This window comes from Mercenaria mercenaria, chromosome 6 (genome assembly GCF_021730395.1).
Source record: "Mercenaria mercenaria strain notata chromosome 6, MADL_Memer_1, whole genome shotgun sequence".
Classification (NCBI taxonomy): domain Eukaryota; kingdom Metazoa; phylum Mollusca; class Bivalvia; order Venerida; family Veneridae; genus Mercenaria; species Mercenaria mercenaria.
Genome location: NC_069366.1, coordinates 9,214,902 through 9,359,080, shown reverse-complemented (window position 1 = coordinate 9,359,080; position 144,179 = coordinate 9,214,902). Strand labels below are relative to the sequence as shown.

The following is a 144,179-nucleotide window of genomic DNA, read 5'->3' as shown; positions in this document are numbered from 1 at the left end:
AGTATAAATATTTAGTAATAGAACAAGAAGTTTAGCTAATGATTTACATTTAATACACGTATACTTATTGGATGTTTTAGATTTAAAGCACCACTTCAGAAGAATCATTTTGCCACAAACACAAAGTTGCGATACTCTGTCACAAAAGATATTCTATTGTGCACATCAAAAGAGGAAGCCATCCGGCTGGCTTACAGAAGGTTGGTGCTTCTACCTAGGTGGCCGCCCGTGATGAAATAATGCATGGAGGGGCAACTGGAGTCTTCCTCTACCATCAAAGCTGGAAAGCTAGAAAGTCCCCATATTAACATAAATCGGTATCGGATGTTTACAAAACCTGTATGTAGTAATTGTTCCTATTTTCAAATATAAAATTCGTATCAAATGGTACATGCATGTAGCTTGTATCCACTCGTATCTTTGTATGTTCAAAACACCGAACGAGGTTTCTATTTTTTAAAAGAGTAAGTCATCAAGCTGGCTTTGTGAACAATACATGGCTTTATCCAGGTACAAGTTCATCCAGGGTCGTTCTCTGTTAAAAGCTGGATAGTTATTTTGAGACATAATAACGAACTTGTAAAATGTTGTAAATTTACTTTAAATGATCATCTTATACTTAACTTCCTAAGCGTTTCAGGGTTTACCTACATCTTTCCCACTGCATTAATACACTTGCTTCACTTACATGTTTTCGAATGTTTCTACTTAAGTTTGCCACTTGAGCATTTTTGGTTCTTGTGAGACATATCTATGTGACATTTTCCTATAGGATGCCCAGTATGAATATACACATGTGTATACCAGTTCGTTTACATTTGAGCTATTGGTTACAATAATATTGATTTCACTGATAAAAAATGGTTATAATGAGAGCTGCAAACTGCAAATATGATAATCAGGAAAAACACTGTCAGTAAGACCAGCTTTCATCTGTAAAATTGCTTCTTTTTAAGCAGTATATGACTTAGAAAGAAGAAAGATATAAATAAATGTATCATTCGATTGTTGCCACTGGCTCTTCATTGACAGTGCATAGTGGGTTCCTTTATCCGTTCGTTTTGGTCTCGCTGTCAGTTTGTGTACTTGTGCGTGCGTGCGTGCGTGCGTGTTTATATATATGGCATGCCTTTTTGGCGATCTGTGTCTCTTGCTGTGTTTGCTATGCTTCCAGGAAATCTACACTTACGTTTTATTTTTATTTTTTTTTTTTGTATTTACGATTATTAAAAATACAAAGCATGTCCAATAATTCGAAAACGAATTAGATAATCACATTTAGATGATATTGTTCAAATGAAGAACTTTAAATAACCACCTAACCTCCTTTAGCTTTTCATTTTATTGCATTTTTAGCACATTGAGCCTTTAAATTTTCACGATGCCGAAATTGAATTGTATGCACAGGCGTATAGGTGTATGCCCAGGTACGTCTCTGAATCAGATGATGAAATGATGTATGAATTAAAACTTATTTGAATTTCACTGTATGTTACATTGTATAAAGCATGGCTGAGTAAATGGTAGGGATGAATGTCATGTTTTTCTTTCTTTCAATGCATTCTTTCATACATAATGAAGAGCAAAGATAAGATGTGACAGTGTATTCTGTCACTGGTAGCTTTTAAGGATTCCATCTAGCCAAATAAATTTCCATAAGTTCATTGAAATTCAGATTTGCTTTTTAGAATATTAGTAATTAAGTCACAACTAGAATATTAGTAATTAAGTCACAACTCAACTGATGTCTGATTAATGGTTATTACTCCTGGTAGTTACTTTAGAAACACATTTCAAAAGTTAAAAAATAACATTTTTAAAACTTTTAGTTTATCTAAATTGTTTCAAACTACTTTGCATTATTATTGTAGAAAATATTCTGACTTGATGCACTATAGTTAAGTGCTTTTCCTTCTGTTCCTGATATCAAATCACTTGCCCCTCATCGATGTGGGTTCGAGCCTCACTCGGGGCCTTGAATTCTTCATGTGAGGAAGCCATCCGGCTGGCTTACGGAAGGTCGGTGGTTCTACCCAGGTACCCGTTCGTGATGAAATAATGCACGGAGGGGCACCTGGGGTCTTCCTCCACCATAAAAGCTGGAAAGTCGCCATATGACCTATCATGTGTCGGTGCGACGTTAAATCCAACAAAATAAATAAATAAATTCTGTTCCTGATTGCCAAAACAAACAAAAAACAGAATGTCCAATTTGTATGTTCTTTCAACTCAATTTTATTTTTTTTTACCAATGTAACTGAATTGTTCCTAGTTTGACAAGAGAACTAAAGGTTTAGAAAATGCTGCACAACAAAGACTTGAAAGTATTTATGAAGAAATGATATTCTCATCCTATTTTATAATAATTACAGAAGTAATTTCTTTAACTTGAATTTGGCTGGAGAATTTACATCTGGATTAACTTAATGATTCTCAATTTCTTGAAATGAAGCAGTTGGAGGAAAGTACATGTGGGCATAACAATACATACATTTATACTATATATATATATTGTTCTGAATTCTTCTGATTACAGATAAATATGCTTAAATATTGTATTGTCCAGTTTTACAACATTTTGCCTCTCCATATTTCAATGTAAGTTGCTTCTTACACCACGTAGGAAGAGGTCTGGGTTCAAGTCCCAGTGGAGAGTATTTTACTATAAGGAAGTTGTAGACTGGACAAAACATACCTGCTCTGAAAAACAAATTATAAAGGAAATGTAAAAAATATAGTCTAATTTCTCCCAAATAGATATACTAAAGTCGAAAGCTATACATAGCTTATGTTCGTAATGTTATATTGTTTACAGACAATAAATAAATATTGAATTGAATTTAAAAAATGTACGTTTTACTTAATAGTTGTGCAAGCTGTGGATTTTCAGTTCAGTTTTGTAAAATATCTACTTCTCGATTACCATTCAAGATACTGCTGTGATACTTCATAGGATGGTTAAATATGATAACTGAATGTAAAAGGCAAGCACATGCATTCTTATATCAAAAGTAAAGTTCACACATATGGTTAAATGTCAAATTTTGTGTACACTTTAAAAGGTTCCCCTAATATTTACGTATAATGTGTACAATCTGTGTTGTTCAGAGACAATCGATCCTCCAGTACTTTCAGTGCTTTGATTTTTAATATTACTAAATCTCTCTAAAATTGATCAAATTTGTTAATGTGACTTAATGCAGAATTCAATTTCAGAAAGGCAGTTATCAATATCATCGCTGCAGGTTCATCATATTTTTTGTCATGTTGAGCGAGCTGTGTGCTTCATTTTTTTTTTCTATATTTTTATAGTGCTATGGTATAGTCCAGTGACTAAGAACAACAACTATATAACATCAGTTCAGCTCACATGGAGGTTTTGTTTGCTTCACGTGAATTTGCTTGTTTGTACTTAAACACTTGTTAGTTTAGTCGCCGAATTTTAAGGTATACCTAGTAGCACTGCATATTTGCACGTTGTAGAAACATTTATCTCTCTCCCCCCCCCCCCCCCCCCCTCTCTCTCTCTCTCTCTCTCTCTCTCTGTGGAAAGCCTGGAACTATTTTCAAGGTTGTTGTAAGGATGGTCTTAAGAACTGGCCAATATCTCAAAGGGTAAGTATACTTTTTGACACTGGTGGCAGCCACCCAAACCAGTATAAAAATCTGAGACTAATAAAACTAAAAAACACCAAGTAAAAGAAACTAAAAAGAAATAATAATAAATATGTGGGAGGGTGTATAGGGAGAGTGCAGAGGGTGGATCAGAAGACATGATACTTTGAGAGTATATCAAGAATTTTTTTTTCTTTTCTTTTCTTTTTTTTTTTTTTTTTTTTTTTTTTTTTTTTTTTTTTTTTGCTTAAAAGTTATAGAAAAGGTATGAAAATATTATAACTGATTTTGTTTGTCACGTGGATAGTTTTATTTAAACCAGTAAGCAATTTTGATCAACGAGATGGAGAAAAAGTATTCCAGCTCTATTTCTTCTAACATAGTCCTTCGGAAAAGACAGTGGTTTAGCATGATCTTAAACATGGAATAGACAGAGATAAGCAAATTCAAATTTAAGCAGCTTAAACATGCAGGATTTTTTGGAATTCTTCTGGATTTTCATAATATGTATATATCATTTTGAAAGAAGCTTTGACAAAATTCGTGACTGATCACTGTGAGATAAATTCTAAATCAAGTTATACCAGTACACAATATCTATAAAAGCATAAAGTCAAATAATTAAAGTCAAAATTACTTATGTTGAAAATGTTAAATAGTTGAATAAACTATTGTTTAGTTTAAACAAAAAAAGGAAAGAGTTTCTATAAAAGCTATTAGCTTCCTACTCAATCCTCTATGTTAATATATTTAATATTGTAACAATTGAAATTATGTTGAATAAAATATTGTTAAAATTAAAATTACTTACTTTTCTTTTTCTTTAAGCTACGTCCTCCCTTTACTGAATTGTCCCACAATATGATTTTATTCGCGTTATTTCACGTTAAACCTATAACAAGGGTTCTTTCAAAAGTTGTGTAACTGTTTAAAAACGTGAGGATAGTTAGGGTAGGGTAGTATGATTTTCTATAGATCTGCCATTTGTACGGGGTCAAAATAAAATGTGAAGCATGTAATCAAATATAAAACATATATGTCTTGTATTGAAAATGGATTTTTTTCTTGGATTTCTTTTTTAAAAAATGAATGATCGCTTGAGACATGATGGTTTTCAGTCAAGCACATAATCTTGTAAATAAAAATATATAACTATAAAAAATCAAAAAAAATCGCAAATTGAAATCATTTGAAAACAAAACGAGTACTATGTAAAATGAAAATATATTAAAAGAAAATGTTTTATGACATAGGCTTTAGCCCTTGATTTGGACCGGTTTCGTTTTGATCCTACATCTCTACCTACTGCGTTTTTTTTTTTGTTTTTTTGTTTTTTGTTTTTTTTTTTTGTTTTTTTGTTGTTTTTTTGTTTTTTGTTTTTTTTTTTTTGGTTAATTGTTAATGTGATAAAGCTATATTTTGCAAACCACTGTATAACAAAGTCGTGCGTGTGTGTTTTCACGAATACTTTGTACCAGTTTTCGCTTCATTTAAAGTTATATATTTTGCAACTTATTATGCGTAACTGAAATAATTTGATTTTTTACCCAAATTGTGAAAGAATGGTTTTAATATGTACTGTTATATTAAAGAAATTTTAAAACAAATATTAGTCAGTGCTGCTGGTCGAAAGCTTTTTACGATTCTGACTTATTTGACCTTCTTTTAAAACCCTCCAAAAAGCAAGTTTCTCCTAAAAGCAGATATTTTCCTTCTTATCATATCAAATTGATCTCCCTAAAGCAACAGCCTATGTACAAGTTCGCTCCGGACAGGTTGCACTGCATAACATAAATAATGTCTAACTGCGCCTTTTATATATGATCTTTAGTACTGACATATTACCTTTGGTACCTACCGGGATTGACCTTGGTTCATTTATTCATCATTAAACATAAACGTGAATTAAACAATTAAGAACATATCATTTACACATGTCGTGCATTCGCATGGCATAGTTTTTCATTCAGATATCGGTTAACAGTGCAAGGTTTTATTGCAAAATAAGGGTTGGTGAATAAACTCTTTCAACATAACAATTTTAACATGGTCAAAACCGTGGTTCTACACTTGGTTATCGAAATAGCCGCATTGGTTTTTCCTTTCAAACTGTTTCACACCTCTTTGTCTATCATTAATGAAACCCCATCAGACTGATTACCTTTTAACCAGACACTTACCTTTTTGAAAGTATCGTGTTGTATAACATTTCTTTAATAAGCACAATTTTTCTAATACGCTTCTTTAATAAGTAAATCAGTCATAGATGACGAGCAGTTCCTGACAAAACACAATAATTTAACATGGCCTGTTTATACAAAAACAAATCCAAGTCATTTATAATATTCAAAAAAAGGGAATATTTTGCGCACATGATAGTAAATAGATATTAAGATTACTTGTCACGTTAGTTGTATTCATATCGCTACACTAATCTTTTTGTTCTCCATAATACGATATATTGTAATTTGTAATCAATAATCAAAAATTGTGTGTCTAAATCAAATGCTCCATTTCCCTTTGTAATTCAACCTATATACACAATATGTTAAAGGCGTCTGCTAGGTTAGTATGACCATATGATAATGCAAAAAAGATTGTTTTGATGAAGGAGGTAGAGCTACTTTTTTGTACTAGTTTGCTAGGCATTGGCTGATTTTTGAAGCTCGCTGCACTGAGGCGGATACTTCGTCACAAAAATGTTCAGGCTAAAATTAGCCAAGGTCTTGAATAAGATATTGTTTGTTAATCCTCCCGCTTCCTACCCCTACCCAAAATATTTTATTGCAAATAAAAATAATTTACTTTTTAGGACGTCAGAAATGTTACATTCAACTTAAATACACAAAATATGCATTACAAAGGTGTTTATGACTGAACTTTGTCTTGTTTTCGTTTATTTGTGTCGACGGGGACAAAACATGAAATCACGGAACATTTGTCGTGTTTTCATGTTGGCAGGATAAAAACGCAAGAACTCGACAAAATAGGTCGGGTATTTGCCGTGTTTTCGTGTCGATGGGGCAAAATCGCGACAGCACGACAAATAAAGTGCGCAAAATTGACTTTCATAGTTTCATACCCTCCAACACGAAAACTAGACAGACATTTTTGTCGTGTCGGCGCCCTCTAAACGTCGAGTTTTCTCGTAGGATGCGTCGAGTTTTCGCCACGCCAATTCGAAAACACAAAGACATGAAAACTCTACAAATAAGGTGTTTGTCGAATTTTGTTGTTTTCGTAATGTTGTATTTTCGCCAAGCCAATACGACATGGCAGAAATCAGCCTCCATAATGAGAAAGAGTTAATAGATTTGACTTTTGACCGACAAGGGAATCAGTAAGTTTTATCACATGACATTAGAAATACATTTCAAAGCTTTTTATTTCAGTATTTTACTTTAGCCAAACAAACTGGCCGGTCGATAGCAAAATCTACAGACCAGTGTTTTAGATATGCAATCATGTAATAAATGTGTGCTATTGATTGTCTATTGCTCTGCGCAGAAGTCAAAATTTGAAAGTTATTTCGGATGTCATGCAATGGCATGATGTCATGTAAGTATGTCATGCCATGACATGTCATAAAGACTTGCTACGCTTAGTTCTTTGGACCTTGGGTACTTAGTTTTCACTATTGACTAGCAAGACTTCAGCAAGTGTATATAATTGTTTCAGATAATTATTTTCCTTCTGACAGTGTTTTAAAACTGACCTTGTGGTGTATTTGTTTCTTTGACTTGTTCACTCTATTAATTAGCAACATATTATTATCAAGTATCTGTCATGTAATGAATGTTTTAAACTTACATTGTTACGTATTCACCATGTATATTCAGTAACACCAGCGTGCAAATAACAGATATAACACTAGAAGCGGAAATCGCCGCTAAAGGACCACACGGTGAAACTGGCCAATATCTTTTGTGCTAAACAGAGTGGAAACAGTTGAATACGTGCATAAGGCTGCGAAGATATTGTGCTTCAATCGGAAATAAGTAGATTCTTGAGAAAATCATTGACTTTCAAGATCATTCATGAGAATGACGACCTGGGAACCGTTTATACAATTAGATGTTCCCTGTCCGGAACATAATTCCAAAAGTATTTTATACATTTCAATGAAACTTGATACCAATGACAGAGTTTGAAATGCACAAGAAACATAACTACTTAGTTTTTCTTTGTCCGGAGCATAACTCCAGAAGTGCTGAATACATTGAAATGAAATTTGAAACATAGATTCCTTGGATAGTCTTGTTCGAGCAGTCTTCAACAGACTGCAATAAATAGGCTATTAAACAGCAATTACCAATATATGCTAAAATTGTTTTGATATGACGGGTCATTCAAGTATCCTATAACCACAGATCCCCTCTCTAAATTCCAGTTTGTTTAGTTCTGCCCATTGTTTTCTCGTTTAGGGCACAGAGATTATTTTGTCTGGGGACCCTACGCCGCTTTTTATGGAATTGCACTCTGTGCATCATTGTAGGTTCCATGTGCACAGCCGTATGAATACATCTGCGGATGTCTCTAAATTACATTCTGGTTCTTATAACATGTGTAAATGTTGAGTTCTGCTCAACCCGGGGCTAGAGAGCGTGGACGGTAGCTTGCACTTCCACTGACGTTCATGAACAGGCTCAATCAAACCGAGCCTGCAACATTTTCGTTTATGCGGTGTTGGGCGGCCTGTGGTTTTCCACTTTTTTATTTTGATATTTTAGTTATTCGTGACTTGATATAGATCAGTTGCAATGTTCGTTTTATTTTGACAACTCTATGCAATTTTAGCCATACATACAATGCAGTAGGGTTTTGTTTCGGCGAAACGCATATCTAAATAAAGCAAAAACTGTTGTGTGTGGGGGGGTTGTTTTTTTGTTTCTTTGTTTTTTAACGGTTACGCGCTGCGCAGCAATTTTCTTTTAACCCTTATCATGCTGAACACGACTGATTCTGCCTTTGCAGTCTGATCAAGACCTGCACTGTTCGCCATCCAGTCAGTATATTTTTTGGTGAGCACCCCTTTTAAAAGTTAATGGCACTGTCCAAATTGGAAGATGGACATGTTCATTATAGAAATTTAGCAGGGTAAGGGTTAACAAGTGTAAATACAATGTCATTATAAAGCTACTGAAAATCTAGGACTGTGTCCTTCAAAGCAATTGTACACAATTTGCGACTGTACATTCTTAAAGGCTTTATACAGAACAATAAAGTGGCATTGTAAAAATTTAATTGTGTAGTTACAGTTGCTGTTTTGAATAACATTTCAGCCATAAATTCCTAAAACCGGCGCACTCAGTTTGGGAGGGCATTCAATGTTCCACTTTTGATCAATGAAATGTGGCACTGGGTCGTTCAAAGCAGTTAAATATATTTAGTTTTGTGACTAGCATTCATTAAATGTAATCTTCAAATTACGATATACGTAAAAACCTTTGTATTGAACAATAACGATGAATTGTAAAATATGACTGTATAATTACAGTTGCTATTTTGAATAGCATTTCATAGAACCAGCCATAAATTCTTAAAATTTGAAAGAAACTCAGCGCACTTAATTTGGCAGGTCATAAAATGTTCCACTTTAGATCCAATAAATCGTAAGATCAACTATATACTTTTCAATATTGATTAATCTTGAAATGAAATATACATGTACTTGAGTAGCAAAAATTACTATTCTGAATATCAATTCAAAGATCTTTTATTCTTGAATTTAATTGACTACTAGTAAGATACAACAATTTAAATAGCGAAAGATTCAGTATTTTTCCAGTTTTAAGCACGAGTAAAAAAAATCTTACATTCAGTGAGTACTTGGAGTACCTAGCTGTGGGATTCTTGTTGACTATAATTGCCTGGTAAAAGATCGGGGACATTTTTTCAATTTCAGTGTGTTTTAGAAAGAAAAGTACGGTTAAATGTGCTGGCGTTGTGAAGACCCTACTAATTTCCATTTGCCGAATAAATACAACGGAGAGCTTGTTTAAAATTTATGATAAAAACTAACTTCAAAGAACCATATCTCCAGAAGACCTTCAAAAATTTTAAAGTGTTAAAACAAGCAACAGTTGATACTAAACATAAATCACGATAAATCAGTGCTATTTGAGATAATTTTTAATGTGTGTGTCATAGGTTACAGCTAAATTCCTTTATATCAATTTTTTTTACTCTGAAATTAACGATTTTGGGAATATTTTTTACATATTTTATCAATTAAAAGAGTTATTTTTAAAGAGAACTAGTGTCTTAAATGCAGGAATTATTTTACTTCTTCTTCCTATTACAATTACTATTCAATGAATGATTTTTCTACATTTAAAACAAGAAGGCTACGATGGACTTAGATCGCCCAGCTGAGTTTCACAGCACAAACATGTTTCATTTAGACTATGGCTTCTAACATCTTAACATGATTCAACTATTTCAGCAGAGGGTCATCCAAGGAGCGATTGGTTGAAATTCAGTTTCAGACAAGATGATTTTCAAAGTGTTCCCTCTACACAGATAAGCCAAGCACATTGCGGCCATGGCTTTTAGTAATCGTGACAGCTTTCCTTGATAGAAGTTCACCCAATGAGCAGTTATGCAAACTAAGCAATGATCTGAAATCTGGAAGCAATTTCAAACAAATTTTTCAGACATATTGAGAAGCCCCTGAGTGCAGTAAAGTGGAACCATTTCAAAAACTAGAATTCATAAAGATATACACAATTTGACCATGTTTTGTGTAAATTTTGAAATTGTTGGCTTCGTAGAAACAAACATTTATATAAAAAAAACAGCATGGTGTTCAAGTAGACAATAATACCTCTAGAGTGCTAACAAATTTTTTTCTTTATTTGACTTGGTGACCTAGTTTAAGATCTCAGGTTATCCAATTTTGAACTTGGCCTAGAAACATATGGCTTCTACAGTGTTCATATAAAGGTCTTTCTATGATTTTACCTAGTGACCTAGGTTTGACCACGTGTAATCAAAGTTTAAACAGTATCTAGTTTTCATAGAGAATAACGTTTTGACAAATCTACAGTATTAACAAAGCTTTTATATAATTTGACCTAGGGGCATAAGATTTTGACCTCGAATAAATCAGTTTCCTGGATTTCACAGAGACAAAAAAAAACGAACGCATCCGAGATTTTATTGACAGTAACTTTCTGACTAAGTTTCGTGAAGACTGAGCCAAAACTGTGACCTTTAGCGTGTTAACAGTCAAACCGTTGACGAAAGATGACGGAGATAATGTATCATAATAGCTCACCATGAGCACTTTGTGCTCAGGTGAGCCAGATATTGGATATAAATCTGGAAACGTGACCTTTCAAAGGCAAAAACACCTGAAAAATGTATATTTCAGCTCTTCTATTATATTGGTCCATAATACCTTTACAGTGCTTTAATAAGGCATAATGTCAGTAGATACTTTTGCCTGACTCAGTTTGATAATGTCACCGACCTTCCGTAAGCCAGCTGGATGGCTTCCTCACATGAAGAATTCAACGCCCCGAGCGAGGCTCGAACCCATATCGGTGAGGGACCGTAAATTTATTGCATTTAAACACATTTTGAAAGGTACAAGGAGTAAATCTAAAAACGATTTTAGATAAAAGAATTCTCTAATTTGAATAAGGTATATTTATACTCGTGTTCTGTATTATGATTAAATATAGCTATCTGTGCATTAGATCATCGATTTCTGCTAACATTATGATTAATCAAGAAATTTTATATGAAATTAGATCAAATTACCCATAACTGTTACAACAAAATGTTACGAAAAGGGAATGGCATGATGTTTTATTTTTATGAGTTTTTGATCAGTTATATTTTTATCGTTATATTCATATGGTGATATACAAAACATTTTAAGTATGGCATTGAAAACAAAGTATGTACTGTCAACAGCCCCTCTATGGGGTTGATCGATAAATCCAAACGCTTTTCAATACAAAAGAAATGACTTTAGGCACATATTTACGTTGTGGCAGAAAATTTCATAATTTGATACGTTCAGTTATGAACAGGAAGTTTAAAACTGTTGAAATACATTGTCAAATTTCAAGCCGTGTTTAAGGCCATACAAAGTAAATTAAGTTGAAGATTATTTTCTCAAACCTTGTTCGGGTTAGAAGCTGCCGATGTAGATTAATACATAAAAAAATAATAACAAGAATACAGAAGCGCGTCATATGCATATGTCCAATTTATTTTTATTATTGTTATACAGTCAAACTTCGTTCGCTCGAATTCCGATAATTCTGACACCATTCTTCTCTCGAACTCATTGCAAGGTCCCTATATAATGTATTCGAACTACAGATAACTCAAATAAATTGCTGGTTCTGTCAAGTTCGAGCGAATGTAGTTCGAGTCTATTATTATATCAGATTCACATAAGCGCCATTCCCATGACAAAAACGTTCAGAGGTGCTTTACATAAATTTTTAAAACGTGGTCACATAGGGCGCCAAATTCATCACGCAGCGAGAGAAAGCCTCAATAACAGAGAAAGAGAGAGAGAGGGAGAGAGATCGATCGAGTTGTGTTTGTCTAAAGTAATGCTACTTTCTAAATAGGGTTCAAATGAAATAAATATATTGGAATCAATATAATCGTCTCTTTAATTGCATGAAAACTACATATTTGTGAAAATTAAAGGTAACGGTAAAGGTAAATTTTATTTACCGTCGCTTTGTGAAACAATGAACATAAGCTCTGTAGAGCTTTTGAGCGACCCTATTTTAAGAACAGTTAAAACCAATTATACGTACTTTACCCCCAGCAATTTGCCTGTACTCTTTTACAGCTGGGTCAACTGAGGCAATCGTGATAAAGTGCTTTGCCCAAGGACACACCGCAATGGGAGTAGCCAAGAATCGAACCCGTGGCCTTCACCACCGTAGGAAAGCGTCTTAATTAGGCGTCCACTTATGTCAATCACGTTTTTGGCACTGCTTAAGGTCATTTTTTTGAGGATTTTGGAGTCTGATAAAGATTTAACGTGGATATATATCTGGTAATATTATTATCTTCAATTACTATTAATTTTAACAAGGAGCTAGGTGGGCAAAGGGTGGAGCTCTGGGGAACCTCGATATGACCTACGTGCAGATGTGAATTCGATAAGATTTAAAATGATTTTTAAATTAAATTATAGTGGTATAAAATCTGCAATATATGTTTCCATATTTACACTGTCAGCGCACAACCAGAAAATACACTGTTTAAAACAGACAATTATTGATTGTCTTTTTTTTTCTGCGTAGCTGAATAACATGGATGTTGACCTATATTCTATAGTAAGCGGGGCACGGAACAGGTGCGCGCTGAAAAGATAAACCATTTAAATAACATTGAATATTAGAAGGCACATATTAAATAGAGGATATTTAGTCATTTTAACCCAAAACTAAAATGATTTATTCTAACTTTAAAGCCTTTAGTAATTTATTATCTCAAGAGAAATCGAAAGTACACTTCTTTCCCCGTTGCGTACCTCGCTTTCATTCTCATATAAAGATTTTTTCCTTTCGATTTGCAAAATTTTAAATTTTTATTTTAAATGTCTGCTCTGACCAATAAAATGGCATCAGATTAAACAACACAAACGAGAAAAAAAAGTTTCACTAGAATAAAGAAGCAGGCCTGAAAGAAATCAAAGTGCAGAAAAGAAAGCAATTTGTGTCGGACATCACTTTGAACATTCCTGTCGTTTTCAGTTTGATGAATGCGTCAGAAAGAAGGTTTCTTTTTTCGTGTGTTATAATAACTTTTATTTTCTATTTTATTTTAATATAGATTTATTATATTATTGGCATTGTTTCTTTTTGCCATATTTATTATCAATGATAGGGGGTATAGATCTTTTATTCCAACGAAATTCCGGATACTCCTTTTTAAAGTTAATTTATGCTATTTTTTAAACCTTTTTATTGTGTTACTTTTATTGGTACTGTATATAAGTAACATCGATGTGGGTTCGAGCCTCACTCGGGGCGTTGAATTCTTCATGCGAGGAAGCCATCCAGCTGGCTTACGGAAGGTCGGTGGTTCTACCCAGGTGCCCGCTCGTGATGAAATAATGCACGAAGAGGCACCTGGCGTCTTTCTCCACCATCAAAGCTGGAAAGTCGCCATATGACCTAAATTTGTGTCGGTGCGACGTTAAACCCAACAAAAAGTATGTAAGTAAGTTATGTACGAGTTATACTGTATATATATTTAATATATGTCCGTAGAGATTGTTTATCTTTTGTTTTATTATCTCTAATTGCGACACTGCGACACCGTTTCGGTCTAGGGCCTTTATCAAGTCACATGCACAATTCTTAGATTACATACTTTGCAATTATTCTGGCTAACAAATACATAAGATATGTAACGTTATATGAAATCACGGAAGTGACGTTTACGTAAAGAATATAATCGGCGTACACCCGCCAAAATTGGGGTACATACTTTCTACTTAAAAACCTGCGCTACTTATAGAAAGTTATAGGTTTCCACAAGAAAGCTCTTATTTAGAAATTAAAAAATAATAATAAAGGGAGGTAATTATTCAATGAAGTATCTGAATTATTTATTTGAAAAACTTTATCTGTTTATGTAAGTCTAAATTTATAATTATTATAATAGGAAAATGAAAATTAACAGGAAACAAGAAATATCTTTAAAAATGATGGTCGGCGAATTGTAATAAGGAAAGAAGTTTATGAATTTTTCATCTAACATTCATCTTTTGCAAAACTAAACACCGCACTTTAACAATTTAAATGGTTCTCTTTTAAATTTTCGCAAAGGTTTTGTAGGGTTGCAATTTTGTTTCGTTTATCCTTAGACGAATAACTACAGCAGTAGTTTGATGAAGATTCATGAAGCGGTTCATGAGAATAGGTCATTAAACGTGTTTATATTTTTAGCTAAATTGGTCCCTACCCCCATTTGTAACAAAATAGCAAGAGACCTTACGATATTGTTACACATCGAGTTTGATAAAAATCCATTACATTTTAGTGGTTAATGCGAAGAAAGGCATATCTACTTTTAGCTAAAGTGGTCCCTAATAGGGCCCAAGTTCCTATATACATTAATTTGGAAGAGGACCTTATAATGATGCTCCAGACCAAGTATGACAAAGATCCACCAAGCTGTTCATGAGACGCTGTATAAAGGCATTTCTAGTTTTAGCTCTAGCAACCCCTAAAAGGGGTTAAATGTCCCAGCTGAACAAAGTTGGCTGCGGGCCTAACAAAGATGCTACAAATCAAGTTTGATTAGAATACATGAGAAAAAAAATAAATTCAAGGATTTTTTTATTTATAACTTTTATTTATTTCTAAAATAGGCCGCTTTAACAAATGCATATTCGCTATTCATGAATCTTTGGACAATGACGTCACACCTATAAAAAAGTGAAGGTCAAGCAAAACATACAATTGTAATTATTTCAATATTTCTGTTTCAAAAGCAAAGTTTGACCGTAGTCATATCACATAGATAAACTTTTTCATATACAGACGACAATTGTAACAATGAAAATCTTTTAAAAAGCACTTCTCTACACTTCAGCTCTTTCTTTAATTTGATATATGTTGGTATTTGAACAGGTTTTTATCATATTTATTAAACTTACTTATCATTTTGAGATATATCAATATTCTTGCTAAATATACTGAGCCCAAGTTAGCTTTAAAACTCTGAACAGCGTCGTTTAGGATAAACGCTATGTCTACATTTCACTCAGCGTAGCACAATCAACAGAGTGAAAGAAATTGACACTCTCTTCCAATCAGGCAGAGTGTTGCATAAATCTTCCATTTTGATAAATTATCTATAATGCGTTATCAAGTAGTTTGATTTGCTAACTGAAGTCACGTGGCATAGGTAACGAAAACGAATTTAGACGGCGTCGCCGAAAAAATAGATAAAGGAGGCTTGTGTTTTTGTATTGATAAACCGGTATAAAATCTACTACACTTACCAGGTTGCGAGATTTGCTCTACACATAAAAGAGTTGAAATTGTGTAACATTAAAATGCGTATTACAAATGTATTCTTTGATATAACAGAAATAGATAATGTCATCGATATTTAACTGTGTGTTATTAACAACTAGAACATTTAGCTTTATAGTTATTACCATAGTTTTTACTATTATCATCAGCATTTAATTAACACATTATATTTGAAATCTGAGTGGGAAAATGCACATAGGGGTATTATTTTGTTTAAACATACTACATTACTCTTTCGGTAATCAACACCAACCTTTTTACACAGTAAGTACGTCTGGAACACAAACTGCCATAAACAGTGTCTTATATTTTTAGGTTTTATACATTGATTTTTTTAAGTTAAGTAATTATGTTTGATGTTTGATATGCATAATTATAGTCAAACCTTTTACAATTGTCACCTGACAATAAGGCAGAAAACTGGCCTTTGAACCAAGGTGACTTGCATTTAAAAGTATCCTTGCTCTATTATCTCAATGTGGGTTCTTTAGCAATATTAGAACAATGGTCTTTCTTGAGAGGTGGGAGATTGCACAACATTGACCGTTTGTCCTTCCAAAATACTAGCTGATCAGTATATTACTAGTGAACTGTTTAGTCAATATTCATTGCTGCGTATTCAGAAGCTGTTCTCCTAAGGATGAGGTGAAGAAAACAACAACAGCAACAATACTCTCTAAGTAAGTACACCATTGTAATCGTCAAGATATAACACTTGGGTTCCTTTTGAACTGTGAGTTTAACGCCCCTAGGTGGAATAAAATGATGTTTGTTGTGTTTCATTCATTGTTCATCTTAGTCCTTCCTCATCATGTAACTTGAAAGTATCATCTAGAGCCCGCATTTTTAGAATAATGGTCTTGATAACATCTGAGCTAAGTTTGAAACTCGGTTGTTTCGGATGAACAACTACGTAAGTCTGAATTCAAGCACAGCCTGGTGTATACAATACATTTCAGTTCATATACCAAAACTTAAAAGCAATTTCGTATATGGGTCATGATCAGTCAATAATTAGGTCACTAATTACAACAATAAAATCCTGCTCACACTATAAAGACAATGATTTTTCTCCAACATTCCTGAAATCCCATCAGACTGTCTGTTTGCCTAGGGTCTCCAACAAAAACACCAGTATCATTATATCATCTCCTGTTCTATCAGTACTACATGTATACACTGCTTTGTTTGGCGCGGAGTTTACTTTAGCTGCATCTTGCAGCAACTTTCGTACTTGTATGAATGAGTGGTGGATGGTTGTAACTGTAGCTAGTCTGGGTCGAGATATTGTGCTAGTGGGTACTTTTGGGGGATTCTGACCCAACACGAAATTATTTCAGAATCAGCAAACGACGTCGAATCATTTTGACTTTCTATTACTTAAAGGATACATATTGATCCTTTAAGTTTGCTACTTAGTTGAAATATTTGCAAATGAGTCATGTGTTCATAGATGCATATCCAAATCTTTTCTGTCTGTACATCCTGTTTAATTATGATTTTTCCATGCGCCAAAACATCATTACCTCTACTGGTACTGATGATAAACCCGGACAGATGATAAAGTCGACCACCTTGGAATTATTCATTTATATAATTGAACAAACCGTCTAATAGCAACCAGTTACAACACCAACTGGTGTAAACAAAAACAAAACTGGTAAATATTCTGTATGAATAAATGACTTACATGTATCTGTTTAACAAAATATTTATCCAAAATTACTGGGGAAGAGGGTGCTTTTACGCATGCCCCCTGTCAACACGTACATAAAGGCCTGACATTGGGTCACTTTTCATTATTTGATCCGGAATGACTGTTGTAGCATTTTTGGGAAAGTTTCAATATAATACAAAGAGGAAAATTTTGTAAACGACAAAGTGGTCGAATTTATCATCAGTCAACGCTCATACAGTTACAGGTAAAAAACCCTCATTTTCTGTCCGTGTTTATCATCAGTACAAGTACGCCGTTTGTCTTTTTTTTTAATGATATTTCTTGTTCAAAAATATCTTTTTGGTATTTATATTCTCGTTGTGTTATTTTTAGTTGTTTGGCGTATGCTTGTGTGAGGTTGCCCGAGAAGGGAAAACAACTTCTGTAAAACGAGAATAGCTGTTGTTTAGGTACTTCTACGGATAGTATAAGTGTCATATGTTGTCAGTTTATTTCTTAACAGTGCCAAAAGATAGCATGCGCCCCTATTGATCGATGACATCCTTCCTGTTTATAGAATCTTCATAAATTAATGTTTTTATTCCAAAACGAGGCTAAGGCAGGGATCAGTTTTAGCAACAGACTCGTTTATTATTGTGATTACTATCAGTTCTGTTAGTAAACATGACGTAAGACACAAACTGTTAATCAAGTATCTTTGTGATATTTGTAATACAATTTCGTTGTTTGGGGATATATGATGTAGAATCAATAAAAATTCATAAGTAATTTTGCCAGCCTTGCTGGCCGGCACTGTCCTACAGGTCTAGGAAAGTGGAGTATTTACAGATTATCTGTAAATTTACAGATAATCTATAAATTTACAGATTTTTCAATCTGTAAATTTACAGATTGTGTGTATGAAAACTGATGAAATAACATTTATCCTCAAAACCGCAGCTTGGAATTAATTGGTTTATTTACAGCATGCATAAATTAAGGTCATTTGTGGGTTTCAGGCATTTTTATTGACTTTGATTTTTTGGCATTTTCAGAAAAATCAAAGTCAACAGAAATGACTGAAAGTTACAATTGACCTTTATTTCTACATACCATAAGTAAATCAATTAATTTCAAGCTGCGATTTTGTGTCTAAATATAATTTTAGCAGTTTTCAAACACTTGATCTGTAAATTTACAGATTAAAAAATCTGTAAATTTATAGATTATCTGTAAATTTACAGATAATCTGTAAATACTCCACTTTCCTAGACCTGTCCTAGTCATATCATGTGCATTTTTTTAATTTCATAACAGAAAATCCAACAGTGAGGTGTTGAAGATGTACAAAGCCAACCACTAAACACAGGTCAACTAAGTCGACATTGTGGCTCAAATTGAATCCAGTTTAATATCTAGGCAGTCAGTATCGTTCAAAACATCTTTTAAGCAACTTGTAACTTGCACAATAATTTTCTTTAATTTCTGTATCATGCAGATGACTATGAAACAAGTGTATTTTAACAAAGTGCATTATCTATCTATCTGCCGTTGACGTCAAACCCCTTGCACAAACGTAGATGTTTTGCAGGTCAAAATCAAGAAGAGAAAGAATATAGTGATAGAAAATTTAGAGTGGAAGAAACCATAAATAAATTTGGTGATATAAAAAAGATTATCCCCACATCACTTATTACCGGTGGTTACCTATTACCGGTGCAATCCGAAAATCTCGAATATTTCTTCCTGAAGAGCACTTCCGGAATCCTTTGTTTACAAAATTACACGACTATTCGTCAAGTGTATCTTCCGTGAAATATGTCCTTCCTAAGGGTAAGTTACTTATTTATTCTATATGAATTGATAGAAAATATGTTTTTCCAGTGTACTTTACTAGATAAACTTCCATAACACTCGATGAATTATGAATAATTCCCCAGAAAATAAGTGACAGAAGGAGTTTCCTCTTGTAAATGACGTCATCAAGCACTGCCTCACACATGCGCTTTTTGATGAACAATTCTACTGGACTAAACTTCCGACTTTTCATTGTTAAGAACTGAGAAATCAAATTTCATTCAATATTGTGTGCATGTTATGCATGTGGTTTACAAGGTTTTTTTGTTTATTTCATTACAGTTACAAGCTAAAGTGTGATAAATGTGGTCAATGGACACACCTGAAATACTGCTGTGCTGTGAAGATTTAAAGGAGGCATGATGAGTTCTTTAAATCACCACTGAATGTGATAATTCTGGTTTATCTGTGATTTTGACAAATATGTGACAAAGTGCTGTTTGTGATATTATTCATTTATTCTATTCATGTTATATGTTATAATATACTGTTCTTCTCCACAGCAGATTAAATAATCCAGTAGCCAGAACTTTAAGCTGTGTTTACTTGTTATTTTTTGTGTTTCTGGATGGAAGTTTAATGCAGTAGCATTATTTCCCACAATTCCACCGGTAATAGGTAACTGTAAACATCCAAGATGGCAACCAAAGTAGGTCAAAACATGGCCTATTATTGACGATAATTCTGTTCCCAGGTGAATAAAATTAACTTTTAATGAAAAGAAAACACTTTTTTCTTGAAAATGAGTTTAATTTTAGTAGGCATATGAATCAAATGTCATGTATTGTGGAATATCAGTCATTAATACAACGGTAATTGGTACATCCAGGATAAAACTTGAGTTTGCAGGATAAGTAGGACGAGACATGTTCCTTGCTGCAAACTGCAGCATTGAACTGCTCTAGGATAGGGAGGTGGGCGACACTGGGGGGAAGTTGGTTCCATCGGTACGCTGTTCTGGGAAAATAAGAAAACTTGTAATAGTCAGTGGTTGCAGTAATTAACCTATTACTTAAGGAATGGCCATAGCGAACATAGCGGGTCATTTGGGTCAGGTAATCTTGGATTGGGAAGACAACCAGATCATGATGAATCTTATAGAAGAGTGATAACCTAGAATCAATACGCCTTAAATCCAGTCGACGAAGGTTTAGGGAGTGTAGCATATATGTTACACTGGAAGTACGGCTGTAGTCAGTTTTGACCCAATGGGCGGCTCTCCTTTGGACGCTTTCAATTTGGTCAATTTGAGTTTGAGTGTGGGGCGTCCATACCTCGGGCGCATATTCAAGTTGAGGTCATACTAGACTAGAGTCTGGTAAGCAATGGTCTTAATGGGTTCGGATTTGACCTTAATGTTTCTTCGCAGGGATAGGATGTCTCCTTCTAGTGGCGTGGATAACTTTACACTTGGAGGGGTTGAACTCCATATCCCACACCAACTCCCACTTTTCTAGAAGTTTGAGGTCATTCTGGAGAGTGAAAGATTGGTCTGCAGATGTCAGAGTTAGATATATTGCCATGACATCTGCAAACAGACGGACTTTGATTTTGTGGGATGTCATTTATGTAGGCTGGGAAGAGCAGGGGACCAAGTACAGACCCCTGTGGGACACCTGATAATACTGGGAAGGCATCAGAGGTAGTGCCATTTAGGACTACTGATTGGATCCTATTATCTAAGAAGCTTTTGACCCATCTTAGTATGTTACCTCTGACTCCATATTCATGCATTTTTAGAACTTTCTCATGGCTATCCTTGTCGAAAGCCTTGCTAAAGTCTAGCAGTATAAGATCTACTTGTTTCTTGTTGTAGACTGAAGTGACCAGATCATTTACTAACATTTATAACTAACTGAATAATACATGATCTTTTTTCCCTAAAACCCTAATGGTTACAAATAAGAGCATGAAATGTATGTATGAAAAATATGATAGACCTGTCAGTTGTGACTGCTTAAAAGAAAAGATAGTTTTGAAGTGACCAGGAATATGGTACAAAGATGCCACAGTTAAATAACTGTCTCAATAATCAGATATTATTACTCTAATCAGAATTAGCCTAGTTTTCAATTAAGGCATGATAAATTTAGTACATAATATATATTTTAGAAACTAACATTCAAACAAAGTTATTTATGCAAGTTCTATCAATAGCACCTTCAATAATGAGCAATTTAGGACTTTCACAGAAATTTATGCTAAAAACAGAAAATACATAACATTAAATACTAACAGGAAAAATATGCTAGTATGATTTTACGAAAGGAAACATAAATTTTACCAGTCGTGAACAAAATGAAGATTAAAAAATTTAAATGAACATGAAAGCTAGGTTTTAAAATTAAATAGACTCAGTATTGAGCTATAGCCTATACTTAATAAAAATATTACATAATGCAATCTAAACAACAAAAAGCAGACTTAAAAAACTGGTATACATCTTACAGGAAGAGATGAAGAACAGCCCCTTGTGGGACGCTATTTAAAAAAAAAAATTTGGCTATTCAGCTGTTGGTACATAATATTATGTTGGTCAGGCCAATTTTCCTTGGAAGCTGTATATATATATATCTAACATATAAAACTGCAGTTTTGCAACTTTTTGTTAAAAAGTTGAAAAAAAATATTCTCCAATGTCATAAAAACATTTAGGGTCAGGCCAAATATTTAGGGTAGGTCGGGATACAGGAAACAAACATTTTTTTTTTTTAAGCCTAAGGTCTTTTTTAAGATTTATTCGAATGGGGGAGCTTGGCCCATTTAAAGGACTGCTAAAGTGAAAAATAGAAATACCTTTCATGAACTGCTTGTAGGCTCCTCAACAAACTTGGTCTGTGTAATCATTATAAGGTCCAATCACAGTTATTTTCAAATGGGAGCAAAAATTTTGGACCCTTCAGTGGTTGCAATAGCTAAAAATAGGAATACCTTTATAAACTACTTCTCCTGAAGGCTAATACTTGGTATGTGGCATCAGTCCAATCACAGTTATTTTCAAATGGGAGCAAAAATTTTGGACCCTTCAGTGGTTGCAATAGCTAAAAATAGGAATACCTTTATAAACTACTTCTCCTGAAGGCTAATACTTGGTATGTGGCATCAGTATAAGGTTCTCTCCAAAAATTGTTCAAATGGGGATGCTGGCCCCTTTTAAGGGCCACTAGAGCTAAAAAACAGAAATACCTTTAAAAAAAACTTCTTGTCATGAACTGCTTGATGTATCTTCATAAAACTTGGTTTGTAGCATCATTGTTAGGTCCATCCCCTAATTATTTAGTATTTTTAGCTCACCTGTGCTCAGGGTCAACTATTGTGATTGCTCACAATCCGGCGTCCATCCACACTCCCATTTAAACAACATCTCCTCCTAAACCACCAGGCCAGTTTTGATGAAACTTCACAGGGATGTTCCTTGGATGGTCAAAGAATTGAATTCCATACAGATTGTCATGGTATCCGAAAGGAAAAACTTTAAAAATCTTCTTGTCCAAAACCACAGATCATAGGGCTTTGATATTTTGTATGTAGCATCATCTAGTGGTCCTCTACCAAGAATGTTCAAACTATCCCCCAAGGGTCACATATGGCCCCGCCGTGGGGTCACATGGTTTTTAGAGACTTATAGAGGGAAAACTGAAACATTTTCTTGTCCAAAACCAGAGGGCCTAGGGCTTTGATATTTGGTTTGAAACATCATCTAGTGGTCCTCTACCAATATTGTTCAAATTATCCCTCTAGGATCAAATATGATCCCGCCCTGAGGGGTCACATGGTTTATAAAGACTTATATAGGGAAAGACTTTGATAATGTTCTTGTCCAAAACCACATGCAGGGCCTAGGGCTTTGATATTTGGTATGTAGAATCATCTAGTGGTCCTCAATCAAGATTATTCAAATTATCCCCTAGGGACTGACCTACTTTTTTCGTTTTTGAAGTTACAGCATAGAAATTTGAACCACATTAATTTTATTATTTTTGATACAGATTTCAATACAATCATGAATGTACTCATCTTGAATAGTCTTAATCATGACCTACTGACCTACTTTCTTGTTTTTGAAGGTACAGCATAGAAATTTGGACCACATGTATAATTTTTGATACAGATTGCAATACGCATCTTTAATATTCTTATCCCTGACCTACTGACCTACTTTCTTGTTTTCAAGCTACAGCAAAGTGATTTGGACCGCCTGTATAATGTTTGATACAGATTTCAATACTCATCTTGAATAGTCTTATTGACTCTTTTTCATGACCTACTGACCTACTTTCTTGTTTTTGAAGGTACAGCATAGAAGTTTGGACCTTGTGTATAACTTCTGATACTGATTTCAGTACTCATCTTTAATATTCTTAACCCTGACCTACTGACCTACTTTCTTGTTATTGAAGCTACAGCAAAGAGATTTGGACCGCCTGTATAATGTTTGATACAGATTTCAGTACTTGTCTTGAATAATCTTATTCGTGATCTACTGACCTGCTTTCCTGTTTTTGAAGTTACAGCATAGAAATTTGGACCACTTGTATAATTTGTGATACAGATTTCAATACTCATCTTGAGTAGTCTTAATCTTGACCTACTAACCTTCTTCCTTGGCATAGAAATTTGGACCACTTGTAAAATTTTTGATACAGATTTCAATACTAATCTTAAATATTCTTAACCCTGACCTATTGACCTACTTTCTTATTTTTGAAACTACAGCAAAGAGATTTGGACCACCAGTCCTGTATAATTAAATTTTTTAACAGATTTCAGTAGTTATCTTGAATAATCTACCATGACCTACTCACCTAGTTTTTTTGTTTTTGAAGCTTTAGCAAAGAAATTTGTTCAAGCAAGCAACTAAACTCAGTTGGGCGATATAGGGCCATCATGGCCCTCTTGTATGTCCAATGGTAGGCATTTATGTACAGTTTAAAAAACTGTCATCTTATCTTTGAACAATTAATTTTAAGATCTGTTGAACTATATTTTCAGGTTGTTGTCAAAATGTAGAGTAATGATATGTTCATTTAAAGGTTCGGTGGCTTGCCTTATGTACAGACATGAAGTAATGGGTAAGTTATTTGGTGATAAACTAATGATTCTAGAATAACTGTTTTTTTGTGCGGACTGTTAGAAATTTAAAAAAAAAATTATTGTAATTTCCAGTATTCTGTTTGTGTTGGCATCCACAAAAGTAAGCAGGTTTCTCTACTACGCCAAATGCTTTTAAACTTCAAACACTTCTTCAGCATCATAAGATGACTTCACAGGGCAAGTTACATAACTCTAGCTATTTTCTTAATTATGCCCCTTTTTAGCTCACCTGAGCAATGCTCGCGTGAGCTATTGTGATCGCTCGATGTCTGGCATCCGTCTGCGTCTGTCAACATTTACCTTGTGTATGCGGTAGAGGCTGTATTTTTCAATTGATCTTCATGAAATTTGGTCAGAATGTTTGCCTTGGTGAAATCTAGGTCAGGTTTGAAAATGGGTCATCTAGGGTCAAAAACTATGTCACTAGGTCTAATCAAAGAAAAACCTTGTGTATGCAATAGGGACTGCATTTTACGCCGGATCTTCATGAAATTTGATCAGAATGTTTGTCTGAATGAAATCTATGTCAGTTTCAAATATGGGTCATCTGGGATCAAGAACTAGGTCACCCAGTCAAATCAAAGAAAAACCTTGTGTACGCAATAGGGGCTGCATTTTACACTGGATTTTCAAAAAATTTAGTCAGAATGGTCGCCTTGATGAAATCTAGGTCAGGTTCGAATATGGGTCATCTTGGGTCAAAAACTAGGTCAAATCAAAGAACAACCTTGTGTATGCAATAGGGGCTGCATTTTTCATTGGATCTTCAGGAAATTTGATCAGAATGTTTGTCTTGATGAAAGCTAGGTCGAGTTCAGATATGGATCATGTTGGGTCAAAAACAAGGTCACATGGTCAAATCATTGCCTATGCAAAAGGGGTCACATTTTAAGCAGGATATTCATTAAATTTGATCAAGCTGTTCTCATGTGAGCGACCTAGGACCATTTGGTCCTCTTGTTAACTTAAAAGTTAAAGCTTAGCATGTAAGCAGGTTTATCTGAAAATACTAGGGCAAATATTTCTAACTGCACAAAAGTCTTTGACGTCATGTGATGACCTCACAGGCAAGTTAAGTATATTTTAATTTGTTAATAATATTATGCACCTTTTTAACAGAAATTTTTTGAAAGTTTGCATGTAAGCCTGTATTCTCAGAAACAACCTGACCAAATGATTTTGGATTCTAAACATATCTTTGGCATCATTAGATGACCTTAATAGTAGGTTTCATATTTTTTACTGACATTTTGGCAAAATTATGCCTCTTATGCCCCCCGGCATACAGTAATTGAAGTGACTGTCTGTCCGTCCATATGAACAATGCCTTTAGCCCACATTGATGACCTTATTTGGTGTATACTCACACTCGACAATCCTTGTGGTATAACCTACAAGCTGATGTATATATAGGTGACCTTGACCCTCATATGACTCACTTCAAACTAAAAACCTTAAAGAACATTTTTGGAAATGCAGCCCACGTAAATGACACAGTTTAGTTCATACTCACACTCGACATACCTTACGGCAAGACCTACAAATTGACCAATATATTGATGACCTTGACCTTTGTCGCTACAGACCAGATTGTCTACAGCCCACATGAATGACCTGATTTAGTTCATACTCACACTCAACAGTCCTTGTGGCAAGACCTACAAACTGACCTGTATATAAATGACCTCGGCCTCATATGACCTTCACCTTCAAACTTAAAACCTGAATCAACAACATTTTTGGTCCTACAGCCCACTTAAATGACACAATTCTGTTAATACTCGCACTCAACAAACCTTGTGGCAAGACCTACAGACTGACCTATATATTTATGATCTTGACCTTCATATATATGAGCTTCGTCTTAATTTATTTATTTGGGTTTTATGGCGCACCAACACAGTATAGGTTATATGGCGCCAAACAGGGCTACAAATTTTGGTTCCACATCTCATTTACATCGAAATAAAAACATGAGGTATGGAAAAGAGCTTCGCCTTAAACCTAGAACCTCAAAAAACATGGTCATACACCCAGAGGCGTGATTTTGTGTTTTAAAAATGCAGCTCCATGTTCACTTAGGAAGTTTTGTGAAATTTATTCTTGCAAGCAGGTTTCTCAGGGATTAATGTACTGAATGCTTTCAAACTTTTTGAGCTAGGGTCCATATCAACGACACATAGTTTGCGAAAGTGTGCCCCTTCTTAGAAAATTTTGCTGAAACTTAAGTATGTTATATTGTATTAGATGGAAGGGCTTCAAATAGTCTAGCGCATTGCCATTAGACAGTTCCTGTTACTTATACATGTAAATCTTTTACAGTACCTACCCATCTGGAAAATGGAGCCAAATTTCAACTCGAAAAACATGGAACTGGTTCTGCCATTTTATTGCTAGACAATTTTTGTAACAAACGTTAAAATGAAACATTCTTCACTTGTCAAAATCTTGAGCTTAGATTTTCATCCTGCCATTATAGAGTGATGTCACATTTTCAGCAAGTTTAGTGGCTTGTGAAAAATCTACTCTTATTTGTTTCAGGTATTTCCTGATGAAACTTTCCACCAGACACTTAACAGGAGGAAACCTTTCTGGAATATCTAGAGTTCAAAGTTCTATGACCTTACATCAAACAAAAAATGGAGATGGAAAACAGTCTGAAACAGTTGGATGAATATTTAGAAAAAATTGGGAGAAGTGGACTGGTTTCAGAAGAGCAAGATGATGTCAGTGCGGTTGAACAGCAGCCTGGAGTAACAGCTGAAAATGATTTGATAGAGAAATCCAGTGATACAGCTATAGAAGAGAAATCCAGTAAGATTGAAGACAATGAACAGTCATCTTCATTGGTTAGAAATAATGAGAAATCCAGTACTTTTACAAGGGACTTTACACCCAGCATGCATAATAGTATTGATCCTTTTACTGATTCATATAATTCCAGTGTTATTGTTAATGATCCATATTTGCATTTTGATAAAGAGACTGAAGAGACTTCTGAGTCAGATTTCATTGAAAATGTTAAAACTGAATCTATACAGTTTGAGGAATCTGAACAAGCTGTAAATGAACTTGCAGAAATTGGTCTTAGTGAAGAGAGCTTACAAGAATTTGCCTTATCAGGACCACAACCGGCAGTGACAGAGACAGGGAATTCGGCTATGGCGGAGAATGCAGATTTGGAGAATGGAGTTACATCTACACTTAAAGTCCATCCAGTATCTTTAAAGAAATCCACAAGACCTTACGAAAAGCCAGTTACTACAAGGGAACCGAAAGGCCAAGTTACAACCTTACTTGATCTTTCCAGTATAGGGGAATTGAAGAGGCTTTGGGTAAAGTCTGAGAAAGCCGTCAAAAAGGTAAATACCCCAATTCCTAAACAGGTTGACAGGAAATGCAGCTTATCCATGACCTCGAAAAACTCTAATTTAAAAAGTAAAGAAACTGCTGAAATAAGAGTAAAACAGAATATGAAAATCAGTGCTAAACCAACTGTGAAGGTAACATCTGAAGAATTGAATGAAGTATCTGACCTAGAAGTTGATGGATTCAGCAGTGGTAAGAAAAGGACAACCAGTGTTTGCACTAAGCCTTGTTCTGTGAAGCTAATTAGAGTCGAAGAATTGCCAATGTTTGAAAATATTAACATTGATCTCAGTGTTCCAAAAAGTAGCACAGTTATTAAATTTGAAGAATCAGATCAGATGATGGTTCCAGAAAAATCTAAGAGAAAAGATTTATATAAAAAATCAGATAAAGTGAATCAAAATGTTAAAAGCTTTTTTGCTAAGTCTGTTAAGAAAATCAGTGCATTTTCTAATGGTAAACAGTTAAGCCAAAAAGCTAAAGATAAAAAGCAGAAGATAATTACTCCAAAGGCAATCACAGCAACTGTGCGAAAGCATGAAAATAAACCAAAGAAAACTGATCAGCATGGAACCAAATTAAACAGTACTGATGGAAAGGTTATTGGTACATCAGAGACTGAAATAAGTCCACAAGGAGATGAAATGCTTACCAATTCAGAAGCTGAACTTGATATAAATGGTGATATTGAAGACAGTGCAAATATAAAAGATGAAAAGTATGGTGATGATGATAATGATGATGTTTACTTTCCATCGGATGATGAAAAAGATGATGACTATCATCCAAAGAAGAAAGCGAAAAAGAGTAAAGCTAAAAAATCTAACTCTACTAATCGTGCGAAAGTGATCTTTTCAGTTAAACAAGACGACAAAGATTTGACTGCTGAAGTGAAGGTCAAAGCTGCAAGTAAGAAATTAAAGGGTACTAGGATAGGAAGGCCACCTGTCTTTGGTCATTTTGAATGTAAATTTTGCGACTTTACAGCAAATGAGAAAAACCTAATTGATAAACATCACTTTAAATCTCACAGAACGGTTCTAAATTGTAAGGAGTGCGATAAAAAATTTAGAACAGTTAACGGATTATTGGAACATAATGCTTATAAACATGATGGTGGAAAGCCTTTTAAGTGCGACCATGAAGGTTGCCCTTACGCATCTAAAAACACTGTCGATCTTGAGAGACACAAAGCAAAGCATGATCCTGAATTGAAACATGTCTGTGATATATGTGGATGGCGAACAAGGTGGCAACGAAATATTAAGCATCATTTTGCATTAAAGCATTGTGACGAACGAAATTATAAATGTACAATATGTGAATTTGCTGCTAAACGTCCCTATGATTTGAAAGAGCACATGTATCGACACACAGATGAGAAACCAATACAGTGCTTGACATGTGGATTCCGTGTGAAAACAAACTTTGAATTAAGAAGTCATATGTTAGTTCACTCAAACTTGAAACCGTTTAAATGTACCTTTCCAGGATGCTCAAGTGCAACTAAAACAAAGTCGGACCTTTCAAAACACATGCGAGTACATCAGACTGAAAGACCATTTAAGTGCCACATTTGTTCTAAAGGTTATAAAGACCAGAATTCCTTAAACAAACATCTCACTGGAATACATGTAGCTGAAAGGAAATTTAAATGTGACATTTGTGGGAAAACATTCAAGAACCGGTATGCTTTAAAGAAACATGTCTACTTACATTCTGGGTATAAACCTTACGAATGCTCCGTTTGTAATTGGAAATTCTCCTCAAAAAATAACATGGAAAAACACATGGTCACTCATGACACGAATGAAAGGCCATTCCCTTGTCCCCTATGTCCATATTCAGCCAAAGTACCTGACCATCTTTTTGCACACATTGGGTCATACCATGGTGACAAGTATGCATATTTTTGTGAGCTGTGTAATAAGCCATTTAAAAGATACATGCAGTTGAAACTGCACCACGAAAGGATGCACACCAAAAAAGAAGTGGAGAGTTTGAAAAAATCACCAATGGTTGATCTTGCTTTACTTAAAATGGAAATGAAATTAGAATTAGAAGAAGTAGAAGCAGGAAAGAAAAGGAGAAGAAAAAGCAGAAGTAAAAGTCAGACACTTAGTGATTCTGATATAAAAGAAGAACCAATTGATGAAGATTATGGAGATACTGTTAGGGGCCCTGATGTTGAGGAGGATTTTGATGATGTGCGTCTTAATGAAGATACTGGTGAAATAGAAGTTGTGAAAAGGAAGAAACTAAATACAGCTAAGCAAGATGATAGTCGGAGTAGCCATTTAAGTGATGATGTAAGCATAAATGTTAGAAAGAATTCAGATGTAGAAAATTTTGATAAAGATGAAGTTGAAATAGAATTCGAAAAGTATGAAAAAAGGACAGAAAACAGCACTACGGAAAATCCAAATGATATTCAGTTTGTTGAAATTAATGAAGTTGAAGAAAATGTAATGAGGGACACCGGTATTGAAGAGGAGGAAAAGAAGAAAGACAACATTCTGATTGCTAAAGGTGATTTGAGTACAGTTGCACTGTATAATAATTTCAGAATACCCCTTGCAACAAGAGGCTTTAAGTTTAACTATGAAAAGACAGGAAAAAAACCTTTGAAAGCCTGGTTTATGGACACATCTCTCATGGACAGACAAACTGCGGAAAAACATCAGAAACATAGAAGGAGACTTGGTTTGCTGCCTGCAATACCACGGGGACATCCACCGAAAGGTTACAAAAGGCTTAAACGTTTTGTTGATCAAAGGAAAAGGCAGCTGGCAGAAAATATAAAGAAAGCAAAGTTTGTTAAAGATTTAGGATTGGTTTCAAAGAGAAATTTGTCTAGAAGTAAACGCTTTCAAGGAAAATATACAGAGTTCGAGACTGTAGATGGTGAAGTGCTGTCAGTATCAGAAGTACAGCAGAGACTGCCAAAAGTGAAAATACCTAAAACAGAAATTGTGATAAAGGAAATACCAAAGAAATCCCCATCATCTAAAACAAAGAATGTCACAAATAAAGGAAAAGGTAAAACCAACTCTTCTAGTTCAAGAAAGCAGAAAACTTCAGATGAAACCAAAGAAATTTGCAAAAGCAAAACAGCTGCAAAATCAAAAAGTAAGAAGAAACCAGCTACAAAAACAACAAAGTCCAAAACTCCAAAACTGTTACTGTCTACTGAGAAAAAGAAACAAAAAAAGCAAAAATTGACAAATGTGAAAATAAGAAAGCCTATTTTTCTAGAGGAAACAAGGGAAGTTACTTCAACAAATGCAAATGAAAGAAACAGTTTTGAAGCATTGGAAAGTATCTTGACTGAATTTAACCATAGTGGTTCTGCAATGACTGAATCAGAAAATATGCAAATTGATAAAATTGCAGTACAGCAGCAGACTCTAAAGAAAGGAAACAAAAAAGCGAAGTCTGGAACTGTACCAAAGTCCAAATTAAAAAATTTGAAAAAGCCAGTGGAAAAGAATCAAGTGAAACCAAAGTACAATAAAAAATATGTGCCAGTGAAAAAACCAGTAAAACGAAAGAATAATGATGGTGAAAAAGAGGCTAAAAAGTTAAAAATAGCTGATGTTGTTTCTGATCCTAGTTCAACATCGAAGAAGAAGAATCCAGAAACAAAGTTGTCAAATAGCAAACAAAAGAGTGCAAAGAAGAAGCTGTTAAAGGTAAAAATGAGTCAGGATTTTGGTAAATCGGTTACAAATAAGTGGGTAAAGCATCATGTTCAAGAGGAACAAGATACAGGAGTTTATCCTGCCAGTGTTCATGTTCCTGTCCAAAACACACAGTTAGTAATGGTTTATCCAGTAAATGTCATGCAAACAGCTGGTGTTGCTACATCAAGTGAGACCGGAGACCATCCAGGTGTATTTGTCACAATGAACGGCAACTATTCTGCAGTAACTGGGAGTGCATCACATATCGAAAGAGTTGAATTTAAAAGGGATCTTAATGATGCACTTACTGATTCATTTAATGAAATACCAGACAGTGAGAATCAGGTTTATAGAGGTGAAAACTCAGATAAGGAATTAATGCAACAAGAATATACAGAGACAGTTTTGGTCAAACAAGAACCTGAACTAAGTTTCTACTCAAGTTTTGCTCAAGATTCTACAGCAGTCTAGTCAGAATTGATTGCAACATTCTACAGCTTCTGTTAGGTATTCAGTAATGAGTTTAAGTTCATTGTGTATATGGATATGTATAAACTCTCTGACTCTCTATCTCTCCCTTTCTCTCACTCTTTTAATATCTAGTTGTCTGTCTATCTATCTATCTATCTATTGATCTGTCTCAGCTAAAAGTTGTCCAGTAGATACGTTAACAGTTGCTACAGATAAATATTAAAAGAATCTCTCAGTGATTGTGTGAAGGTAGAAATATCCGGCTTGGAGGTAACTGGACATTCTCATCCATACAAACAACTACTCATTCTTTTATTCTCGTATAAAGTAAAAACGAACGACTTTCTGTTGGGAAAGCACTGTCTTTAGTAGTAGCAAATTTATATAAAAGTTACAGCATGTCCGGAGTAAAATGAGTTTAAAAACATAAAAACTTTCTGAAGAAATGGCTTTTTTTGTTTTCAAGTGATTTATAATTGTATACTGGTTTCCCAGTAGTTTCCGGACCGAAATCGCCATTTTTTGCCAGTAACTTTCAAACAAAACATGGTAGAAACATAATTTTTTCACAGAAAAAAGCTAGGTTCTTCGTTTACACCATGCAGAATTCGTATTACACTTGCGTTCATAACACAAATGTAGATGAGGCCTCAAACGGGGTAATTAATTCCATTAAAATCTCAGTTAGTCAGAGTAGTTTTCCGGACCTTTCATTGTAACAGTTGTAACCTCTCTGTAAAAGCAAACATTTCCGATTTCGTTATATATATTCAAAATTAAAACATAATTCTAAGGCGTGATGACGATTTGAAAAGTATACTTCAAAAATTTAACAAGTACTAGATTTATAATACGCTCATTACAGTTACGTCTAATTACGTTTGAATGACGTTTGCAACGTCACGCTAAAATGACGGAACGTATTTAACGGACTGGTAATATTACCAAAAAAAAAAGAACTTTTAGTAATTAACACCTTTTTATTATACAAAAAAGGAACAAGACCGGTCTCAAAATTGGTAGTCTAACGCCCTGACCACTCGGGCATGGACACTGCTGCTAAACATTTGATTGATAGACGGTATCGTAGGTAAATCTCTGTCTATTTTGGTTCCTATTTTTCATCGATAATTTAATGCCATTGTACAGTGAATAGGTTGCTTTTTTCTGACATTCATTGTTTTATTTTATTACTATCGGAATGTTTTTACTGTATCGTCTGTAAATGGGAGCATCAATTGACTTATGTTTAGCTTCAAGGGGCCTCAATTTCTGCGCATGCACACTGTAACTGGAATTCCCCCGAAGTTGACAAATCTCTTGTGTAAACATTACATCGAAGTAAGTTAAAACAACCGGGATATTCAAATAATAAATAAGTTCGGTAATGCTAGGTTTTCGCTGCTATGTAGAGGCAACAGAGGTCTAGATGATACGATATTGTTACCCAGATGCTGTACGACGGAGTAAAGTCTATACAGCACGAAATGTAAAAGGTCCGGAAAACTACTTGGGTCCGGAAACTACTGGGAAACCAGTACATGTAAATTGTTCACACACATGTCGATTTATAAATAGAAAATTCTACACATACCCATAATATACAGTCATAATTTCAGACTTTAAGGAAGTGAACCTATGATGATTGTCTGTAATTTCTGTTTGATCATGTTCTCTCCATACGTGTTTTTGGCATTCTCCAGTTGTTATGGAAACCATTTCTCATATGAGCAATATTAAGGGCCGTAGAATGCAGAAATAACAACATGAAATTGCACAGAAATTGTCAATTGTCATTATGGGTGCATTACCTTAATAATTTCATAGAATTTATTTATTTAATTGTTAATCAAATATAATTTTGATTTGTAATAAATATGTTAGTATTTGTACATATTTGGTAAAGTACAAAAATGAATATTTTATGTACTTTGTGGGATAAATGAAGAATAACTTGTGCTGAAGATGATATTTTTTATGCACTGCAAGTGTCTCGGATTCACTGAAAGTGTTTTTTGCGCTATAAGGGCAGAACTCCTTTAATTATGTTAGCTGTAAGCTTCAAGCTATATATCATAGTGATCTGACTTTGTTAAAAATGCTTTGAAATTCTTACTGCGCTTAATTTAAAACATGCATAATCACTCTTGTCTCTACTCTTTACAGACACAGTTAGCATCAGTTATTGTTTACTTACATTTAGAAATAAATGCACCACATCATGATAACTGTCACAGGTTGACAAAATATTGTTTATTCACAAATCATATCTGCTAAAGCTAAGTATTGGTAATGGTCGAGGATGTGAGTGAATTGTTGATTTTATTGTAATATCCTGTAAATGAGGTTACAGAAAATTGACATCCTTATAATGCTGGACACGACTGCCTTTGCAACCAGTGTAGATCATGATCAGCCTGCACATCTGTGCAGTCTGATCAAGATCTGCACTGTTCGTCATGCAGTCAGTATATTTTTGCTAAGCACCCCTTTTAACAGTTAATGGGACTGTCCAAATTGAAAGGTGGACAAGTTCATTATATAAATTTAGCAGGGTAAGTGTTATTAAGAATGTAGTAGAGAATTCAGATATAATTATTGTATAACAATACCCAATGAATTGCATTACTGTCCTAGACAGCAAATATGTATTGATGCAACAACTTGATATGTTTGTTATTTACAACGTTACAATATCATATACTTAAAAAGTTAGAATTTCTGCTGTTTCATTTAACCCTTGTCATGCTGGATACGATTGATTCTACCTTTGCGACCAGTGTAGACCCTGATCAGCCTGCACATCTGTGCAGTCTGATCATAATCTACACTGATTGCCATTCAGTCAGTATCTTTTTGGTATGCACCCCTTTCAACAGTAAATGGTACTGTCCAAATTGAAAGATGGACAAGTTCATTATAGAAATTTAGCAGGGTAAGGGTTAAGAGACTCACTGCTTTAGAAATATGCTGTACTTGACATGTAACTGTAGGAGATTTTAACAAAACTCCTGGTGTAAGAAATGAAACACAGTTAAACAGTACTAATTTTTATTTGAGTATAACAAACCTGGAGTATTTTATAATTGGATGAAGATAATAAAATCATATTTTATGTCTTATTAAGGTAGTTCTGTATGTTTGATAAGTAAGTCATGATTTAGTCATCTATCCGGATAACATGTGAACTCGGAGTACCAAAAGCAAAATCACTGTTATGTAAAAATGTCATTCTGTGCACATGACTACAAATGATTTCAAAAATGTTGTGGTAGATCTACTTGTGGATCTCTTTAATCAAGGGCAAAGTCTCAAAATAAATAGATACACCGAATTCAGTGTGGAAAAAAATTGAACTGAACATGCAGAGCTACCTTAGAACGGTAGGGTATATACGTCTCCAGAAGTACGACAAAATCCATTTCATTGTGACGTAATTACGGTATGTTTTATGTGATATTTTACATAATCCGTTCATTGGTAGTTTTTTATGCACATTCTTTAGGACAAATTGATACCGTTTCTTTACACCATTGTTAGATATTAATTTAATTTGTTAGTTATATCAACATACATCTTTGTTTAATATAGTATTGATGAGGGTTTTAGATTACATGCTAATAATAGTGTCTGAAATACTGTTGATAGCTTGTATCCTACACCATCATTTTATTGTTGTGCTTCATGTTAACCATTTACTGCTTTATGTAAAAACTTACTGTTGTTTTATGTTAAGATTGCACATGTATTATTGATGTTATATTGATTTCATTATACAGCACAAGTTACTTAAATGTTCCAGAATTTAAATATTGTACTTGTATAGTGAATGTGTGACTTATTTTGTAGGTCAGTTTATGCAGTTTGTCAGATTCTTCATTCGTATTGTTAAGGGTATATTTATACAGTGGGTTAAGAAATGGTGAAGTTATATTTGAACTAGTAAAAGTGCAGGTCCCTGCTCGCCCAGATGAAAAGGCTTTAACTTCAGACACTTCCTGGTAGTTTCTGTATTTAAAGTCTCATAAGGATTTTTATTTTATGTTAAAAACAGACAAGGTGGCTGTCCAATAGAGGATATGCATACTGACATGGTTAGAAAAGCACTACTTTTAACAATGCTCATGAATGAACATACACGATTGGTGCCATAAAGGGAGGCAATCTGAATCAAACCCTTAGCTTTAATAAGACTCCCTACTAACTGAATCAAATGTTCAAATCTATGACAGATATATGCAGAAACAATTATCAAAAGTAAGATTTAGCAAAAAAATAAAAATAACTTTATATTCATAATGTAAAAACAAACTCGTTATGAGCCTTTAAGTGGTCAACATGTGCAATTAAAGTGTCCGTATTGCCTTGCTGAATGAAATTGTGTGTAGACAATATACAGAACAGTTAGCAGATCTCTTTTTGTTTACACAACAAAGTTGCATATTGTTATTATTTTATCTGCAATTCCAGTAAAGCATTTAGTAGTTAAAACTTTACAAAGTAGTGATATATTTTATGATATAAAGATCATGTTAAAGAGGAAATCCAGATTTTATTTACAAAACCATGTGTTATTGATGTTTTATTTTAGTCATTAGTCTATTGTCATGTTAATTAATCTATAGCTGTTCAGCAATAAATTCTGAAGAAAAATGTATGTTTTATCTTTGTATCAAAGTATTGCACTCTTTTAGATTTGCACACAATTTTTATCCTCAACCGCAAGGCAGTGGTAGGTGTTATTCATTGAGTGTTTACATTGCCTTCAGTTGGTCCATTCATGGACATACTGCTGTCAGTCAGCCAAAACCTTGTATGATTAAATGTTCCTTCAGGTCTTCACGGCCAAATGGTTGAGGTTGCTGATGTTGAATCACTTGCCCCTGACCACTGTGGGTTCCAAACCTTGCTTTTGGTGTAGAATTCTTGTGAGGAAGCCAAGCTAGCTTATGGAAGGTCAGTGGTTCTACCCAGGTGCATGCTGGGGTCTGAAACAGTGCATGGAGGGGTACCTGGGATCTTCCTACACAATCAAGAACTGGAAAAGTTGCCATGACCTAAAACTGTTCCTACATATCCAGATGGATTTTGACCAACATTTTAAAGATACATTACCATGAACAGCCATTACTGGTCAAGATTTTATGAGGCAATTATTATCACATAATTTATGGCAAATTGTTCATTTGTCATTGGGCAAAAAGAACAAACTCTTAGATTTGGATCTCCTATGGTAATTTAAAATTAAGAGGATTTCTTTTGGTCTCCTGTTATCAAGCACCATAAGATTTTGCATAAACAGTTTTAAGTTTAATCAAATTTATTTTCGCGCGATAAGCATTTACACTTGAACTGGCCATTTTTATCTCACCTGAGCATGTGCTCCAGCTTTGTGAACGCCATGTGTCTGCTGTAGAAAAGTGTCCATCGCTGTGTGACCGCATCATCAACAAAAACTGTTGACTCTAGAGGTCAAAAACTAGGAGACTAGGTGAAAAAATAAACACCCTAGAAGTAACCTTCATAAAACGTAATCAGAACGACTGACTTGTCATTCTGAAACTTGGTAATCTAAGGTCAAGAAATACGACTGGTGTCTAGGTCAAATTACAAGAGGCCACATTTTCTGTTTGATCTTCAAAAAAACGTGGTCAGAATGTTTGCTTTAATGAAATTCAGACAATGAAACTGGTACATTTATGGTCAAAAACTAGGTCATAAGGCCAAATAAGAGAAAGAGCTTGTCATGTCTGGAGAGGCCACATTTTCCTCCTATAAATGAAACATTACAATCTTGAATGTCTTGATAGCATCATGTTACAGACTGGACTGTCTGGTCAAAAACTACAACTTAAAATATATCTCACTGAGAAATGAGTCAATTTTTATACATTAAGGAGCATATTGTGTAAATTTTCTTACTTTCTGTTGAGAAATATTCCATCTTCACTTAAAACATTTTTTTTATAATATGCGTATAATAATATCCATTTTGCAGCAGTTTCTGACCTCGGTGTGGGAAAAAGATGTGTGTAAACAAAAATGGTGTTACAGTTCTTTTGAAGTTACAAGTATACACACAACATAGTTTCATTTCATTTTATTATTTGCAGCATATCATTTTACAGCAAACAAATGGTCACTGTCTAGTTATTTGTCATTCCAGAATTTAAACAAGAGCTGTCAGTGGACAGCGCGCTCGACTATTCTCGGTACTTGATAGTATAATATAAGCAATAAGTAAAACTTTAACATTACAATAAGCATATTCTAAGTCAAAAAGGGGCCATAATTCAGTCAAAATGCTTGATAGAGTTGCCTCCTCCTTTTTTAGCCCACCATCATCAGATGGTGGGCTATTAAAATCACTGCGTCCATGGTCCGTCCGTTCGTCATTCCGTCCATCCGTTAACAAATTCTCATTATCGCATCTCCTCAGAAACTACTGGGGGGATTTTGACCAAACTTTTTCAGAATGATGTATTGGTACCCTAGTTGTGTCCCCCTGAAAATTAGACTGGTTCAACAATTTATGAGTGAGTTATGGCCCTTTGTTTATTTCTATAATTTACATAGATTCATATAGGGAAAAACTATGGAAACCTTCTTGTCCAAAACCGCAGAGCCTAGGGCTTTGATATTTGGTATGAAGCATCATCTAGTGGTCCTCTACCAAGATGATTCAAATTATTTCTCTGGGGTCAAATATGGCCCCGCCCTTGGGTCACATGGTTTATATAGACTTATATAGGGAAAAACAAACTTTGAAAAACCTCTTGTCCAAAACCACAGGGCCTAGGGCTTTGATAGTTTGTATATGACATCATCTAGTGGTCTTCAACTAAGATTGTTCAAATTATACCCCTAGGGTCAAATATGGCCCCGCCCTGGGGGTCATATGGTTTACATAGACTTATATAGGGAAAAACTTCGAAAATCTTCTTGTCCAAACCACAAAGCCTAGGGCTTTGATACTTGTAATGTAGCATCATCTAGTGGTTCTCTGCCAAGTTTGTTCAAATTATCCCCCTAGGGTCAAATATGGCCCCACCCCGGGGGTCACATGGTTCATATAGACATATATAGGGAAAAGCTTTTAAAATCATGTCAATAACTACAACATTCAAATTTGGACCACATGTATATTTTTGAGTGGCAAGATGAACCCTTGACATGAGTTGACCTTGATTTTAACCTAGTGACCTACTTTCACATTTCTGTAGCTACAGCCTTCAAATTTGGACCACATGCATAGTTCTGGGCACTGGAAAAAACTTTGACCTTGACATTGACCTAGTGACCTACTTACACATTTTTGAAGGTACAGGCGTCAAATCTGGACCATATGCATAGTTCCGTGTTTCAAAATGAAATTTGACATTGATTTTGACCTAGTGACCTATATTCCCATTTCTCAAGCTACAGCCTTCAAATCTGGACCACATGCATAGTTTTGTGTACCGAAAAGAACTTTGACCTTGACATTGACCTAGTGACTTACTTTCACATTTTTGAAGGTACAGTCCATAAATTTGGACCACATGCATAATTTTGTGTTTCGAAATGAAATTTGACCTTGACATTGACCTAGTGACCCACTTTCAAATTTTTTGAAGGTAAGGCTTCAAATTTGGACCACATGCATAGTTTCGTGTTCGGAAATGAAATTTGACCTTGATTTTGACCTAATGACCTATTTTCACATTTTTTGAAGGTACAGACTTCAAATTTGGACCACATGCATAGTTTCGTGTTCGGAAATAAAATTTGACCTTGATTTTGACCTAGTGACCTACTTTCACATTTCTTAAGCTACAGCCTTCAAATTAGGACCATATGCATAGTTTTGTGTACCGAAACAAAATTTGACCTTTACATTGACCTAGTGACCTACTTTCACATTTTTTAAGGTACAGGCTCCAAATTTGAACCTCATGCATAGTTTTGTATTCCGAAATAAAATTTGACCTTGATTTTGACCTAGTGACCTACTTTTACATTTCTCAATATACAACCTTCAAATTTGGACCACTTGCATAGTTTTGTCTACCGAAATGAACTTTGACCTTAAGATTGACCTAGTGACCTACTTTCACATTTCTGTAGCTACAGGCTTCAAATTTAGACCACATGCATAGGATTGTGTACCGAAACAAACTTTGACCTTGACATTGACCTAGTGACCTACTTTCACATTTTTGACGGTACAGGCTTCAAATTTGGACCACATGCATAGATTTGTGTTCTGAAGTGAAATTTGACCTTGATTTTGACCTAGTGACCTACTTACACATTTCTCAAGCTACAGCCTTCAAATTTGGACCACTTGCATAGTTTTGTGTACCGAATTAAACTTTGACCTTAAGATTGACCTAGTGACCTACTTTCAAATTTCTCAAGCTACAGCCTTCAAACTTGATGCACATGCATAGTTTTGTGTACAAAGAATTTTGTCCTTGAAATTGACTTATTGACCTACTTTCAAATTTCTCAAGCTACAGCATTCGAATTTTGACCACATGCACAGTATTGTGTACGGAAATGAAATTTGACCTTGAGCTAGTCAGTAAGTCTTGAAATTTGGAACACTCAAAAATAGCACATTGGTGGGCGCCAAGATCACTGTGATCTCTTGTACAGACTGGGGTCATGATTGTAAACAAGTATGCAAAATATGAAAGCAATATCTGAATGGACTTTGAAAATATTTGGGGTGGTACGCGAACTTTAACATTTATTCTAAGTCGAAAAGGGGCCATAATTCAGTCAAAATGCTTGATAGAGTTGCCTCCTCCTTTTTACAGACTGAGGTTATGATGGTAAACAAGTATGCAAAATATGAAAGCAATATCTCAATGGACTTTGAAAATATTTAGGGTGGTACGCAAACTTTAACATTTGTGTGACGCTAATGCTCACGCCGACGCCTGGGGGTGAGTAGGATAGCTCTCCTATTCTTTGAATAGTCAAGCTAAAAATATTAAATTTTGTGCTTATGCATTCAAGTTGTAAATTCTAGTACATTTTGTATTTCTGACCAACATATTTCAGATTATTTGTCTTACAACTTACTTAGTCTTGTAACAGTGATGTGACAATGCATGTTCTTTTCTAACTCACAAAAAAAGGTGGTAGATCTATACTGTTTTGCTCATAAAGACCATTTGGTTTCCAACCGATTAACCAGAGATCACCTAGGTCTTCAGTTTTTCTGGGAATTCAAGGCTTATATCCAAAAACTGAACACTTCTGTTTTTTAGAAAAATATATATGTTTTGTATAATTATATACTGTTCAATTTTCATGTAAAACAACCCTTTCTTTCTATGATTTGGTGATGTTTGATTTTTCTTTTCTAATACGGACATAACACCATTTGCAATTTTCTAGTTTTACATTTGCAATAAATATCTGGATGGTAGGTTTTACAGATTATGCAATTATTAATGAAAAATAAAATATCCTTCAAGAAAAAAACACAATCATCAATTTAGCAAATTAATCATTTATTCTCAAATATATACATATAACATGCAATCCTTGTCACATCTCATTACATTTTGATAAAAAGACCATTCTAACCAAATTATAACAAAGTATGAAAGCTGTAGTAGCAATTATCAAAATAATCAAGAGCACCGCCTTGCGGCTGCTGACACTCATCTGATTTTTTTGTATAATAGAAAAATTTTCCTACCCATGATTTTCTAAGTCCAAAAAGGGCAATTATTCTTGCAAAAAGCAGGATGGAGTTATGTTTCTTAATGTACAGAGTCAGCTTATGATGGTGAACAAGTGTTGCAAGCTTCAAAGCAATAGCTTTGATAGTTTAGGAGAAAAGTTGTCCTAAACATAAAACTAATCAAGAAATCTGATATTTTCTAAGTCCAAAAGGGGCCATAATTCTTGCAGACATAGTTACGTTTCTTGCTGTACAGGGTCAGCTCATGATGGTGAAAAAGTGTTGCAAGTTTTAAAGCAATAGCTTTGATAGTTTAGAAGAAAAGATGACCTAAACATAAAACTTAACCAAGAAATCTGATATTTTCTAAGTCCAAAAGGGGCCATAATTCTTGCAAAAAGCAGGATGGAGTTACGTTTCTTGCTGTACAGGGTCAGCAATTGATTGTGAAGAAGTGTTGCAAGTTTCAAAGCAATACCTTTGATAGTTTAGGATAAAAGCTGACCTAAACATAAAACTTAACCAGGCAACGCTGACACCGATCAAGTGATGACAATAACTCATCTTTTTTTTTTTTTCAAAAAGTCAGATGAGCTAAAAAGAAAGACCTGAAAAAATAAATATTGTAAGTCTGATAACTATGAAAAGAACTAGTGTATTTGGACATCCTATACACTTATTATTCCTACCAAGTTTAATCAAAATCTGGTGAAAGATGTAGAAATTGAAGTCTCATTACTCCGCTAAAAATAAGTTGACTAGAGAATCCAAAAACATGAACAAATAGCACTAACATTGATCATACCTATCAAGTCTGAACAAAATCAAAGAGAGGTGTACATCGGAATATAATCAACTCACTGAAAACAGTTACTTTATCAGAATATTATCATGTAACTGAAAACAGTTACTTTATCAGAATATAATCACTTCGCTGAAAACAGTTAAACTTTTAACTATAAATAGTAACAATTCTGCGCTGAAAATGCTCATGTTACTGTATTGCTTCATGCATTATCACATTATCATAACTGGCCCGGCAGCACAGGACATTAAGGCCCGTAAACAGAAATGATGTCATGAAAATCTGAAAATTATTATGCCAGCTGCTAGTACCCACATAAATGGCACACTAAACTGTTCTTACTATATTATAGCAAAGAAGTATAAAATATTTTATTTTTATAGCTCTTTGATTATAGGTAAACCTGTAATAAACAGGTAAACACTTTGGAGAGACAATGGCCCTGGAAGAAGATAATAGCCCTCGGGTTATTATCACTTTGCCAGGGCTATTATCATTCAAAGGCACCGCTATACCATTTATTAAACAATATTTATTACACGAGTACCTATAAATAGTAACACATTTATGCTTGAAAATCTTCTATTATTGGATAGCTTATTGCATTATCAAATTAAATTTGTCATATGGACCCCAGGGCCATTATCGATAATGGCCTTAACTTTAGCATGGGAAATTTGTATTCCTAACCAGAAATAATGTTGTGATGTTTCACAGGGTCAAAAAGGCTAATAGTTCAGTTTAAGTTTTATTATCTCAAGCAATACGAGCCTCGCTGCCACCTAAACAATCACCCTCGAGGCCAGATATTCCCATCTGCACAACCAGTAAAAGAATCTTATAACAACACCTCATGATAGACAGAAACATAAACTTATTTCTCTGTACTATAGTTAATGAATAAAGCTATTTTTGCCCAGTTTTATCAACTGAAAATTGCAACAATTTGTCTGAAAATTTAATGTACGCAAGACTAAATGTGTGCTAGACCATCTGTTCAAATGTATGTAAGACTATATATGTACTGAATGCACCTTATGCAGCTTATTCTGATTTATTCTAAAGAGCTTAAATAAAAACAAAATAAATAATAACACGAGACCCAAATGAGCCTAAGTCGCTCACCTGAAGAGGATCTTGACCTTCTGACCAAGCTTGGTGAACATCCTTTAAGATTTTCATTAATATAAAAGTTATTTACAGGAAGGAGTTTTTTAACTCTAGCTGTCCCTTAAAGGCACTAAATGCCCCCATTTGAATCAAGTTGGTTGAGGACCTTATAATGATGCTAGAAAATCAAGTTTGATGAAGATCAATCAAGCAGTGCATAAGAAAAAGTCAATACAACATTTAAAATCATATCTATTATTAGTTATAGCTGCCTCTAAAACCAGCCAAGTGCCTCCATTTGAACAAACTTCATGTAAGACCTTTTAATGATGCAAAAGACCATGTTTGGTGAAGATCCATCCAGTTGTTCTGTAGTTTTTTAGTTTTTTATGCTACAAATCGAGTCTAAAAGATCTATTAAGCAGTTCATGAATAAAATTAAGAGAGGCCCATATAATGATGCTACAGACCGAGTCTGATGAAGATTTATCAATCATTTCATGAGAAGAAGTCATTTAAAGGTATTTCTATTTTTAGCTCTGGCAGCCCCAAAAAGAGGCCAAGATGAGCCATATGAACCAGCTTTATAGAAGTCCATGCCAGGATGGTACTGACAAAGTTTTGTTAATTCTGACCAGTAGTTTCCCAGAACAAGAGGGCCAAGATGGCCCTAGGTTGCTCACCTGAGAAACACACCATAACAGTGTAAACACCATAACAGTGTAAACATGTTTGACCTAGTGATTTCATGGAAAAAAAATTCTAACAAATTATCATTAAAATTGGAGCAAAAATCTTGAGTATAAACAAGTATTTTCTTTGATTTGACCTAGTGACCTACTTTTTGATCCTAGATGACCCATATTCGAACTTGACATAGATTTCATCAAGGCTATCAGTCTGACCAAATTTCATGAAGATCTGACATAATTTCATGAAGATCAATTGAAAAATACAGCCTCTATCGCATACACAAGGTTTTCCTTTGATTTGACCTAGTGACCTAATTTTTGACCCAAGATGATCCATATTCAAACCTGACCTAGAATTCATCAAGGCAATCATTCTGACCAAATTTCATGAAGATCAATTGAAAAATACAGCCTCTATTGCTTACACAAGGTTTTTCTTTGATTTGACCTATGACCTACTTTTCGAACCCAGATGACCCATAATCAAACACAACCTAGATTTCATTCAGGCAATCATTCTGACCAAATTTCATGAAGATTAATTGAACAAGAGGACCATGATGGTCCTGAATCGCTCACCTCTTCCCACATGATCCAGTTTTGAGTATGACGTCGTTTTTTCTATTATTTGACATAGTGACCTAGTTTTTGAGCTCATGTGACCCAGTTTTGAACTTGACCTAGATATTATAAAGATAAAAATTCTGACCAATTTTCATGAAGATCCATTGAAAAATATGGTCTCTAGAGAGGTCATAAGGTTTTTCTATTATTTGACCTACTGACCTAGTTTTTTAAGGCACGTGACCCAGTTTCAAACTTGACCTAGATATCATCAAGGTGAACATTCTGACCAATTTTCATGAAGATCCATTCAAGGGTATGGCCTCTAGAGAGGTCACAAGGTTTTTCTATTTCAAGACCTACTGACCTAGTTTTTGATCGCAGTTGACCCAGTTTCAAACTTGACCTAGATATCATCAAGATAAACATTCAGACCAACTTTCATACAGATCCCATGAAAAATATGGCCTTTAGAGAGGTCACAACGTTTTTTCATTATTTGACCTACTGACCTACTTTTTGAAGGCACGTGACCCACTTTCGAACTTGACTTAGATATCATCAAGGTGAACATTCTGACCAATTTTTATGAATATCCATTCACAAGTATGGCCTCTAGAGAGGTCACAAGGTTTTTCTATTTTTAGACCTACTGACCTAGTTTTTGACCGCAAATGACCCTGTTCGAATTTGACCTAGATATCATCAAGATGAACATTCAGACCAACTTTCATGAAGATCCATTGAAAAATATGGCCTTTAGAGAGGTCACAAGGTTTTTCTATTTTTAGACCTACTGACCTAGTTTTTGACGGCACATGACCCACTTTCAAATTTGACCTAGATATCATCAAGATGAACATTCAGACCAACTTTCATACAGATCCCATGGAAAATATGGCCTCTAGTTAGGTCACAAGGTTTCTCTATTATTTGACCTACTGACCTAGTTTTTGATGGCACGTGACCCACTTTCGAACTTGACTTAGATATCATCAAGGTGAACATAATGACAAATTTTCATGAAGATTTCATGAAATATATGGCCTCTAGAGAGGTCACAAGGTTTTTCTATTTTTAGACCTACTGACCTAGTTTTTGACCGCACGTGACCCAGTTTCGAACTTGACCTAGATATCATCAGGATGACCATTCAGACCAACTTTCACACAGATCCCATGAAAATTATGGCCTTTAGAGAGGTCACAAGGTTTTTCTATTATTTGACCTACTGACCTAGTTTTTGATGGCACGTGACCCAGTTTCGAACTTGACCTAGATATCATCAAGGTGAACGTTCTGACCAACTTTCATGAAGATCTTGTGAAATATATGGCCTCTAGAAAGGTCACAAGGTTTTTCTATTTTTAGACCTACTGACCTAGTTTTTGATGGCACGTGACCCAGTTTCGAACTTGACCTAGATATCATCAAGGTGAACGTTCTGACCAATTTTCATGAAGATCTTGTGAAATATATGGCCTCTAGAAAGGTCACAAGGTTTTTCTATTTTTAGACCTACTGACCTAGTTTTTGACCGCACGTGACCCAGTTTCGAACTTGACCTAGAAATCATCAAGATGAACATTCAGACCAACTTTCATACAGATCCCATGAAAAATATGGCCTTTAGAGAGGTCACAAGGTTTTTCTATTATTTGACCTACTGACCTAGTTTTTGAAGGCACGTGACCCAGTTTCGAACTTAACCTAGATATCATCAAGGTGAACGTTCTGACCAACTTTCATGAAGATCTTTTGAAATATATGGCCTCTAGAGAGGTCACAAGGTTTTTCTATTTTTAGACCTACTGACCTAGTTTTTGACCGCACGTGACCCAGTTTCGAACTTGACCTAGATATCATCAAGATGAACATTCTGACCAATTTTCATGAAGATCCATTGAAAATTATGGCCTCTAGAGAGGTCACAAGGTTTTTCTATTTTTAGACCTACTGACCTAGTTTTTGACGGCACGTGACCCAGTTTCGAACTTGACCTAGATATCATCAAGATGAACATTCTGACCAACTTTCATAAAGATCCCATGAAAAATGTGACCTCTAGAGTGGTCACGAGCAAAAGTTTACGGACGGACGCACGGACGACGGACGACGGACACCGCGCGATCACAAAAGCTCACCTTGTCACTTTGTGACAGGTGAGCTAAAAATACAGTCTCTATCACATACACAAGGTTTTTCTTTGATTTGACCTAGTGACCTACTTTTTGACCCCAGATGACCCATATTCAAACTTGACCTAGACTTCATCAATGCAATCATTCTGACCAAATTTCATGAAGATCGATTGAAAAATACAACCTCTATCGCATACACAAGGTTTTTCTTTGATTTTACCTAGTGACCTACTTTTTGATCCCAGATGACCCATTTTCGAACTTGGCCTAGATTTCATCAAGGTTATCATTCTGACCAAAATTCATGAGGATCAATTGAAAAATACAGCCTCTATTGCATACACAAGGTTTTTCTTTGATTTGACCCAGTGACTTAGTTTTTGACCCCAGATGATACGTTTTTAAACTTGGCCTAGATTTTATCAAGGTAATCAGTCTGACCAAAATTCATGAAGATCAATTGAAAAATACAGCCTCTATCGCATACACAAGGTTTTTCTTTGATTTGACCTAGTGACCTAGTTTTTGATTCCAGATGACCCATTTTCAAACTTGGCCTAGATTTTATCAAGGTTATCATTCTGACCAAAATTCATGAAGATCAATTCAAAAATACAGCCTCTATCGCATACACAAGGTTTTTCTTTGATTTGACCTAGTGACCTAGTTTTTGACCCCAGATGACCCATTTTCGAATCTGGCCTAGATTTCATCAAGGTAATCATTCTGACAAAATTTCATGAAGATCAGTTGAAAAATACAGCCTCTAACGCATACACAAGCTAAATGTTGACAGACGACAGACGCCGGACATCGAGCGGTCACAAAAACTCACCTGAGCTAAAAAATGTTGATGGATATACCATGATGCACGAGGGACCATCCACCTATACTAACAGCTCACCCTGAACAAAAAAAGTTCACAACGTACCAGAGGTCAAAGAGTTTGATATAGTTACACAGTACTACATGCATATGTAGTCAATCGGTATCCATACATGGTACTACACACACATATAGTAAATCAGTATATTTACACATGCATATAGTAAATCAGTATGTACAGTACTACATGTTTTATATAATAAATCAATATATGTATTCAGTACTACATGCACATTTAGTAAATACATACAAAGTACTATATGCACAGGTTGTAAGTCAACATATGAACATATTAAAGATACTTATAAATATCTGCTCTGATAAATTAATAAAGCAGCTTTGACACAAGTAAAATTTCAAGTTCTGAAACAGCAAAAGAAGGATTTACAAATGTATATCTGATATGTATGTTTAAGGTAGTACAGCAAATATGAAACAAATATTACTATGTAGAATTTCATCATACCATATTTTTTTCATAGCATCATTTTATCCATAGGAAATTCAGCCAATAAAAAAAGATTGGGTCACTTGCTTGTTTTTTTTGTTTCTTTTTGTTAGACTGACTTGAAAATACTGGGCCATCTGTCAACATTCACAATGGGCTGAATAAACAAAAAAATCACATCTCTGAACACATTTTCCCCATAAAGAAAGAGTCCTTTAATGTAGATTTTAATGGAACTTTTCACTGTTGTAGATTTCTTTACGTTCAACCATATGGCCAAATAAAATGTAGGGCTTTGTGTGCTTAATTTTTCAGATTTGTCTAATATCAATTAGAATCCTTTTATTGTTGCACAGTTGATGTCATTATTTTGAATTGTTTCACATCAAAACCTATATATCTTATGTCAAAATCAACCTCAAAAAAGACAGTAGTTTGACTGGATACCACCTAATACATTAGATTAAACAGATACCCCGGCGACATCCGGATTTATGCTACCCCTATAACGGATACCAGGTATTTCCCAATAAATGACTTCCAGTAAATCAAAGAATCTGATGCAGAACTACCTTAAATCATGTTAACATTGCTATGTTCAAACTTCTCACATGAAAGGCACTTATTAAAACATATAATAAAACTCCTGCCAGTACATGTACCTATGCCTGCTCTATTATATATTAAAACAGTTAAATATTACAGTTAAATACAATAGACATAGACTAATACAACAGAAGAAGATTTTTTTTAATAACAGACAACCTATTTTTCAATTAAGACACTGACATTTTACACGTATTTTCAGAAATATTGCTTACAAACATTTGCATATCTAAGGAGTTCAGAAATTGTTGACATTAAAATCAAAGTTCAGCAACCAACAAATAGAAACTGTTCAAGCCTTGGTTTGAATTACCTCCCTTTCATTCATTTGTCTTTGTGCAGTGCAGCAAAAGGAGACCTACAAAACCCACTGGTAAGAATTTTTCTCTAATTAGACTTACACTTGAAAAAACTCCTAAAAATTCTGCAGACATTTTTTTTCCCCACAAAAGTCATACAAATATTAGTTGTGTCATGGTTTTAAAATTTTGGCATTTTTCTTTTTGAAACCTCGATGGATTTCTAACCTGTCTTTGATTTGTACAAAATATAACACAAGAAATGCAGTAATGCCATTGAACCAGGTTTTCAAAGTTACTGGAAACCGTTTTTCTATTAAGTACCTGTAACACCGACCTACACCCGAGTAACCATATTACTACAATCACAACCTTCAGTAAAAGTGGCCTACACACCAAGTTTGAGGACAACAGGTCTATAAAAACTAAAAATACTGAGTGGAAACCATTTTCTACTTTAAGTAACAATGATCTTGTTCTTGACCTGAATTACTCCAAATATCCCAACCTTTGTCTTTGATATAAGGTCATCTTCACACCAAGTTTGCTGACAGTAGGTGAGATAAAGATAGTGAGTGAAAAAACATTATTTTTTTATATTTTGAGTAACAGTAATAGAAACTGGAAACCACCTTTTATATGATCACGGTGATTTTTTTCCTATCTTCTGTGTGTCCTTGATCTTGACCTTATGGCATCTAAATTACTCTTTTTAGTACAGAAAAATGTAAGGCCAAGACCTGGATCTGAACTGCTACCAGTCTGTTCAACATTAAAAAATGTACAACTGACCAATGCTTAGCCCACTGCATCAGGATGGAATTTTCAAACTATGTAGGTTACTTCTGTTTCTCATTCCTAACAGTCATTCAGCAGAAACTATTTTTCTATTTTTAGTGACCTTGACCTTGACCTGAGTGACCCCAAATATATATTTCCAACCTCTGTCTTTGATAAAAGCTATCTATAAACAAAGTTTCCTGACAATAGTTTTACCAAAAACTAAACAAATTGAGCGGAAATAATTTTTCTGTTTTAAGTAACAGTGACCCTAAATTTTTGAGAAAATATGTCAATCCGTATCAAAATTATAAACCGTAACCATGTTTAAAAAAATTAGTAACTGTGACCTTGACCTTTTTATATTACAAAAAAGTGCGGCCAGGACCTTACAATAGGTACAAAAGACCAACGCTTTAGCCCACTACACCACTGTGGAATTTTCTTAGTATGCAGATTAAGTTATGCTGACATTGAACTTGACCTCACTGACCCCATATAAAATCCCAATATTGGATTTCATATAAATTACCTATAGGCCAAGTTTAGTTTCAATACATCAATCCAAACTAAAATTTATGACGGAAACTGTTTTTTTCCCACCGTTTTTAAAAACAGTGACCTTGACCTTGAGTCCACTGAACCTAAATACAATCTCAACCTTGGTCTTACTGTAAGAATCTTACAGGTCAAGTTTATTTCAATACATCAACAAAAACTAAAAGTCACTGAGTAGAAACAATCAGACTGAAGTCACCAGCCAGAATACCTGGCTTTTTTGAAAACTTGGTTCAGAAACGAGTAGGACCAAGGATAAGTAGGTACCGAATCATTAATACTGATGGGAAACTTATTTTCGAGGCTTTCTTGGTTGTGTAAATCCATGAAATGAAAAATCACAGAAAAATAAAATTCACATTTTATTACCTTTTTCCCATTGTTTACATTCAGAAGTTTAAATCCATGAATTCATAAGCCCATGAAAAAAGCTAATTTAGTTTGATGTATTGCCTGTGAAATTAAATGATTTTACAGTACCATCACAATAATCCCTTAAAAAGCCCTTCTGAATTGTTGCATATTTTTTTGGCACTAAATGTTATAAAATACCATCTGTACAGCCCCCCTGGAACATTTTGATAAACATTCATCACTTTCCTTCACCTGTAGAGTTGTTGTGTGATGCATTATGGGGAGGTATTATTGTATACAGCCAACACTTTGATCTACATATCAGTTCTGTGTGCAGAGAGAAGTGAATGCAGTTTTAGCAGAAGGAAATACTGGGTGAAAATACCTAGCATATCAATTGTGGTTCACAACAGATTGCAAGAATTCACAGAAAACTTAACTTTTCATTTACAATAGACTTATCACTGTTTCACTATAGCTTATATCAGTCAAACAATCTTTGTTGAAAAACTTAATTATCTATTTGTTCCAGCCATATCTGTTCACCATTCTATTGAAGGCATCTCTTGCCTCCGCCTCACCATACTCTCTGTCTGGATTCGAGTCTAGACGAGTGTTTGGGTCACTCATAATTTCAGATCGTATTTGAACAAGGATACTCTGAAATACACAACCCCGAAAATCAAGTATTAATTCATAAATTTAAATCAATACATCAGCTGTAACTATAATATTTATGTATCACGTCATTTAAGTGACTTACAGGCATTCAGTTAACCTACCCAGTGTTTTGGATCCTATACATGTTCTTATTTATTTGTAACAATTAAGTGACAACTCCTCTGCATGAAATCAAACGGACAATGAATGACTTCACACATATTAACTTCTGTCTGATCAGTCTAGAGAACATCTGCCTTGTTTGGTATTAAAGCTTGTTCAAAAATCTGCAGTGGAGGATATAAGGGCTTAGTGTATTTTCATGTTGAATGATTTTCTAGTCACACTAAAATTACAGGGAAATTTCTTTTAATTACTTTATTCATAACCCACCCTTTACAAATTCTTGCTTTGGTAGAAAAAATTTTTGGATCTTTTTTGAAACATGTAAACCTGTTGCTAGTGGACAAAAAGGGAATCAGCACTTAAGACAACAGATTTAATGAAAATAATCTGTTTTTCACATAACAGATAAGTCAAACCCATAATATGTTAAAATCTTATATTAATTAAATGATGTATCTGAAACTAAGCATAAACACTTTTTTTATATAAAATGCATGTTGCAATCTGACAGATAAATCAAACGATGATTATTGTAACTAACTGTAAAAGTAATGAATTGACTACCCGGTACATTGACGGATAATGCAATATACAGAAAAGTGCAAATCTGCAAGATTAACACCAATCATTGGAACATGCTGAGCACTGGTGCAACCACTCTAGTTTTGTGCAATCAGGTTTGCCTTATCAGGTCACAAACAGATTAATTCCCTTACTGCTTCATTCTACTATCAATGCAAAATTGTTTAGTATACCTCTATGTCATTCGTTGGTGTCCATCCTGATTTTGTTAACATCTCCATACATATACTGCCACCTATAGTCACATGACCTGGAAAAATATCAGTAAACAGACTTTGTTACCTTAGCCAGTGTATTATCAACAAGAGCTGTCGTAGGACACCAACGCTCGACTATTAAACAGCCTTGTCAATTGAATGAATATTAAAGTTCAAAAAGGGGCATTATTTTATAAATAGCAATACAGGGTTAAGAAACCTGTAAAATGCATATCAGCGTATGAAAATAGACAATTGTGGGAAATTTCAATTCATTCCCATTAGCAGGTACTGAGATACCAGCTTACATACAAAACCTTAACCTAAAGTTTCTACATCCTAAAAGGGGCATCATTTTGTACAAATGCAAAGTAGAGTTATGGATTGTGTGCAATGCATGTCAGATCATCCCAGTGAACAAGTATGTGATGTTTCAATCCATTCCCAACAGTGGGTACTGAGATACCAGCTTACATACAAAAACTTAACCAAAAACTGCTTAGTCCAAAAAGGGGCATAATTTTGTAAAAGTGAAAAGTAGAGTTATGGAACCTGTACAATGCATGTCAGATCATCACAGTGAACAAGTGTGTGAATTTCAATCCATTCCTGTAAGTAGATACTGACTCACTAAGATACCAGCTTACATATAAAATCTGAACCAAAAATTTCTAAGTCAAAAAAGGGCCATAATTTTGTAAAAAAGCAAAATAGAGTGATGGAACCTAAGCAATGTAAGTCAGTTGATCACAGTGAATAAATACAGTAAAATTCCTACTTACGACCACGCCGAAATTACGACCGCACCGCTAATACGACCGATTTTGCAAAGAACGAAATATTTCCTACTTAGAACCAATGGTCGTTTGTCTGAAAATGCGACCAGACCTCTAATCCACTAATGCGACCACCAATTTCAGAACTGTTTGATTTTTTCACACTTAATTAATCACCGCAATTATGACCACTCAATTTTTTCTGTATGTTACCGCGAACCGCCGTGGGAATTAACACGTGCGACATCGTGTTAACACGTTAAGCGTGTATATTGTGTATTTATCCGTTAATTGCTAACAAGTCTTAAAACGTTATCAAAGCAACGTATCAAACTGTTTGATTGTCTGAAATTGTAATTTAAAGATGTTTGGTGTTTTACATCGCTATTTTAACATATAAAATTGTTGAAATAATTAAATTGTCTGTAATTAGAGGAATGCCTGCTGATCGAATTGACTGGATTAAAACGGATTTAATTAGATCTAAACGGTGTTTGTTTGTTATTATTAATGTAAATACGTTTTTGGATTTCAGCGAAGAATGAAGTTTGAAAAGGTTTGATAGTGTTGTAATTGTCTTTAATTGAACAAAATTCAAATCATTATCAGTTAAGTGCGTCCTTAATTAATACACAGTTTGATCCAATGTGTTATTATCTGCCAGACCTTCCCCGTATAGCCTTGTCCACTAATCAGACCAGACCGCTAATAAGACCAGTTTTACAAAGAACCATGGGTGGTCTTAATAGCGGAATTCTACTGTATGTGAAGTTTCAATCCATTCCCGCAAGTGGATACTGAGATACCAGCTTACATACAAAAAACGGGAGGCGGATGCATGGGTGAATCCAATAGCTCTACCTATTCTTTGAATAGTCAGCTAAAAAGTCAAAAGTTACAAAATGTAAAATAACAGATCTGCACTCATAAAATTTGCTACAGATATCATTACAAAATTAGTACTCATTAAAATTACGTACCTGTAAGAAATTTAAATCTTGGTCGTGTTACTCTTACAAATGGAGGTGCCATGGGATATTCACCTGGAAACTGCATCTCTAAATACACCACTGGCTGTAACCATAGCAACAATTTCATTGAAAATAAACATTCATAAAATACAGCAAAAATTTACAAAAGTTAATACTCATTATAGCTTATACACCTTAGACTTTGTAAAGGTGACATGGTAGGCACTCATTTTTGCAGCATAATTTAATACATGCATACATTTCATGCCTAGCCTAAAATTATGGTCACCAATGGATAATCTGCAGTAATACAGCAAAACACCAACCACTTAAAGACTCAAGGGGATGAGCAAAGTGCTTGTGACATCAGGGTTTTCGACCGATCCAAACATAAAAAATATATGGTAATTGACTGGAGCCCATACAAATTGCTAATGTAAGCCTGGGTACTCGAGTCATCAATGCTCCAGTGAGAGCTACTTCACTGTACAAAATATTATTTAGTATCTTCAAAAGAAAATAGTCCAGTCCAGCTGATCTGATGATACAAACTACAAGACTTAGTGCTAGTTTCTCTTTGGCTGCAGAGTCTAGACTCACTTGATACACACTTGTTTTTATGATAAAACTAAAATAAATTAATAATTGCTAAATTAGTCTGTATAATAAATGATGTTGTCTTAATGAATGAAAAATATCACCTCTCTTTTATGTTTTTCTGCCCAGTTTCTGATATCTTTTCCTAATGTTGTGTCTGCTGGAAACCCTGTTAATTTCACATCCTGAAACATTCACAACCAACTAGCATAATCAAATAATAAATTAGGATCTGGCAGCATGAAAACTGATACAATGTAATATATCTCAACTTTCACTTTAATTTTTAAAGTTCTTTTACCTTTTTTCTTTGTTTTTGTTGGGTTAAGAGTCACAGTGACACAATTTATGTCATATGGCATCTTGTCTAGCATTGTTTTAGGCATGGGCAGGCACATCGGTAAGCCTTTGATAGCCTTTGATAAGCCAGACAGACTACTTTTTCTCATGAAAAATTCTACACCATAAGCAAGGTTTTGAACCCAAATAAGTGTGGGGCAAATAATTTGAGATCAGCAATTTTAACCATTTTTGTCCATTGAGGTTCTGTTTCTAACTTTATTCTCCTTTCTAAAGCAGTAAAAGGTGGCACTATTAACTTTAGTTTCTGCATGGGCTGGTAACAGGGTAAGGACAGTTTGCCAGCAAAAGCTTGTTAACAAATACATTCATCTGACTCTAAATGACAAAATTAATGTATTACCCAAATGAATAGATTATCTCCCCTGGGAGTTCCCTCTATTCCAAATTTGTGAGCTTCTTTCTTCATATTCCTCAAATCTGTAAAATGAAAATATATTTTTACCATTTTCTGTGCATATGAAACAGTTAAACTGATACTGTTAAGATACTATTGATATTTGGAATAGTATGAAATCAGTTATTTTTCATACTTTTTACACTTCTTTACACAATCAACTAAATAAAACAGAAATAGGTCACTTTATCATATTCAACTTGCCCTAATTATCGCTGTGTATATGAATACAATGTCTTGCATTTTTGTTACATTACTGCTTATGTAACACAATGTACATGTATAAGTGAATGACAGAGGTCAAATGTAACCCAATAGTCTGACAATTTACCTCCTACTGCACTGCATTTGCTACCTACATAGTCAATGATGCTATTTCATCTTAACATGTGTACAAGAAATATTTAGGATTACTTAATTTCTTTGTTCTGAAAAAAGTTTTTTGTCTTTCCTGCAAAAAATTAATGCATAAGATCGTTAACGCCAGCTGACAACACTGTATGATTAAGTTTAAACAATAAGTACACTACCTTTAACAAGTCTCTGGAATGCGGCAGGATTGGTCTTACCACCAAAAAATCTCTCGTCTTCCTCGTCAGACTCATCTCTATAAAGATATAAACTATTTCTGTAATACACTTATACTTATGTTCAATCAGAAGCCAAGAACTGGCTACAAACCAGCACTGGCTCTGGCACCAGCACCAACCAGCACTGGCTCTGGCACCGGCACCAACCAGCACTGGCTCTGGCACCGGCACCAACCAGCACTGGCTCTGGCACCGGTACCACAGAGTATACAAGCTAGACGCAGGAACATGCTACACATACCAAAACAAAACTTGCCCAGTCTTAACAGTCAAATTCTCTGAAGAAGTTCACAAAACAACTCATGTTGTCAATGCTGAACGAAACTGGTCAGGGAAGATGTCCAGGCAAGAAAAGATGGTGGTGATACAGTAAAAATTTACACATCTGATTGTCCAATTTTTACTAGCTGATATAACATATATCCCAACATATATTTGCAAAATTTGCAAACATAGCCATGTCACAAACTTAACCCAATATACAGCAAGATTCTAATATGCAAAGTTTTGAAATTTCATTCCTGAATAAAACCTTTATTAAGACAACAGAAATATTTCTGAATGGTAAAGTTGAGATTAATCTTTCAAGTTAGATAGGGTGTACACATTCTATGTTCTTACAGACTGCACATTTTGAATGAAACAAGACGATTGTGGGTGAGTTTACTTCCCAAAAATCAAATAACAACTTTCACTTTCAGGATGCACGGAAAAATCCATAACATAGATTTCAGAAAGATTTCCTGAACATAAATTTCCAAGCTATCGGGTTATCTAACAATGCTTTAAAAGGTTACTGTGAAATCATTAATATTCGTGGGGGACTAATTTTCACGGATTTCGTGGTTGAGTCAAGCCACCAAATTTAATCCCAATGAACAAGTAAAATTCCCATTCATTTTATGTTCAAAAGATGAAATCCATGAATTCATATCCCCACGAAATTGCCGTTTTGACTAAAACCACGAAATTTCATGCCCATGAAATTAAATGATTTTACAGTATATAATTATATAAATATTATTCAAAACAGTATCACCTAAAATCTTTAGCTTACATTTGTAGCTTTAGCGTATGGTCTTAACTTCGAGCTAGCACATTCCATGCCTTCTTAAATGTTATGGTGAATGTGTGTGCAGTTACTTCAATATGCAAATATATGATCATTAAAGTATTCTGGATTGATATAGAAAGATCACCTTATACCTTTGACCTCTATATGTAACCTTGACCTTTGAACTAAAGATCTGAGAACAATGCATTTAAACAACAGCTGTCTGATGACAGCGTGCTTGACTATTCGAAGAATTGATTGAAGAATGGGGTCGAAATATTTCCACGGATATTCAGACTAAAGAAATAAATAGATTAGACAAACAATGTTCCTGTATTACTTTGATTTCGATAAGTCTTGCACTAAATGGCAATATATGAGGCAATTTCAAAGTCCAAAAAGGGCCATAATTCAGTCAAAATAGTTATGTACTCTTGCCTACAGATGGAAACATAATGATAAACAAGTGTTCAAAGTTTCAAAGCCATATGTCAAATAGTTTTGACAAAACATGGACTTGTATGAAAACAGAACCAATTTCAAAGTCCAAAAAGGGCCATAATTCAGCCAAAATAGACGACAGAGTTATTTCATCTTTCCTACAGATAGAGACTATTATACTAAACAAGTGATAAAAGTTTCAAAGCCATATGTCAAACACTTTACAAAAAAAATGAACTGGTACGAAAAACTTAACCATAATTTCTAAGTCAAAAGGGGCCATAATTCAGCCAAAATCCTTGATGGAGTTATATACTCTTGCCTATAACTGGCCATGGTGATGGTAAACAAGTGTTGAAAGTTTCAAAGCTTTATCTTAAAAGACTTTGTCAAAATATGAACTGGTACGAAAAACTTAACCATGATTTCTAAGTCAAAAGGGGCCATAATTCAGCCAAAATCCTTGATGGAGTTATGTGCTCTTGCCTATAACTGGCCATGATGATGGTTAACAAGTGTTGAAAGTTTCAAAGCTTTATCTCAAAAGACTTTGTCAAAATGTGGACTGGTACGAAAAACTTAACCAAGGTGTGACGCCGACGCCGTGGTGAGTAGGATAGCTCTACTTATTCTTCGAATAGTTGAGCTAAAAAGTTATAGACATGGCATATTCACCTAAAACCTTTGACCTGTTAATGTGACCTTCAACTTTGAGGTAGGTATTTTATGTTGTGTCTAAAGTAACACTATCAGGTTCTATGGTGACTTTTACACTATAAAAGAGTTGTCCAACCAACATCAGTGAGAAGCATGTGATTTAAAGTCAGCTACCTTAGCTACTCCAACAAGAAGGCTCCTTCAGCTAGGCAGTCTTGAGCAAGAAACATTTTTTGCATAATTATCATTATCATTATTATTATCATTATTATACATGTGTAATACCATATTTATATGGTGAATGTTTTACCAAGTAATTCAATAATCTGTTCATCTGTAGTGACATTATTGGGACAATTTTAATTTATATTGACCAGCTTGAGAAACATACTTAAATATAAAATAAAGAATGCTTTGAACTTAAAACTATATAAATGCATCAATATATACACTAAAATTCAATGTGATGGTCAGTTTTTTTTTACTGACCAGCTCATGTAATATTTTTAAGTTCTTATCTCAGTGAATTTTCTCAAATGTGACATTCAATTTTGTTGATATGTTTTAATGCTAACAAGCATTTCTCCACACATATGAGCAAAATACAGTAAAAATTTCTTGAAAAATGGAACTCCAACTTTCAGTTATCTGCAGTTACAGCAACAGCATAACAGTCCGTAAGACAGCACGCTCGTCTGAATTAGAGCTTTGCCAGTAAAACTTTACAAAACTTTAACCAAAAAACTCTAAATTAAAAAGGGGCATGACTCTGTCAGAATTCAAATCAGAAGTATGGGGATTGTTTCTCCTGGTGTAGACTTTGATAGTAAATAACTATTTAAGTTTCAATTCAAAAGCTTTGATAGTAACAAAAATATTTGACTTTATCAAAAAGCTTAACCAAAAATTTCTAGGTTAAAAAGGGGCATAACTCTGTCAAAATTCAATAAGAGTTATGGGGACTGTTTCTCCTGGTGTAGACTTTGATAGTAAATAAATATCTTAGATTCAAGTCAATAGCTTTGATAGTAACAGAGATATTTGACTTTATCAAAAACATTAACCAATGATGACGCAAACACCAATGCCGGGGCGAGTGCAATAGCTCTACTTTTTCTTTGAAAAGTCAAGCTAAAAATAGATGTTTGTAAGTGTTGCATTATTTAAACATTTCAGTATACTAACTTTTCTGGTGTTTTGGATTTAACTTCAGTCTGTACTTCTACATCTTGATCATCATTATAATCATAGTAATCATCATCAATATCATCACAATCATCCTCCTCCTCATCATCATCACCTTCCTCATCCTCAGCTGTTTTACGTTTATTAAAAACCTGCAAAGTAGAAATTTATTGACATGTTGCAGCTGAGTAATCGGATATATACCATTTTTCAACTTAAGTCTGTATTTTAACAGCTAGGACATTATTTTTCATCAAAAATAAAATATATTTGTAGAAATTAAAAACCCATCGCAAGAGTTAGATCCCTACCAGAATATTTCTGCAATTACCCACCTTTACTATGAAAATATTGAAGAAAAAGCTGAGTATTCCTTTTGATTTCAAAATTATTAAATTTCAAATTACCTTTCAGCCACACCATGAGAAAACCAACATAGTGCATCTGCGACCAGCATGGATCCAGACCAGCCTGCACATCTGCGCAGTCTGGTCAGGATCCATGCTGTTTGCTTTCAAAGCCTATTGCAATTAGAGAAACCCTTAGCGAACAGCATGGATCCTGACCAGACTGCGCGGATGTGCAGACTGGTCTGGATCCATGCTGGTCGCAAATGCACTATGTTGGTTTTCTCATGGTGCGGCTCATTTGAATTTGATAGAAAACTGGATGTTTCAACAACATGAACTAAAAGGCAAGTTTTAAAACTGTGCAGTTTAAGAATTCATTTATTTTTAATCTATCTTGGTTCCACAGCAAAGACTGACAAGAAGGGGGCGGGGGTGATAATTATTTTACAAAATTGCATTTCTATGTAACTATTTCTATTTAACTATTGATGTAAATCTTTAGCAAATACAAAACATCAGTTTTTATATTCATATAAATCCCTAGACTAAGTTTGCTTATCAATCTAATACTCAGTCAAAAATAACTTTGTTGGGCAACCAGGACATGAAAATCAAACTTTAAAAATATGTGCATAGAAAATCTAACATGTTTTAAGCACTCAAAACACATAAAGCAGTGTAAACAATTGGATGTTAAGTTTTGAACAAATCCATTACCCATTGTGCGAACAACCTTAAAAGGTAAATACACCAGCCCTCTTCTAGAGGTAACATTCTATATCCAAGCTACCATATTAAAACAAACTTTACTGTGTCCTAAAGAATATTAAATGAAATTAAAAGAAAAAGCTAAAAAAATTTCAGATATGTTGAAATTTTTCTAAACTACCAGAAAGACATGTTCACTACTAATTTTAATCTTTCCATTACCCCTTAGCATAGTCCTAATCCATGACTCTATTTACCTCCCCTGACAGTCTTTCCATAAAGTCACAAGCAACAGCTAATATAAATTGGCGTGACGAAGGTACTTCTGTCTTCCAACCATGATTAATAACACAATGATGATTTGATGCAGCAAAGAAAAATATTTGTGAATATCAAATTCACCTTAGTGCATGGTTTTGTGCAACACATGACAAATTATGTCATGGGTGTTTCACAGTCCCCGTAGAAAGTCACCCACTGACCTATATCATCATTTTTTTTTCTGCTACTGATGACATCATATTCTTATTACATCACTATAGGCGCATTTCATGCAGGGTTCTCGGAAACGCCGAAATCGGCGTCCCTGTACGCATAATTGGTCCCGGTATACGCGTGTTTATTGCAGCTTGGGAGTCCCCGGACGCACGTTTCTGCAGTGAGACGCAGTGAAAATTAATTGATTTACATAAATCGCGAATACACAAGGTTTGACTCGGGAGCAAAATATGTGGGCGGAGTTACTCGCTTGTCACCGATAGCCGCGTATAGCCAATCAGCGTTGCCCGTTTCCACTTCACCGCGAGACAGATCAACTTGAATACATGTGATTGTCGGTGTGATTGCATAGGTGACAATTTCTAATTGCTAACGACGGATTACGTAGTGTTCGAAGTAACTTTGATTGTTTTCTCACGTACTAATTACCAATTTTAAAGAACTTTTTAGAATCTTTTTTAAGAAAGTGATAATTAGGCTTAATTATGAATGTCCGAGTAATTTTAAGATGCTGTCGATGCCGGTCTTTATTTTTCTGCAAAATCGCTAATGTTATTTGAGGAAGCATTTATTAATATGTTGATCTTAGGCATACTGTGCATTCTTGTATTTTAGACACGTTAAAATAAAAGTAGTAATTGTTTATATATTTTCTTTTCACTGTATGTTTATATACGTTTCCATTCTGAAATAAAAAGGTTAAGAAAAAATTATCAGGAGCAATTTTTGGGCAACTTGATATTTTCACAAGGGGGATTTTGTCCAACTTGATAACTTGAATGGGGGATTTTGTCCAGGAAGATCAGAAACAGCAGGGATGTGGGGGGAGGGGGTGTTGTCCAGGGGTGATTTTTTCCTACATTAATGTTTGACTACATGTGACCTATTTTATCTTTACCTTTTTAGCACACCTTAACAATATTTATGTGAAGAACTGTGTTTACAAAATGTCTGTCGGCCTACACTTAATTTGACAGTACAATAAAGGCCTGTATTTTGACGAAACGTTTAAGTCTGTCCGTCAGTCTAGTCAGTAGTTGGGACTGCAACTTTTTCAGCTTTGGGAGTCCCAGGACTGCAACTTGAAATTGCTAGTGAGAACCCTGTTTCATGTACCGGTAATGAAAAGCAGTTACTTGGAAGCACAACCTCTGAGGCAACTTCTAAGAGCATTGGCGCAGTTAAATTTATACTTAATATATAGAGACCGTACCATAGCTCTTTGCAGTCTTCGATTTTTCAAAAAAAAAGTGGTTTTTACAAGAGCACCGGTTACGATTGAAAATGTAAACAACTGACTCTATAAATTATTTGAATGAATGAATGAATGATCATCGATCTTAGTCATAATACTGATTGACAGTGAATGCTAATGACTCCGTGTGTTGCAGAAAGGTATTTAGTTTGTAATTGTAATTTCCTATCAATTGATATCCTGTCGAAACTGTTAAAATAATTGCTTATATTAGGACAATGCCCACTGTCATTGCCGTTCACCAGCTGCTAAAAAGGCAAATATATAAGATTCAGTGTAAGTTATATTTCACTGGTACTACCAGTTAGTAACTTCATACTACAAACAAGAGGACAATGATGGTCCTGAATCGCTCACCTCTTCCCACATGATCCAGTTTTGAGTATGACGTCGTTTTTTCTATTATTTGACATAGTGACCTAGTTTTTGAGCTCATGTGACCCAGTTTTGAACTTGACCTAGATATTATCAAGATAAAAATTCTGACCAACATTCATGAAGATCCATTGAAAAATATGGTCTCTAGAGAGGTCACAAGGTTTTTCTATTATTTGACCTATTGACCTAGTTTTTAAGGCACGTGACCCAGTTTCAAACTTGACCTAGATATCATCAAGGTGAACATTCTGACCAATTTTCATGAAGATCCATTCAAGGGTATGGCCTCTAGAGAGGTCACAAGGTTTTTCTATTTCAAGACCTACTGACCTAGTTTTTGATCGCAGTTGACCCAGTTTCAAACTTTACCTAGATATCATCAAGATAAACATTCAGACCAACTTTCATACAGATCCCATGAAAAATACAGCCTCTAGAGAGGTCACAACGTTTTTTCATTATTTGACCTACTGACCTAGTTTTTGAAGGCACGTGACCCACTTTCGAACTTGACCTAGATATCATCAAGATGAACATTCAGACCAACTTCCATACAGATCCCATGGAAAATATGGCCTCTAGAGAGGTCACAAGGTTTTTCTATTATTTGACCTACTGACCTAGTTTTTGAAGGCACGTGACCCACTTTCGAACTTGACTTAGATATCATCAAGGTGAACATTCTGACCAATTTTCATGAAGATTTCATGAAATATATGGCCTCTAGAGAGGTTACAAGGTTTTTCTATTTTTAGACCTACTGACCTAGTTTTTGACCGCAAGTGACCCACTTTCGAACTTGACCTAAATATCATCAAGATGAACACTCAGACCAATTTTCATACAGATCCCATGAAAAATATGGCCTTTAGAGAGGTCACAAGGTCTTTCTATTATTTGACCTATTGACCTAGTGTTTGACGGCACTGGACCCAGTTTCGAACTTGACCTAGATATCATCAAGGTGAACGTTCTGACCAATTTTCATGAAAATCTTGTGAAATATATGGCCTCTAGAAAGGTAACAAGGTTTTTCTATTTTTAGACCTACTGACCTAATTTTTGACCGCACGTGAGCCAGTTTCGAACTTGACCTAGATATCATCAAGATGAACATTCAGACCAACTTTCATACAGATCCCATGAAAAATATGGCCTCTAGAGAGGTCACAAGGTTTTTCTATTATTTGACCTACTGACCTAGTTTTTGATGGCACATGACCCAGTTTCGAAATAGACCTAGATATCATCAAGGTGAACGTTCTGACCAATTTTCATGAAGATCTTGTGAAATATATGGCCTCTAGGAAGATCACAAGGTTTTTCTATTTTTAGACCTACTGACCTAGTTTTTGACCGCACGTGACCCAGTTTCGAACTTGACCTAGATATCATCAAGATGAACATTCAGACCAACTTTCATACAGATCCCATGAAAAATATGGCCTTTAGAGAGGTCACAAGGTTTTTCTATTTTTAGACCTACTGACCTAGTTTTTGATGGCACGGGACCCAGTTTCGAACTTGACCTAGATATGATTAAGGTGAACATTCTGACCAATTTTCATGAAGATCCATTGAAAATTATGGCCTCTAGAGAGGTCACAACGTTTTTCTATTTTTAGACCTACTGACCTTGTTTTTGACGGCACGTGACCCAGTTTCGAACTTGACCTAGATATCATCATGGTGAACATTCTGACCAACTTTCATAAAGATCCCATGAAAAATGTGACCTCTAGAGTGGTCACAAGCAAAAGTTTACGGACGCACGGACGACGGACGACGGACACCGCGCGATAACAAAAGCTCACCTCGTCACTTTGTGACAGGTGAGCTAAAAACACATCAGAGAAATTTGGGCAGTTTTGACCGATTAAAATGTTTGCAGCATAAGATTACATTTTTTCTTTACAGGAAAATTGCCGTTAGGTAACCAAGCGAATACGCCGATAATCCGGAGTCAGCCGATTATGTGTTATTGTCACAAAACTGTTCCAGTTCACGTAATGTAATCGGTGCACTTAAACTGCCTAGCTATAGCTACTGTCGTTACAGGGAAGTGGTAGAGTGTCTGCCTTAGGTGTGAGAGGTCCAGGGTTCGAGTCCCAGTTAGAGCTTAACAATTTTCATTCTGTTACAGCATCTTTTGCTGTTAAAGGACTGTTCCCGTTGCTCTATATTTTTAGCAAACAGTATTATGGATCATTATCTAGAAATCCAGATCACAGTTGAATGTTAAATCAAATGCACCCAAGTAGAAAATATTCGCTACATTATGTCCCTTTGATGTTTCTGCTCTCCAGGTCCAAGAAGAGTTACATTTCCTTGATCACAAAATTTTCTTTTACATGAAAATATTAAATGCTCATAAATCTACACTTCTGGTAAAGATATTGTTAATATATCTATTTTTGAGAAATATATGTACATTTGTCTTTATTTCAAAGCCTTTTCACTTCATACATATGATTTGAAAAACTTAGGTACTATCTCTATAATATAAGAAACTGTTATTTACTGACAACATTAGAATACACAAACAGCCTGTAACACTAGATAGATATATTACCTAAAGCACATTGGAAGGTTTTACTTATTTCTAATATTCTTAAGCTTGCAGTATTTAGCTGGGAATTACTAATGATTATGTTGGTTTTCACACATGGCTAAGTCTGACATAATATCAGACTGGAATGAAATGAAACTGATAATCATGCCACAAGTTTGACTACCTTAAACACACCCTTTAAGTGCCATCCACTTGGCTGTTCTAGTTATCTTAATAATACCAAGTTACAGTAATGAGAAAACAAAATTTACCAGTGGTAGTGCTGAGTTGATTTTATCTAGTATTTCTGGAATGGTTTTCTCTCTCTGAGAGTCACAGTACTCGAGTATAACACCTATATGAGGCTGTAGATTTGAATCATCGCTCCACACCGACTGAAAGAATAATTTTAAGTATAAGGCAGGGTAATTCCTATATTTTCATAAGGAAAATGCCATTCCACCTCTTCTTAAAAGTTTTGTGGGTCCTATGTAAAAAATAAATACAAGTGCTGCATTTATAACAAGAGCTGTCACAGGAGACAGCGTGCTAGACTATTTCGATGCTGGATAGTGAAACTGGGCACATGTGAGGAAGCTGGAGCTGTCACTGAAGTGTTTAATTACTCCAATGTGGATGAAGATATTGAACAAAAGCTTAAGTCTGTGTCAAATGTAACAGTTGATAGAGAAGTGTATCAAAACATTAGATAAGTATACAAGAGATCACAGAGTGATCTTGGCGCCCACCATTGAGCCATTTTTGAATGTTCCAAATTTCAAGACTAGCTCAAAATCAAGGTCAAAGTTCATTTCGGTACACAAAACTGTGCATGTGGTCCATGCATGTGGTCCAAATTTGAAAGCTGTAGCTTGAGAAATGTGAAAATAGGTCACTAGATCAATTTCAAAGTCAAAGTTGATTTCGGTATACAGCTATGCATGTGCTTCAAATTTGAAGGCTGTAGCTTGAGAAATGTGAAAGTAGGTACTAGGTAAAAATCAAGGTCAAAGTTCATTTCTGTACACAAAACTATGCATGTGGTCCAAATTTGAAGGCTGTAGCTTGAGAAATGTGAAAGTAGGTCACTAGGTCAAAATCAAGGTCAAATATTATTTCGGAACACAAAACTATGCATGTGGTCCAAATTTGAAGCCTGTACCTTCAAACGTGTGAAAGTAGGTCACTAGGTCAGTGTCAAGGTCAAAGTTTATTTCGGTTCACAAACCTATGCATGTGGTCCAAATTTGAAGCCTGTACCTTCAAAAATGTGAAAGTAGGTCACTAGGTCAATCTCAATGTCAAGGTCAAAGTTTATTTCGGTACACAAACCTATGCATGTGGTCCAAATTTGAAGCCTGTACCTTCAAAAATGTGAAAGTAGGTCACTAGGTCAATCTCAAGGTCAAATTTCATTTCGGTACACAAAAAAAAATTGTTGAACCAGTCTGATTTTCAGGGGGGACACAACTAAGGTACCAATACATCATTCTGACAAAGTTTGGTCAAAATCCTCCCAGTAGTTTCTGAGGAGATGCGATAACGAGAAATTGTTAATGGAAGGAAGACGGACCACGGTTGCAGAGTGATTTAAATAGCCCACCATCTGATGATGGTGGACTGAAAAGGGACATAATTCATGGAAATTCCTGCAAAAGTAATGCACCATGACATTGTGTAATATCATATAGCTAATAATGTGGAGCAACTATTTAAGTTTTAATTAAATAAGTGAGATAGAACAGAAGTGCATCACAACTCGAACCTGAAATTCTAGTAAAAAGGGGTATAACTCATAGCATTTTGGTGCCAGCATCATGAACATTGTGTCATATGATGTTGGTGACCATGTGGAACCACAGTTTTAAGTTTGAATAAAATCCGTATAGTAACAACAGAAATATAGTGAAAAAGCATCAAAATTAAACTGAAATTCTAAGTAAACAAGAGCTGTCTGATGACAGCGTGCTCGACTTTTCTCAGTGCTTTACTCTGAATTAGAGCTTTGCCAGTAAAAACTTTATAAAACTTTAACCAAAACATTCTAAGTTGAAAAGGGGCATAACTCTGTCAAAATTCAAATCAGAGTTATGGGGATTGTTTCTCCTGGTGAAGACTTTGATAGTAAATAACTACTTTTGTTTTAAGAGTAACAGAGATATTTGACTTTATCAAAACCTTTAACCAAAAGGTCTAAGTTAAAAAGGGGCATAGCTCTGTCAAAATTCTAACCAGAGTTATGGAGATTGTTTCTCCTGGTGTACACTTTGATAGTAAATAAGTATTTCAAGTTTCAAGTCAAAAGCTTTGATAGTAACAGAGATATTTGACTTTATCAAAAATTTTAACCAAAAGATTTTAAGCTAAAACGGGGCATGACTCTGTCAAAATTCAAATCAGAGTTATAGGGATTGTTTCTCCTGGTGTAGACTTTGATAGTAAATAAGTATTTTAAGTTTCAAGTCAAAAGCTTTGATAGTACCAGAGATATTTGACTTTATCAAAAACTTTAACCAACTGCGACGGTAACGCCGGGGCAAGTGCAATAGCTCTACTTTTTCTTCGAAAAGTCGCGCTAAAAAGGGACATAAGTCACTAAATATTTGTGCCAGAATTATGGACCTTGTGTCATATGATGAGGACGACAATGTGGAAGAACTATTTTAAGTTTGGATCAAATTTATTAAGTAATAACACAGATAAAGCAAAGGTGCATCAACATTAACCTGAAATTCTAAGTAAAAAGACCCTCTGTCATATGATGTGGGTGATGACGTGGAACAATTATTTTAAGTCTGAATCAAATCCATTCAGTAATAACAGAGATAGAGTGAAAGTGCACCAAAACTTTAACCTGAAATTCTAAGTAAAAAGGGGGCATAATTTATGAAAAATTTGTGCCAGAGTTACATGTATGGCCCTTGTGTCATATGATGTGGGTGATGATGTGGGACAACTACTTTAAATTTGAATCAAATCCATATAGTAATAACTGAGATAAAGTGAAAGTGCACCAAAATTTTAACCTGAAATTCTAAGTTGAAAAAGGGGGGATAATTCATGAAATATTGATGTGAGAGTTATGGCCCTTATGCAGGGTGTCCGCTGCCTATCGTATTTGGAGCCAGTGGCTCAAACTTTGACAAAAGTGGCTCAAAAAAATCTCAAGTGGCGAAACATTATGGCTCCATATATATTTTCATTTTTTTCCCACAGTGCGTTATTGTGTATTTGATCCGGAAGCGTGGATCCCGTTTCGAGCGTCTGAGTTATTCTCCTGCGTAGAAAAAAATGACAGCAAGTAATCAGCTGATGTGGTGACGCATATTTTGACAGGTGTGTATATTGCATATTGTTGTGACACGCGCGTGCGAGTTAATTGGAAGAGAGTGGGGGAGACAGATGCGATCAATTATTAAAGAAATCACGTTTTCAATGGAAATGTTTGAAGTATCTGCTACTGTTTATTTTTTAATTGATCCAATTATCGATGACCCAACCAATTTTATTGATCAAAAAGCGGCGACCCATTTGTTTTAAATGGCTGTTTTCCACGCTGTTTTCCCGACGATTTTTTGGTTCTTTTTACGAGATTAACTTAATCAGATAATATTTACGGTAACTGCGATAATTATCCAACATTTTTAATTAATTTTAAACTTTTCTTTCAATTGCCGCCGTATTTTGTGGGTCAAAAAGAAGGTGAGTAAAACTGTTTTTAATTATAATTTTGAGTCAATAACTGAAATTTTTCTGAGATTGCCTTTAAAAGCCATGCAAAATTTTGGTAGGTATTCAGATTCTTTGCAATCATGGATTCTAATACTCCTCATAAGAAATGCTCTTTAGACGAGTGTCATATGCACGAGTCTAAAATTGCTAGGGTTTCAAAAGTTCAGAATTCTCCGAACAGAAAGTTTAATGAATCTTGGAGAGCAGCTGGGAGGTTACCTTTTCTGGAGAGATGGTAAGGTAAACTGCCTGCATGTATATGACTGAAAAGTGAAGCCCCTGTCTCCACTGCAGAGTGCGAGCGGGGGGTTCAGTAGGCAAAATCTGATCAAGACTTGCCTAAGAAACTCTTTGGCAATGTCTACTTTGGACAACTTGATGCGGATTTCTATCCATGGTCCCCCTTTCGAGGAGTTTGTCGAGGAGTTTGATTTTGGGGCAGCATTCTCCAAGTGGAAGTCTGCCAAGTCTAGGAGGATCTGGCAAAAATTATTTGTTTTGCTGAAGTGAATAAGAACAAACTGTATATGTTAGAAAGAAAGTGTACTTACAGTGTAAATGGACATTAGATAACATTGAGATATGATGTACATGACATTGTGCTGTTAATAATCATGTTGTGCTGTTAATAATGATGATGATGATAATAATGAGACGTTGAATAACTTAGAACTTAGAAATGAAAGTTGATATATGATGAATATGACATTGTGTTGTTAATAAGCATACTAACTTGATATTGTACCATCATTGATAGAAAGACTTAAAATTGTTATTTATTTATTTGTTATAAGAAAATATAAAACACAAAAGATATGACATTAAATAGATAGTAAATGTAACAAGTGTTATGTTGTTTATTTTATATACAGTAAACCTCGTTTATAAGGAACAGCTTGGGACCTCTAAAATTTGTTCCTTATAACCGAGGTTCCTTATATGCATATAGCGAACTAGTTAACACAATTTGTATAGCGAACACTATTTGACTGACGTTTGAAAAGGGCAGTATGTGTTCACACTTCGGGCCGACCATAAATCTGTGTGTGAGAAAGTTGCGAGTCTAGTACTGGTCCTTTTCTGGAGAGATGGTAAGGTAAACTGCCTGCATGTATATGACTGAAAAGTGTCTTTAAACCTAAATTAAGCCAAAATATACGTCGGTAAGAATGACCGTAGTTTTTGTTTATTTTTTGTCGGTTATTTCTATCTATTTTTTTTCAGAGAGCGCTACATTATGACTATAAAATATGTCACAGTTATGCCCCTTACCTTACTCTCCTGCATGTTAAGTGAATAGGCATCAATACTAATATAAAATAAATGTTCAATTTCTATTTTGCAGACACTAGACAATGGCGCCTTACATAAGGATTTGAGTGTAAATTATACCTATAATTTTGCTATTTTCTATTTTAGCACCTGCTATAATTTTTACAACTGGAAATTAGGTAAACTGGACTGTTTGCCATTGTTAATCACGCTAATTAGCACATTTATTAGGATATTTCCATCGTGGCGAAACTAGACTAATAATGACCAATATTATAATCCCAAGTCTGCTATCGTGCAGTATTTGATAAATGTTAATTAATGATGATATTACATATTTTCTTTTTATTGTATTCGTGAATTAACAAACTAAAGATCATAGAAATGAAATCATTTGTTTTTATTCAAGTGCGTGAAAGTGCAGAGATTACTCAAACGTCATCAGCGATTCTCCTGTTTATTTCCGATTTTCGATAATTTTTATTCTTTATGTCTGTTTGCTATAACCGAGGGGTTTTCCACTGAATTACATACTTTGGGACTGGAAAAAGTGTTCCTTATAACCAAGTGTTCCTTATAACCGAGTTCCCTATAACCGAGGAATTTTACATTGAATAAAGAAGGAATTAGATCGGGGAATTGAAAACTGTTCCTTATAACCGAGTGTTCCTTATAGCCGAGTTCCTTATAAGTGATGTTTACTGGATTGGCTCCAAAGTGGCTCCAAAATTTTGAAAGTGGCTAAACTGGTGGCTCCAACTTTTAAAATTCCAGCAGTCACTCTGCTTATGCCAGGTGATGTGGGCGATGATGAGGAATAACTATTTTAAGTCTATTTAAAGCAATTCCATCAAGTAATTACAGAGATAAGGAGAAAAAAGAGAAAGTGCATAAAAACTTTAACCAAGGCGGGGACGTGGAAAGACGCCGACGCCGACGTGAGTAGGACAGCTCTCCATATACTTTGTAAGGTCGAGCTAAAAACAATTCTGTAATCATACATTTTTCATGGCTTCGGACTACAATTTCATGAGAATATATTTGATTAATCAGCTTTGCAGCTCAGTATACAGAGGTTTGGAATGGTAATGAAAGGCTCCCTAGGTTGGAGTTCAGGTCTGGTCATGCTGGTAATAGATGAAATCTGGCACCCATGGAAACAATACTTACTTAGTTTTATTACACTCAAAGTTAACTGTGTATCTAAGCACTCATAGAAATTCAAGGTTTGATTTTGATTTTAATCTAGGAGTTTGAACCTCTATTCATACAGATCTAGTTTTGATTTGTCTACAGACTGAAAATATTTCACCTTTGACCAGGAATCAAACCTGGGATCTCTTACACGTCAAACGGCAGCATGTCAATACATGCGATCAGCTGTTTAGACGGCATAGAAGATATGACTACAGCTACTGTTGCCAGTAAAGAATTCCAAGTAAGCACAGTCTTTGGGAAGAAACTGTACTTATATAACAAATAAATATCAGTGATGTATGGCTATTTGCTGACAAATGACATCATGTTTTCACCCAGAAATTTCATATAGAATTGTGAAAGTAATGGAATGCCACATTTTTGTGGAAACAACATAAATAAACACTTTCATGCAATTTATTTGGGCTACAATTTCCCAGGACTGTGTTTTATAATCAAATAAGTAGCACCTATTAAAAATATTGATATATTTCTCACCCATGACCCATCTTCATTCTCTGGACAGGTAACAATAAATGAAGTTGTTTCATCATTTATAGAAGAAATTGTGAAAATCAAATCACTATCTTTTCTTTGTACATCCAACGATTTGTAATCACTTTGATGCTCATCGAGCCACTGTTTTGCGGCTTCTTCAAGTCTTTCCATATCTGTGCAATTTGACCTAAAATAAATTAGTATAAACTACGACAAATGGTAGGAAGTTCTGTTTGGAAATTTACTTTCAGTTTTGTTAGCGTTTAATCTAAGTCTATTTACAATACATTGATTATTCTTATAGGATACTGAACCAAATTTTAAAAAGAGATATGCTTTGAAATTTAAAGAAGTTTTTATTTTTCTATAGACTTAAAGTTTCGATACAATAAAGCTTTACGTGTAACAATATAGCGGTAATTTTGAAGGTAATATTATACATACTAGTATTGCATCTAGATAAGTGATAGATTGCGTTTAGATTTTAGCAGATTTATACCGCTTAAGCTATTAATAATATATATATTTCTAATTGTTTTATCTATAAAAACATCGGAAGTGTGTCAATTTTCATCAAATGCAAGCACAAAACTGTTCGGAGAATTTGTTAGAAAGATGAAAATAATTATTACATGTTTAATGAGTATAGTCAGTGATGTAAGCAACACCAAATGGTAGACTGGTTTCCGAGACTGACACTCTACAAGCTTATATACAGTGTGAACACGGGGGGTACCAGTCTGACAAAATGGAAGAAAATAAATCTGAAAACGAAGAATTACGCAAACAAATTCAATATTTGACAGGTTATTCATTCTATTGATAGTTTTTGTTTCTGGGCAATATCCGGTTATCTTCCCCTCTACGGAATGAAGCATAATATGAATGGGGACTTTTAGATATCCACTTAGACTAAGTCACTTACAAAGAAATATTCAACACTCGAAAAGAAAAGTGAAACTTCGCTCTAAACAGTGTGAAGTTTACATTTAGTGTCATCATACCTCTTACAGCGAATATCATACTTCACTAAATTTTTCGGGAAGCCATGACTGTGATGGGGTGCGACACCTTATGTACCAGTCACTTTATGTACCAGACACTTTATGTACCACTTTGACACTTCGTGTACCACCTATATATTGTATAGTAATTGTATCTCATTGTGTAGCACTGTCAACATGTGATAATTACCTGTGAAAATAACTTTGATTTAATCAGCTTAAGTCCATAGAATGTTGTTAACATTTCTATTGATCAGGTCGGATATCCGGGCACTTCAGCGTATCGCGTTGCGTAGCAACAAGCGGAGGTGACAGCAAACGCTAAATTGTAATTGAAAAGCGTTTCATGTTTCACTAGTGCTGTTTGTTTTTCTTTGCTTAAAGTAAAATTTTGGGCAATATTAAAAAGTCAGTGAATTTATAATGTAGCATGCTGTTCCAGAAATCACTCCCGAGAAAGAAACCTTTCTTTTTTAGGTTTCAGACGTGATATTCATCATTGATCCGTGTAAGCTGCAAGGTCTCATATTTGTGACGGACTGGATGAAAATTATAATTTAAAAAATCGGAGGTCTTTTTAAAGTAAATAAAACAGAAAATCTATTTCATCTAATTAGGTTTCTCCATTCGTTTCACTTTTCTCGTTCTATTTAGTAGCCTGCCATTAAAATAGTTCTGAAAGCCAGATAGCTTATACTGTGGTGTCAAAAGTGATTCAGTCACTCCAAATTTAATCAGATCAACACCTCTTACCTAAATTCTCATTCGTATGAAATTTAATGAGAGGTGTCATAATTTAAAGCTTAATAGCACATTATGCGTAAATACTGGAGAAGGGATTTTTTTCTCCCTCGAAGGGTATCAGGATCACAATAGCATTTATAACACAAGGCGGTTTTGTATATGTTACAATTGTTTTAAATGTAATATGACATCTAGAGCTACTGTGTTACACGCGGAGATAAAATGATATATATAATAACTGCATGCTAGTTTCTTTTTTACGAAAAGCCAGGACGTATCAATAAATTGATGACTTCCAATTACGAAAATACTAAAAAAATACTGATCTCTGTTTTGTCAATTATTTAAAACTGAGAACGATAATTTGCACGCTTTGTCTAGAATAATGTTAGTCATTTCTTGTAGTTTTCAATATCCATTTTTTTTTTGTTAATTGTTAGACTGTCACAATTGACTGCTTCCACATACCACAAAATTAAAACATTCATTCCAGTCATAAATCACTATGGAAACCAATCAGTATGTGGTATATTGATGAAAATCAGTTTTGACCAGTTCCTAATGACTATCACTTTTTAATAGATTGATTTCCTGTTTGTTTTATCCCTCTGATGTACCCCTTCGGGGCCTTATGGTAATTTCCTGTCTTATCCGTTTGATGTATGCCTTCAGGGTCTATGATATTTGGAAGATGCACATTATTGTTATTTGCGTGTCAATTGACAAAGGGATTAATAGAGCTACTACATAAAAAAACTTTAACCAATACACATGCCCGAACATTTAGTTCATTTGAAACTTTAAAATTAATTCACCAAACTATTTTTTGGCTGGAAGGACATTTCTTCAAAAAAAAAAAAAAAAATGTCTGCAATAAGATTACATATAGAATAAAGTATAAGTTTACAACTTTATTTAAATGACTTTCATACTTAATGTACTTCGACATTATAATATTTTACATTAACTAAATAAAATATATCGCACAAAGTACATTTCAGAAAATGGCAACAATATAATTATTTCAGAGCATTAAAACATTTAGAAAATCAGCTTATTTAAAAAAGACATAAAAATATCAGAAAATTAATTTACTATTTATTTGATCTGTTCTTTCTTAAAAAGAAAAAAAATTCAAGACACTTGAAAGAGATGAAAGAAACAACTGCTACGATTTCAAGCAAAGAAGCTGAATAAAAAAAATGTTTTGTTCTCAGATATTTAGTTTAGATTAATATATATATAGCAAACTGAGAAAATGTTGAATAAGCTTGGGAACTTGTTTTAATTATATCTGATCCGTAGCGCCGAAGAGCAGACAATACATAATCTGTCACTTTTTCCAGACCGTTTTAAAATGCCACAAAATCAATTATCACAAAAACCCTACTTTTTTTGAAAAATATATAGATTGTACCATAGCGTAAGGACTGCAGATGATAAAAAAGATGACTCTTGATTTGTTTTATTTGAGAATTCAAACATCACAACCCACACCGCTAGTTAATTCGCTACGAATTGCGAGGTCCTGCTTTCACCTCCAAGGTAATTTGCATAATTGATTGCTCCGGATGTGACGTCACGCCGACCTGATCAATGTGCATATAATTTTACCTTATTAATTATGACAATTAACATTTAAATTTAGTAAAAAAAACATTTCAAGTAACATAAAATATAACATTTTCATCAAATCAAAACAAAAATGATCATCCACTATATATCATATATGTGGTACATAAGGTGTCCAAAGTGGTACATAAAGTGCTGGTACATAAAGTGTCTGGTACATAAAGTGACACATTCACTGTGATGTCATTCACCGTGTTCTCGCACTGGCTTTAGGATTTTTTTGTTTGTTTACACTCCACGCAGAAACTTGACGGCATTTACACTTCCTTACTATTTTAAAAGTGTTTTTCAGTTGCATGTAGAGTTTTCATTACGAAAAAGAAGTAAAAGAATTGTAACGATTACTGAATGCATAAAGGGAAGTAATTCCATTAATATGCAAATTTGTAAACCTGTCAATTGTCATTGGAGTAAAATGACAATATATAGGCGCAATAAATCACCTTTGTGTGTGTCTGTCCATGTGGATGCCAGTACATGGCACTAAAACGTTACAGAATCATGTTGGCGTGGTTTACGAATTTTCTGTCACAGTTTCGGGGTGCTCGGATGTTCATGCAGACAACCAGTCAGCGGTGTGTACATAAACCGGAACCGGAAAACATCGAAAAAATTGCCTCAGTATATACAGACAACAAAGACGAATAACTATATACGGACGTTACCGTCTTGGGGATTTTCATCCCCTATTATATCCACCTCAAATTATCCCCAACCACCACCCCTAAGAGTGTCTTAAACTTCATAGATATTGTCAAATCCCCGACCACCACCCCTAAGAGTGTCTTAAACTTATAGATATTGAATTATGACATTCAGAAAGGTTTCTAAATCAACGTATTTTTTACCTCCCTTTATTATTTTTGTTCATTCCCTACATAGAGGGGAAGATTCCCGGACATTGCCAGTTTTTGTGTCTCTTCATACTGTCATAATCTTATATTTATACGCATGCACTTTTTAAAATGATTTTAATATGAAATTAGGCGCTGCCTATCTGACAGGAAAACCTAGTTCAGATTCTTGTTAAAGTTTTTTCTTTCTGCATTTATAAATTGTTCTTTCTGATATTTTCAGTTTTGACAGTAAGCCTGCGTAAGCCTCCACAGACTTTGTCTGGAGCATACCTTCTTCATGTATGGAGGGATTTTGATGAAACTTGGCACAATTGTTCACCATCACGAGACGGAGTATCGTGCGCAAGAACTAGGTCTAAGGTCAAGGTCACACTTGGAGGACAAAGGTCAAATTCAAGAATGACTTTGTCCAGAGCATATTTTCTTCATGCATGGCATTGCAGGGATTTTGATGTAACTTGGCACAATTGTTCACCATCATAAAACGGAGTGTCTTGCGCAAGAACCAGGTCCCTAGGTCTAAGGTCAAGGTTACACTTTGAGGTCAAAGATTACAAGAATGAAAACTTTGTCCGGAGCATTTCTTCTTCATGCATGGAGGGATTTTGATATAACTTGGCACAAATGTTCACCACCATGAAGAACCAGGTCCCTAGGTCTAAGGTCAAGGTCACGCTTACATTCGGGTGTAACTGTTTTAAGTTATGTAACCTATTCCAGTTAATTTTATAACCTGTATTAGTTAAAAAATATAGTTATTAAAAAAAAGTCTTTTTGCAGTTCTCACAAAGTGACCTTTAAAGTGGAATTAGTAGCAAACTGTTGTTAATCAAATTCTCTTTTTGTCTGATCATGACCTGCTAAGCATAATGGGATGTTAAGAGTTTTATAGCTTTAAAACTTTTGCGTAAAACTTTATCAGCCTTGCGTAAAACATTTTACTGCATAGCTGGAAAGATAAAAGTTCAAGGATTCAGGAAATAATTGCATTAGTCTCATTCAAAATGAGGAATTGGCACAGGAGGGCTTTGTAATATCTTATGATAACTGAAACAAGTTATGAAAGTATTTAGCAATAACTCAAATGGGTTATAAACTGCGATAACCTGAAAAAGTTACATCCCTGACTGACTTAGAGGCCAAAGGATTTCTCCCTAAATTCTGTGGAGGGAGAAGTCACTTCTCACTAAAATTTTGACCTAGGATGATCCCTGGTTTTTATATGCTTAAAAATTATCAGACATGCGTATATGCATTAATTCAAAGCGTAATTTATGCTAATACGCATTTTATCTGGAGCTCTGAAGTGTCGAAAATGGAAATTTATATGGTGCTGGAACAACCCAGACCTTGGGACAATCCGGACTATACTGGGGACAACTCGGACCACATTTCAGAACGACCTGGACCATGTCTCTGAAAGTTCTATACCACTATTTTTTACAAGATAATGTTTCTTGATGTTTCAGAATAACTAGTACAGCCGAAGACGAATAATGCTCATTTATAGTAAAATTTAGTTCTAGGTTGATGGTATGGACGACCCGGACCATACTAAGGACGACCAGGCAGGACCAAGTTTTGAGACAACCTGTACTATATATCTACTTTATATTGGACTTGTAAAATGATTATATGCTCCTGTTATTCCCAAGAAAGATAATGAGATAATTTAAGGATTTGTAGTTTACTGAGGAGATGTATGATGTGCTTTTTATGCCCCTGAAGGGAGGCATATTAGTTTTCAACTGTCCGTCCGTTCGTCACAACGTTAACTTTTTGCATGAAGGCACTTTACTTGCAAACCACTGCACCCAGGACTTCAAACTTCACATGCTGATAGTACTTATTGAGTACACGACCCCTACTGACTTTGGGGTCACCAGGTCAAAGGTCACAGGGGCCAATGTTAACTTTTTGCATGTCCGTTCGTCACAACGTTAACTTTTTGCATGAAGGCACTTTACTCGCGAACCACTGCACCCAGGACCTTAAAACTTCACATGCTGATAGTACTTATTGAGTACACGACCCCTACTGACTTTGGGGTCGCCAGGTCAAAGGTCAAGGTCACAGGGGTCAATGTTAACTTTTTGCATGTCCGTTCGTCACAACGTTAACTTTTTGCATGAAGGCACTTTACTCGCGAACCACTGCACCCAGGACCTTCAAAGTTCACATGCTGATAGTACTTATTGAGTACACGACCCCTACTGACCTTGGGGTCACCAGGTCAAAGGTCAAGGTCACAGGGGTCAATGTTAACTTTTTGCATGTCCGTTCGTCACAACGTTAACTTTTTGCATGAAGGCACTTTACTCGCGAACCACTGCACCCAGGACCTTCAAACTTCACATGCTGATAGTACTTATTGAGTACACGACCCCTACTGACTTTGGGGTCACCAGGTCAAAGGTCAAGGTCACAGGGGCCAATGTTAACTTTTTGCATGAAGGCACTTTACTCGCGAACCACTGCACCCAGGACCTTCAAACTTCACATGCTAATAGTACTTATTGAGTACACGACCACTACTAACTTTGGGGTCACCAGGTCAAAGGTCAAGGCGCTGGGGGAGCATTTGTCACCATAAGTGACAGCTCTTGTTTGTAAATATGTTTTCTTTAAAATTAGCCAAAGGCATAATGTAATTTGCTAATAAAGTTTTGTTTTCAGCTTACCTGAGCATTGCTCAGGTGAGTTTTTCTGATCACTCGATGTCCGGCGTCTGTCGTCTGTCTGTCTGTCGTCTGTCAACATTAAGCTTGTGTATGCGATAGAGGCTGTATTTTTCAACTGATTTTCATGAAATTTGGTCAGAATGATGACCTTGATGAACTCTAGGCAGTGTTCGAAAATGGGTCATCTGGGGTCAAAAACTAGGTCAAATCAAAGAAAAGCCTTGTGTATGCGATAGAGGCTGTATTTTTAGCTCACCAGAGCCAAAGGCTCAGGGTGAGCTATTCTGATCACTCACTGTCCGGCGTCCGTTGTCCGTCGTCCGTAAACTTTTACTTAAAACGACATCGCCTCATAAACTGCTAGGCCAATTTCATCCAAACTTCACAGGAATGTTCCTTGGGTGAAGCTCTACAAAAATTGTTCAAAGAATTGAATTCCGTGCAGAACTCTGGTTGCCATGGTAACCGAAAGGAAAAATTGTAAAACTCTTCTTCTCAAAAACCAGAGGCCCTTGAGCTTAGATATTTGACATGTAACATTGCCTAGTGGACCTCTACTAAAGTTGTTCAAATCATGACCCCGGGGTTAAAATTGACCCCGCCCCAGGGTCACTTGATTTTACATAGATTTCTATAGGAAAATCTTCAAAAATCTTTAAAAAATTAACCAGAAGGTCTAGAGCTTAGATATTTGACATGTAGCATTGCCTAGTGGACCTCTACAAAATTTGTTCAAATCATGACCCCCGGGATCAAAATTGACCCCGCCCCAGAGGTCACTTGATTTTACATAGGAAAATCTTCAAAAAATTTCTGAAAATCAACCAGAAGGCCTAGAGCTTAGATGTTTCACATGTACCATTGCCTAGTGGACCTCTACAAAATTTGTTCAAATCATGACCCCCGGGGTCAAATTGACCCCGCCCCATGGGGTTACTTGATTGTACATAGAAAAATCTTCAAAATTTTCTAAAAATAAAGCAGAAGGCCTAGAGGTTAGATATTTGACATGTAGCATGGCCTAGTGGACCTCTACAAAATTTGTTCAATTCATGACCCCTGGGGTCAAAATTGACCCCGCCCCAGGGGTCACTTGATTTTACATAGGAAAATCTTCATAAATTTGCTAAAAATAAACCAGAAGGCCTAGATCTTAGATATTTGATATGTAACATTGCCTAGTAGACTTTGTTCAAAGCATGACCCCCGGGGTAAAATTGGCCCTGCCCCAGGGGTTACTTGATTGTACATTGGAAAATCTTCCAAAAATTTTCTAAAAATCATCAGTTTGACATTTGAAACATGTAGCTCATATTACTCAGGTGAGCGATCCAGGGTCATCATGACCCTTTTGTTCAATAAATCTTCATGAATTTTGGTCAGAATGATAACCTTGATGAAATCTAGGCCAACTTTGAAAAGGGGTCATATGGGGTCAAAAACTAGGTCACTAGGTCAAATAAAAAAAAACACTTTGTGTATGTGATAGAGGCTGTATATTTCAATTAATCTTCATGAATTTTGGTCAGAAAGATTGCCTTGATGAAATCTAGGTCAAATTCGAATATGGGGCATCTGGGATCAAAAATTAGGTCACTAGGTCAAATCAAAGGAAAAGCTTGTATATGCAATAGAGTCTGTATTTTTCAATTGATCTTCCTGAAATTAGGTCAAAATGATAACCTAAATAAAATCTAGGCCGAGTTTGAAAATGGGTCATCTGGGGTCAAAAACTAGGTCACTAGGTCAAATCAAAGAAAAACCTTGTGTATGCGATAGAGGCTGTATTTTTCAATTGATCTTTATGAAATTTGGTCAGAATGATTGCATTGATGAAATCAAGGTCAAGTTTGAATATGGGTCATCTAGGGTCAAAAATTAGGTCACGAGGTCAAATCAAAGAAAAACATTTTGTATGCGATAGAGGCTATATTTTTCAATTGATCTTCCTGAAATTAAGTCAGAATGATTGCCTTGATGAAATCTAGGTCAAGTTTGAATATGGGTCATCTTGGTTAAAAAAGTAGGTCACTAGGTCAAATCAAAGAAATACCTTGTGTATGCGATAAAGGCTGTATTTTTTAATTGATCTTCATGCAATTTGGTCAGAATGATTGCCTTGATAAAATCTTCGTTGAGTTCGAAAATGGGTCATCTGGGGTCAAAAAGTAGGTCACTAGGTCAAATCAAAGAAAAACCCTTCTGCTGTATTTTAGTTCACCTGAGCAATGCTCAGGTGAGTTTTTGTGATCGCTCGATATCCGGCGTCTGTCTGTCGTCTGTCAACATTTAGCTTGTGTATGCGATAGAGGCTGTATTTTTCAACTGATCTTCATGAAATTTGGTCAGAATGATTACCTTGATGAAATCTAGGCCGAGTTCGAAAATGGATCATCTGGGGTCAAAAACTAGGTCACTAGGTCAAATCAAAGAAAAACATTGTGTATGCGATAGAGGCTGTATTTTTCAATTAATCTTCATGAATTTTGGTCAGAATGATTACCTTGATGAAATCTAGGCCAATTCGAAAATGGGTCATCTGGGGTCAAAAACTAGGTCACTAGGTCAAATCAAAGAAAAAGCTTTTATATGCGATAGAGGCTGTATTATTCAATTAATCTTCATGAATTTTGGTCAGAATGATAACCTTGATGAAATCCAGGCCGAGTTCGAAAATGTGTCATCTGGGGTCAAAAACTAGGTCACTAGGTCAAATCAAAGAAAAGCTTTGTGTATGCGATAGATGCTGTATTTTTCAGTTAATCTTCATGAATTTTGGTCAGAATGATTGCCTTGATGAAATCTAGGTCAAGTTCGAATATGGTTTATCTGGGGTCAAAAACTAGGTCACTAGGTCAAATCAAAGGAAAAGCTTGTATATGTGATACAGGCTGTATTTTTCAATTGATCTTCCTGTAATTAAGTCAAAATGACAACCTTAATGAAATCTAGGCCGAATTTGAAAATGGATTATCTTGGGTCAAAAAGTAGGTCACTAGGTCAAATCAAAGAAAAACCTTTTGTATGCGATAGAGGCTGTATTTTTCAATTGATCTTCATGAAATTTGGTCCGAATGATTGCATTGATGAAATCTAACTCAAGTTTGAATATGGGTCATCTGGGATCAAAAATTAGGTCACTAGGTCAAATCAAAGAAAAACCTTGTGTATGCGATAGAGGCTATATTTTACAATTGATCTCCTGAAATTAAGTCAGAATGATTGCCTTGATGAAATCTACGTTAATTTTGATTTTGGGTCAAAAAACTAGGTCACTAGGTCAAATCAAAGAAAACCCTTCTTTATGCAATAGAGGCTGTATTTTTCAATTGATCTTCATAAAATCTGGTCAGAATGGTTGCCTTGATGAAATCTAGGTCAAGTTCGAATATGGGTAGTCTGGGGTCAAAAACTAGGTCACTAGGTCAAATCAAAGAAAAACCTTGTGTATGCGATAGAGGCTGTATTTTTCAATTGATCTTCATGATAGCCTTGACATGCTTGATGAAATCTAGGTAAAGTTCGAATATGGGTCATCTGGGGTCAAAAACTAGGTCACTAGGTCAAATCAAAGAAAATACTTACTTATACTCAAGATTTTTGCTCCAATTTTAATGATAATTGGTCAGAATATTTTTTTCCATGAAATCACTAGGTCAAACATGTTTACTCTGTTTAATATGTTGTGTTATGGTGTGTTTCTCAGGTGAGCGACCTAGGGCCATCTTGGCCCTCTTGTTCAATTACTGTTCATGAAATTTGGTCAGAATGATTGCCTTAATGAAATCTAGGTCAAGTTCGAATATGGGTCATCTGGGTCAAAAAGAAAGTCACTAGGTTAACTCAAAGAAAAACCTTGTGTATGTGATAGGGGCTGTATTTTTCAACTGATCTTCATGAAATTTTGTCAGAATGATAGCCTTGACAGCCTTGATGAAATCTAGGTCAAGTTCTAATATGGGTCATCTGGGGTCAAAAACTAGGTCACTAGGTCAAATCAAAGAAAATACTTATTGATACTCAAGATTTTTTGCTCCAATTTTAATTATAATTGATTTGAATATTTTTTTCCATGAACATGTTTACACTGTTATGGTGTTTTATGGTGTGTTTCTCAGGTGAGCCCTCTTGTTTGTTTGTTTGTTTGTTTGTTTTCTTAACAGCGGTGATTAACGGTATAAAATATATTAATTTCTGATTGGATTGCAATTAAGTTTGGTTTACATGTCTTTAATCAAATTTGTTGGATGTGTTAAGTGGCTTTGAAAAAAAGGATAATTGAATGTTGGTGGTTCTATTGATCTTAAATTGATTGAAGAATATTGTTTTTGATGAGAAATGTACTATGTAGATTTTATTTCAAATGTTTGCAGAAATGTAGATGTAGAAACGACATTCTTATCTTTACATGATGAGAAAATCAAACAAAAATATGGGAAAATTGTTTGCTTCAGCTTAAGACTCACCTTAAGACATCATATGCAATATTTCCAAGAGTGGTGTAGTTGTTGTTCACGAGTAAAGTGAAAGATATTTGACAAAGTTTCTTTTCATTTCTTTTTATATCTTTTATGTTTTTATTTATTTCAATTTTGTATTACTTAATGAACAAAATGGCTCACCAGTCATTAGCTATTTTAATTGTCAATATATTATTAAGCATACATTCAGACAAGTTACGCCAGCATATAAATGTACATGTATTAATTTAAATATAAATGTATTAATTTCACAACTACACCCAATTCTTTAAGGTTGTCAAGGTAGTCAGTCACATTAAAGCTACATTTTGTGTCATTTTTATGCCCCCAGCATTCTACTGATGCGGGAGGCATATAGTGATTGTCCATCCGTCCGTTTGTTCGTCCGTCCGTACGAGGTTAACCAAATGGGACCGTTTCGTCTAGCATCAATACCCCTTACTAGAATGACTTGATACTTACGCAGATGTAACCTGTGACCATTCCTCATCTTCAGACATCATCTGACCTCAGTTTGACCTTGACCTCATTTTGGACTTAGGGTGCTTTATGTGGGCCATCTTTTGGTTAACCAAATGGGACCGTTTCGTCTAGCATCAATACCCCTTACAAGAATGAATTGATACTAATACAGATGTAAACTGTGACCATTTCTCATCTTCAAACATCACCTGGCCTCAGTTTGACCTTGACCTTGACCTCGTTTTGGACTTAGGTGCAAAATCTATCGACGACAAGGATGCCACTGGGGGCATCAAGCGTTTATTGAACGCAGCTCCTTGTTTTCACTAACAGTAACGTTACAAACATGCATTTATAATGAATTTCAGCTAAACATTTAGTTGTTAATGAAGTCTTTGAAAAATATAATACAATAGTTATTATATTCATAATATTCATGATAAAACCTGTAAAAAGATAAGACAAAGTATATTTATCATTATCAAATTTATTTTTATGCTATACAACTTTATCTTGATGGGGAAATAATAGCTATCACCTCGAGTGTTAAACTGACAAGCATTTAACACTCAAAGAACATAAATAAGTGTAAATGATTATTTGTTTCAGTTTCGAAGAAATCCATCATTTGACAAACATCTGATTAACCATCTTCAAAAAGTCAATAAAGCACATCAATGAAAAAAGTTCCATGATTGAACTACCACCTCGTTAATATCGCTAACATAAAACACCAGTGATTGAATTAGATTGTGATCAAAGACACGTTTGTTGCACCTTTTAACAAATGAAAAGACCAATATAATTGGATTTTAGTGCTAAATCAGTTAAAATATGGTTAATAAACACACACTTTAAAAAAAATAAGATTACAACACAAGGATTCTAAAACTTCATTGTATAAATACATATTGAATGATGGTCCGCGATATAGTCCAAGTCGTGCATAAAATTTGTCAGTAACTGAAGTTTATTGACAGTGAATATAGTTCAAATATGACTCTACTGGTAATTCTAAGCCGTCAAAATATTTCGAAGTAAAATAACTGTCTAGAACTTCCAGAAACATGGTTCGGGTCATCCTAAAACGTGGTCTTGGTTGTCCCTAATATGGTCCGGGTTGTCTCTAATTCATTTCTACATATTTGTTTGTTCTGAATTGTTACCTCTGATGGATTGGCTTTAGACTTAAAACACATATATTCCTCATCATTTTAAACAAGGGCCATAACTCATGCTCCAGTATTTCTTGAATTATCCTACCTTTTTTACTAAGAACTTCAGGTTAAATTTTTTATAAAGACACTTAATTTCACTCTATTTCTGACATTTCTAAAGGGCTTTGATTCGAACTTGAGAAAGTTGTATGTAAGCTATATTAGGTGGAATTTATTTTGTAATAAGTACTCTATAATGCAGTGTTAAGAATGATTTTGATTAAAACGTTCAATGTAGTTTGCTTATATTTTCAGAGGTCATTGAAACTGCAAAGTCGAGAGGGCAGCATAGTGAGCAGAAGCAGCCACGGTCATATCACAGATTACCTGCTAAATACACTCATCATGGGAATGTTTCCAGATCATTTAAACCATCATTTCATAAAGGTGCTTCCTATCCAGGATATGCTGACTGGAATACTCGCACCAGAAAAACAACAAACACATACACTGCTGACACTTCACAGTACTTGGATCCTCCACGTTCTAATTTCGGGTCAAGACAACCAGCATTGCAGTACAATACAAAATATAGCAAGGCAAAACCTCAGTTGTTAACTAGAGAAGGTGAGAATGATAAACCAGCTGCTACTGAATGTTCATCATTAAATAAACAATCTTGCCTTCCAAAACAGTCTATAAATAGCAAGGAAATGTGTGAAAAAACTAAGTTTAAACAGTCAGTGTCTTCAGAATTGACGCACCATAGTTCTAAAGCTGCTGCTATTTCGGTGACAAATCCTTCAAGAAAAAGTACTGTAACAGATACTAATTCTTCTGAAAAACCTGTCAGTTTAGAAAATATAAAACAAACAAAACTAAAATCAAAGCCTACTGTATTAAATACAAGTGAAGGACAAATGAAATCTTCTTTAAATTCAGGAAATTTGACAAAAATGCACAAAGAATCAAATTCCTATTTGCTTAAAGACAAGATTGAGAAAATGCGCAGTAAAATCATAGAATTGAAGAAAACACTGTCAGAAAGACAATCCATGTCAGATCTTCACCATCAGGAGAAACACACACACGGTCCTGCTAAGTGTAGTAGTGAAATTGAGAAATCTGAAAGTAAGATATGCGATTCACCACCGAAAAGAACAGCTTTAGAAAATAAAAGGAGTGACTTGTCGTCCCTTGAGAAAAATGTTACCCATAAAACTGACAGTTCTATTACAAAATTTGGCAGCCCTGTAAAACAACAAATATATTCACCACAAAAATCTGAGAGTCCTTCAAAGTATGTTTACAGCAAAGGTGCAAGTCTTCAAACAGAACAGAACAGACCTTCAGAGAAATTGTATGTTCAAAGTGTTAATGTTCCAGAAGTTAGAGCTGCTGTAAGTACCATGAATCCTGATCTCAAACAACCACAGAGTGATCTGGTATCACTGTCAAAATATAAGTTGACAAGAGTTTCATCGTCACCGACGAAACATTCTCCAGGAAAGGCAGGAGAGTCATTGATGGATTCCATTTCTACAAGTTTAAACGAAGTTGGGAAATTAAGCTTCAACACAGAACAACTTAATTCATCTGTTAAGAATAGGTCTGCCAATCTGGTACCAGGTGCTACAAAGAGGAGGCTGAGTACTAGCACTCCAGCAAAATTTATTAAAAAGTCGAAGTATTCTATAACTAGGTTAAGGACTTCAGGAAAGAAAGGATCATCAAAAAAGAAACTTGTGAGAAGTCAGTCATATACACCTGCTAAATTTATAAGCTTTTCTAAATATGCCATAAAAAGGGTGAGGAGATCTTTGTCTGATGAAAATAAGCAGGGATTGCAGAAAAATGCAAGTTTGTATAAGGCAAGTGAAAGATGTAAAAAAGGCCAGCCATGCTCAGATTCAGTACAATCATCCGTCCGTGTAGTGAGGTCAAAGTTCAAGATGGAAAAGGTGCATTCAGATACTAGTGAAAAGAGTCATTTCCTGTCATCTCGAGGTAGTGAGTCTTACAAGTTTCAAAGAAGAAACCTGTACAATCATGGAAGATACCAAAGTTTTAGACAAAGATATCAAGACAGATCATATTGGAGCACAGGATATGGTTTCAGCAGCTACTTGTCAATGAGAAGAGGTTAGTCTAATCATAGAGGTAGTAGAGAGTTAGAGTGCTGACAAAAGCTCTTAAAAGGTACACTGTGTGGCACTGTGGAATTGTTTTCTGTCAATTAATGGCTTGTCATGTCACTCATTATTTAGTTTACTGACTGGATTGTCCTAGGATTTTGGAAAATGTTGCTATAAGTATTGGTACTTTTACTATTCAGATAAAAAAAAAAACCTACAGCGTGTTTTTCACATCTGAAGCTGAAGTGAAAACCCTTGATTACATTTTTAGCTTGACTGTTATAATAGTGGAGCTATCCTACTCGTGTCGGCGTGAGTGTGAGCGTCGCACTAGTGTTGAAGTTTGCGTACCACCCCAAATATTTTCAAAGTCCATTGAGATATTGCTTTGATATTTTGCATACTTGTTCACCATCATGACCCCAGTCTGTAAAAAGGAGGAGGCAACTCTGTCAAGCATTTTGACTGAATTATGGCCCCTTTTCGACTTAGAATATGCTTATTGTAATGTTAAAGTTTTACTCATAGCTTATATTATACTATCAAGCACTGAGGTTAGTTACAATTATAACAATATTTCTTATAAAGCAGTAGGTCAGTGTAAAATAGTTTCAAACTGTGACAAACTCTCCTGTGCCACCCATAATTCTGTTCAGCTGAAGTATTGACACATCTGCTAATTTATAAAAAATGGTGTTTCCACCCACTGTATTTATTTTAGAGTACATTAATTACATGAGAAAGAGGGATAATAAGATGTTAATAGATATATGTATATATTTCCAAGGAAGTATAAAATACACAGAATGGCAACTGGCTGTAATCTCGCGTGAGCTCGTGTCAGAGCGTGATTCGGCGTTATCTTACTAAAAACAAACATCGGCGAGCATGGAGTTACAATTTGTACCTTTAAAACTACATTTAAAATACATGTTAGGTTCTAAAACAAAATTAGTTTAATTTGAAATGGTCTTAAGACACGAAGTACACGTTTTTAGCTCACATGTCACAAAGTGACAGTGTGAGCTTTTGTGATCACGCAGCGTCCGTCGTCCGTGCGTGCGTCCGTGCATAAACTTTTGCTTGTGACCTCTCTAGAGGTCACATTTTTCATGGGATCTTTATGAAAATTGGTCAGAATGTTCATATTAATGATATCTAGGTCAAGTTCGAAACTGGGTCACATGCGGTCAAAAACTAGGTCAGTAGGTCTAAAAATAGAAAAACCTTGTGACCTCTCTAGAGGCCATATTTTTCACAAGATCTTCATGAAAATTGGTCAGAATGTTCATCTTGATGATATCTAGGTCAAGTTCGAAACTGGGTCACTTGCCATCAAAAACTAGGTCAGTAGGTCAAATAATAGAAAAACCTTGTGACCTCTCTAGAGGCCATATTTTCCATGGGATCTGTATGAAAGTTGGTCTGAATGTTCATCTTGATGATATCTAGGTCAAGTTCGAAACTGGGTCAGCTGCGATCAAAAAATAGGTCATTAGGTCTAAAAATAGAAAAACCTTGTGACCTCTCTAGAGGTCATACTTTTGAATGGATCTTCATTAAAATTGGTCAGAATGTTCACTTGGTAATATCTAGGTCAAATTCGAAACTGGGTCACGTGCCATCAATAACTAGGTCAGTAGGTCAAATAATGAAAAAACCTTGTGACCTCTCTAGAGGCCATATTTTTCATGGGATCTGTATGAAGGTTGGTCTGAATGTTTATCTTGATGATATCTAGGCCAGGTTCGAAACTGGGTCAACTGTGGTTAAAAACTAGGTCAGTAGGTCTAAAAATAGAAAAACCTTGTGACCTCTCTAGAAGCCATATTTTTCACAAGATCTTCATGAAAATTGGTCAGAATGTTCACCTTGATGATATCTAGGTCAAGTTCGAAACTGGGTCATGTGCGGTCAAAAACTAGGTCAGTAGGTCAAATAAGAGAAAAACCTTGTGACCTCTCTAGAGGCCATATTTTTCATGGGATCTGTATGAAAGTTGGTCTGAATGTGCATCTTGATGATATCTAGATCAGTTTCGAAACTGGGTCAGCTGCGGTCAAAAACTAGGTCATTAGGTCTAAAAATAGAAAAACCTTGTGACCTCTCTAGAGGCCATACTTTTGAACGGATCTTCATGAAAATTGGTCAGAATGTTCACCTTGGTGATATCTAGGTCAGATTTGAAACTGGGTCACGTGCCATCAATAATAGGTCAGTAGGTCAAATAATGAAAAAACCTTGTGACCTCTTAGAGGCCATATTTTTCATGGGATCTGTATGAAAGTTGGTCTGAATGTTCATCTTGTTTGATATCTAGGTCAGATTCAAAACGGGGGTCACATGAGCTCAAAAACTAGGTCACTATGTCAAATAATAGAAGAAAAAAAACGACGTCATACTCAGTTCAAAACTGGGTCATGTTGGGACAGGTGAGCGATTCAGGACCATCATGGTCCTCTTGTTTTTTTTTGCCATCGAAAGAAGCGTGGCCATACGGTGATAATTATTTTACCGATGAATAATTGCTTTCGTATACAAAATGGCGCGTGAAAAAAGCGCCACTTCCAGTAAACGAGATCTCGTTTTTTTGTCACGGGAGGTTGGCGAGATTTGCTCTATATGCCTTTCAAGTTGCCAATCTATTTATTTTTATAGCTCTTTGATATTTCATAGAATTCTGAACAAATCACAGTAAGGAACTACATGACTGTGGTGTAATAAATAATTTGTACCATTTACCTTGATCATACACAGTCTGTGTACTACCTCCAAGGTCAAGTCTATTCACTTTTCACACTACTTTTTCACACTCATTTAGTGTCGTCTAGCCAGATATTAGAATTTTCTTACATCATTCGCTATGAATATAGGCTGATAATAATCTTGAGGTATTTCATGTTGCTGATAATTGGTTGGTCTTGTTCCATTTGTATATAAAAAATGCAAGTGCAATTAAAATTTTCTGACTGTGTAAATGGTATACTAAATGGCTGTGGGGGTCTTTCTTGCCGTGTGCATGGTTAAGGTCGTTGACCTCGAATCACTTGCCCCTCACCGATGTGGGTTCACCGTTGAATTCTTCATGTGAGGAAGCCATCCAGCTGGATTAACAAAGGTTGATGGTTCTAGTTCTACCAGTTCTACCCAGGTGCCCGCCCATGATGAAATAATGCAGGGAGAGGTACCTGGGGTCTTCATCCCCCATCAAAGCTGGAAAGTCGCCATATGACCTATAATTGAGTCAGTGCAACGTTAACCCAACAAAAACAAAACTGTATGGCAGTGGTGGGATTGAAGTGGTTATTAGCAGGACCAACCTGTTATTTTCACATTGGTGTAGTACGAGCGCCACTGTAGGTAGGAGTGATAATTAAGCATGTAAGGAACGTCATTGTCAGTGTATGTGTTAATTATTATGTACCTAAACACAATAACAATTACTTGTTTGTTTGAATCAGTTTCATTGGCACAATAAAATGACATCATACATCCCTTGCAGTCCAGTAACTGTTTGTTTGTGTCAACTTCCTGTTACTGGCTTGTGTTACAGGATTCTTTCCTAAACTGTTTTGTTACTATTTACTTGTATGTTAATGTATATAATTTCATAACTTTAGAGTTACTTAACTTTCCTTTGATTATGATAACTAAGATTTACAAAATCTGATGAGGCACTGCAAATGTTGATAAGTTCTACAATGGTACATTTTGATATATATTGCTTATTAGTCCCCTACTGTTGGAACACTGGAGAGTACTTCAGAAATGATGTCCATCCATCTCTGCGTCTGCAAATCTTGATCCTGCAATTACTCGAAAAGTATTCAACCTATGTTCATAAAGCTCGGAATGTGAATAGAGGGCAATATGTAGATTATGCACATACAAGACTTATGCTGGTAGGTCAAAGGTCAAGGTCACTATTAAAGGTCAAGTAGAAAATGTTTCTGCTCTGTATCGTTTATGGACTGTCTTAGTGCTACACAGAAATGTTCCCCATGCTGAGACAACGTGTCAAGATATGACTCATGCTTGTTGTCAAAGGTCAATGTCACTGTTGAAAGTTTTTCACCAGTAGGGGACTTCTGTATGATTGCCAGTGCAATACTGGGTCATTTATTTAATTGCTTATCTGTTCATAATTTTGTATTGAGACTATTTGAGCCACACCATGAGAAAACCGACATAGTGAATTTTGAAACCAGCATGGATCCAGACTAGCCTGAGCATCTGCTTAGTCTGGTCAGGATGAATGCTGTTTGCTAATGGTTTCTGTAATTGCAATAGGCTTTGAAAGCGAAGAGCATGGATCCTGACCAGACTGCTTGGACGCGCAGGCTGGTCTGGATTAATGCTGGTCACAAATGAACTATGTTGGTTTTCTCATGGTGTGGCTCATTTCTCCAAACATGACATGTTGTAAAGGCATTATTAAATAATTCCTGTTTTAGGGAGATACAGAGGTAGATATAAAGGAAGAGGAATGGGAAAACATTTCCAGCATGAGACATACAACAGAAGACTGGCAGTCAGTCAGAAATACCTTCAGAGAAGACTGCAGAGATTGAAGGAAACTTTTCCATTTAATCCCAGGTAAGTTTGCCTTGCTTCAGGAAGATTGAGCGAGATTTTTTTTTACCATTCAAAAATTTTAAAGGGGTTTGGGGGTAGAGGGGTTGGCTTTGAGTGAAGGAGGCCGGGGTTGCCCTTTCCTCACCCCAAACCCAAAAGACACTCCTTCGTTTTGGTGTCCTTTTTTAAAAGTATTAGGGGGTTTAAAATAAGCCCAAGAAAATAGTTCCTTGTTTTTTTTATTTAATTTAAAGGTTAAATTTTTTGGGGCACGTCCTCTTTTACTGCTGAACGGTTTGTTTCAAGTTTTAAAACAGTGTTCCCATGAAGATGGTGGAGGGGAATTTGTGTCTTAAAAATATTCTTGTTGCACAAAGGGGGCGTGTTGGTTTGCTTTAAGTTTTAAACAGCCCAAAAAAAAAAGTTCTTGTTTTCTTGAATTTTTTAATGGGGGGGAATTTTGACATTTAAACTTGCAAAAGAACGGGTTTTTGTACGGGTTTAAAGAATCCGGGAAAAGGGGTTTTATTTTAAAACTGCTCCCCGGAAAAAAAAACTAAATTTAACTGTTAAAAAAGGGCATTTAACTAACACAAAGAAATTGTATTTTTTAACAAGAAATTTTCCTGGGGATTGTCGTTAGATTTTTTGTATCAGTTTAAATAAAACAGTTAGGCATAAGGGGCCCGTTCTGTTTATTTTAATCTAAAACATTTTTAAAACGGGTCTAAGTGTTTTGGGGGTAGATTATGGTCACCGGGCCTATCCGGGAATTTTGTGAATGAAAAATAAATGCCCCCACTTCAAAGAAGGGATGTTTTTTTGTTTTGCAAAAGTCGGTCGGCGGTTTGCAGGGTGACCAACCCTTTTCCCAGATGAAAATTAAAAGAGCGTTTTGGGCCCTAGGATCTTAAATTTTTGGGTTTGGGGAGTTTTTGTCATCCCCAGCAGGGGGCCCCTAGGGTTTTTGAGATCAAAAAAGTCAAATTTAAAGGTCCCCACAAACATTTAAACGGTTTCAGGATGATAAACTCAAAAATTGCTTGGGCCTAGGACCCGGGGAAAATTTTTTAGGGGGGTTGGTCATGCCCAGCGATGACCCCTATTTAAAGGTTTTTTGGTCAAAGTTAAAGGGCACAGGTTTTAAACGTTAAAGGGTTTTCCCGATGTTAACTCAAGAATGCTTGGGCCGGGGGATTGTAAAATTTAAATTGGGGAAAGGGTTTTGGCCATCACCAGCAGATAAACCCCTATTGATTTGGATCAAAAAAAGTCAAAGGTCAAGGTGCCACAAACGGGTAAAACATTTTTCAGGCTGAAAACTCAAAAATTGTTTGGGGCCCCCTTGGGATCGGGAAAAATTTTATAGGGAGGTTGGTCATGACCAGAAAAGGCCCCTTTTTGGGTTTAATTAGGTCAAAGTTCGGGTTTACATTGACACGGAACATTTTAAAATTTTTCTGGACAATCCCTTGAAAAAGTTTGGGGCCCAATGACCCCCCCAAAAGTTGATAGAGAGGTTAATCATGACCATTTGATGACCCCTTTTAGATTTTGGGTCAGTAGACTAAAGGTAAGGTCCATTGACCGGACATTTAATTGGAATGCTTGGCCCTGGATCATGAAGTTTTAATAGGGAGGTTGATTATGATAAAAACAGATGCCCTGTTGTTTTTTTAAAGGCATTTGGTTTAAAAAAAGTTAAAGGCACATTGAACCAAAACAGTAGAACGTTTGTTTACGGGAGCAAAAAAATTTTGGTCTCCCACCACACAGTGGTTTGGGGACATTTTTGATTTACCCCGGGTCTGTTTTTTTTTTTTTTTTTTTTTTTTTTTGTTTGTTGTCACAAAACATGTAAAGCACTCAAACATTTCTCATACTTTATTGCACAAAGGTTCTTAGCAAGCCTAACTCACAATCATTAAACACTAATAGTCTGTAATTACTGTCAGTTAGCATTTCCTTTAATGAGCCCACAGAATTATGCCAGCTGTATTTTTATTCTTGTCAGTTGTGCTGATAATACTGAGAAGTCATTATTATTCATAGGGTGGGGGGGGGGGCAATTTTTTCAGGGGTTTTATTTTTGGGTTGGGAAGACCCAGAAATTAAATCCCAACAAAGAAATAATCCCAGTCATTTAATCTTAAAAAGAAGAAATCCAGGCAGAAAATATTTTTTTTGGGGGCCTAAAAACTAAAAAATTTTTATCCCCGGGAAAATTTGAATTATTTGACAGTTTTCTTTTAAGTAGATCATGCTTGCGGGAACAAATGTCAATAAAATCATATGGATCTTTAAAGGAAAAAGGGAATAAAAAGTTTTTTCTATGGGGGGAAAAGTGTGAGGAGGGGAACGTGAAATTTTAGGGGTTTGGTTCATCCTTTCCCCAGTTTTGTTTTTCCCTCCCCTTTGTCAAGGGTTGTTTTGATAGATTGAAAGTACCCAATCTAAAAAAAGTTTTGTTTAACAAAAGTTTGAAATTGTCAGTGATTTCACTTATACCTGTTGTAGTATAAATTTTTTTCATGTTAAAAAGCTGTCCTGCTTGCTTAAAAAAAAATTTTTGGGTTGCTTTTCCCTTTAGTGTTGTTTGGTACCAGAATTTTTTAAAGGAAGAAAGGTTTTTTGGTTTCGGTTTTGTTCCCTGCTTGTGAAAGAAAGGTTTGTGGGGTCTGGTAGATCCCTGCTTGGGGGTTTGGGGGGTTGGTGTAGATGCATGCTTGTAAATGAAAGGTTTGGGGGTCTGTGTGGGATGCATGTTGGTGAAAAAAAGGTTTGTGGGGCTGTGAAAGAGGGGATGTTTTTTGAAAAAAAGGGTTTTGTGGGGCTTTTGTAGATGCATGCTTGTGAAAGAAAGGTTTTGGGGGTTTTGTGTAGTTTGCCTGTTTGTGAAATTTGGGTTTTGGTGGGTCTTTTGTAGATGCCTGATTGGGGGAAAGAAAGGGTTTTGGTGGGTCTGTGTAGATCCCTTGTTTTGTGAAAAAAAGGGTTTTTGTGGGTCTGTGTAGAGGGCAGGCTTGTAAAAAAAGGGTTTGTGGGTCTGTGTAGTTTCCCCTGCTTGTGAAAAAAAAGGTTTGTGGGTTTTTAAATCCCTGCTTGTGGAAAAAAGGTTTGTGGGTTGTGTAGATGCATGCTTGGGGAAAGAAAGGTTTGGGGTTGTTTTAGATGCCGCTTGGAAAAAAAGTTTTTGGGGGTCTGTGTAGTTGCCTGCTTGTGAAAAAAAGGTTTGGGGGTTCTTTTGTAGATGCATGCTTGTAAAAGAAAGGTTTTTGGGTTGTGTAGATGCTTGTTGGGGAAAGAAAAGGTTTTTTTTTGGGTCTGTGTAGATCCCTTCTTGTGAAAAAAAAAGGTTTGTGGGTCTGTTTTTAGATGCCTGCTTGTGAAAGAAAGGTTTTTTGGGTCTGTGTGATGTTATTGTGAAAGAAAGGTTTGGGTTGTGTAGATTGCCGCTTGGGGGAAAAAAGGGGGTTTGTGGGGTTGTTTTTGATGTATGCGGGAAAAAAAAAGGTTGGGGGTTCCGTGTAAATCCTGCTTGTGAAAGAAAGGTTTGTGGGTCTGTGTAGGTCTCTGCTTGTGAAAGAAAGGTATGTGGGTCTGTGTAGATGCCTGCTTGTGAAAGAAAGGTTTTTGGGTCTGTGTAGATGCCTGCTTGTGAAAGAAAGGTTTGTGAGTCTGTGTAGATGCATGCTTGTGAAAGAAAGGTTTGTGGGTCTGTGTAGATGCCTGCTTTTTGAAAGAAAGGTTTGTGGCTCGGGTTGTAGATGCCTGCTTGTGAAAAAAAGGTTTTTGTGGGCCTTTTGTAGTTTGCTTGTTTTGTGAAAAAAAGGGATTTGGGGCCTGTGTAGTTTGCCTGCGTGAAAAAAAGGTTTGGGGGCCTGTGTAGATGCCTGCTTGTGAAAAAAAGGGTTTTTGGGGGCCCTGTGTCAGTTTTTAAAAGAAAGGTTTTTTGGGTCTGTGTGATGTTTTTTGTAAAAGAAAGGTTGGGGGTTTCTGTGTAGTGTTTGGGGGTCTGTGTAGAGGGCATGTTGTGAAAGAAAGGTTTGTGGGTTTTTGTAGATGCATGCTTGTGAAAAAAAGGGTTTTGGGGTCTGTGTAGTTTGCTTGTGAAAAAAGGTTTTTTGGGTCTGTGTAGTGCTTTGCTTGTAAAAGAAAAGGTTTTGGGGGGGGTCTGTGTGGATGATGCTTGTGAAAGAAAGGTTTGTGGGTCTGTGTAGATGTATGTTTGTGAAAGAAAGGTTTGTGGGTCTGTGTAGATGCCTGCTTGTACCAGAAATTTTTGTGAGTCTGTGTAGATGCGTGCTTGTACCAGAAAGGTTTGTGAATCTATGTAAATATCTGCGTGTTACTAAAATAATGTCTTAAGGGGCACATGGTTTCTTCTTCCTTTGCCATTGAAGCTGGAAAAATAATACAATATTTATTTAGCTTTATAAGAGAAAACTTAGCAAAGCAATCCTTAGAATGATCGTCGGTCTTTAAAAGATATTGTTTTCTGGAAAGAAAGGTTTTTTGGCATTGTTCTAGCATTCCCTTTGAGATTTCCCCTTTGGGGAAAACCCTACAAAAATACAAATGTTGTCATTGCAACATGAAAAGGGCAAATAATTGCCAAAAAATAAACCCCTTTTGCCCTGGAGATCCCCAACCCCAATATCTATGTTTTTATTGTATTCAGATTTAAAAAGATATATGGTTGCAAAATTTGAGGTAAAAAATCAAATGCTTCTTGGAAATGGAACTTCAATGGCTTTTGTTTCTTGAATGGAAATTTTTTTTTGGATTAATAAAAAATTTTGGGATGAGGGTAAAACCGGGCAAGAAAATTTGACTTTTTTCAAAAACTCTTTTTTTTCCCCTTTTTTTTCAAGTGGAAAAAGTTGTCATGTCTTGAAAAATGAAAGTAACCTGAAATGAGCCGCCCATGAGGAAACAACTTTGTTGCATTTGCGCGTTATTTCGGGGGATCCATGCTGTTCGCTTTCAAAGTTTTTTGGGAAATTAGAGAAAAAAATTAGCAAACAGCTTGGTTCCGGTTCAGACTGCCCCAGTTTTGCCGGTTTTAGTATGGATCCATGCTGGCCGCAAATGCACTATTTTGGGTTTTCTAATGGTGCGGCTCGTCATAAAATTTGGGTTGGTGGAATTAAAGATTTGAAAAACCAAAACCATCGCTTTTTAAATTGACATAAGTTTAGTGAAAAAAGCAATGTTTATTTTTCAGGCATAGATTGGACAGAAGAACAGTTGTCAGTGATTTGAAGAAACCTGTCAATTTCATTATGATAAATGGAATGCTGTACAAGTCAAATGCTAAGAGTTTGATGAAAGCAAGTACACAAAAAACATGTGTGACACGGACTTCAACTGAAGTTCATGGGCCCAAAAAAAAAAGTTAAATCATTTGATTTGATACAGAATTTCCCAAAAGTTTTAGTTTTTGATATGTATTTTAGCTTTTCTGTTGGAAGTTTTATTTCAGTTTTTCAAAAATTTTTCCCCCCCCAAGGGAGGGGGGGGGGACTATAGAAACAATGTTCCTTTTTGGGTTTTTTCCCGATATAAATTTTAAAATTGGAAAAGGAATTTTTAAATGGTATACTGTTTAAAAACATTTTATTTCGGGGGGGCATTAAAAAAATTTTTTTTTTTTGGTCAAAAACCGCAGGTTTTTAGGGTATTTGAATTTGTGGATTTCCTTTTGAAAAAAATTTTGATTTGGGGAAAAATTTCTTGTTTTTTGGGGAAATTTAAAATTTGGGGGATTGATCCCCAAAGAAATTTCCCCAAAAATTAGTCCCCACAAATATTAATGATTTCACAGTACAGTGGGGCATTGTATTAAAAGACCCCTCAAGGGACGCTAAGAAGTTTGGGTTTTTAATGGAATGGTTTTAATGAATTTCGTTGATGGGAAAAAAAAAAATTATTTTTTTTCTGTCCCAAAGTAAATTATTTTATTTATGAAAATATTTTTTGGGTTTTAAAAAATCTGTTTTAACTCGTGAACACTTTCCCCAAATCCATAAGCCCTTTAAAAAAATTTTGGCAAGATTGTTTGGGGGTTCGACCCGATACAAAAAGGGTTTTTGCATTCGTCAGTACAAAAACGTTTTCGTAATTTCACAGATGAAAAATGGGCCCGGTTGAAAATTTTTTTTCCCCGGGGGGTTTAAAAGATACTTTTGTCCCATATTTTACCTGTGGGTTAAAATTAATGTGGGCGCTATTCGTTTTTAATTAAAAAAATGTTTAATTTGGGTTTAATTTTTGTACTGAAAAAAGTTCGGGAGGGATTTGGAAAGGTCGTTTAAGTCAAAAAAAACGCTTTAAAAGAGGTGGTCGCAAGTACGATGTTGACTGTAAATTTTATTTTGGCAAGGGAAAAGGGTAGGACGTGCATAAGAACCATAATGCCATGTAAAATTTTTTTCAAACAGTGAGGAATACTAATTCACTGAATTTGTCTGTTACCTTGACGTGTATGTCTTGGAAAAAAATTGTTACTGCCTGTATGTAATGTTTGTTGTTTCAGAATTAGATGCTACTAATATGAAGACAGTCACTGTGAGAGGAGTTAAATTCAAGGTAGACAGTCATGGGAGAAGTCTGAAAAGAGTACACCAACCAGGTCCTAAACAAGGTAAGATATATATATCTGTTATTGAGGAACGCTTGAACTTGAAAAAAAGTTGATGGACCCGCAAAAATGTTTGTTCCTTAATCAGTTTTAAGTTGACTAGCAACCCCAGCTGATAAGCCCTTCAGGTTAAGAATTAGCCAAAGAATCAATAGTGTCTGTTGAAAAACAAAAAATAGGAAAATTAAGTCAATTCCTTTTTTACATAAAATTTTTTTTTTTTGTTCAGAGGGGTAGGAAGGGCATATTTTGTACATTTGGGATCCCTGTCTTTGATTTGGGCTTTTTGTTACCTGAAACCTCATAAGTTTGTGATGGGATTGTTTCCTTTACCCGTTTTCCTTGGGTTTGGGGTTAGTTCTCACCCATGGGGCCCCTTGATAGATCATTTACCAAATTGGTCTGTAGCGTTCCCTTTTTTAAGTTTGAAAAATGATTTTGGGTTTGGGCTGTTTTAGGGGCCAAACCCGGGGTTTTAAAAAATTAAAAAAAAATTTAAATGTTTGGGATCAAGACTAATTGATAAAACATCACCACACTTGGTCGGGAGCAAACCTTCCCAGGGGCCCCCTCTGGGTTTTTTTTATACTTGTCGCCAACCTTTTGCCAAATTTTAAAAGTTGGAGCCAAATTTAGAGCCATTTTTGAGCCAAAGTCTGGCCCTTTTTTTTTCTTTTGTAGGCTGTCCCTAGGTGATAGAGAAAAAAAAAATATTGTTTAAAAATTTCATTTGGAATAATAACAAATTTTTTAAGGGTTTTATTTGTTTATTGCCCGAAATTAAAATTTAATTTGTGTTGGATAAAAAATGACACCAAAACATTTTTCTAAATTTTAAAAATATATTAAACCATGTCGAATTACCCAAAATTTAGGGGCTCATTTTTTTTTCGGAAAAAGGAAAAATTTGGATTTTTTTTTTTTTTTCTTTAAAAGGGCCCGGGTTTAACACCTTTTTAATGATTTTTAAGAAACCATGGGAGCAAATTTTATCTTTCCAGTTTTGAACATTTTTCCCTTTAAAGAAAAATGAAAAACCCCCGGGCCCGGATGCAAATTTAGGCCGATGTGTTTTAATTTTTGGATCCCCGGGTTAAAAACTTTTATGAAACTGAGGAATTTAAAAATTTTCTTGCAAAAAAGTAAAAAAAATTTTAAAAAGTTTTTTGTACTTAATTTTAAAATTCGTCGTCATACACTTTCATTTCCCCAAACATGACAAACTTTTTTTTTTTAAAAAAACGGAAAAAACTTTAAAATTTCACCGTAAAACGGCGTTAATTTTGGTGAATTTTCGGCAGGGTCAAAAATTTCAAGTGGCAAAATGTTTTGATTACTGATTAATCTTCATTTTACTTTTTTACGCAATTATCTTCTCAAAAATGTCAACCAACTTCAATAGGCGAAAATTTAAAATAAAAACCCCCTAAAAATGGTTATCGGTTTTTTTTCACTACCCCGCGTTAGGTAAACAGTGTATGGGAAACCAATTTTTGGGCCGCTTATATCACTACGGAAAAAAAATTTAAAGCCCCAAGGAAAAAAACTATGCGCCCGTTTGGAAAAATTTTGTGCCAAATTTAAAAAATTTTCGCAAATGGCGAAAGGGGTTTTGGCAGCGGAGGCCCTGCTTCCGTGACTCTCTAAAAATTTTTCCCAAATTTGGGTTTATTTGGGCTGATTTTAGGAGCTGCAAGAACTAAAAAAAAAAAGAAACCTTTAAGGCCCCATTTTTTCAAGAACAGCTGGATGGATCTTTAGCCCAAACTTTGTCTGTTAAAATCCTTTTTAAAGGGCCCCTTCAGCTGTTTTTTTTTCAAATTTGTTTTGTTGACTGATTTTAGGGGGGCACCGACATAAAAAGAAAAAACCCTTTAAATGACTTCCCTTCTCTTGAACTTTCTGATGGATCATAACAGACTTGGTCTGTAGCCTTTTTGTAAGGTATTTTCTTAGATTTATTCAAATGGTTTTGGCTTGACAGACCTTAGGAGCTGCCAGATCTGAAATTAGAAAAGCCTTTTATACTAAAGACAGATGTTACCATTAGTGATCCAGTGTATCATAAATTTATTCCATTTCAAGTGACTTAGGGTCAGTATGGCTCTCTTGTTATATGTAAGCTTGTATTTCAGTAATCACTAGTGGGAATGGATTAGAATACAATGTTATTGTATAGGTTCCAAACTCTATTTTTAATCCCCCGCCATGGCGGCGGGATTATAGGAATGGTCTGCGTCCGTCCGTCCATAGCAAAATCGTGTCCGGTCCATACCTCCTAAACCTCTTGAAGGATTTTCATGAAACCTGGGTCAAATGATCACCTCATCAAGACGATGTGCAGAACCCATGAGTCAGCCTTGTCGGTTCAAGGTCAAGGTCACAACTCAAGGTCAAAGGTTCGAGTCTGCCATTTTGTGTCCGCTCTATATCTCCTAAACCCCTTGAAGGAATTTTATAAAACTTGGGTCAAATGATCACCTCATCAAGACGATGTGCAGAACCCATGAGTCAGCCATGCTGGCTCAAGGTCAAGGTCGCAACTCAAGGTCAAAGGTTTGAGCCTTCCATTTTGTGTCCGCACTATATCTCTTAAACCCCTTGAAGGAATTTTATAAAACATGGGTCAAATGATCACCTCATCAAGACAATGTGCAGAACCCATGAGTCAGTCATGCCAGCTCAAGGTCAAGGTCACAACTTAGGGTTAAATGTTTGTGCCTTCCATTTTGTGTCCGCTCTATATCTCCTAAGCCCCTTGAAGGAATTTTATAAAACTTGGGTCAAATGATTACCTCATCAGAACGATGTGCAGAAATTATGAGTCAACCATGCCAGCTCAAGGTCAAGGTCACAACTAAGGGTCGAAGGTTTGAGCCTTCCATTTGGTGTCCACTCTGTATCTCCTTAACCCCTTTTCATCAGACTTGGGTCAAATGATCACATCAAGAACTCATGAGTCAGCAATGTCAACTCAGGGTCAAGGTCACAACTGAAGGTCAAAGGTTTCAGCTCTGTATCTCCTAAACCCCTTGAAGGATTTTCATGAAACTTTGGTCAAATGATCACCTCATCAAGACGTTGTGCAGAATTCATGAGTCAGCCATGTCAGTTCAAGGTCAAGGTCACAGCTAAAATCAAAGGTTTACCCTTTCAGTATCCATAGCAGTGGCGGGGGATTTAGCTGTCTTTCAGACTGCCTTGTACTAATTTGAAATATGTGTCATTTAGGGTTATTTTTGTGTGAAAGCTGGTATGGATTAAAGCTTCATACACTCTTTAACTGTGATGATCTCGCATGCGATGCACATGTACATTTATTTTATGCTGTTTTCAAAGTTATGTCCCAATTTTGACATAGCAGTTTTTTGTTGAAATCAGTTATCTCATTTGGTATCAGATGAAGGGTAAAAAATGAGTATCAGATGAAGGGTAAATTCTATGACACAAAATTGTTGTCCCTTTTTAACTTTGTACGTGTTTGTCTGTATATTTTGACTTTGTTTCAGTGACAAGGCTGTTTGAATAGTCAAGCACTGGTATCCTCTGACAGCTTTTGTTTAGATTCTTTTTCTTTCGATTTCACACAGTATAAGAGTCTATGTAACATATATATAAATATTTTATGAAATGACTTCCTTATTGTGGAACTGGGCAATTCGTTATGTACATGTTCCATGTACATCTCTTTACTAAAAATGAGATTCTTACGAAGCAAAAATGGAAAGATGAAAATGAATAAATGAGACAGTAGCAGAGGAAAAGGTACATGTAGCAGCAAAGCATGTTTGGTTAAATAATAGAATATTTTTATGTGCTTATTCAGTTAGAGACATTTACTACTCCGCATTATTGGCCCCCACGTGTGTTTATGTGAATCCTTTAATACGTCATGGTTTTAGAGTTTTCTGTTTATCAGTTGGAGACATCAACAACCTCACACTATTGACCACCACGTGTGTTTATGCGAATCGTGAAATACGTCATTGTTTTTGAGTTTTCTATTAATCATTTAGAGACATCAACAGCTCCACACTTTTGACCACCACTTGTGTTTATGTGAACTTAAGATACGTCATAGCTTTAGCAGTTTCTTTTAATGATTTAGAGACGTTAGCTACTCTGCACCATTGACCACCACTTGTGTTTATGTGAACTTAAGATACGTCATAGTTTTTATGCCCCCGAAGGGAGGCATATAGTTTTTGAACCGTCTGTCAGTCTGTCGGTCTGTCAGTCTGTCCGCAGTTTTCGTGTCCGGTCCATATCTTTGTCATCAATGGATGGATTTTCAAATAACTTGGCATGAATGTGTACCACAGCAAGACGACGTGTCGCGCGAAAGACCCAGGTCCGTAGCTCAAAGGTCAAGGTCACACTTAGACGTTAAAGGTCATTTTTCATGATAGTGCATTCGTGTCCAGTCCATATCTTTGTCATCCATGGATGGATTTTCAAATAACTTGGCATAAATGTGTACCACAGTAAGACGACGTGTCGTGCGCAAGACCCAGGTCCGTAGCTCAAAGGTCAAGGTCACACTTAGACGTTAAAGGTCATATTTCAACATAGTGCATTGATGGGCGTGTCCGGTCCATATCTTTGTCATTCATGCTTGGATTTTAAAAATATTGGGCATGGATGTGTACCACAGTAAGACGACGTGTCGCGCGCAAGACCCAGGTCCATAGGTCAAAGGTCCTAAACTCTAACATTGGCCATAACTATTCATTCAAAGTGCCATCGGGGGCATGTGTCATCCTATGGAGACAGCTCTTGTTGCAGTTTCTTTTAATGATTTAGAGACATTAGCTACTCTGCACTATTGACCCCCACTTGTTAGCTCACCTGAGCACTGATCAGGTGAATTTTTCTAATTGCTCGATGTCCGGCGTCCGGCGTCTGTCGTCTGTCAACATTTAGCTTGTGTATGCGATAGAGGCTGTATTTTTCAATAAATCTTCATGAATATTGGTCAGAATGATAACCTTGATGAAATCTCGGCCGAGTTTGAAAATGGGTCATCTCGGGTCAAAAACTAGGTCACTAGGTCAAATCAAAGAAAAACCTTGTGTATGCGATAGAGGCTGTATTTTTCAGTTAATCTTCATGAATTTTGGTCAGAATGATAACCTTGATGAAATCTAGGCCGAGTTCGAAAATGGGTCATCAAAGAAAAACCTTGTGTATGCGATAGAGGCTGTATTTTTCAATTGATCTTCATGAATATTGGTCAGAATGATTTCCTTGATGAAATCTAGGCCGAGTTCGAAAATGGGTCATCTCGGGTCAAAAACTAGGTCACTAGGTCAAATCAAAGAAAAACCTTATGTATGCGATAGAGGCTGTATTTTTCAATTATTCTTCATGAATATTGGTCAGAACGATAACCTTGATGAAATCTAGGCCGAGTTCGAAAATGGGTCATCTGGGGTCAAAAACTAGGTCACTAGGTCAAATCAAAGAAAAACCTTGTGTATGCAATAGAGGCTGTATTTTTCAATTGATCTTCATGAATATTGGTCAGAATGATTGCCTTGATGAAATCTAGGCCGAATTCTAAAATGGGTCATCTCGGGTCAAAAACTAGGTCACTAGGTCAAATCAAAGAAAAACCTTGTGTATGCGATAGAGGCGGTATTTTTCAATTGATCTTCATGAATTTTGGTCAAAATGATTACCTTGATGAAATCTAGGCCGAGTTCGAAAATGGGTCATCTGGGGTCAAAAACTAGGTCACTAGGTCAAATTAAGGAAAAACCTTGTGTATGCAATAGAGGCTGTATTTTTCAATTGATCTTCATGAATATTGGTCAGAATGATTGCCTTGATAAAGTCTAGGCCGAGTTCGAAAATGGGTCATCTGGGGTCAAAAACTAGGTCACTAGGTCAAATCGAAGAAAAACATTGTGTTTGCAATAGAGGATGTAGTTTTCAATTGATCTTCATGAAATTTGGTCAGAGCGATTGCCTTGATGAAATCTAGGTCGAGTTTGAATATGGGTTATCTGAGGTCAAAAACTAGGTCACTAGGTCAAATTAAAGAAAAACATTGTGTATGCGATAGAGACTGTTTTTTTCAATTGATTTTTATGAAATTTGGTCAGGATGATGGCTTATTGAAATTAAGGTCGAATTTGAATATGGGTCATCTGAGGTCAAAAACTAGGTCACTAGGTCAAATCAAAGAAAAACTTGTGTATGTGATAGAGGCTGTATTTTTCAACTGATCTTCATGAATTTTGGTCAGAATGATTGCCTTGATAAAATCTAGGTCGAATTTGAACATGGGTCATCTAGGGTCAAAAACTAGGTCATATCTAAGAAAATGCTTGTTTTATCGCAAGAGACCAATTTTTTGGTCCAGTCTTAATGAAAATTGGTCAGAATATTTGTTTCCATGAAATCACTAGGTCAAACATGTTTTACACTGTTATGGTGTGTTTCTTAGGTGAGCGACCTAGGGCCATCTTGGCCCTCTTGTATTTATAATAATATTGAATCTTGAGATACGTCATTGCTTTTGTGTTTCTTTTATTCACTTAGAGACATTAACTCCTTCACACTGTTGGCCCCACCTTGAGTTTATATGAATCCTGAAATATGTCATAGTTTTTGGGTTTTCTTTAGAAAATTAGTAACTGCTAAATTGTCATGATTTGGATTTGCATGAAAACATCATGAAATAATATTATAACTCTTTTAGGTAAACCGGACGCTACTTCATCTTCCAAAGCCAGCCAAATTTCCCGCATTGACATTGGTGGTGTAACATACATGCAAACAAAACCTGGAACTTTAGAGAGAGTTGGTTCAGTGAAGTCAAGACTTGCTGCCACGTATGTATCTCAGTTAGGTCTTTTTAGTTGTTGTGCCCCTGAATATATTTTAGAAGGAGCACCTAAATTTACTCTTGTCAGTATGCCTGTCTACTTCTGTTCATCCGTCAGTCTGTCCGAATTTGTGTCTTGCATATGTCAAAGTAATGTGAGTTGAGAAAAATATTTGACATAGAGTCATGATAGGGTTGTTATTCAGCATGTTGAGTTGTACATCTGGGGTTTTGTTAGGAGTTCACTCAATAAGACCTGAGTTATGGCCCTTGACAGTCACAAGTATGCATGAAGGGCCCAAAAGTTTGTTTTAAGTTTAACACCGTTTTTGGTGGGCGGGGGGCACTTAAGAGTTGCCCTTGTCCGTCCATAAGTCCGTCTGTCCTTTTGAGCCCACATTTGCCTACTTAGGTGGCTATAGAAACAATAGGTAACTGTATTTCTAGCTCACCTGTCACAAAGTGACAAGGTGAGCTTTTGTGATCGCGCTGCGTCCGTCGTCCATGCGTCCGTGCGTCCGTAAACTTTTGCTTGTGACCACTCTAGAAGTCACATTTTTAATGGGATCTTTATGAAAGTTGGTCAGAATGTTCACCTTGATGATATCTAGGTCGAGTTCGAAATTGGGTCACGTGCGGTCAAAAACTAGGTCAGCAGGTCTAAAAATAGGAAAACCTTGTGACCTCTCTAGAGGCCATATTTCTCACAAGATCTTCATGAAAGTTGGTCTGAATGTTCACCTTAATGATGTCTAGGTCACTTTCGAAACTGGGTCACGTGCCATCAAAAACTAGGTCAGTAGGTTAAATAATAGAAAATCCTTGTGACATCTCTGGAGGTCATATTTTTCATGAGATCTGCATGAAAATTGGTCAGAATGTTCATCTTGATGATATCTAGGTCAAGTTCGAAACTGGGTCATGTCTGGTCCAAAACTAGGTCAGTAGGTCAAATAATAGAAAAACCTTGTGACCTCTGTAGAGGCCGTATTTTTCATTGGATCTGCATGAAAATTGATCAGAATGTTCATTTGATGATATCTAGGTCAAGTTTGAAACCTGGTCAACTTTGGTCAAAAACTAGGTCAGTAGGTCAATAATAGAAAATCCTTGTGACCTCTCTAGAGGTCATATTTTTCATGGGATCTGCATGAAAATTGGCCAGAATGTTCATCTTGATGATATTTAGGTCAAGTTTGAAACTGGGTCATGTCCAATCCAAAGCTAGGTCAGTAGGTCAAATAATAGAAAAACCTTGTGACCTCTGTAGAGGCCAAATTTTTCATGGGATCTGCATGAAAATTGGTCAGAATGTTCATCTTGATGATATCTAGGTCAAGTTCGAAATTGGGTCAACTATGTTCCAAAACTAGGTCAGTAGGTCTAAAAATAGAAAATTCTTGTGACCTTCCTAGAGGCCATATTTTTCATGGGATCTTCATGAAAATTGGTCAGAATTTACACCTTGATGATATCTAAGTCAAGTTTGAAACTGGGTCACGTGCGGTCCAAAACTAGGTCATTAGGTCAAATAATAGAAAAACCTTGTGACCTCTCTGGAGGTCATATTTTTCATGGGATCTGTATGAAAATTGGTCAGAATGTTCATCTTGATGATATATAGGTCAAGTTCGAAACTGGGTCACGTGCCATCAAAAACTAGGTCAGTAGGTTAAATAATAGAAAATCCTTGTGACCTCTGTAGAGGCCATATTTTTCATGGGATCTGCATGAAAGTTGGTCAGAATGTTCATCTTGATAATATCTACGTCAGCTTTGAAACTGGGTCACATGCGGTCAAAGACTAGGTCACTAGGTCTCAACATAGAAAGACCTTTTGACCTCCCTAGAGGCCATATTTTTCAATGGATCTTCATGAAAATTGGTAAGAATGTTTACCTTTATGATATCTAGTTCAGGTTCGAAACTGGGTCACATGCGGTCAAAACTAGGTCAGTACATCTAAAAATAGAAAAACCTTGTGACCTCTCTGGAGGCCATATTTTTCATGAGATCTTCATGAGAATTGGTGAGAATGTTCACCTTGATGATATCTAGGTCAAGTACAAAACTGGGTCACATGCCTTCAAAAACTAGGTTATTATGTCAAATAATAGAAAAACCTTGTGACCTCTCTAGAGGCCATATTTTTCAATGGATCTTCATGAAAATTGGTCAGAATTTTTATCTTGATGGTATCTAGGTCAGGTTCAGAAGTAGGTCACATGAGCTCAAAAACTAGGTCACTATGTCAAATAATAGAAAAAACGACATCATACTCAGTTCATGATGGGACAGGTGAGCGATTCAGGACCATCATTGTCCTCTTGTTTCTTTGATGTCATTCATTCCGTAAGGCTTTTACGTGGCTTAAAGAACAATAGAGAGAACAAAAGTGTAGCCACATAAATACCCATATGTAGGAACGTCCGTCCAAATTTGTATCATTTATATCTCAAAAAGTATTTGACTCAGAGTCATCAGGCCTCACAGGATTGTTATTCAGCACAGGAAGCAGTGCACCAGGCTTTTAATTTTGATCTCACACAGTCAGACCAGAGTTACAGCCCTTGACTTAGTCTAAAATAGGCTTAGAAAGGGCCTAAGTTTTGTCATATGTATCTCAAAAAATATTTGACCCAGTATTTTGAAACATGTGAATATTATTTAGCATATGAAGTTGTGCATCGAGAGTTTTGGTAGAGATATAACTCGGTCAGACCAGAGTTATGGCCCTTGGCTCAGTAAAAAAAGGCATAAAAGTTGTGTCCCGCATATCTAAAAAAGTTTATTACATAAGGTCATGAAACATCATAGGAATATTATTCAGCATGTGAAGTTGTGTACATGGGATTTTGTTCTGGATTTTTATCAGTCACACCAAAATTATTTCCCGTGATTGTCAAAAATATGCATAAATGGGATACAAGATGGTGTCACTTGTATCTCAAAAATTTTTTGACTTAGAGTCATAAAACATTAGAGGATTTTTATATAGCATGTGAAGTTACACATGTGGTGTTCTGTTTAGGATTTCACTCTGCCAGATTGAAGTTATGGTCCTTGACTTTGTGAAAAATACACCTAAAATGATTGTGTTGCATATATCTTTACAAAAAATTCTGCTAGAGTCATGAAATCATGTAGGAATATTATCCAGCATGTGAATTTGTGCACCTGAGTTTTTTGGGGGTTTTTTTCCACTTAGCTTGACCAGAGTTATGGTCCTTGACTTAGTCAAAAAATAAATGTCTGTGCTGCATGTATGTCAAAATGTACTTGACCTAGAGTCATAAAACATTAGAGGATTGTTTTATAGCCAACAGGTGTTTTGGATTTTAGCCTACAGATCTTTGGGATTTTACTCGGCTAGGCCAGAGTTTCGGCCCATCACTAATTGAAAAATACACATAAAGTTCTTAAGTTTGTGTGTAAACATCTTAAAAAATATTAAACCTTCAGTCATAAAACCATGTACAGTGATAGGTGTGGGGGGCACCTGTGTTCTATGGACACACATCTAGTTCAACAGTATTTCAGTTATGTAATGGCAGACAGTTAACCTGACCAGTGTTCCTGGATTCTGTACCAGTACAAACCTGTTCTCCGTAAGTAACTGCCAACTTCCCCACATGAATCAGAGGTGGAGGACGAATGATTTCAGACACAATGTCTTTAATCAAATCGTCACGGAGAATATATGCCACACCTGGGGATCAAACTGATGACCCCGCGAATCGTAGATCTGCGCTCTCCCTATTGAGCTAAGCAGACGGGTTTGTATCACATATATCTCAAAAAGTATTTGACCTGGAGTTAGCATTTGAAGTTAAGCACCTTAATATTTGTTTTAGATCTTGCTCAGCAAAACCAGAGTTATGACCCTTGATTTAAAAAATATTTGCAGTAAGTACTTAAAAGCTTGTGTCTGACATATCTCAAAAAGTTTTTTAACTTGGTTCATGAAACTATGGGAATGGCATACAGCAAGTATCGTTGTGCACCTGGGGTTTATTTGGGATTTACCTACAATCCTTTAGCCATCCTACTGCCCATTCCCTACACCCAATCTTGTATTTCTTGATGTTTTTATAGAATCCATTCCCCCACTCTGCCTCCCCAACTGCCCAGTTACAGACACCCACAACTCAGTCTTGCATTGTAAAGAAGTAACATTATAACTGTACAATGGCAGATAGTTGGGGACATTAGTGCGCTGTGGACACACATCTTGTTTTAATTTCTACTTTATGGTGTTTCTCAGTATAGTTCCTTACTCAGCTAACTGGAGGTTAGTTAGTCACCAAACATTTTGCACGCAACACATTGAAAAATAGCACACTTTTCAGAATGTGCTCCAGTTCTACTTTTCATCTTTTGCAGTGAGCTTTGTTAGCTGACGTCTGCTGACAACTGTTGTTATTGTTCTAGTGCCTAGTCTAAGGTTGCGCCTCAACAGAAACATAAAAGTTCATGAAAAGCTTTGTGATCTATATTTGTTATGACTTTCAGGCGTGTAGTGAATAAAACAGTTCAGCGAGCAGCAGCCAAGTACAAAAAGGACAACACAAAAATCATGAAAAAGAAGAAATACTGCATGTTCTATAATAGATTTGGTAAATGTAATAGGAAAGGCAGCTGTACCTACATACATGATCCAGACAAGGTGGCTGTCTGTACTAGGTGAGATAATCAATATTCATAGTTACTGTATCGTACAAGACACTGTTCAGTAATCTTCTTATTCTTTACTTATTCCTATCACATGTCTGTCATCATCAGAATGAAATAAAGCCTTCACATAAATTTTATATTACACTAGTGAAATAAGGCTTTGATGTTGACATTGTTTTAAGTGTAGGAGACGTTTTTTACTTGGTCTATTGCAGGTACAGAAAAAGGAAATTTTGATGTTTCAGCAGGAAAATCTTACATATGATAAAAAGAATAATTCATTATATGACCGAAACTGGTAGATACATATTAAATTAGTACAAACTGTACCCAGTATTTGATTTGTCCTTCCTCTTTACTCTCACTTATAACAGTTTATTACTAACTTGTTAAATAAAACTGATAAAATGATCGACCGAGCCTCGCATTTTATTAACTCACCTGTCACATAGTGACAAGGTGAGCTTTTGTGATCACCCTTCATTCGTCGTGCGTCCGTGCGTGCGTCCATGCATCAACAATTTCGTGTCTGCACGATAGTGGTTTCGTTTATGATTTTATTTTAACCAAACTTGCACACAACTTGTATCACCATAAGATCTCTGTTCCTTTCTTGAACTGGCTAGATCCCATTATGGGTTCCAGAGTTATGGTCCCTGAAAGGGCCAAAATTAGCTATTTTGACCTTGTCTGCACAATAGAAGCTTCATTTATGATTTGAATTTAATCAAACTTACACAAAACTTGTGTCACCATAAGATCTTGGTTCCTTTCTTGAACCAGCCAGATCCCATTATGGATTCCAGAGTTATGGCCCCTGAAAGGGCCAGAATTAGCTATTTTGACCTTGTCTGCACAATAGTAGCTTCATTTATGATTTGAATTTAATCTAACTTGCACAAAACTTGTGTCACCATAAGATCTTGGTTCCTTTCTTGAACCGTCTAGATCCTATAATGGGTTCCAGAGTTATGCAGTGACTGGGAAACCCATGCGCCACAGTCACATAAAAATGAAAAATGTCTCACGAGTTAAGCGCTGGTGCGCCCTGCGTCGCATAAAAACGCGAAAGGACGAAATTTCGAATATTTTTGAGTACGAATCTGATGTAAAGGGACGTAACTTGTGTGCGTAGTTAAAGCGCTTCCAGTATTGAGAAACGTTTGTTTTGGGAGAATATTTCTTTCTAGTCTTCGTTTTTTATGTAAGTTTTCAAGCATGACCTCCAGAAAGAGAAAATTGTTGCCCATTAAAGGTCAATAGAAGTTACCATTTAATTTTATGCAAAAGGATGTCAACAAAACGAGGCACCGAAAAATGACATTATCCGAGACCGAGCCTACTGAGGTTGATCAAGAAAAGTCTAGTCAGTCAGAGCCTGAAACAACTGCATCTACTTAAAAACACATTAGAAAAATTCAGTCTAATTGGTTTAAACTCTGGCCTTTGGCTATATGAATCTGATGGTGTTTTATATTGTAAACCATGTGTTGATAACAAGAAGGAAAACAATTTTATGTCGGATATAAGCTTCAAGCTTATGTTGTATCTTAACTGGTTGCTCTATATATAAAACCACATCAATCATGATCAATGACAAAACATGAAGCTCTCTCTGACCATGTTAATGCAACTGAGGCACCAAAACTTGCTATTGAATTTCAGCAGGCAGTCCAGCAATCACACTCTTTAGAAGATAAAGCTGTTTTAAAGTGTATAAAAACAGTATTATGGTTAGGTGTAAGGTTCTTTGTGTTGGTTTTTTAAATGACGTACACTCAAGTCTGAAAAGTATTAAATGTTACTTCATTTGCCATTGTTTTGAAATTCATAAATGATTGAAAATAAAGCTGTGAAGCTGTCACAGTGTTAAGTTACTATCACATGTAAGAGGTACTTTAATCTGCAAAGATACTGATTCCCAGAACACAAGTCGCAACTGTCTCATAGAAATTTCCGAATGTCACATAAAATTTTCAAATGTCTCATAACTTTTTATGTATGACGAGACATTGTCCCATAGACAAAAATTCTTTCCAAGTCACTGGTTATGGCCCCTGAAAGGGCCAGAATTAGCTATTTTGACCTTGTCCGCACAATAGCAGCTTTGTTTACGATTTTGATTTTAACCTATCTTGCACACAACTTGTATCTCCACAAGATCTTGGTTCCTTTGTTGAACTGGCCAGATTCCATCATGGGTTCCAGAGTTATGGCCCTTTAAAGGTCCAAAATTGGCTATTTTGGCTTTGGCAGCCATATAGAGACTTCATTTATGGTTTTATTTGATACAAACTTCCAAAATATCTTCAGCAACAATAAATCTTGGATTCCATGACAAATCAGATCCATTCGTAGGTTCCAGAGTTATTAGTCCCCTACTGGTTGAAAACCAGTTTCGGGGACTATAGGAATGCACTTTTCCGTCATTCCGTCCGTCCATCCGTCTGTCCGTCCGTCCGTCCGCAATTTCGTGTCCGGTCCATAACTCTGCCATCCATGAAGGGATTTTAATATTACTTGGCATAAAATGTTCCCCATGATGAGACGACGTGTCATGCGCAAAACCCGGACCTCTAGCTCAAAGGTCAAGGTCACAATTGGAGGTCAAAGGTCAACAGGGCTTTTTTCCTGTCCAGTCAACAACTCTCCCATCCTTGAAGGGATTTTAGTATTACTTGGCACAAATGTTCCCCATGATGAGATGATGTGTCATGCGCAAATCCCGGACCCCTAGCTCAAAGGTCAAGGTCACAATTGGAGGTCAAAGGTCAACAGGGCTTTTTTCCTGTCCGGTCCATAACTCTCCCATCCATGAAGAGATTTTAATATTACTTGGCACAAATGTTCCCCATGAGGAGACGACGTGTCATGTGCAAAACCTGGACCCCTAGCTTAAAGGTCAAGGTCACAATTGGAGGTCAAAGGTCAACAAGACTTTTTTCCTGTCCGGTCCATAAATTTCCCATCTATGAAGGGATTTTAATATTACTTTGCACAAATGTACCTCATAATAAGACGATGTGTCATGCACAACTTTCAGACCCCTAGCTCAAAGGTCAAGGTCACACTTAGCAGTCAAATGTTAACATAGCATGAACAGGGTCTGTTTCGTGTCCGGTCCATAACTCTGACATTCATTAAGGAATTTTAATATCACTTAGCACAAGTGTTCCCCATTATGAGACGACGTGTCATGCGCAAATCCCAGACCCCTAGCTCAAAGGTCAAGGTCACAATTAGGGGTCAAAGGTCAACAGAGTTTTTTTCCTGTCCCGTCCATAACTCTGCCATCCATGAAGGGATTTTAATATTACTTGGCACAAATGTTCCCCATGATGAGACAGCATGTCATGCGCAAAGCCCAGACCCTTAGCTCAAAGGTCAAGGTCACAATTGGAGGTCAAAGGTCAATAAGGTTTTTGCCCTGTCCGATCCAGAACTCTGTCATCCATCAAGGGATTACAATATTACTTGGCATAAATGTTTCCCATGATGAGACGACGTGTCATGCGCAACACCCAATACCCTAGCTTAAATGTCAAGGTCACACTTTGAGATCAAATGTCAAGAGGATTTTTTTCCTGTCCAGTCTATAACTGGAGCAGGATTTAGATATCAGTTGGCACAAATATTCCCCTGGATGAGACAACATGTCATGCGCAAGAACCAGGTCCCTAGGTCTAAGGTCAAGGTCATATTTAGAGGTCAAAGGTCAAATTCAAGAATGACTTTGTACGGGACATTTCTTCTTCATGCATGGAGGGATTTTGATGTAACTTGGACCAAATGTTCACCACCATGAGGCACCCTTGTTTTTAGAATTACGTCCCTTTGTTGTTACTATAAATAGATTTTATTGTAACTTTTTTATTACTGGCGGTAGAGAAAAATCGAGACCACTTCCCTGTGGTACAGCATGCATGTTACATCCAATTTTTAGGTGTATTTTGACCTATCTCTACCTGGTAAAGAGTTTCTTGTGGACTTGTATTATATATAGAATTTTTTTTTTTTTTTTTTTAAAGATTAATTTCCCTTTGTTGTTACTATAAATAACTTACATGATAACATTTTTATAATCAGCCAAAAAAATTCAATATGAAAACAACTGTAGGTTTTTATATATATAAATTTTAATCCAAGTGTTTTGTTATAACATATTGTATATATAGTACAATATTGTTTATACATCATTGACAGATATCAGTTCATTATGTTATACTGCAGTAGAGAAAATTAGGTGCCTTCCAGTAGGGGACTTTGTATTGCATGGCAATACTTCATTCACTTGTTTTATATCTGATTACCTCCCCTGATTGTAATCAAAATGGATTTATATCAGTAAGTACTTATAGGACTTATTTGAAATTTCATTATTGTCATTAGTTGGACTGAGCCAATCAGGGTAGATAACTATGGACTAATTTTATGTCAAATTACCTCCCTTTATTTCAAATTAAAATGGGTATATCTCCATAACTAATGAAGATACTGATCTGAAATTTCCTATATGTCAACAGATTTATTTGGCAGATCCTTCTTTTGTTCACTTACAATAATTTTTTTTTTTAATTACTTCCCTTTTACGTTGCTATAAATAGCTTATTTTTAGTAACTTTTTTATTATTGGCCGTAGGGAAAAACCAAGACCACTTTTCTGTGGTACAACATGGATGGTACCTCCAATTTTTAGGTGTTTTTTGACATATCTGTACCTTGTAAGATTTTTTTTTCTTTTTGGTTAAATTTCTTCCCTTTGTTGTTCCTGTCCTTTATACTTAGATATTTTTTCTGAGGACCTTCTTGTCCTCAAGTGCAATGATAACAGGTGAGCGATGTAGGGCCATCATGGCCCTCTTGTTATTTTATTCAGCTCATTTTAGAGACACTCGTCTATACCCTAATATTCAATAAAGACACCAGACAACAGGATCTCTTCTTTTAATTATAATCAGAAACATTGCTTCAAGTGTTTATTGATGTGGATACCTCTATGGGTCAATAGCATTTATCATTTAGTTATACCCCCACAAAATGAAGTTTGGGGTGGGGGGTATATAGGAGTGAGCTTGGCGGTCGGTCGGTCTGTTGGTTTTCATGGTTTCCGGATGATAACTCATGAAAGGCTTGACCGATTTAAATAATTTTTGGTACACAGCTGTAACATCAGAAAATACAGGTCAGGTTCGACTTTGGGGTCATTAGGTCAAAGGTCAAGGTCACAGTGACCCTGAACAGTTAAATGGTTTCCGGATGATAACTTGAGAACGCTTGGGCCTAGGATCATAAATTTTATTACACAGGTGTAACATGATGAAATACAGGTCAGGTTCGACTTTGAAGTCCGTAGGTCAAAGGTCAAGGTCACAGTGACTCAGAACAGTTAAATGGTTTCCAGATGATAACTTGAGAACGCTTGGGTCTAGGATCTTAATTTTTTTTACACAGGTGTAACATGATTAAATACAGGTCATGTTCATCTTTGAGGTTAGTAGGTCAAAGGTCAAGGTCACAATAACATGAAACAGTTAAACAGTTTCCGGATGATAACTTGAGAACGCTTGGGCCTAGGATCATGAAAATTGATAGAGAGTTTGGTTATGACCAGCAGATGACCCCAAATGATTTTGAGGTCAGCAGGTCACAGATCAAGGTCACAGTGACCCGGAACATTTAAACGGTTTTCGGACAATAACTTCACAACGCTTGAAGTTTAATAGGGAGGTTGATCATGACCAGCAGATGACCTGTAATTATTTTGGGTTCCAAAGGTCAAAGGTCATTTAAACCTTTTCGGGACAATAACTTGAGAACGCTTGGGCCGAGGATCATGAAACTTCATAGGGAGGTTGATCATGACCAGCAGTTGACCTCTATTGATTTTGAGGTCAGTAGGTCAAAGGTCAAGCAAGTTCAGCTTTGACATTGGCTTAGTTCTGTGACAAGGCCATATTGTGGGGGTATAATTCGTCACTCCTGTGACAACTCTAGTTAATGTACAGATTTGAATTGAACTTCTACTCGAATTACACATAAAGTATAGATGTCTGCCTCGATGCATGATTCAGATATCTGTGGAATACTAACAAAAATTAAACAGCATCAATCTGCCTAGCCTACCAATTACAGAGCTAGTTATCCCTTCTTATCACACTGTACTTAGGGGTAGGGTAAAACATATTATGACATTTCATTTCTGCTGTTAAGTTGTGCACTAGGTGTTTTATTGGGATATCACATAATCAGACTAGAGTTATGGCCCTTGACTTAGTCAAAATATGCATAAAGGACCTAAAAGTTTTCGAAAAGTATTTGATTTAGGATTATGAAACATTACAGGAATTATTCAGTAATACTATGTGAAGTTGTGCACTTGGGGTTTTGTTTAGGATTTCTGCTGGTCAGACCAGAGTTATGGCCTTTGATTTAGTCAAAAATATGTTTAAAGGGCATACAAGTTTTTGGAGTCATAAAACATTATAGGATTGTTTTGAAGCATATGAAGTTGTGAACCTGGCGTTCTGTGGCGTTCTGTTTGGTGTTTCACTGAACCAGATTAGTCTTAAGGTCCCTTGCAAAGGAAGAATCATTTGCCGCCAGCATAAGTAAAAGGGTTTTCTGTGAAATGCGGCTTTATTTTGCAAGATCCAGATATTAGTGTACTACTTTCTAAGGCTCTCCAGGTATCTTTAATAATGTCAGTTTTATGACCAAAATGTATTTTTTTATGCAAAATAAATAAAAATTTTACAACGTAAAAAGTACATGAAGTATTGCTTTTTTTCTAACTAAGAAAGTTAAATATCAAACCATTTCAGAATAAAATCAAAACATTTCTGGTGTCCTAAATAAATGACTTAATATTCTATCAGACCTGTTGCAATCTAGGGTGTATTAAATGTCCAAATTATGTCTCTGTTTCTGCACCCTTTGTGTTAATGGAATGGAAATGTGACACTGAATCAGTAAAATCCAATCTTGATGATTTGAAACGAATGAAACTCAAAAGCACTATGAATAAATTTAGAATTTTTATGAAATTTGTCCAATGTGCAGGCCTGGCATTTTTCTCGACTGGTCCTATTTTCAGGTGTTTGACTGCCAGAATTTCCGTTCATGTCTGCTGGAAAAGGACATTTCAGGCTTTAGAAAGTATTTCAGGCTTCTCATATTGAACTGAATCCCAGGTATGAATGTTTACTGTGGGACAATAATTTCAACAAAGTTATTGTATCTGTTTGCAGTGATTTATTAAAAGTATTTCAAAGTAAACACAATAGAGGCAACACTTTGCAATCAATTTTAATGTATCTTGCACACAACTTGTAATGGCATAATATCTCGGTTCCTTTCGAAAACTAGCCAGATTCCATCATGGGTTCCAGAGTTATGGCCCTTAAAGGGCAAAAATTTTCTATTTTTGCTTGTGAACATGATAGAGACCACACTGCAATCAGTTTTAATCAAACTTGCACACAACTTGTATTGGCATATTATCTTGGTTCCTTTCGAAAACTGGCCAGATCCCATCATGGGTTCCAGAGTTATGGCCCCTTAAAGGGCCAAAATTTTCTATTTTGGCTTTTGCAGCCATATAGAGACTTCATTTATGATTTGATTTGATACAGTCTTGCAAAATATCTTCAACAACAATAAATCTTGGATTCCATGATGATACTGTCAGATCCAATCATAGGTTCCCGAGTTACGGCCCCTGATTGACCCCTGAAAGAGCTAGAAGTTGTTAATTTTTACCTTGTGAGCAGGATAGCAGTGACATTTTATATTTTATTTTAACCACACTTACACACAACTTAAGTCACAATAAGATCTTGGTTCCTTTCGAAAACTGGCTAGATTCCATCATGGGTTCTAGAGTTACTGCCCCTGAAAGGGACAAAATTTTTTATTTTGGCCCTTTCAGCTATATGGAGGTTTCATTTATGCTTTGATTTGATACAAACTTGCACAGAATGATTATCTTAATGATCTCTAGGCCTGGATTGAAACTGGGTCATGTCGGGTCAAAAACTAGGTCATCAGGTCAAATCAGAGGAAAAGCTTGTTAACAACCTAGATGCCAACATTATGACCCTATCTTCATGAAACTTGGTCAGGTTGTTTATCTTGATGATTTCAATGCCAGGTTTGAAACTGGGTCATATGGGGTCAAAAACTAGGTCACCCGGTCAAATCAAAGGAAAAGCTTGTTAACACTTGAGGCCACATTTATGATCCTATCTTCATGAAACTTGGTCAGTATGTTTATCTTGATGAATCCTATGCCAAGTTCAAAACTGGGTCATATAGGGTCAAAAACTAGGTCACTCAGTCAAAACAAAGGAAAAGCTTGTTAACACTCTTCAAGCCACATTTATGACCCTATCTTCATGAAATTTGGTCAGGTTGTTTATCTTGATGATTTCAATGCCAAGTTCAAAACTGGGTCATATAGGGTCAAAAACTAGGTCACTCAGTCAAAACAAAGGAAAAGCTTGTTAACACTCTTGAAGCCATATTTATGACCCTATTTTCATGAAACTTGGTCAGAATGTTTATCTAAGTTGATGATTCCTAGGCCAAGTTTGAAGCTGGGTCATGTTGGGTCAAAAACTAGGTCATGTGCTCAAATGAAAGCACTCTAGAGGCTATATTTAAGACCCCATTTTCATGAAACTTGGTCAGAATGTTTATCTTGATGATTCCTAGGCCAGGTTGAAAAGGTGAGCGATATAGGGTCATCATGACCCTCTTGTTTAATACTATAGTTTAATACTACATATGGTTTGATGGAAAAAAAGAACTGTCAAACAGATTTTTCGTTGTCATTAGATTTCATTGTTTAAGCCAAAACTGCTATTTCATAGGGATAGAAATATGTCAATTTCATCTGTTGAAGATCAAATGAATGAGAATGTTGTTATTTTGTTGGTTTAAATTTTGCAAATCAATGAAACCACAGAATCCATGAATATCGGTCCACACCTACCTCCCCAGCGAATGATTTCACAATATATTAAGGGACAGTATTTGAGCTGCAGATATCACTCTTTCATTTATATCTTTATTGAATTCTAATTGATATTACTTTTAGCTTGACTATTTGAAGAAAAAGCTATCCTACTCACTGTGGCGTCGATGTTGGCGTCACACCTTGGTTAAGTTTTTCGTACCAGTCTACATTTTGACAAAACAAAGACAAGTTTTTCGTACCAGTCCATATTTTGTGTAAACTTTTTAACATATATCTTTGAAACTTTTTCGCTTGTTTATTATAACAGTCTCTATCTGTAGGCAAGAGTACATAACTCTGTCAAGTAATTTGGCTGAATTATGGCCCTTTTTGGACTTGGAAATTGATTCTGTTGTCGTACAAGTCCATGTTCTGTCAAAACAATATGACATCTGGCTTTGAAACATTGAACACTTGTTCTTCGTCAAAATCTTCATCTGTAGTCAAGGGTATGTAACTATGTCAAAGATATTTGGCTCAGTTTTGGCCCATTTTGGACTTGGAAAGCAGTTAAGTTTTTTTACCAGTCCATATTTTTGTCTAAACTGTTTGACATATGTCTGGAACTTTGACCAGTTGTTTACCAACATAATTTCGATATGTAGGTGACTACATAACTAGGACAAAGTTTTTGACTCAGTTATGGCCCTTTTTGACTTAGAAATTACCTAACATTTTGAGCCCATACTTACATCAATTCTTCAAATATTGAGCATGCTGTCAACAGACAGCTCTTGATACTTTTATTCTTGCCAGATTGGTCAGTATAACTGTAGGCAAAGGACGTGTTTTGTTAGTCTGATACCATTGTGTTGCCATTGTATTGACATTAAATTTGGTTAAATCCAGATCATTTGTATTCTGTTGTCATAGGCCTAATGCAAATGTTAGTCTGTACTCAGCTAAGTACTTTAAAGCGAATTTGGATTCTGCTCAAAATTAGGTCATAACCACAGACATTTCAGCCTTGGTATGTTGAACAGGCCACTTAGCTTTCCGTTAGAATAAATTCTGATAAGGATATGCACCTACTTACGCCAACTTCAAGGACATTTGATTAAGTGTGCCATGCATATATTAAACCAATCCTGTCTTATCAATGAAACCACTCCTTCATAGTAAGTTTGCTTTTTCTCAGTGTAAATATTTCATCCTGTTCTAAAAATACTGTATTTGTCCTAATAAAATATAAAATCATATAAAAGTGGCTGCCACATATTTAGTTATGAACATAAAATATTTTAATTTCTTGATTAATACAATTTCCATTAATTTTTTTCTCTTATACTTGTCAAAGGTTTGAATATTGATAAACACAGTAGAAAGTTTTATTGAATCTATTGTATTTTATTTACTCTCTTTATGACTATAACTGTAAAAGTTTATGTACAGTATTAGAAGTAGTGAATTTCTAACCATATAATTATGTATAACATCCATTTTAGACAGTTGATCCATCTGTTTTTACCATAAAATTTAAAGCCTTATGGAACTTAAAGGATATATAATATATTTATAATATATATTTTGTTTTACTCATGTCAGATGTTCTGTCTGTCTACGCATAACTGTTGAAGTTAACAACTAGAGAAAATGAGCGTACAGTTGTCAAATTTTATTTGATCTGTAGATGACCCAATAAATGTGGATTGGGTCTTGCCAGTTGCTGTTTCATCATTTGCCATGTGCTAATGAGATATTTGCTGATTGCCATTTGAAACATTCCAGTTTTGCTATTGGGACAGGAACAGTCAGCAAATGGCAACTTGCAAATAGCATTTTGCAAATTAGCAATCAGCAAATGACAATTGGCAATTAGCAAAATTAATGGGAGATAGCAATTGGTGAATGACAGTCAGTTAGAAATGACATAACTTGCAGTCAGCAAGTAGTTTTTGATCTATACCTGGAGGAGACTTGGGCAGATGACCTGCCATCGTACTTTCTAGGATGATATAGGATATGGTCAGCAGATGATTCTGATTGTTTTGGGTGTAGTAGGTCTAAGGTCAAGGTTACATTTTAGACAAAAAAATGGTGTAATCAGTAATAGGACAAGTTAAATGATCTCTTACGAAAGATGGATTACCCCATTGCTTTTATGGTCAGTAGATTGAAGTACAGTGTCATGATGGCACTGAGACTGAAAATAATTTCTGCTCAAAAAAAAAAGCTGGAAAAAGTTTGGACCTAATACATGATGAATATTTCTGGCCAATAGGTAACACATTGTGTTTTTCAAAGATCAGTAGATTAAACATTAATGGCAGCTGTATCTTAAGGCTTCAAACAGATTCTAAACACCATTAGATGAAAAGAAATAGGTGCATTTGATAGAGAATAATAATGATCTTATATTGACAAAACTATGGTGAAAAGGAAGAACACTCCTTTAATGCAATAGATAGTTTGTTGACATTGTGGAATATAGATAGGCCACAAACCTGTCAATTTAGTGCAAGATAATTGAATATTACTTAGTTTTCGAGGAAGAATGTGTAAATAATGAGAACAAAATGAAAGGCTTGGGACTGGGTTGTCCAGCTGACTTTGTCTGAACATACAAGTTTTATAATGTTCTATCAGCATCATTGTGCGCAGGCCCCTTACCAGGCTATATTTATGTCCACTTAAGCATCCACATTTCTGAAGCAACTGAATTTAGGTAGAATTTGAATAAAAATAAAAATTTCAGCAAAGTTTGATAATGGGTAACATTTGACTTTTACAGCCCTGATTTCTCAAAAAATTCCATATTTCCCTGTCTGTATTCAAGCTCTTCTTATCTTGTTCCATTTTAACCATACTTGGACAGAATGTTTATAACCATTACCCCTCTGCCAATTGATCGGATAGGTGTAGCCAGAGTTACAGATCCTTGATTTAGCAGAAATGTTATATTTCACTGTTCAAACACTCTATCAATAAATAGAGAATGCTTCTAAAGACCTACTACACTATGGTTAGTAATGGCAGACTTGATTTGATTTTGTATGTTCATGAGAGGTAAAGTGACTAGATTTGATTTAATATGTTCATGAGAGGTAAAATGACTCAGAGTTTCATTATTCTGTACATGAGAGGTAAAATGACTAGATTTGATTTAGTATGTTCATGAGAGGTAAAATGACTCAGAGTTTGATTATTTTGTTCATGAGAGGTAAAATGACTAGATTTGATTTAGTATGTTCATGAGAGGTAAAGTCACTACATTTGATTTAATATGTTCATGAGAGGTAAAATGACTCAGACTCAGAGTTTGATTGTTTTGTTCATGAGAGGTAAAGTGACTAGATTTGATTTAGTATGTTCATGAGAGGTAAAGTCACTAGATCTGATTTTAATTATGTTCATGCATGAGAGGTAAAATGACTCAGACTCAGAGTTTGATTATTTTGTTCATGAGAGGTAAAGTGACTAGATCCGATTTAGTATGTTCATGAGAGGTAAAATGACTTGAGTTTGATTATTTTGTTCATGAGAGGTAAAATGTCTAGATTTGATTTAGTATGTTCATGAGAGTTAAAATGACTTGAGTTTGATTATTTTGTTCATGGGAGGTAAAATGACTAAGTCTGGATATCTAATGTTGTTTTATGATTTAATGTTATTCCATTTTGAGCTTTTCAGAAATCAGATAGCAGTCTTGTAGCAAAGTTGACATTAATATATATTATTAGTATAAATTCAAAGGTTTTTTACGCTATTTTATGCTTTCAGATTTTTGCGAGGAACTTGTAAAGTGAAGGACTGTCCTTTTTCTCATAAAGTATCCAAGGACAAGATGCCAGTGTGCTCGTACTACCTGAAGGGTGTGTGTAATAGAGATGATTGCCCTTACCTACATGTCAATGTGAACAGAGATGCTGAAATATGCCAAGAGTTTGTCAAGGGTTACTGTCCACTTGGAGAAAAAGTATGTCAAATTTCTTGTCATATTGGTGTTATAGAGGAATTTTGATATATTATATCAATTGTTTTCTAAGATAAGTAAGATTTCAATGTTTTCTTTCCTTTTATATCTTTATTCATATAATGAAGTTCTTCGAAGCCCTCCCACTTAGTTCTCCGGGCAAGGCGTACGTTCTCAGTGATGATTCAGTAAAAGACGTTTTAACTGAAGTCATTTCATCTTCCACCTCTCATTCATTTGGAGAAATTGGCAGTTACTTGCAGAGAACAGGTTAGTAATGGTACAGAGTCACTGAACACTGTTTAGGTTAACTGCCTGCCATTGCATGTCTGAGAATGTGTGTGGATTGTCGGGAGGTGGGGTAACAGGACAACTGTATGTTTGTCCATACCGGTTCTAAGTTGGTTGTGGGCCATCTGTTTGTCAATCTGCACACAAAATCTGGAACTTAAAATGACTTGTAAACAATGGAGAGATTATGCCATTCTTTTCATTTTCTTACAACAGCAAATAATCTGTTGCAATGGCATAAGTTTTAAGGTACAATAGTTATTTTCGTGTGACCATATTCATAGATTAAATATGAACAAATGAAAATTATTAACTTTGTTTATATGTTTGACTGTCTGTCCACCTGTCTCTGACAAAGACTGGATCCTGCAATAACTTTAAAAGTACAAAAGATTATTTTCATAGAACACAGTACATACATAAAATATGCACCTAATTTGATTTGATCTATAGATTTGTTTGCCTATTCATGTGTCAGTTTGTCAGTGACAAAAGGTGGGTTTTTGCTAAGGCCTGATTTGTAGATGGCAGACTGTTTATGGAAAATGCTTTTTATTTTGTTTCAATATAAAAGATAAGATTCGTGTTGCAACAAATATTTATACCACCACATACAAAGTATATGGGGGTTATATTGGAAACACACATATCTGTATGTTGGTCTGTCTGTCCATCTGTCCATCCATATTTGTTTCTACTCCATATCTTCTTAACTGCTGAGAAGATTTTCATAAAACTTGCATTGGTTATTAACTTCATCAAGATAACTGTGTAGTGCAAAACCTAGGTAGCTAGCTCCTAGATCAAGGTCACAGTTAGAGGTCAAAGATCAGATAGTTTAAATTTGTGTCTGCTCCAAATCTTTGCAACCGCCAGAAGGATTTTCATAAAACTAGTAACTTGATCAAGAAGACCTGCAGAATGCACAACCTAGGTCACTGGGTCCAAGATCAAGGTCACACTTTGAGGTCAAGTATCAAATAGCTTAAATTTGTATCCGCTTCATATCTTCTTAGCCATTGGAAGGATATTTATGAAAAATAGCATCAGTTGTAAACCTCATCAAGACAACATGCAGAGAGCACAGTCTAGGTCATTAGGTTTAAGGTCAAGGTCACACTTGAAGGTCAAAGGTCATGATCACAACATTTTACTTACCCTGATTCAAAGAAGCATCAGGCAGTATAAAAGAACTTTAACCCTTACCCTGCTAAATTTCTGTAGTGAACTTGTTCTTCTTCCACTTTGGACAGTACCATTAGCTGTAAAAAGGGGTGCTTACAGAAAAGATATTGGCTGAATAGCGAACAGTGCAGATCATGGACAGACTGCATGGATGTGCAGGCAGATCATGATCTACACTGGTAGCAAATGCAGAATCAATTGTGTCTAGCATGCTAAGGGTTAATAATAGCTCTTGTTAAAAGTAGTACAAAAGATATAAATGGATCCTGCAATAAATTAAACACAAGAGGTAGGAAAGAAAAATAAACATTATTTGCATAGGGTAGTTTACAAAGTATATTTGTTTTGGTTAAATAACATTGATATTTAATATGTGAGGAAATCCTATAGAGACAAGTACTTCTGGTTGACTCTGTGTACTTAGGGTTTCAGTGTAAAGGAGTCATTTGTATGTTATGTGAATATGTTATGCACACCATTACATGCAAGTATTACTTAAGTATAATAAATTACCTTCTAAGTAGTTTCAAATAAATGTTCTTTTGATGACCTCTACTTAATTTCTTCAGGTTAGTCCGCTTTATAAAAAAATTATGTCCACCAATCTCGGAGGGTTTTGATTTCTTTTTACATTAATTTGTAAAAATTTAAAAGATTGTCAGGAGTTGCTTTATTAATCCCCCGCCACGAGTGGTGGGGGGTTAAAGGAATTGTCTCTGTCTGTTCATCCTTCTGTCTTCTGCCTTCTGTCTGTCCGTAACATTTTTTGTCCGCTCTGTGTCTCCTAAACCCCTTGAAGGATTTTCATGAAACTTGGGTCGAATGATCACCTCATCAAGACAATGTGCAGAAATCATGAGTCAGCCATGTCACAACTCAAGGTCAAAGGTTTGAGCCTTCCATTTTGTGTCCGTTCTGTATCTCCTAAACCCCTTTCATGAAACGTGGGTCAATATTGATCACAACATCAAGACAGTGTGCAGAACTCATGAGGCAGCCATGTCGGCTCAAGGTCAGGGTCATAACTCAAGGTCAAAGGTTTGAGCTTTCAATTTTGTGTCCGCTCTATCTCCTAAACCCCTTGAATGATTTTTATGAAACTTGGTTCAAATGATCACCTCATCAAGACGATGTGCCGAACTCATGAGTCAACCATGTTGGGTCAAGGTCACAACTCAAGGTCAAATGTTTGAGCTTTCAATTTTGTGTCCGCTCTATCTCCTAAACCCCTTCAAGGATTTTGATGAAATTTGGGTCAAATGATCACCTTATCATTGATATATAAAAACAACAGCAGCAGGTTTTTAAGACCATTTATTGCGAGTTTTGGTTTACATCAACTCATTAACCTTACTTGTTACATGTAAGTGTTACTGATGTTGAGACTCTTGGCTTTGTCAAGCAGACATAGGCTCAAGAAATCTGTGTGAGCCTCCCAGATTTTGTAATGTAATTGTCCATTTCTAAACAGGTAAGTTAGTTTTAGAAATGCAGACTTACTTAACATCTGGATAGTTTTTTCACCTTGTGAAGTTCCAAGTATAGAGTTCTTAGCTTTAAACTTGGAAACTTTATTTTTGTGACTTTTTGACGCATTGTGTTGTTTTTTTCACTGTTTGAAATCTAAAGTTGACATATATCCTGTGGGAAATGGGTTCTCTTACCCGTACACTTAGCATAAACTTCATTTCCTTTCTTCCTTTGTCATACTGAAGCGAGTCAAATTGTTTTAATCAACTTCAAAAATCCGCGATCACATTTTGTCATACGTTCTTTGTGTCTGGTCTTTCTTAAAATGTTTTAACTTTTTAATGATGGAGGTGAGGGGAAGCTCACCTTCACAAAGCTGCAAAGTGTTTGATTTCGATGTCCAAAAAATCACAAATTCGTATGACAAGTTTAATATCATGCAGACGCTTTACATTTATATTTTCAACTGTAATTAGCATAATAACTTACAATATTTTTCAAGCAGGTATTTATCTTAATTTATCAATGGCCAAGATAAAAAGGTATTCAGGTGGAATCCCAAGTCTTAAGAAGTGGGTGTTCCTCCTCAAAATTTGGGATCCTCGGGCACTCGGGACTCTGTTAGTGTCAAATCCTGTAAACCCCTTGAAGGATTTTCAGATTCATTGATGTCATCATATATAGACTATAAAGTATACTTAACATCAATGCTTCCACCCAGTACCATCAACACTTTCACTATCCATAACAGCGGCAGGTGATATAGCTGTCTTTGAGACTGCCTTGTTTAAAATTAGTTTAACACAGATTTTTTCATTCCAAATTTCAACATTTTTCAAATTATTCTGATTTGTCGAAGAAACATGGTCACCAGAGCTTATAATAGAAAATCTCTTCAAACATTATCCCCTCCTGAACCACTGGCATTATTATAAGTTTTGAAATAATTTTATATAAAGGTTCTGTGGGTTGACTCTCTACCAGAAGAGGATCGGCAAGTTAAACATAATCGCTAGGGGGATTCATGGATTTGCCAATCCTATACTCTCTTTCATTTTGCATGTGCTCTGAAATTTTTTTTTTTAATTTCTTAAATGGTGAAAGTTGCTTTCTGACACAACTTGCTTATCTCTGCTGTAGGTTTGAATTCTTGCTAAGAATGAAACTGTCAGACTATCCAATTGTCATTTGTGCTAAATATAAAGCTCAGAGGAGTACCAAGGGTCTTCCTCCACCATTAAAGCTGGAAGTCAGCCATGTTTGACCCGAAATTTTGAAGTGAAAAAAAACCCAGATTAATCCTTATGTGAGGTTTGATGACTATATGTGCAGTAGATAAGAAGATATATATCGAAATCAAGAATCTTGCCATTAAACTTTTACCAGCATTATTACAATATTTGACCCTTATGACCTTGATCTTTGAGGTACCTGACAATAAACCTAAAGATGTTTGCCCGTTACTTAGATTAGAATTTATGTGAGGTTTGATAGTTATAGGAGCAGATATATTGGAATTAAGAAGTTTTCCTTAAAACTGTAACCAACACTGTTAAAACAGTGGACAAAAGTTACCTTGACCTTTAGGATACCTGGCCCTGAACTATCAGATATCTTCCTCTTACCAAGACAAAACCTTATGTGAAGTTTGATGATAAAAGGGTGCACTAGTTAAGAATATAATATAATTGAGAACATTGTCACAAAATTTGAATGCAGTAGTGACACTGACAACAGGGTGAGCCCAAAGCCTTTCTTATTCTTAGAATAGTCCAGCTAAAAACGGAAAAACTTTTCAATAATTTACTAGGTTATCCGATAATCTGGGGTAAGAACTAGGCCAGGTGAGTGATACAGGGCCTTCAGGGCCTACTTGTATTATGATGAAATAATGATGTACTATCTGTGTTTTATACCTATCCTAACCCATTCCTCCTGAATGTCTCTTAATAAGAGCCCATTTATTCAATAGTTACCCCAAAATTTTATACTTATTGTGAAAATCACAAGTAAGATCCGTTTGTAAGTTCCTCATTTGTTAAATGATGGATTAGTGGGTTATCATGAAAACTTAAATATCTTTATAAAATCTTTGCAGTATCTCTGGTAAAATCTTTGTAACTTATTCTTATTTACTGCAGGTTGTGAAGTGGAGTATGTGTGTTACGTTTTTTGATCTGTATTTATATGTTGGTTTTTATGCATTTTGTTATGGTTAAAATATGCAGTTGCTTAAGAATCTACTTCTACAGTCTTAAACTTTCAAGTTGCACTTGATATTAAAATTGAGGGGTTGTGCTTAGATTGAAGGAGACATTTTCAAGTAAAAGTTGAAATTTTTTATAATGAACAGCTTCAAGGTCAGAGATCAGTTCTTGTCCGAAATCAAGGTCAGGTCTGTTATTGCTATGATTACAATCTAATGATTACAGTCAGGTTATGGTGACCATTATTATGGTTATGTTGAAGTGTACATGATTACAATCAGGTTACAGTGTCCTTGATTACAGTAAGGTTACCAGGTGTCCATGAATACAGTAATTTTACCAGGTGTCCATGATTACAGTCAGATTACAGTGTCGATAATTACAGTCAGGTTATAGTGTCCATGATTACAGCCAGGTTACAGAGTGTTCATGAATACAGTAAGGTTACCAGGTGTCAATGATTACAGTCTGTTTACATAGTGTCCATGATTACAGTCAGGTTACAGAGAGTCCATGATTACAGTCTGATTACAGAGTGTTCATGATGACAGTCAGGTTACAGAGTGTCCATGATTATAGTCAGGTTACAAAATGTTCATGATTACAGTCAGATTACTGTTGATTACAGTCAGGTTACAGCATCCACAATTACAGTCAGATAACCCAGTGTCCACTTTTACCACCAGGTTAAGAAGTGTTCACAATTACAGAATGATAGATTACAGGCTATGGTGTCCATGTTTACAGTAGGGTTATGGTGTCGATGGAAACCGTCAGGTTCTGATGTCCATGATTATGGTCAAGTTTCAGTGTACATGATTACAGTCAGTTGACAGTGTCCATGGTTACAGTAAGTTTGCAGTGTCCATGATTACAGTCAGGATACAGATTGTCCATGACTACATGTTACATGGGCTATTTTTTATTAGTGTTGATTGTGTTATAGCTAACTATGTTACTGTGTATGCTGAGAAATTAACAAATGACTCATTGCAGATTGAAATTTAACAACTGAAAATGCAAATATTTTGCATCTTTGTAAAGTTTAAGACAAGTTAACAACAGAGAAGTGAGTCATGACTGTGACATATATTATATCTGACATTTGAGAACACATTAATTAATGCAAAAGAAATGACTGTATATTATACAATGGTTTTAAACTTAATTTATACCAGGGATCATTTTGGGGCCCGATTTCCACGATTTCTTGCAAAAATAATGAAGAAATCGCACCAAAAATACTAAAATGAGAGAAATTCGCACACAAAAATTTTTGGTCATTATCCTTTCTGGTAAATATTCTTTTTGGTAAATATTGCTTTACAGTAACTGTTTCAGTCATCATCTCTTTTGGTATATTTTCTTTCTGGTCAATGTCGCTATCCGGTAAATATTAGTGACAATAGGCAAACATTTTCATCTTACTCATATCAAGCAGCGTTTCCAAATGTGTAAACAGCCCGCCCGCTTAGCTCAGTAGGTAACAGCGTTGGTCTACGGATCTCGGGGTCGCGAGTTCGATCCTCGGGCGGGGCATATGTTCTCCGTGACTATTTGATAAACTACATTGTATCTGAAATCATTAGTACTCCACCTCTGATTCATGTGGGGATGTTGGCAGTTACTTGCGGAGAACAGGTACCGTAGATACCCATGTATAATGCGCACCCATGTATAATGCGCATCCCCGATTTGGTCCCGAAATCCTCGGAAAAAAAACATTTTTGGTCAATTTTGAGGTGGATGGAAAACGAAAGTAGAGTTTACATCGACACCGGTAATAAATCTTATCTCCACGGTGGAGATCAGTATCGGTCTCACGGTACTATCGATTTTTGTTTTCTCGAAAATAAAACCAATAAAATATTGTTTTATTTGTTGTTTTACCCTTTTGATTAACTATTTTGAATAAATAAACAGCAGCTGATTTAATATTTCGTAATGGTATATTTCAAAATGACATGAGCTTCTCAATTCAAACCAATAACAAAAGGTGTGATAGTCTTTTTGTCACAAACAAATAGCCAATAATTACCGGCAATTAACATGTCACCTCGTGTCAATTATGTTGTTCACAGTTTGATCTCGGTTAAAGATAATTCTCAATCTTTAATAAGTATCATAATTTTTGTGATTTATAAACATTTCTTTCATCAAAATACTTTCAAATTTATATGAAATTAATTTTGTTTGAAAGAAAAATAAACCATCGATCTTTTACGGAACGTAACGGTAATCTTAGATTTTAGCGGTGACAGTAAGCGCGGGGAGTAGTTTCCCTTTACAAAAATGGCGGACATCGGTAACAAACTTGTTTTGAAGTTAGAAAATTGTCTATACCTGTATATTATGCGCACCCACGATTCGCGGGTGGTCCCGGGGGTAAAAAAAATGCGCATTATACATGGGTATCTACGGTATGTACTGGTACAGAATCCAGGAACACTGGTTAGGTTAACTGCCCGCCGTTACATGACTGAAATACTGTTAAAAACGGCATTAAACCCAAAAAAACAAACAAAACATAAATGTGTAAACAGTGAAAATTGAAATCCATGTTCCAATTTTCATCAAATACAGCTACAGTCTGTAATGTATAGGTTGGATTTATTATAAGAGTGCATGGTTCTGTTGTATATTGCATCAAAATGTAACAGGATCCTGTATTTCGGCAATGGAAGAGTGGAATTTTACAGCTATTTTGACAAATACTGAAAAACTGCATGAGATTGAGACACTGTCAGACGACAGTGTAATTTTGTAAATTGTATATTTAATTGTCACATAACAAATTTTATGCTTGTTATTTGCATTTTTTCTCCAGAATTGGTCCTAGAGCAATAAATGGCATATAAAACAATACTGACTATTTTGTAAATATACTGTTAATTGAATGGTTCAACTTTAATTAAAGTAAGTTATTAACAGTATGCATATTAAGTAGTTGAATGGTTTAATGTTTATTCAAATTTTATTGTACACATTTTCATATCTCGTGAAAAAATTAAATTTCTCACTAAAATTTGCCAAATGAAAGCATTTCTCTCACTTAAAATATTGGCCAAAATAATCCCTGATTATACATATGAACAGCTGGATTTTCATTGAAATTTCCTTTGTATGAAGTCAAACATAGATATGGTGCATAATTGGAAACATTCCTTCATTTGTAATGATTGCTGGACATTAAATCGCTTCAGGTTTTTAACACAATACTGTCCCCAACCTGAGTTTTATTAACACTGAAACCATTCCCCATTTAGATTTTCACGCCAGCACTATCCCTTCTTAGACTACTAGAACTTCACACTTACTATCCTCCTACACTTTTGCGCTGCAGTCTGTTGTGAGGAATTTTCTTTGCAAAGAAACTTGAAACAAGAATGATGTTAACATTTTCATGGCCCCGTGAAAATGTTTGACAGAGTGATAAATAAAGTCTGCAACATAGCCATAAGTCCAGAAAAAAATATTCAACATGAAATTCCTGTAAAATACGCATACCAACTGTACACAATGTTCTGATGCAGTTGTAGTATTTAAGGGTCCAAAGAAGAATCTCAGTTACAGAAAAAAATAATTTGACATGAAAGTCTCGACTTATGCGCATGTCCACTTAATGTTGATTTTGTAGTCCAAATATCATTTCAATTGGATAGAAACTGTAGGAGGGTTTGAGTACTTAAGAAAGTGTTATGGACAGACTGACAGACAGACAGTTCAAACACTATATGCTTCCCAGTGTAACAGGAAATTCTCCAAATCTCCCCCCATCCCTAGGCAGTATTTTCATACAAAGTATATGGAGACTATATCCTTTGGACGACGGGCACATTTTTATCGACTATTTGTAGAATAAGTAGAGCTATCCTACTCACCATAGCGTCGGCGTCGGCATCACACATTGGTTAAGTTTTTCATACCAGTCAACATTTTGACAAATTCTTTTGAGATAAAGCTTTGAAACTTTTAACACTTGTGTACCATCACCATGTCCAGTTCTATGCAAGAGTACATAACTCAATTGGCTCAATTATGGCACTTTTTGGACTTGGAAATCAGTTAAAGTTTTCTTACCAGTCCATATTTTGCCTAACCTTTTGTCATATGGCTTTGAAACTTTAACCACTTGTTTACTGTCATAGTCTACTTATGTAGGCAAGACTACATAACTAGGACAAGGACTTTAGCTAGGTTATGGCCCTTTTTTGACATAGAAATTAGTTAATTTTCTCATACGTTTCCATATTTTTGTCTAAGCTGTTTGATATATGGCTTTTCTTGCTTACCATCATGGTCACACATTGCCATTATAGTGCAAGACATATCCAGTTCCACAAATACAGGTACATTGTTTGTCTTATCTATTTCTTCTTTTGTCAGAAAATCTCTGGTAATATTTTGACCCCATACTTCCACCAGTTATACACAAAGTCGAGCGCACTGTCAACAGACAGCTTTTGTTATACAATTGCGACAGGCGTACGTATGTTTTTGACAGAAAGTAACATTAGACGACCTTCAGCTTTATCTGGAAGTAAAGAAAATGAAAGTGAACAGGCTAAACTTGAAAACGAAAGTTGCATTTGCATTGGTCTATTGTCGGGGGGTCACGTGCAGGGGTCACCCCGTCTTAATGTATGCGCGTGGACGTCTTTTTATATGCCCGAAGGGACGTATTATGTTATGACGCTGGTGTCCGTCTGTCCGTTAGCAATGTCTGTCCGCTCTGTAACTCTTGAACCCCTTGAAGGATTTCAAGGAAACTTGACACAAATGTTCACCACACCAAGACGACGTGCAGAGCGCATGTTTTGGATGTCTTGCTTCAAGGTCAAGGTCACACTTAGGAGTCAAAGGTCATATCAGTTTGTTTTGTGTCCGCTCTGTAACTCTTGAACCCCTCGAAGGATTTCAAAGAAACTTGACACAAATGTTCACCACACCAAGACAACTTGAAGAGTGCATGTTCCGGACGACTCGCTTCAAGGTCAAGGTCACACTTAGGGGTCAAAAGTCATATCAGGTTTTGTGTCCGCTCTGTAACTCTTGAACCCCTTGAAGGATTTCAAAGAAACTTGACACAAATGTTCACCACACCAAGACAACTTGCAAAGAGCATGTTCCGGATGACTTGCTTCAAGGTCAAGGTCACACTTAAGGGTCAATGGTCATATATGACCTTGCTTTGTGTATATTGCTCTGCATTGCAGTGCTCTTGTTTTTATTTGGCAGATCTCTTTTTTGTTTACTTACAGTAATTTATTTTTTAATTACTTCCCTTTTATGTTACTATAAATAGCTTATTTTGAAACTTTTTTATTATTGGCCGTAGGGAAAAACCGAGACCACTTTTCTGTGGTACAACATGGATGGTACCTCTAATTTTTAGGTGTATTTTTACAAACCTGTGCCTGATAAGGATTTTTTGTGGACTTCGAATATTTTTTGTGGACTTAGATTTGTTTTTTGAAGTTTTCCTTTTGTTGTTCCACTCCTTTGGGCTACAACAGTCAAGTTCTTTAAATTTTGCTCCCATCCTATGATGTAATCCTTCAGACGTATATTGCCCCGCTTGGCGGAGCTCTTGTTTTTTTTTGTTGCTAATAGGAAGTCAATTTTCAGCACTTTCTAACAGTTTGAAAATACCTGGGCTCCAGCGCGACATGTCAGCTTTTCATCTAAAAAAAATATTTGAACTCGGAATAAACACAAATCCCACAGGGGTCCATAACAAAGCTAGGGTATATGGAGATTTTTGGAACTTCGTCAAATCGTTAAAAAGGTCTTTTTAGATGTTGTCTAAAAGTGTTAGTATATGTTCCGGATGTTAGATATTTGAGAGCTGCAGACCAAGACATTTCAGAAATAGTTTCAAAATGAATTTCGTGTAATAAATGTCAATTCTAGGGAAGTGTGAAAGGCCATCAGAAGTTAATACGTTTTATTACGTTACAGGTGCGGAAAGGATATGGGACTCAAGCATGTCCATCCATATTCATGTCACCTTCATATCTTCTTAATAGCTTTGAAGATTTTCATAAAACTTGCATGAATTCTTAACCTCATCAAGATGACAGGTATTGCATACAGCCCTGATCACTTTGGCCAAGGTCAAGGTCTCATTTGGAGGTCAAAGGTCAGATACGTTTACATCATGTCCACTTATATCAGAACCACTTGGAAGATTTTCATAAAACTAGTATAAAAAATTTAGCTCTTGAAGACAGCATGCAGTGCACACAATCCAGGTCACTAGTTCTAAGGTCAAGGGAACACTTGGAGGTGAAAGATCAAAAAGCTTCATTTTTTCCATTCCAAATCTTAACTACTGGAATGGTTTTCATAAAACTAGAATCAATTGTTAATCGTACAACTACATGCTGAGGGCAGAACCCAGGAATTTAGGTCTAAGGTCAAGAGCAGAAAGGTCAAGATCAGATAGCTCAAATTTGTGTTTGCTCCATATCTTCTAAACCACTGACTCAGAAATGAATTTTGTAAACCTAGCATCAATTCTTAATCCTATGAAGATGACATGCAAAGTGCTAAGCCCTGTCATTGGGTTTAAGATCAAGGTCACACTTGAAGGCTTACTTACCTTGTATCAAAGTGGCATCTGGGGGTATAAATCACCATTCTGCTGGTTTTGTAGTTTTATTTTCTGTAACAGTGGATTTTCATTGTATTGTAAACTGACTTTCTAAATATTGATGATCAGGGCTTAACGGCCTCAGAAGCCTAGAAGTAGAGCATGTGCTTCGAGTGTGGGAGATAATGGATTCACTCCCTGGCTGCACCATACCAAAGATGTAAAAAATGGCAATAGAAGCTTCTTCGCTTGGCACTCAACATTAACAGGGTTGTTTTAGGACTGGTTAGCCCAGTGTCAGTATAATGTAATTGGATGGGTTATCATGTCTCATGTCTACAGCATGATATTCAAGTGAGGTAGCACAATAAAATTGTGCATTGTGCTCACTGCTACAAGTAGACACCATCGTTTAAATGACTGAAAAATGGTTGAAAAGGACGCTAAACCTGAACACACAGTCCTTCTTGGAAATACTGTGATGTGAAACCCCATTTTATCAAATTATAGCATTGACTAATTTCTCCTGATGTACCTTATTATTATCTGTCTTGTTTATTTTATAGTGCAAGAAGAAACATATTCTGAAATGTCCAGAATTTACAAAAACTGGTTCCTGTTCCAAAGGTGAGAAATGTAATCTTCAACACAGGAGGAGAAAAAGGAAGTCACAGTTGTCAGAACAGTCTACTTCAGAAAACAGGTAAAGTAATGAAAATGACATTCATCAGAATAGCCTATCTGGCAAACACAAGTTAATGGAAACAACAATTTTACCACAGTTTAGTTTGAAATCATATTGGATCATAGATAAGAGAATGTACAAAACATTCATTTCCAGTTAGTAATTAGAGAATACTTGGACCTATGGCTGTCAAACTTTACAGATTGATTGCCAGTGGGCAGTCGATCACCCCTGTTGTTTTCAGGGTCAATTCAAAGGAAAAGTCACAATGACCTTGACATTCAGTAGCTGCAGAAGGCTTAGGCCTATAGAAGTCAGCATCTTTAGGTTGTTTATTGCCAGTACATCATGTTTTTAGCTCACCTGTCACATAGTGACAAGGTGAGCTTTTGTGATCACCCTTCGTCCGTCGTCAGTCCGTTCGTGCGTCAACAATTCCTTGTCTGCACCATAGTGGTTTCATTTATGATTTTATTTTAACCAAACTTGCACACAACTTGTATCACCATAAGGTCACGGTTCCTTTCTTGAACTGGCCAGATCCCATTACGGGTTCCAGAGTTATGGCCCCTGAAAGGGCCAAAATTAGCTATTTTGACCTTGTCTGCACAATAGCAGCTTCATTTATGATTTGAATTTAACCAAACCTGCACACAACTTGTATCACCATAAAATCTTGGTTCCTTTCTTGAACTTGCGAGATTTCATTATGGGTTCCAGAGTGATGGCCCCAGAAAGGGCCAAAATCAGCTGTTTTAACCTTGTCTGCACAATAGCAGGTTCATTTATGATTTGAATTTAATCAAACTTGCACAAAACTTGTGTCACTATAAGATCTCGGTTCCTTTTTTGATCCGGCCAGATCCCACAATGGGTTCCAGAATTATAGCCCCTGAAAGGGCCAAAATTAGCTATTTTGACCTTGTCTGCACAATAGCAGCTTCATTTATGATTTGATTTTAACCAAACTTGCACACAACTTGTATCACCAGGAGATCTTGCTTCCTTTCTTCAACTGGCCAGATTCCATCATGGGTTCCAGAGTTATGGCCCCTTAAAGGTCCAAAATTGGCTATTTTGGCTTTTGCAGCCATATAGAGACTTCATTTATGGTTTTATTTGATACAAACTTCAAAATATCATCAACAACAATAAATCTTGGATTCCATGACAAATCAGATCCAAGTGTAGGTTCCAGAGTTATTTTATATCTGATTACCTCCCCTGATTGTAATCAAAATGGATTTATATCAGTAAGTACATATAGGACTTATTTGAAATTTCATTGTTGTTAGTTGGACAGAGACAATCAGGGTAGATAACTATGGACTGGTTTTATGTCAAATTACCTCCCTTTATTTCAAATTAAAATGGGTATATCTCCATAACTAATGAAGATACTGATCTGAAATTTCATTTATGTCAACAGATTTATTTGGCAGATCCTTCTTTTGTTCACTTACAATATTTATTTTTTTAATTACTTCCCTTTTACGTTACTATAAATAGCTTGTTTTTAGTAACTTTTTTATTATTGGCCGTAGGGAAAACCCGAGACCACTTTTCTGTTTTCTTTTTGGTTAAATTTCTTCCCTTTGTGTTCCTGTCCTTTGGACTTTGATATTTTACTGAGGAACTTCTTGTCCTCAAGTGCAATGATAACAGGTGAGCGATATAGGGCCATCATGGCCCACTTGTTTGAGGATCTGGTTAAGAGAAAAGTGACTGAAAGTTTACATGGTTTCTTAGGATATGGTCATTTGACACTGAAAATGGTCTGCAGTCTTTATATATAGAAAGGTGTGGCCCTACAACTAAAAAAAAAAATCATCAGTATATGGCCTCAGTATTTTTGGGTTCACTCGTCAAATTATGAGGGGTTTCTTGATTCTGCAGCTGTCTAATTCCTTTGAATGATAACCATGTTCAGTATTTTTGTGTGTGTGTGTGTGTGTGGTTGGGGGGGGTCAAAGGTCAAGGTCACAGTGACCTCCAGACTGAAAGTGGTCACAGATCTATAACTGGAGAACGGTTTGACCTAAACCCTTGTATAACTTCATAGGATAATTGCTTTTGACTTGTAGATGACCAGCAGAGTAGGTTAAAGGTCTGACTTTATGAAATACACAGTAACCACCAACAGGTCATCTTTATGGTCATATGTATAAACAGCTTGAATCGTTCTTCATTGTCACAGTAAAGGTAATCTTCTGCATGGAAGTACAACATCTTGTTGTTATGGAAGAGGATAAATTATATATTTGGTAAACAAAAAGGTTAGAGAATTTTAGGAAAGTATTATTGCAATGCTAAGATTTTTAGTCCCCTACTGGTTGAAAACCAGTTTCAGGGACTGTAGGTCCAATGCGCTCGTCCATCCATCCATCCGCAATTTCGTGTCCGGTCCATAACTCTGTCATTCATTAAGGGATTTTAATATTACTTAGCACAAATGTTCCCCATGAGGAGACAACATGGCATGCGCAAAACCTGGACCCTTAGCTCAAAGGTCAAGGACACAATTGGAGGTTAAAGGTCAACAGGGTTTTTTTGTTGTCCGATCCATAACTCTGCCATCCATGAAGGGATTTTAATATTTTTTGGCACAAATGTACCTCAAAATAGGACAATATGCCACACACAACTTTCAGACCTCTAGCTCAAATGTCAAGGTCAAACTTGGTAGTCAAATGTTAACATGGCATGAACAGGGTCTGTTTTGTGTCCAGTCCAGAATTGTAACATCCACCAAGGGATTACAATATTACTTGGCATAGATGTTTGCCATGATGAGACGACTTGTCATGCCCAACACCCAGAACCTATCTTAAAGGTCAAGGTCACACTTGGTGATCAAAGGTCAATAGCATTTTTTTCCTGTCCGGTCTATAACTTTGTCATGCAAAACATGATTTAAATAACAGTTGGCACAAATATTCCCCTGGATGAGACAACATGTTATGCGCAAAACCCGGGCCCTTAACTGAAAGGTCAAGGTTACACTTGGAAGTCGGAGGCCAAAATGGCTTTCATCCTGTCCAGTCTGTAACTCAACAGTCCTTAAAGGGATTTTAATATTACTGGGAACAAATGTTCACTATCGTGAGACGGAGTGTCATGTGCAAGAACCAGGTCCCTAGGTCAAAGGTCAAGGTCACACTTAGAGGCCAAAGGAGCATTTCTTCTTCATGCATGGAGGGATTTTGATGGAACTTGGCACAAATGTTCACCACCATGAGATGGATTGTAATGCACAAGAACCAGGCCCCCAAGTCTAAGGTCAAGGTCACAATTAGGGGTCAAAGGTAAAATTCAAGAATGACTTTGTCCAGAGCATTTCTTCTTCATGCATGGAGGGATTTCGATGTAACTTGGCACAAAGGTTCACCACCATAAGACACCCTTGTTATGCCCCCACTTTAAGGGGAGGGCATATAGATTTGCCCTTGTCTGTCCATCCTTCCGTCCATCCGTCCGTCCTTCAGAGAATGTTGTGTCGCGCCTAGCTCCAAAAGTATTTGACATAGAGTCACAAAACTTTACAGGAATGTTGGTCAGCATGTGTAGTTGTGCACCTGGGGTTTCGCGTCCGGATTCATTCAGTCTTGTAGAAGTTATGGCCCCTGACTTTGTAAAAATTGGTCATTTTAGTGTTGTGTCGTGCCTAGCTCCAGAAGTATATGACTTAAGAGTCACAAAACTTTACAGGAATGTTGGTCAGCATGTGTAGTTGTGCACCTGTGGTTTCGCGTCCGGATTCATCCAGTCATGTAGGAGTTATGACCCCTGACTTAGTAAAAAATTGGTCATTTTAATGTTGTGTTGCGCGTAGCGCCAAAAGTATTTGACCTAGAGTCACCAAAGTTTACAGGAATGTTGGTCAGCATGTGCAGTTGTGCACCTAGGGTTTCGCATCCAGATTCATTCAGTATTGTAGGAGTTATGGCCCCTGACCTGGGAAAAAGTTGTCATTTTAATGTCATGTAGTGGGGGCATCTGTGTCCCATGGACACATTTCTAGTTTTTAGAATTACGTCTCATTGTTATTACTATAAACAGCTTATATTGTAACTTCATTGTTACTAGCCGTAGGGAAAAATCGAGACCACTTTTCTGTGGTACAACATGCATGTTACATCCAATGTTTAGGTGAATTTTGACCAATCTCTACCTAGTAAAGAGTTTTATGTGGTCTTGTATTATATAGAATTTTTTTGAATTTTTTTTTAGGATTAACTTTCTGTTGTTGTTACAGTAATTAACTTATATTTTAACTTTTTTGTAATTGGCCAAAAAAAATCCATATGAAAATACAGGTGCTAGTTTAAAGAAATTTGCTATAACAGGCGTATATTGTGACATTCTGGCACTCTTGTTTATATTTATAGATGTTATGAAACAGTCAACAACTGTAGATTTTTGTATATGTAAATTTTAATCCAAGTGTTTTGTTATAACATATTGTATATATAGTACAATATTGTTTATACATCATTGACAGATATCAGTTCATTATGTTATACTGCGGTAGAAAAAATTAGATGCCTTCCAGTAGGGGACTTTGTATTGCATGGCAATACTTCATTTACATGTTTTGATAGGGAAAGAGAAAAAATATATGCAGTATTTTATGTTTCTTATTTATAAATAAAGTGAATATAGATGCATTAAATCTTTTGCATATTTTCATTAAAATGTATGCCAGGTGTGTAATTATGGCTATAACACAATCTTTGTACATGAAAAATCCATCATTCTTTTTCAGTAAAAAGCCAAAATTGTTTGAGCAACCTATTTCTCCAGCATCAGTTATTGTTCCAGTAGAGGCAAGACTCTCTGCTTCCAGTAGTGTAACCGGCAATACACAGCTAGACAAAAATACTGTAAATTACGAGAATGACCCTGAGGTGCCATTTAAAGAGAGAAAACTTCCAGCATATATTTCATTGAAAACTAACACCAACAAAATAAAAGAAGATACAGTTGTTGTACTGGAAGATACTCCATATTTGACTGGTATTGCTTTTCGTCTGTTCTTATTTTGTCTTAGAGACCCTCACTTCTACAGGTTCAAAACCTCACAGTAGAATTAAGGTAGCCATCCAGTTGGCTTACAGAATAACGATGGTTGTAGAAAGGTGCTCATCTATGCCTGAATTGATGGTCAAAGGGGCACCTGGGTTCTTCTTCCATTTCTTTGCACATGCTTGACTAGCTAAAAGTTTCCAGCAATGTTGTATATATTTAATTATGCCCCCAAAGAGGTAGCATGCTGTAATCAGACCATCTGTTTGTCCATTGGTCTCTCTGTCCGTTCCCTTAGTTTATGATCGATAACTGAAGAACTCTTTGGTACAGGAACCCCAGTCTTGGTAAGCCCAGTATTGATTATGGGGTCACAAGGTCAAAGATTAGGCTCACAATAACCTTGAGCTGAAAATCTTTTTCCAAGCAATAACTATAAAACTCTGGCCCACAGTCTTCATACTTCATAGGTTGATTACCTGTCGTCAGTAGATGACCACTATAATTTTGGGGTTCAGTAGGTCAAAGGTCAAGGTTACAGTGACCTAGAAACTGAAAATGGTTTCCACACTATAACTACTTCATAGGATGACCTGTGAGCTATCTATTGTTTTTCCACTCAATAATTGAAGACAATCTTCATAGAATAGGAGTCAATAGTCAGTAGATGATTCCTGACGTTTTTAAGGTTGTTTGATCAAAGCATACAACATTCAATTTTAATACCTACTTGCAGGTTATCAAATACAAGCAGCTGTTGTTTTTAAAAAAGTTACTTTTTCTTGTTAATGTAAAAAGACACCTTGAGACTTAAAACAGTTCCTGCTCAATAAAGGAAGAAGGCTTTGGCCTAGGACTGTCAAACTTTACAGAATGATTGCCTGTAGGCAGTACCCTTATTCTTTTTTATGCTCACGGCATCTACTGATGCAGGAGGCATATAGTGATTGTCCTGTCTGTTTGTCCGTCCGTACGAGGTTAACCAAATGGGACCGTTTTGTCTAGCATCAATACCCCTAACTAGAATGACTTGATACTAATGCAGATGTAACCTGTGACCATTCCTCATCTTCAGACATCACCTGACCTCAGTTTGACCTTGACCTTGAACTTGACCTCGTTTTGGACTTTTTTGGTTGCTTTTTATCGACAAGGATGCCACCGGGGGCATCAAGCGTTTATTGAACGTAGCTCCTTGTTTGGTCATAAAGTCAAGCTCTGAGCATACTGTAAAAGCACATATTTTCGCTGGGTCAAAATTTCGCGAATTTGAAATTTTGAGTATGTTCACGTGGTTTAATATTCACAAAATTGTAAAAATGGTATCCTTGAATTTGAATTATACTAATGGTAAATATTTATGTGAGGATTAATTTTCGCGATATGTAGGGCCACGCGAATATAGCGAAATTTAAACCCTCACGAAAATTTCTGATTTTACAGTATTTGAGACTGAAAACTACACAGTTATTTACCTCTTACAGGGCATCATTTAGGTGGGATATATGTTTTACAAGTAACTCTTGTTTCTTTCAGTTACTGTTATTTTCGGTTTCAGTAAAGCCTGTGATGAAGATACGTCCACAGTTATGAATGGGCCAGGTAAGTATTTACTTCGGGTAATGGAATGAGGTAGTGACACTTTGCTATTTCTGTTTGCAAGACTGTTGAATAGCTGAGCATTGCTGTCCTCCGACAGCTCTTGTTATATTGATTATTCAATCTTTTCCCAGTTTATTGTAAAAAAAATTACCTATCAGTATTGTTCAGAAATGTCTGAATGATTATTTAGTTGTAAAACAAGTGCTTAGTCTAGGTCCAAAACAAGGATAGGAATAATTAGTACCTGAATAAGGTGAAGTTTATTGTGAAGATATTTCTTCTTAGTACCTCTTAACCTTGTACTGGGAATGTTTGATTAGCAGTTAGTTCACATTCAGGATAAGCTGTTAGTACAGTTCACGACTCCATTATCCATAATGAATTGTCTTGTCTCTGATTTACTTTCAGCAGCTTCATTTAATGGACTGTTAAGAAGCAGCTTCTCTCTTGTTTTTTTTCCAATGGTTTATCTAGATCGCATCTAATGTCTGCCAGAGCTAATGACAGAAAATGTATCAACTACTTCTTATGAAGCCTTTGACCGTCACCAAACTTGCTCGAGACATTCATGGACCTTTTTGTACAAACTTGCTCGAGACATTCATGGACCTTTTATACAAAAGATCCATGAATGTCTCGAGCAAGTTTGGTGACTGTCAGATGAGTCACTGACTTTGAGAGTGTTAACTTTCGTATTTCAGTAATTCTCTTAAATGTTTCTGAATTGTTTTGCTGATAAATTTTGTATGTTGTACAACCTGTCAGTAGTATTGTGAATGTGTTATTCATTATTGTATATAAGTCTTTGTGAAAGATTTCAGAGATAAAAAAAACATCCTTATACATTTAATTATTGGTTTAAAAAGTAGCTGAAATTAAATTAAACCAAAAAAAAAATTGAATATTTTAAGCAAAAGTTATGAAAATCAAACCATTGTGTTTGAATATTGTAGGAGCTAATCTTTAGCATTAATCCCTCATCCCTTGTCCTATACCCCAAAAAAAAATGTGCCGGACAAGAGCTTCTAAATATAGACCCTGCTTTATTTTAGTGTTTCAAAACTTTAACAGACATCTTTTTTACCGTCTTTTTGTATGAAACGGTCGGCATTAAGTGAAGCCATTTTATAATGAAATATAAATTTTTTATTGTTATTATTTTTCATGTGAGAATGTGCATTATTTGGAGAAATGCAAGACTTAGTTTTGGTTTACCAATTTAAAATCATAAATTATATAAATTTTTGGTGTAAATGTAGAATAAACTAAAGTCATTGTAAAATTCTTGAAGAGAATGTTACAGTGTCATGTTATATTATATTAGATTGTTACTTTATGATTGACAAGATCTGTGTCATTAAATGTTATATTGTTAAATAAAATAAAATGTTTATTTTAAATATTTTCAAGTTTCTTTTTTCTTTACTAGAAGTGTCATATCCATGGGTGGACACCAGTAACATATTCCTTGGAAGCAACCGTAACTGTCGATATTTTTCAGATTTACTAATTCCAGTGTCAGAATCTAGCCAGATTTGGTTGATATTTCAAAGAGAAACTCAAATAATTTTATGAAAATGCACATGCTTTGGTTTAAAAAAAAACAGCACTTTAAATATGAAGCGTTACAATGATTACTTGATCCCAATAAGCACTGTATATGATGCGGTATTCTCAAAAACCGACAAAAATCTCCTTTCCTGTTGTACTGTACAGAGGTGTTTGAGAAAACAGTACAAATCTCAGCTAAATGAACGTGTGCTAAGAAACGGATTCATTTGTGCTCCAGGAGCATCTTATCATTTCCATTTGATTTGGTATATAATGGGTAGAAAGTCCTTGAAATCATACTGACAGGACGGGAAATACGTCATTTTGTCCACTTGTTCTACATAAAATTCTCCCTTTGAACAACTGGAACCACCTGAGTTGATAAAGTTATGGTCAGTGTGATTTTGTGATTATTACCTGTTTTAAAACCTTAGAAGATCCCTATTGTATATGAGTCAATCTGTCAAAGCTGAAGGACTCTGTCACGTGTACTGTTTGATCCAATTCTTCTGTAACAAGGTGCTGGGTGTATGTTCTCCATGACGATTTGATAAAAGACATTGTGTCTGATATCATTCGTCCTCCACCTCTGATTCATGTGGAGAAGTTGGTAGTTACTTGCAGAGAACAGATTTGTACTGCTACAGAAACCAGGAACAATGGTTAGCTTAACTGCCCACCATTACATAACTGAAATACTGTTAAAAAAACAAACAAAATCTTCTGTAACAAGCCCTTTAAATATGAGGATATTTGTTTGTTTCAGTGTAAGATTGAAATATCTTTCACAAGTGAATACCAGATGCAATATTTTCACAAGTGGCATAGCTACGAGTGAAAATTTAAGGTATATTAAACAAACAAATTTTCTTTTTATACGCCTATCTCTGAAAGAGTGGGGCTTATTATGTGAACACGAGTGGTTGCAGGCGGCGGGCAGGAGGTCGGCGTCAAACGCATGTCCACTCTCTTAAGTCGAACAGTTTTCATTGGATCTTCACCAAACTTGCTGATAATGTTTGGGGGCA

The 144,179-nt window shown here is 35.7% G+C and overlaps 3 protein-coding genes across 3 annotated transcripts; 2 read left to right on the top strand and 1 right to left on the bottom strand.

The window, feature by feature from the left end:
- The first annotated feature begins 26,851 nt into the window (after nt 1-26,851).
- Nucleotides 26,852-36,435, top strand: LOC123549704 (uncharacterized). Its single transcript, XM_053545037.1, has one exon. It carries the CDS (start codon nt 26,895-26,897, stop codon nt 31,776-31,778), a length of 4,884 nt encoding a protein of 1,627 aa, XP_053401012.1. The 5' UTR covers nt 26,852-26,894; the 3' UTR covers nt 31,779-36,435.
- A 9,235-nt stretch (nt 36,436-45,670) lies between these two features.
- Nucleotides 45,671-72,006, bottom strand: LOC123549706 (ubiquitin-conjugating enzyme E2 Q2-like). The gene is made up of 9 exons (XM_045338020.2): nt 71,735-72,006; nt 65,308-65,430; nt 59,296-59,447; nt 55,899-55,975; nt 55,315-55,391; nt 54,716-54,796; nt 54,024-54,117; nt 52,244-52,320; nt 45,671-51,362 (listed from the first exon to the last, which is right to left on the bottom strand). Exons 1-9 carry the CDS (start codon nt 71,903-71,905, stop codon nt 51,222-51,224), a joined length of 993 nt encoding a protein of 330 aa, XP_045193955.2. The 5' UTR covers nt 71,906-72,006; the 3' UTR covers nt 45,671-51,221.
- Nucleotides 72,007-72,409: 403 nt separating this feature from the next.
- LOC123549705 (uncharacterized) lies at nt 72,410-143,002 on the top strand. The gene is made up of 11 exons (XM_045338018.2): nt 72,410-72,540; nt 85,068-86,894; nt 91,342-91,483; nt 96,690-96,859; nt 98,001-98,108; nt 104,812-104,944; nt 109,450-109,620; nt 122,348-122,543; nt 134,855-134,991; nt 139,739-139,989; nt 141,557-143,002. The coding sequence occupies exons 1-11, from the start codon at nt 72,483-72,485 to the stop codon at nt 141,589-141,591; spliced, it is 3,228 nt and encodes a 1,075-aa protein (XP_045193953.2). The 5' UTR covers nt 72,410-72,482; the 3' UTR covers nt 141,592-143,002.
- The last annotated feature ends 1,177 nt before the right edge of the window (nt 143,003-144,179 follow it).

What these genes read in the sequence shown, in the direction of transcription:
- LOC123549706 (XM_045338020.2), bottom strand. Translation starts at nt 71,905, where the DNA reads ATGGAAAGACTTGAAGAAGCCGCAAAACAGTGGCTCGATGAGCATCAA. An exon ending in TCAACTCAGCACTACCACTG is followed by an intron (nt 59,448 to 65,307) that starts GTAAATTTTGTT and finishes TCTACTTTGCAG; the next exon opens with GTTTTTAATAAACGTAAAAC. An exon ending in AAATCCAAAACACCAGAAAA is followed by an intron (nt 55,976 to 59,295) that starts GTTAGTATACTG and finishes ATATCTTTATAG; the next exon opens with AGATGAGTCTGACGAGGAAG.
- LOC123549705 (XM_045338018.2), top strand. Translation starts at nt 72,483, where the DNA reads ATGGAAGAAAATAAATCTGAAAACGAAGAATTACGCAAACAAATTCAA. An exon ending in CTACTTGTCAATGAGAAGAG is followed by an intron (nt 86,895 to 91,341) that starts GTTAGTCTAATC and finishes TTCCTGTTTTAG; the next exon opens with GGAGATACAGAGGTAGATAT. An exon ending in CAGTCTACTTCAGAAAACAG is followed by an intron (nt 134,992 to 139,738) that starts GTAAAGTAATGA and finishes ATTCTTTTTCAG; the next exon opens with TAAAAAGCCAAAATTGTTTG.
- LOC123549704 (XM_053545037.1), top strand. Translation starts at nt 26,895, where the DNA reads ATGGAGATGGAAAACAGTCTGAAACAGTTGGATGAATATTTAGAAAAA.